The sequence below is a fragment of the Pagrus major genome, chromosome 10, assembly GCF_040436345.1.
Source record: "Pagrus major chromosome 10, Pma_NU_1.0".
In the NCBI taxonomy this organism is placed as follows: domain Eukaryota; kingdom Metazoa; phylum Chordata; class Actinopteri; order Spariformes; family Sparidae; genus Pagrus; species Pagrus major.
The window spans coordinates 5,715,197-5,859,375 of NC_133224.1; the positions used below are offsets into that span (position 1 = coordinate 5,715,197).

At 41.7% G+C, this 144,179-nt stretch overlaps 5 protein-coding genes across 11 annotated transcripts in view; 2 read left to right on the forward strand and 3 right to left on the reverse strand.

The window, feature by feature from the left end:
* Window positions 1-11,267, forward strand: part of LOC141003935 (diacylglycerol kinase delta) — a 73,356-nt gene extending 62,089 nt beyond the window's left edge. For 2 of the 3 annotated variants that reach the window (XM_073475420.1, XM_073475421.1), the window contains exons 18-32: window positions 1-3; window positions 631-796; window positions 892-990; window positions 1,157-1,241; window positions 1,359-1,466; window positions 2,036-2,132; window positions 2,232-2,339; window positions 2,897-3,010; window positions 3,736-3,870; window positions 4,611-4,774; window positions 5,725-5,830; window positions 7,052-7,141; window positions 8,313-8,426; window positions 8,556-8,670; window positions 10,535-10,668. The exon at window positions 1-3 is cut by the window's left edge and continues 63 nt beyond it. In XM_073475420.1, coding sequence (XP_073331521.1) covers window positions 1-3; window positions 631-796; window positions 892-990; window positions 1,157-1,241; window positions 1,359-1,466; window positions 2,036-2,132; window positions 2,232-2,339; window positions 2,897-3,010; window positions 3,736-3,870; window positions 4,611-4,774; window positions 5,725-5,830; window positions 7,052-7,141; window positions 8,313-8,426; window positions 8,556-8,670; window positions 10,535-10,587 — 1,557 coding nt within the window. In that variant the 3' untranslated portion in view covers window positions 10,588-10,668. Of the gene's footprint in view, window positions 4-630; window positions 797-891; window positions 991-1,156; window positions 1,242-1,358; window positions 1,467-2,035; window positions 2,133-2,231; window positions 2,340-2,896; window positions 3,011-3,735; window positions 3,871-4,610; window positions 4,775-5,724; window positions 5,831-7,051; window positions 7,142-8,312; window positions 8,427-8,555; window positions 8,671-10,534 lie in introns of all 3 variants that reach the window. The other variant, XM_073475419.1, reaches the window with a different exon arrangement.
* Window positions 11,268-16,501: 5,234 nt separating this feature from the next.
* LOC141003655 (cysteine and histidine-rich domain-containing protein 1) lies at window positions 16,502-22,016 on the reverse strand. The gene is made up of 11 exons (XM_073475071.1): window positions 21,786-22,016; window positions 20,982-21,031; window positions 20,826-20,882; window positions 20,509-20,663; window positions 20,127-20,230; window positions 19,312-19,364; window positions 18,496-18,566; window positions 18,027-18,129; window positions 17,644-17,763; window positions 17,288-17,350; window positions 16,502-17,185 (listed from the first exon to the last, which is right to left on the reverse strand). The coding sequence occupies exons 1-11, from the start codon at window positions 21,847-21,849 to the stop codon at window positions 16,736-16,738; spliced, it is 1,290 nt and encodes a 429-aa protein (XP_073331172.1). The 5' UTR covers window positions 21,850-22,016; the 3' UTR covers window positions 16,502-16,735.
* A 2,911-nt stretch (window positions 22,017-24,927) lies between these two features.
* Window positions 24,928-113,030, reverse strand: LOC141003401 (phosphatidylinositol-binding clathrin assembly protein). 5 transcript variants are annotated; one of them, XM_073474729.1, is made up of 19 exons: window positions 111,801-113,030; window positions 88,755-88,897; window positions 67,018-67,093; window positions 66,589-66,691; window positions 65,123-65,216; window positions 64,096-64,207; window positions 63,098-63,204; window positions 60,192-60,233; window positions 56,438-56,523; window positions 56,208-56,331; window positions 51,592-51,725; window positions 50,015-50,115; window positions 48,055-48,165; window positions 40,235-40,378; window positions 40,033-40,063; window positions 39,522-39,669; window positions 33,302-33,358; window positions 31,925-32,053; window positions 24,928-31,021 (listed from the first exon to the last, which is right to left on the reverse strand). In XM_073474729.1, the coding sequence occupies exons 1-19, from the start codon at window positions 111,928-111,930 to the stop codon at window positions 31,007-31,009; spliced, it is 1,887 nt and encodes a 628-aa protein (XP_073330830.1). In that variant the 5' UTR covers window positions 111,931-113,030; the 3' UTR covers window positions 24,928-31,006. The 5 variants fall into 5 exon arrangements, with proteins under 5 accessions (XP_073330830.1, XP_073330832.1, XP_073330831.1 ...); XM_073474731.1 differs by having other exon boundaries at window positions 39,522-39,654; window positions 111,801-113,029; XM_073474730.1 differs by having other exon boundaries at window positions 31,937-32,053; window positions 111,801-113,029.
* A 12,118-nt stretch (window positions 113,031-125,148) lies between these two features.
* LOC141003927 (ras-related protein Rab-38) lies at window positions 125,149-134,570 on the reverse strand. The gene is made up of 4 exons (XM_073475406.1): window positions 133,915-134,570; window positions 128,525-128,655; window positions 128,255-128,404; window positions 125,149-126,223 (listed from the first exon to the last, which is right to left on the reverse strand). Exons 1-4 carry the CDS (start codon window positions 134,105-134,107, stop codon window positions 126,005-126,007), a joined length of 693 nt encoding a protein of 230 aa, XP_073331507.1. The 5' UTR covers window positions 134,108-134,570; the 3' UTR covers window positions 125,149-126,004.
* A 4,447-nt stretch (window positions 134,571-139,017) lies between these two features.
* Window positions 139,018-144,179, forward strand: part of rab39bb (RAB39B, member RAS oncogene family b) — a 5,548-nt gene continuing 386 nt past the window's right edge. Inside the window, exons 1-2 of the mRNA XM_073475106.1 lie at window positions 139,018-139,232; window positions 142,783-142,963. Of these exons, the coding sequence (XP_073331207.1) occupies window positions 139,018-139,232; window positions 142,783-142,963 (396 nt within the window). The remainder of the gene's footprint in view (window positions 139,233-142,782; window positions 142,964-144,179) is intronic.

Genomic DNA, 144,179 nt, shown 5'->3' on the forward strand with positions numbered 1-144,179 from the left:
CAGGTAATTACTATAACTGTCAGTTATAATCAGTATGAGATGGTCGTAGCGATCAGTGGATTGCCTGATTAAAATCACAAAACTGTCCAAAATGTTAATACTTTATATCTGGTAACAGCTTAAGAGTTGAGAAAAACTGACAGAAAAAGTGTCAACTCACAGAAAACGTGCTGGTTTAAGGACAGCAGTCGTTAAAAGATAACGCTTGTTAGGACTTAATGGATCTGTGGCATTTGTTTAAAGCGTTGTCCAACTTTAATGTGGTACAGAAGATCTGATTACGGTTCTTCTTTAAGAAGACGAAACTGATTTTTGTCACTGACTTTTAGCTTTGCATCAAGCATCGTTTTCATAAATAAACTATGGATGTTTCTTCTCTAGTTCTGTGAATGAATATTAAACGCTGCCTCCCTTTGCAGGAACAAGAGGTACTCATGAGTTGAATAGTAAAAATGTATGAATGAGGAGACATTTTCTGGCGTCAGTGATAATGTGCTGATGCTTCGGGGTTCTCGGTGCACTTAAAATGAAATAAATCTCACAGGAACCTCAGGAATATACCAGGATTTATTTGATACATACATTAAAACATAAAGAGGACGTCTCATTTTCTTTTCCTGTTTCATCCAGGTGGTGCCAGCAGGTTCAGTGCCCAGCCAGGACAGCAGCAGCCCGGGTGAGAGCGGCGGAGAGTCGGGTTCAGAGGGTAAAACGTACCGGTCCAAGGAGCAGCTGATGCTCAGAGCCAACAGCCTGAAGAAAGCCCTGAGGCAGATCATCGAGCAGGCAGAGAAAGGTATCGGATAGACGTGCATTCATTGTGTTTCATGTCCTGCTTCTTTTGATGTCATTTTGAGACAATCGTGTCCTGATTTGATGTCAACATTTTAGTGGTGGACGAGCAGAACCGACACACGCAGGTCCAGAGGATGTCGTCCTCGTCCTCCATCAAAAGAGAAAACAGCGAGGAGCTGAAGGATGCTGAGCCACGTAAGTTTGAACTCGGCAGTGATTCGAGGCGAAGGGACCATCAGTATTTTAAAAACTCTTACTTCTGCGTTTTGTCAGAAAAAGTTATCCTTCAAGAATAACCCAGAATTTTAACTTTATATTTTATGATTATTTTTCATATTTTATGCATAAATTTTGTTTCCAGGTCAAGGGAGTTTAAGTCCAACCTCCCCCATCGTCCTTGAGAAACCAGACAGCATCAACACCGTCACCTTCAGCGAGGAGTCTGTGTAAGTCTTTGTACATCCTTCTCATGGCAGCTGTGGCTAAATAATGTGCTTGTGTGTGAATGTTTTTTCGCATTTTGATAAACAATCTAACAATCTACATGTTTTCTGTGTTTGTAGGCAATGTTCAGAGAAGTGTGTGATGAATAACTACTTCGGCATCGGCCTGGATGCCAAGATTTCCCTCGAGTTCAACAACAAGAGAGACGAGCACCCTAAAAAGTGCAGGTATGAACACACACACATACAAACAAAACTTAATTATAATCTGTTGAGAGCTCATTTAGTAAATTACAGAACTCAACAACTCTCTTTGCCAACAGAAAATTATAATGTTGCAACCGAATCAGACATATACAGCAGCAAGTCGTCTGCGTATCAAGAAAGTCGGTGTTCAAAACTCCATCTCTGGATATCTTGACTGTATCGAGGATGCAGACATCAGGGCAATGAACAAGAGTTTGATAGTCAGACGCAACTATTAGCAGCTACTGATATTGTACGGGAGGAATAAAGAAGTTTAATCAGGCAATAAAATTGATTCAAAAATATAAAACGTCAAATAAATATACCCATTTATATACCCATTCCACGCAGCCGAGGCTCAGGGGTATTTTAGTATGTAGACCCGTCTACCGTGCCAAACTTCTTCATGCATGCAAAACAAGATTTACGTTAAGAATAATTGAAACCATATCATCAACCTAAATGACGCGTTGACATCATATGAGAGAGTTTGATTCTAATGAAACAAAACCAGTGTTGATCGGTTTCTTTCCTGCCGTCTCCTCCTGCAGCAGTCGCACCAAGAACATGATGTGGTACGGAGTGCTGGGAACTAAAGAGCTGGTCCAGAAGACGTACAAGAACCTGGAGCAGCGAGTTCAGCTGGAGGTCAGACACACACAAGAATGAAATCTGTTTCAGGAAACAAAATTCTGTTGTCTGGTTTCCTCTAACATCCTGTGTTCCTCACTCTCTCGCTCTCTGCAGTGTGACGGTGTTCCCATGTCTCTGCCGAGTCTGCAGGGCTTGGCTGTGCTCAACATACCAAGCTATGCAGGTGGTATCAACTTCTGGGGAGGCACCAAGGAGGATAATGTGAGTGTTGTTAGCGCACTGTGCATCCACGACTCAAAGAAACACGTCTTTCATGTAAAAGCTGCACAACTTCTGTAATTGAACCCCAACAAGTTTCTGAACTTCTTTTCCTCCCGTCACATTTTTTACTCACCTAGAGCTCATTTTTACCTGAAATGTACGAGTCCTGCACCTTTATGGAAATGGCACAATCATGGGTAGAAGCAGAGAGACATAAAAAGTGTCTTTTGTGAAGTATGACACAGTTATAACGCCATAAATCGTAGCAAAAAGAGGAAAAATGCAAGTTGAATTCCTTGGATTATTAGTCACATGACTGTTGACCTCAGCTGAGTCATTCAAGGCTTCTCAGTTGTGCTGAGATGTGCAAAAATGTTATGTTTTTTACAAGATCTGGTTAATGTAAACAGTTTTTTGGCAAAATGGTTATATTTCCTAAAAGAAGTGTTCATCACATATGATTAGTAGCCGAAACTAAACCTGGTAATTTTGGCAACTTTTTAAAAAGAAAATTTGACAGTGACAGTCTCTTGTTTGCTCTCATCTGCTTTGTTCAGAACTTCGGCGCTCCGTCGTTTGATGATAAGAAGTTGGAGGTGGTGGCGGTGTTCGGCAGCATGCAGATGGCCATGTCCAGAGTCATCAACCTGCAGCACCACCGCATCGCACAGGTGACACGCAACACACATCCCTGCTCACCTTTCTCAGTTTCACAAGTCCATTTTTATGAAAATATTAGTAATAGACAAAATTCCCATCAGCTGTTACTGCTTGTTAGCAAATGTTTGCTACGTTCCTGCTGCCTGCATGTGTGTCTAGTTTACTGACATCACAGTAACAAAGCAGCAGCATTGAGAAGCATCTCTGACTTTTTAATTGTTGTCTGCGAGCTTCTGTAAAGCTCGTTCGTTCTCATTATGAAAATTCTCAGTGTAGATTAAAGCACTTAGAGCACTTCTTAGATAGCTGAACAACAAATTACCTTGAGTTAGCTGTACACCAATAATATATATTTACATGTACTGGTGTTTATTTTAATCTTCTAAACATGAAAAGGAGGAGAAACACTCCTTTTTCTGTATTTCAGTGTTTTTTTCTACTTTAATTTGATCATTTTTGTATTAAAACACACTGTCAGAACAGGAGAGAACAACATGGAAAACTGTCTTTGGCCTATCTGGTATCTCACCACACTCCATGTCATAAAGTACAACACGTTGGTGTCATTCGTGTACCTTCGAAGGTGCATGTGTGACAGGATCACATAAAAAGCTCGACGTCTAGCAGCAGAGGATGGAGGAGGTCAAGCAGGGAAAAGCTCTCTATGCATGGGAGTTAAAAAAAGAGCGAGAGGTTTCGTCTGACAGCTGCTGTTTTCTGCTCTGCTGCGTCTCAGTGCCGCCAGGTGAAGATCACCATCCTGGGGGAGGAGGGAGTCCCTGTGCAGGTGGACGGAGAGGCCTGGATCCAGCCGCCCGGCATCGTCAAGATCGTCCACAAGAACCGGGCGCAGATGCTCACCAGAGACAGAGTAAAGTCCAACTCACATCTGATTTATTTTTTTTTGCTGTATATTTAATAAAAAAACAATCTAGTTTGATGTTTATAGTATAAAAACAACTATACAGGCTTGAAATTCTCCTCCTGTCATAAATACTGCAGCTGAAAATCCTCTCTCAGCTCAGTCCGCGCTCAGCCCTCCGCCCGTGCTGTTGACTCTTTCTATTTTGGGATTTCTTAAATCAAATTCATACCCACTGTGTTTGTTCTCTCTTCACGCTGCTCAAAACCTTTCGAGAGCTCTCTTGAGCCAAGCACATTTTGGGCAGTTTGTTTCCATGGTTTCCCTCCTTAAGTGCCGCAGAGAGAGAAGAATGTCTGCTCGCTGGTTTTATCCTCCTAAATGTGGCTTTTATTCAGTCAAACGGTGACAGTAATGTTTAAGGTCCCGGCTGGATGTCTGTCTGAGGCATGATTATTGAGAGGCTGTTAGATTAGATTCATGTCTGGATGAAATAAAACAACCTCTTCTCTCTTTTCTGTCTTTTTTTAACTTCAGTTCCTACAGATTTACAGATAGAAAAGACCTCTTTATATTCTCTTGTATCTTAGTTCAGCGTCCACACGAACCCAAACACCCGAAGAACAACCTTGACTCAGACGTCGGCCGGCTCTTGAGTTCATTTGATTACAACTGAAGCAGAAAAATTCCTCAAATGCAAAGCAGCAAGTTTTACACGATGATCAAATCTTTGGCTTTGTTCCCACCAGGCGTTCGAGAGCACGCTGAAGTCCTGGGAGGACAAGAGGAAGATCGACAGCTACCGCGCCAGCAGGCCTCGCCTTAACTCCCAGCAGTCCATGGAGTACCTGACGGAGGAGGAGTGCGCTCAGGTTCAGCAGCTCGGCATCGTGGCCGACACGCTCATCAGCAAGTAAGGAATAACATGTTTTCAGTTTGAAATCTCTTCAAAGATGACTCAGTTGCGGAAAAAAACACTCAACTGATGCTTGGGAGCCGAAAAATATTGAATTGATGGTCTGAAATGTCATCAATACAATATGTCTCTGACAACAAACCTGTGAAAATGGTTACCTTGAGGACATTTTGACCAGATTTTGAGTTTGAACTTGTCGTGTGCTGATGCCTTCAGTGGTCCTAGATGTCTTTTGTGCACTATCACACAGTTATAAAGCCATAAAATCAACATTATCAGGGACAAATCTTACTCAAACAGTCTCGTTAACGACTTCTCAACATGGTCAGCATCTTGCTAAAAAGCAAACCTGATGAAAACCTTCGACGGTACACGTACAGAACATATAAACAACCAGTTAGCCGTCTACATCTGTGTGTTTTTATGTGTTAAGAAGATAAAAAAGGGGTCAGCGGAGACTTGGTTCTACATTTTGGGATTCCTGTATCCCACTGCAATTAGCTCGTTTATTGTTAAGTTTTTCTCCGCTGCACTGACGAGCCGTTTTATTCCTCTTTTCTCGCTCTTATAAACCATTTGTGTTCCTCCGAGGACTTCTGGGCTTCTCTCGGTTCGGTTGGTTTATTACAGTCTTCTCAATCAGGACCATAAATATTTTAATTACATTAGTGAACTTGTGAAATGGTCATGAAGGGGATTTCTCGTGGTCGTGGAAAGAGGTTTGATATGGACAATTTGAGATGTTTGGACACTGACGCAGCAGAAGGTCATTCACTGGTTAAAACCATCCTCAAGCTGAACTCGAAGGTGGCGGAGACGGAGAAAGGAGCCGGGCTTTCGTCCCATCAACAGGCTGAGACAACTTGTTGGAATAATCGCTGTTAATTGTGCCCTTTCAGCTCGTTGAAAATAATAATTGCAGCCCTTTCCTCCCTCGTCCTCCCCAGGATCCGCGAGGCAGCCAAGACCCACAAGCTGGTGGAGCAGGAGCTGGCTCACGCCGTCAACGCCACCGCCCTGGTGCTCACCGAGGCCAAACTGTCCAGCCCCGAGGTAAGACACCGCGGAGGAGGAGGAGAGGGAGGCAGATGGACGGACATATGGCTCGCTTGATTGACGAAGAGTAAAACATACAGATTTTTCAGCAATACGCCCGAGTCTGGTGTCAATTTACAGGCTGTTAGTTTTGCAGCCTGATAACCTGAAATTCATCAGTGACATAAAAGTGGCATCACAAAATAAAAATGTCATTTGTGGTGTTGTGATGCAAAAACAAACGAAGGGAATAAAAACTGTTTGATTTAAATAGAAATGACCTGCGATTAAGTTTGTGTTGTAGATTTTTGCAGATGAAATATAATAATGAGCTGCGTTTAAGCATTTTTTGTATTATTTTACAGTTACATTGTTTATTTTTTGTATTTAGTTAAAATTAATAATATTCACAGAATCTGATAATATTTTTAATGTTGTTATTTAGAAACCATTACGTAACTATCTGATATCTCAAAATATAAAGAATTCAGAAAAAAATATTGCAATTATGGCCCCTCTTGGCTTCCGTACTTTTCATCTTTTCATTCATGACTTCAGTTAATCATCTTTGTTTTGACTGTCGAGTCTGTAGAAGCTCATTGAATATCTCAACTCAATACAAACTCAAAAAACTACAAATCTGACACTTGATGCTTGACTTTACTACAACAATTCCTCCTCCTAACGAAATACGAAGATTAAACATCGACTACGTTTCCATGCAGCTGTGCACACGTGGATTAACGTGTCCTAACACGTCGTATGTCACATCAGTGTATGGAAAAGTGGAATGATTTTACTTCTTTGCATCAGAATAAGATTTTTCCTGGAGCGATTCGACCCGGCAAACACAGCCTCTCTCTTTCATTCCTTCGACCACCTTCATGACCTATTTTTTGTGCAGATCCAAAAACCTGTTGCTATCCGAGTCTTTCAGGATGATGAAAGTAGGCGTGTTTCTCACTTTCTGACAGGGATTTTTTTTTTCTTTTTGAGTCAAAGGCAGCACAGACACCTTTTGTTTTATCTCTCTTTTGTGGTTCAGGGAATCAAACTCCCACAAAAATCGATTTCCTGTTGGAAACAGAGCAGTTCCCACGCACAATTTTCACCTCTGCAGCGATTCATTTATTATAAAAGGTCGACTTTTGCATCACAAGGTCTTGAGAAAGATCTTTGTGACGCCACACTCTGCACATTTCATTACACTGATGAAAACTCATCCACTTGTGTTTCCAGTGTCTGAGCCGCAGCACGGCGGTGGAGATCGTCAACAGCAGTAAAGTCCTGCAGGCGGAGACCAGGATGCTGCTGGATGGAAAACTACTGGTACGACTCTGCAATTTCATCCACGTCTTCTCTCCGTTGTCTCCTTTGTCTCCCTCGCCTGTTCTCTTCCTCCGCGCTGTCTGTCTCCGCTGACGTCTCGCATTTCAGTTTCTGCTCTCTGTTTATTGTCTTTGTTCGTTTATGTTTGTTTGCTGTAGCTTCATTCACCCTGCGAGGAAATGTACCTTTATTCACGGCAGGCCTTTGTGTGGGAAAGCAAATATAATGACAGAACTTCAGCAGAGCGTGGCCATGTTTATTCAGACTCCTCTCCCCTTCTGTCCTCTGGCTTTGCTCTTTATCTTCCTCTGTTTTGAAATGTTTATCAACCTTTTCAGACTAATTGGGCTAAACTTTCACTGATCGTATCTTCTGTAATTGAGACGTTAAAATAATGAACTTCCCTAAACGTATCTGGATTTGACACACGTAAATAAAGCGGCTTGAATGTTTGAGCCCATTATGTAAATGACTTGCAGTCAGAAAGAAGCAGATGTTTACATACTGTGTCTGTGAATTTACATATTATATACTGCGGGTGTCAGACTGGATCGTCTTCAGATGGTAGAAAAGACAGAGCAGATGTTAGCATGTAGCATTTTTAGATTCAGAGATGGAGCTACTGTACATTTAGACCGATTTTAAATGTATTTTCATCGTCATCTTGATATGAATATGCGCAAAAAATGCCAAATGTAGCGGCACAGGGAAGTTACTGCGTTAAATTCTTCATACAAACTCAACACTTCCTGTGTCCATTTCAAATTAAAAGCCCGTCAGTGGACAAGGAGCCCTTCATTTCTTAATATCAAAACTTTTATTGTCGCACTTGAAATGTAGCTGCTGCCGTCTTTTCTCGAGTTGCACGAGGCCAACGACTTATTTTATTCATTATTTTGACGTTAAACTGTAGAAGAAGAAAAGTTGAGTTGAGAAACATGATGTGTCACAGTTGTCCTGATGGACTGCAGTGCCGCGACAGAGCTTACATTATGTTGGTATGTTGTTAATATCAAACCAACACAATCTGATAAGGTCAGATCACTTGGTGTCAGTTTGGTGGTGACTGCGAGGTTAGCCAGCGTGTAACACTGAACAATGTTTCCTCGTGTCGTGCAGTTAAGACATAAGCTCTTGATGCATTCACACCCCATTTCCTCGTCTATCTCAGTCGGACTCTCCAGAGGAAGAGGAGCTCCGGTCGACTCTGAACAGCCTCAGCGCCGAGCTCCACAAGCTGGACGACATCCACTGGATCTGTCCGCTCATGCAGTGTTCAGAGGAGGTGAGGGAGGAAACGCAGTCGGTGTTTATATGCATTATCAACGTCTGTCTAACAAGCAAACAAAATGTCAACATTTAGAAAATCTCTTGGTGCATTTTCCACGTTCAGTGTTCTCTGTTTCCTCCTCAGGACTCGGTGAGGGGCAGCACTAAGAGCAGCAGCAGCATGAAGCTGAAGATCATCCCCAAGGTGAAGAAGGAGAGAGAGAAGCTGCACAAGCAGAAGTCCAACAGCTCTCTCTCAGGTAAGAGGTCACGACAGAGTCCTGGTTCAAAGCTTCAAACCACATCGTCACATACAGTTTACCTCACACCCACTGTAGCTGTGTCGAGCTACAGGTCAGCTCAGGGACAACTGGGCTTTTGTTTTTGAAAAATTCTTCTGAAATTCTGAAAAATTGTTGTTTTTTTCTTCTTAAATTTTTCTAAAAACAAATCATAAATTTTTCTCAAAAAAATCTTAAATTTTCCTCAAAATCTTAAATTTTTCTCAAAAAAATCTTACATTTTTCTCAAAAAAATCTTACATTTTTCTCAAAAAAATCTTACATTTTTCTCAAAATCTTAAATTTTTCTAAAAAAAAATTGTACATTTTCATAAAAAAACTTTAATTTTTCATAAAAAAAATCTTACATTTTTCTCAAAATCTTAAATTTCTCATTAAATTCCTCTGAATTTTTTCAGAATTTTTTTTTTCATTAAAAAATCTGAAATTTCACATTGAATAAATCTTAAATTTTTCTCAAAAAAATCTTAAATTTTTCTCAAAAAAATCTTACATTTTTCTCAAAAAAATCTTAAATTTTTCTCAAAAAAATCTTACATTTTTCTCAAAAAAATCTTAAATTTTTCTCAAAAAAAAATCTTAAATTTTTCTCAAAAAAAATCTTACATTTTTCTCAAAATCTGAAATTTTTCTCAAAATCTTTTTCTCAAAAAAATCTGAAATTTTTCTCAAAATCTGAAATTTTTCTCAAAAAAATCTGAAATTTTTCTCAAAAAAATATTACTGTACACATATCCGCAGCAGGTCTTCAAGGTGAACAGCCTCTGGCGTGTTGGAACAAGGTAGTTAAGGGAAGTCGGCAAATCAGATCCGTAACTTTGGGATAAGGATTGGCTCTATCTTCAATTTTTCTCAAAAAACTCTTCAATGCTCTTAAATTTTCATAAAAAAAACTTCAATATTTCATAAAAAAACTTCAATATTTCATAAAAAAACTTCAATTTTTTCATGAAAAAATCTATAATTTTTCTCAAAAAAGACCTTAAATTAAATTTAAAGAAAATCTTAGCCTGAGTTTGTATGAAGAATTTATTGCAGTAACTTCCCAAAATCTTAAATTTTTCATTAAAAATCTTAAATTTTTCATTAAAAATCTTAAATTTTTCTAAAAAAAATCTTAGCCTGCCTCGTGCAACTTGAGAAAAGACGGCAGCAGCTACATTTCAAGTGCGACAATAAAAGTCTTAATATTAAGAAATGAAGGGTTCCTGTCCACTGACATGCTAGAACGCTTTTAATTTGAAATGGACACAGGAAGTGTTGAGTTTGTATGAAGAATTTAATGCAGCAACTTCCCAAAATCTTCAATTTTTCTCAAAAAAATCGTAGTTTTCAAAAAAAAATTTAAAATTTTAAAAAAAAAAATTCATAAAAAAAAACTTGAATTCTTCATAAAAAATCAAGCATTTTTCTTAAAAAGTCGAACATTTTTCATAAAAAAATCTTCTCTGCTGAAAATGTTTTTCACGTGTTTTCATACATGGAAAACATTTTAAGGAACTTGTTGATTTTATCCTGACAAAACTTTTTTTCAACCAGTTCTCAAGTCTTAAACACAGAAGAGAGAAAACAGTTCAGATCAGAAAATGAATCACCAGAAAAAGAAAAAGGATGACGTGCACCTGAAGGAAGCAGGCAGCCATTTTGGTTCAGCCGTTTATCCATTTTGGGGAAGCAGGTTTTTCCCTCCTGAGAGATTTTACATCTCCTCTGCTTGAAGAGATGAAAAGCTGAGCTGTGTCATCTTTTCTCACCATATTGTTTGTATCTGTCAACAAAGAACAGCAAACACGTCACTGATTTTCTCCGCTCTCCTCTGCAGGAACTTGGGATATCAAAGGCGGCTCTGGTGAGGCGGACTCGTCGGGTAACTGAAGTCCTGCATGTGGTGCTTCACTACTGCCCCCCCGTTATTACCAGGGGTGAGGAGCACCCCTCCTGTTCTCCTCCCCTCCAATCCAGATTCCCAGTGGCCTGACGGAGGCGTGAGGAAGACGAGGAAAACCATCTTTGCAACTTTTATGCTTTCTCCTCCCTGTTTAACTTCTCTACCGTCCATTCTGCAGGGAGGAGTTTTGTTTCTTCTCTTTTTAATTTATCGTTTTAAGGGACCTGGCTTTGCATCGCTTCGCCATTAGCGTTCTGCTTTTGGTTCTGTTTACCTGCTTGAGTTAGGAAGTTGCCTCGGCCAGCAGCGAATCAAACAGAGGACACGGGGAGGCGTGGAACCGACGCGTTCTCACGAACTTTTCTTTTCTGGTTTTGACGAAGAATTGTGTTTACGTGGCGCTCTCCTTGCATGTCGAGCGCGGCCATCTTGTTTTCTATCTATCATGAGTTGTTACAATCTTTTAATTCTCTCTCTCTAACTCTAATCGTTTTATTTCTCAACTTAAGAATAGCCTTTGATTTTTTTTTTTGTGTTTTCTCGAGACTTTCGCGAGAGTATTTATTTCCTGTTGCTACTGCCATGAGAACTCAAACGGCAACAAAACGAACAAACTGAAGCATCTCAACCTTATCGTCTACTGAACCGGGGAAATATCTTAAATGTTGCAAAAAAAAACAAACAAAAAAAATACCGAGGAATGTACTTGTGTGGACTTGTATTAACCTGTGAATAATTATGTTAAATGATAAATTATATCAGATTTCACAAAGGTTCTACTGCTATTGTGGTCTTAAAAGTGGTTCTTAATAGGCTGTCGTCTGACTCGTGTGAAGCCGCGCTGCGAAACATAAAGTTCTTCACGGCGAGTCGTTTCATCTGGAGGTCCATCGCTCCGTTATTATCAAGGTCCGAGACGTGACTCGCTTCAAGAACCAGTTTTGAGGTGCGGCTCCAGATGAAATGACTCGACGGTTTGTATCTCGCAGTGTTTGGTGAAGGTGTTGACAGAAGGAGGAAGCATCAAGGACGCATTAAAACATTACAGCTACTCAGTATATTACTCCTACTTTGCCATGCTCCTGATTGTATGTGTAATATAAGAATAAGAGTCAGTGGATATTTGATTTTGCCTTGTTCGTGGTTAAAAGCTATTATTATTATTATTATTATTATTATTATTATTATTATTATTACAAATATCTATTTTTTTGTATATCTTATTTTCCCAATGGTAATCTGTGAAGCTGTCTGGCTTTGCTGCTTCCCCCTTTGACAAACTCCTTGGCCACTGTGCATATAATCGAAGCCAATTAATGCTGTTCTGTGTGTCCCTGCATGCAAACTTAGCCTTCCTTCGCCTCACAGTGAGGGCTGAAGTTGCCTCAAAGTGGAAACATTTTAGCTTTTCTGTTCCGACCAGCAGCATTTGGTAAATATTGTTTGTTTTACCTGCTCGCTGCACCGGATGGTCCTGAGTTTTACTGCGAGGGAACACTTATTTAGCAAAAAAAATTTAAAAAACTTAAATATCTGTCAAACACTTTACTGTGCTGTTCAAACTTCAAGAGAGAAATGCACCCACAGGGTTCTCCACGCAGGTTTTAACAAACACCAAACACTTGGTTTTGGATGCATCTGCTGCTGTTCGGAAACCGCTAAAGTATCGACATTTACGTGCTCGAGGCAACTTCTACCTGGGTTTTACAGGAATGTTCTTGAAAGGAACGGTCAGATGTTTTGGGAAATTCACTTATTTGCTGTGTTACTGCAACACGAATAGGAAAAATAATAGCTTTCTTTGTCTCTTTGCACTCAGTGAAGACAAAGAAAGAGAAAGCTCCGAGACGACGTGAGCTATATGTGTGGGAAACACTCGATAACTTAGCAAAAAGAGAAATGTAGGAGCTGCCAGTTTTGGAAAATAGATTATTAACAGAAGAAAGAAAAGAAAAAGTTGTTTTTGTTGTGCTTTGTCATAAGCTAGGCTAAACATGAAGCTAACCAGCTAGCTCTTTTACGCAGTTATTTTCATTTAACGCTCTTTAACACAGCAAAAGTGTGAATTTCTTAAAATGTCAGGGTACTTTAGGCGTTTTAATTGCCAAGATTTAATAAAGACGTGTTTTTCGCCAGTCACGATCAAACCTGAGTCAAATATTAACTAAAAACGTTAAAAAAAACAGTCCCAGATGGAGTGAACTGCATTTTTCAAGGTACTATGAAGAACCACAGAAAAGTTCATCTAGATTTTTGTAGTGTAACTCCGGCGCTTACGAAACCACCAACAATGGGACAAAATATTAAAGTTAAAACTGACTCGGGTCTGATCAAGAAGGACAAAGTTATGTTTTTTGAGCTTTAACTTGAATCATTTCTGTGCTTTTTTCCCTTCACGTTAAAGGGTTGTTTCTCAGTTGTTTTATAGACCTACTAACCCAAACTAACCCTCGATAATGCGGAGTTACTGTGAGGCGTCGTAGATGTTCAGCTCTGGTAGAATTGTGCTACTGTATCCATAGTGTGCCAGCTATACGCTCTACACCTTAGAGGCTTTAGTGGTGTTGTGCCAAGTTTGTACTGAGTTCAGTGGGTTACGAGACATACGAGGTGAGTGTGCGAGCGCGTGAGCTTCAGATGCGGATGTTGTTGTATGTCGTACATTTCAAAGTTTACTGTATCTTGCCTTGCACTTTACGAAGAAGCAAACTTAATGGGGAAAAAAAGACATTTGTGTGCATGTGTGCGTGTGTGTGTGTGTGTTTAAGATTTCGAGTGTTTTTTTAAATTGATTTGATGACGAAAAATCTTTTATTTATGATAAATGTATACGGACAAAAAGTGTGTTGATAAAAAAAAATGTAATATATCTAACCAAATGTAAAAGAATGATAAATATATTAAGATGTATACGCAAATGTTTATTACATCAGTGGTTGTACGATGACTCCCACAGCAGCTTGAATTCTCGCATTTAACGCCGATGTTATTACATGTGATCATGTGTCGATCCACTGCCACAGCATTTAAATGTCTTTCCAATGTTACACCAATTGGTATTGAAACAATTATTAAAGTAAGCCAAAGTTACGGGAGCTCTCCAGTGTTATCGCACTACTAACACAAAAAAAAAACAGATGTCATACTCGGCCTGCGTTCGGCCGATATTTGGTTGAACTTTTTCTGTATAATTTCAAAATCGTAACATCTGTTGAGAAAGACTACGTTGTGCTTTAAAAGCATTTGTTGTGCTAAAAAAATGAACATTTTTGGGATAAAAAACTAGTTGCCTATGTTCATCATCTTTTAACCAACTGCTGTTATCTTTTCTAATTTATTTTCAAATGTTTTGTGAATGTCTTTTTTTTTTCAAACAGCAAAAATGTCATTATTTTTTTTGACTGAAACTCTTCCGAGGAGTTAAACGGAGCTGAGAAAAACTGAAATTTACAAACACGCCACCACGTTTGTGCAACAGTATTCCATAGACGACATTTTGTGAACGCACCCCTCTGATCTGAACAGCCTATATATTGAGACTGTGTGCGCAATGCTGGAAGCCAGACTAGATGTTGCACGACCTTGTACGTTGCGAGGTGTTTTATTGTGTTATCGTGTGCAGTGTGTAACAAAGACAAAGTCAGCGCAACCCTTTGGAGATTAAAATGAATTATTGAAGTGTGACGCTCGTGTCCTTTGGTGTGATGTGTTGTGATTATTGACCATTTTGAGAATATCCAGTTTTAAAACTATATTTTTTTGTATATGCAGGACTGAAACGTAACATGACCGTAACTTTTATCAGTAATGTTTGGTAAGTTGTCTGTTAATCGCTGATATTTTGCATTTTTTGTTCTTCGCACTCGCTCCCACTGCACTTCAGTTTGCTTTACCTTACAGGGTGAGAAGAAAGCAAAAACGAAGGTCGTACAGCGTCTCATCCGACTACAACTGAAGGTAGAAGTGTTTACATCCGTCCTCGATTTGGCCTCTTCAATCTCTCTTTGTCACCTCGATCAATAGTACAACCGCTCAGCCTGCACACCAACTACAGTCTGATAGATTGTTTGGAAAAAGTCTGATCTAAATTATTTTCTCTCTCGTGTTTATGACTTGAGAACTGGTGGGGAAACAAAAGTTTTCTTTAGAAGTTCCTTTATTTTCTTTCCAACACGTGAAAACGCATGAAAAAAAAATCACTTTCTCACACATTTTTCTCCTGATAATCTCTTTTCACATCTTTTCACAAAAAATGTTAAGAAAGGTTTTTCTGGTGATCCATTTTTCTAAGTCTAATCCAAACTCTCCTGTTTTTATGACTTGAGAACTGGTGGGAAACAAAAGTTTAGTCAGGATAATCTTTAGGAGGATCCTTACATTTTATTTTGAACTGCCAAAACTTATTTTCACTCTGTTTCACGCGTGAAAAAAAAATTCTGCTGGAAATTTTTTTTTCTCCTGTAAAAATTTAAACATTTTCTCCTAAATTTCAGATTTTTTTCCTGTATAATTTTCCACTTTCCTTCAGAGTTAATGTATTTTTTATGTGTGAAACCAAGTCGTGACCTGCTTAAACTTTATTTCCCACTCAGTTTTACACATCGGGGGAAAAGAAAAAGATTCCTACAAATTTTTTTTCACTCAGTTTGACACAGGAAAAACAAATCTCTGTCTGACACAATTTTTCTTCTGAATTTTTTTTTCATGTGTTTTCTCAGATGGAAAAAAAAGGAATTATGAAGGGATAGATTTGCAAGAAAAATTCAGAAATTCTCTGAGATGAAAATCAAATTTTTTTTACGAATAAATGTTGTTGTGAGATAAAAGTGATAAATTTTCCAGGAAAATTTAACTTCCTTTCCGAGAAAATACTTGAATAATCTGAGATTATTAAATGGTAAATTTACAAGAGAATTTTTTTTTCTTCTCTGAGATTAAGATGGTGAAATTACCACGAAAAATTCACAAATTTTCTGAGAATTTACTGAACAAGAAAAAATAAATTTGCAGGAAAACTTCTCTCATGTCAAGTCACACATTTTTAGGAAAATAATCAGAAAGATTTTCTCTGAGATTGAAGTAAATACACAAGAAAAACGTAATCAGAAGAAACTTTTTTTAATCAGGGAAACACCGTTTTTTATTTTGTTTTCCATAAAGACATCACTTCACTTTACAATAATCGCTCTACAGTGGCCAAAATAACCGTCCAGAAAACAGCCTGATCACGTAAAACATATCTTTCTGGTGTTGCAGCTCTTTCAATGGATGAAAACCAGTTTAACTAAATTAAAAAACCCACCTTGTTCCGAGTCCTTTTGATACCTTGCGCGACTTCCGGTGCGACAACCTGAACCTGCATTTTCCGTAATAACAGGACACTAATCCTTCTCTCAGAGCGACTGGTACGCCGTAAGATTCATTCATGGAGCTGCAGGTTAGCGACTATCGAGTGTCACAAGATTATTACTGCTTAGCACACTTAGCTAACAGTGCTAGAGCCTTGAAACTGTCTCCAGTGCGTCGCTACCAGCGAGTACGGGAAGTTTCACCTGTAACTGTTATCCATCAGTCAGTCTGTCTGGAGTAAAGCTGCTCGGTGAGTAACACAACAGGTCGTGTCTGCGGATGAACGACAGGCTTATATTAATGAAAACCGTGTGTGGAAACACAATTACAGCATGACTCACGAGCTAAAGGCTAACTGTTTTGTTTACAGCTGCAGCCTGTAACACTCCGATGACTCATTAGGCTTTTAAATGAATCATTAATCTTAATCTTTCTGCTTAAACGTTGGGGAAGTGTGATGGATTACGACTCTTTACCGCATCGATCCTGCAGTTTATCTGTGTCGATTGTAGCTGCTCGTTTCAGGCAAAGATGTGAAAAAAAAAGACAATGTTAGACACAGAAACAGACGAGTCTTTATTTGTTGTGCTCAGGTTTCATCCAGTCGTGTTTTTCAAAGATCACATAAATAAAAAATAAAGGCTCCAGTGTGTTGTAGAGAAACAACCCCTTTAATTCATCCAGAAAAAAGTGGTTTCATTTGAATTTGCAGCAACAAAACAAACTTCAAACCGAATAAACATTTGCTTCGTTTCAAGAACCTCCAGAAGGTAAATCCGACCCGATCTACTCGAGTTCTGGCATGTCTTCGTATTCTCCCGCTTCCTCCTTCCTCCTCTGCTCCTGCAGCCTCTGCTTCTCCTCCTCCACCTTCTGTCTCTCCTCCGTCGCCTTCTTCATCTCCATCTCCACCGCCTTCATCTGTAAGTTCTTCATCTCCTCCTCGTTCTTCTTCATCTCCTCCTCGTTCATTATGTTCTTCTCTCCTTGGACCTTCTGCTGTTTATTCTCCGGCGTGTCGTAGGCCCATTCTTCGTCCGAGTCGCTGATGTCGTCGTCCTCGATGTCCCAGTCGGGCCGGACCGCCTCTGTGGTTTTGGCCTCCTCTTCGGGCTCGGGCTCAGGTTTGTAGTTGGGGTCCTCCAGTTTGCCCCAGGCCACCTGGTCGGCCTTGCGGAGGGTGACCTCCACTTTGGATGGCACCATGTTGACCGAGCTCTGTTTGACGTTCACCACCTGACGGGACGTCGAAGAAAAGACACGGATGTAAGAGACTTTAGAAAATGTTGTTAGCATTTTAGCAACAGGTGAGCTAATCTCACTTTAGCAGGTACTTACGCCCCAGAAGTGGAACTCTCTCTTGAAAATCTTATTGTCTTCAAACTGGATTTGACACGAGAGCTAAAGAGGATAAAAAGAGACAAAGAATAAAGAGAAGAAGAAGAAAGAATGAGGCGAGTTTAATGTTTAATGCATAAATATGTGCGGCTGCATGGAAAAACCTGCATCACGCTGTCGTTTACATACAACCCTCTTTCTTTCATGGTGTTATGTCGAAGGGCACAAGCCACTACGTCATTACTCGATAATATTTGATGAGTTTATAGCATTAATAACTCTTTCACTAACGTTTGGTCGGAGACCTTAAACATAACTTGAAGGTCGAGTTAACGACACGTGTGTGAATCACTCACCACTGTCTGGTTGGCCTCTATGCAGGTCAGTTCTGGGTTTGCGTTCTTGGCGTAAATCGTTACGACAACATTGTTCCCCGTCTGGTGCCAGTCGTGTCGACACGCCACCTTCTTCTTGTCCTGAAAACAAACAAACACACACACACACACACACACACACACACACACACACACACACACACACACACACACACAGGTCAGCCACAAAGAAATACTGGTATGGACAGACTTGTTCTTCAGTTTCAGTTTGTGTGTTTTGCTGTTTTCTGTCAAAAAAACACAAAGGAAAACATCTAAAAAGGTCTTCACACCAAACTCCATTCAAAAAAGGAGCGATTTTAAATGTCGTGTTGTATTTCTGTGTTCCGGCAGCCAGATGTTACCTGCTTTGGGATCCAGCGATGTTTCCCCGTGGTGCAGCCCTTCTGGTCGAGGAAAGCGTTGAAATCCGTCGTCTTTATGCAGCAGCAGCTCCAGTATTTATACCTACACGTGAACAAATTGGAACAGATCAGTTGATTTTTCAGATAATTCAACAAGCAGCAGTTTGAACTAAAGAAGGACGAGTGACGCTCGTGTACTTCACTTCTGAAGTCTGTTTGAAACGCTGCACATTTGTTTTTAATCACTGAGCTTTAATTGAATGTTTGATCTTCCTTTTTTTTTTTACATATCTCAGCTTTTATGTGTCTTTGTTTCTCTCTCGCGTCCTTCGGTATTGTTGTGTTTGCATTTCTGCTCTGTAGCAGCCGTCTAATTATTGTTTGAAAAGAGATTTATGCAAATAAAGATTGTAATTATGATTTTGTTACAGCAGATTATGAATAATGAATAACAAGTGTTGCGTCTCACCCCTCGTGGAAGACGGGGCCTCCGGGGTGATGGGTGCAAACCTCCATGTCCGTCTCTGGACCCTGATAGACCTGAACACACACATATGCACACACATCATCAGTCACATGAGAAGGTCACCAGTCAAGTGTTTGAGTGCCGTGTTCCTGGATCTGCTCTGGAGACGAACAAACGATGATGTTGTGATGTTTTTTCTCAATTATTTTTTATTACGAGCAAAAATAAGAAAGATATTGAGTTTCTGACTCTTAAACATTCACTAAATATACTCAGAATGACGACTTAACGAGTATTTACTGTCCAAATCGTCTGAAAATACGTTTTCTAATTCAAATTTCACAACAATTTCAAGAAACGTGTGCATCATATTTTATAAGATGATCGAATGTTTTGCTTGTAAAATCTCAGTCTGCAGCAAATCTAGTAAATGTTCTTCAGAAACGTTAAATAAAACATTGATGGGGACGAGGACAGACAGAAGAAGTGAGGAGGACATTAATGGTGTCACACGTGTTGTTGCATATTTTGTCCACTAGATGGAGCCGTTATGAAGCCTTAGAAGAGAGAAGAAGAGCAGGAAGCTGAAGTCAAACAGACACTGAGCAGATCTGTGTGTTGACGTGTGTGTGCGTGCGTGGATGATGAAGTTGTCGGGGGTTTTTTTGCTGATGTCAGATTGTCGACTATTTTGGGCCGTCACACACACACACACACACACACACACACACACACACACACACACACACACACACACACACACACACACACACACACACACACACACACACACACACACACAGAAGAGGAAACACTCACTGCTTTACATCCTGCGTTCTTGCAGCGGGTCCCCTGCATGACTGTCTGACTCTCTGAGGGAAGAAGAAGAGAAGAGGTGAGATAAAGAAACCAGAACTGGGTCAGAAACAGCAACAACGTCTTTATTAACAAGTCAGTTTCTCTGCGTAACAACAAGTTTTATGTTACACTGAAGAAGAAGTGAAACTCTACGCCGACGACAAAAACAGGTTGAATTTTTTTAAGTGTGCAGATTTGTTCTCTTGTTTTGATGTGTAAATAATCTATTTATTCCAGGATTGTGTTTCTAATGTTATGATTTTGTTTATATTGTTTAGTTTGACATGTTTCAGGATTCACTGTGTTTTGTGCTGTTGTACTCGGATGTTAATAAATGAAACTTGATAAAATGCTGAGTTGTGCAACACATTTCTACAAAAATATAACAGATATTAACACAAATATGAACAGAAATGTGATAAAGACGTGGTTTGACGGACTCGTACGCTGTGAAAATGTTCCTCATCAAGTCATTTTCATCTGTTATTGAGTCTGTAAAACGTAACATGACTGTAAAAACCATCAAACAGAAAGAAAGAAAGAAAGAAAGAAAGAAAAGAGACAAAAAAGAAATACAAACAAAAACAAAGAAAAAATAAACATATAAACCATCAAACAGAAAGTAAGAAAGAAAGAAAGAAAGAAAGAAAGAAAGAAAGAAAGAAAAGAAAAGAGACAAAGAAAGAGGGATGGAGGGAGGAAAGGAAGGAAGGAAGACTGAGGAAAGACAGACAAAACAAACAAACAAACCATCAAACAGAAACAAACAAACAAACCTTTCTTCTCCTGCTCAGCCTTCTTGTTGACGTCCAGTTTCTCCAGCGCCTGAGCCAGAGACGCTGACACTTTGTGAGGCAGTTTGGTTCTGGGCTCCTCTGAGCTGCACACACACACACACACACACACACACACACACACACACACACACACACACACACACAGATTCATATTAACTCTAACATGAACACACACACACACACACTATGAGGCAGCAGAACAGTGTTATCCTCTACATTATTTATGTGCAGGATGCTGCAGACGACCTCGTCCTGACCTCTGAGTGTGTGTGTGTGTGTGTGTGTGTGAGCAGCGGGCAGGTGAATGGAAACATGCAGGTATCTCGTGTCGATCAGAGGGAGACGGATCACAAACACACACCTGGGTCTCTCCCGCTGCAGCTTCTCTGCAGACTTGGGTCCCTGGTAGATGATCTCCTGGTCGTTGGTGTGTTTATTCCCGCCTTTATCTGATGACACCTCCGGCCTCAGAGGCTCCAGCGGCTTGTCGTTGCTGTGGCGCCCGCGGGTGCAGCCCTGCGGGTTTGGACACACTACGTTTAAGATATCAGTTTTTTTCTGGACTAGATATGTTCACTTAAAATATGTGTTTAATTCAGTTTGACTTCCGCTTGATTCCACTTAGTTTCTACCGTCAGCTTCAGAAGCTCTGACCGGGCCGCGAACCTTCAAAGTTACCTTGATGGAGAGAAACTCTGAGAAGTCCGTCGTCCTTTTCTTACAGCAGGACCAACCCTGGACAAAGACACACACAATAAAACATGTGATTTGTTAAATACCACTAAATAAAAATGTTGTTTTGTTTACTTTGTGCACGTATTTATTAGTTTTTACCTTCAGAGCATCGTGGAAGATGGGAACACCTGGATGGAAGACGCAGGAATCTTTTGGACGCAAAAGAAAAAACACTGTCAGTCTTTTTATGGAGACACACACACACACAAACACACACACACACACACAGTCAGCAGGGTGTATCAGCTGTTCGTGTGTCCCATAAAAGGAAGCCAGTTGCTAGAAAGAAGCTGAGACATGTGGCCTATATGCTACATGCTAGGCTAATACTAGTGCCAATTTCTTATTGACGTAAAAAAATAAATAAAAAAAACCTTTTCCAACTTCAACAAAGAAAATCTGTTTTTCTATCCTGTAAAAGTCCGTTTAAACACTTAAATGGATCCTTGGTCACTTGCACTCTACATAAGTTGTCTTTTTGTCGTGAATTGTTCTGATTGAACCCAAACTTTAGATAAAATTGTATGTTAAGACCAAGAAACTGCAAAAAAATCTGGTCACAAAGTCATTCTTTCAAAATAAAAGCATACATAAACCCTAACTTAGAGTGAAACACTTACAGTGGTGGTTAGTCTGAATAGAAATTTCTTTTTTTCAGAATCTGACAGAAAAATAGTCCAAAATTCAGCTTGTATATGATTTATCTTTTAACTATTTTAGCTCAGAAGCTACAAAAATGAGTAAACTTAAACCTCGTCCGATAAAATCAAACCAGCAGCACTTAATAACACTATAAGAACAAGCTCATATGTTAAATTTCACACAGATTGACTTCCGCTGAGGTTTGACCAGACTATTAAAGCAGCCAGCAGCCCCAGAAGAGTTTAAAAGAAAAGCTCTCACCTTCTTTGTTCTTGTCAGGCTCAAAATTGAGTCCACAGCCTTTGTTGTAGCAGAGCAGAGCCATGTCGACCTGTTGGTTTGTGTGATTTCTCCTTCACCGTTTTTGTCCCGCAGATACCTTCCTCCAGCCCCGACAGCCTCTCCCGGTCTTAAAAAGCTGCGATCAGACCTCCAGAAGTTTCTCCAGGAGACGTCCAGACAGGGCGATCGCCTTCTGGAGGGATCTGAAAGAAAGAGGGTGGTCTCTCTTTCCTCTGTCTCTATCTCTGGTTTGGGCCTTGGCTGAATGAAAGATAAAAATAGCAGCCTGGCCTCCCTCCTCTCGCTCCCTCTTTCAATTCACAGCTGTCAAAACTTATCTGGAGGTGGGGGGTTGACATTCCTCCTGCTGAGCGTCGCCTGTCACACACAGGCCTGCTGTGGCTCGGCAGCGGCCACAATAGGACTGACAACTTCTGGATTTCTGTCAGTTTCTCTTAGCGGATCCAAAATCATGGGGTTGTTTTCCCGGGAGAGGCAGTCTGTGTTGTTATACCTGTTAAAAATTAAACTTCTAAGTCTAAAACTATGGCCATTGACGTGCTGCTGACTGCCTTTACGCTTATTGTTTCAGACTTTTTACACACAAATAAATGAAAATAAATTAAGATTTATTTTTGTTTATTTCCCCTTCATTTGTCAAATTCACAATATCTGTTTAAATCTTCAATTAAGTATGATCACTGTTAACTGGGCTGTGGCAGCATATTGGTCAAAATGATGTCCAATTCAACAAAATGAGAAATTACGACAAAAATGTATCAGCATTTGTGTCAAAACTGAGGGTTTACTTTGCATATTGTGAGACTAGGGCTGCCAAACATGATGAGGTGCCCTCTAGGGTGCCGTCCTAGTGGAGAAAACATGATAAAATGCCCACTAGGGTGCCCTTCCAGCGGAGAAAACATGATAAAATGCCCACTAGGGTGCCCTTCCAGCGGAGAAAACATGATAAAATGCCCACTAGGGTGCCCTTCCAGCGGAGAAAACATGATAAAATGCCCACTAGGGTGCCTTTCTAGTGGAGAAAACATGATACAGTGCCCACTAGGGTGCCCTTCCAGCGGAGAAAACATGATAAAATGCCCTCTAGGGTGCCTTTCTAGTGGAGAAAACATGATACAGTGCCCACTAGGGTGCCCTTCTAGTAGAGAAAACATGATAAAATGCCCACTAGGGTGCCTTTCTAGTGGAGAAAACATGATACAGTGCCCACTAGGGTGCCCTTCTAGTAGAGAAAACATGATACAGTGCCCTCTAGGGTGCCCTTCCAGTGGAGAAAACATGATAAAATGCCCACTAGGGTGCCTTTCTAGTGGAGAAAACATGATACAGTGCCCACTAGGGTGCCCTTCTAGTAGAGAAAACATGATACAGTGCCCTCTAGGGTGCCCTTCCAGCGGAGAAAACATGATACAGTGCCCTCTGTTGTATAAATGCATCAGACTTCCTGTGTACCGGTGCCCCACCACATACATATCCTCTTTAACGATGGGAAAACTTCACCAAACCAAAACATACAATTATCTTTCATTTCCATTGTGTAGCTGCTGTCGTTATGTTTGTATATAAACCTGTATACGGTCTGTATTCCTGTATATCTCGGCCTGTTGTGACATGTTGATCTACAACACGTCTACCAGCCCTTTTTTTTGGTTGTTGTTGCTACAACAACTGCCGCTCTCCCACGGTGGAGGATTAAAAAGCAGGCTCCCACCTCCCGACTCCCACTGAGCTCTGAATAATGAAGCTGTTTGTGTACATTTGTTCTTCCATCACATCCAGAGGCTCTCACTGACGCCACTGCTGATGCATTTGGTCGAATTTCAGGGCTTTTTGACTAGATGGTCCTTGGAAAGAAATATATGACTCAGACTGTGGTGTGTTTGACAAACAGCAGTGTTTTGTCTCGAGTGAATAATTTATGGTTCAACCACCTGCAGTCGCTGCATGGTAATTTGTATCGGTGCTCCCCAGGATGAGGGATAGGACCGGTACGAAACTTCAACAAGCAACTTGTAGAGCAGCTTTTTGTTTGTTTGTTTTTTTTAAACACAATTAGTTACATCATTTAGATTGCTTAGATTGTTTCAGAACGTTATCCATGTTCGACAATAATCAGATGTAGTGACATACATTTGTAACGGTAGTTACAGAAGTAATGATTCGAACGTAAACCATATTTTCCTAAACCTAACAAGGCTGCAAACATTGTATCCTCCGCAAAAACAATTTGGATTTGTGTAAATCCTACATATGCTCGACTCTGACAAGGAGACGAGGCCACTATTTATTATTTATCACCTATTTAAGATTCTTTGTGTCCCGTCTGTGATGCAGTGAAAACATTTATTTCCTAACAAAGCGTAAGAGGGAAAGTGATTCCAGTTTGTTTTAGTGGCAGGATTATCGGGATAATATCATAAACTGCAATTATGTTGGACTCTTAACTCTCACTTAAAAGCGTTATTGTTGCACATTTTATACATTACTGTTACTGTAATAAACTACTTTTATGTGAGTTATTGTGAGCAGGTTGCAGTGGGGTATCTGTAAACAATGCACATCTTTTTAGTTTTGTATTGAGTCTTCCTTCTTTCAGAAAATAAAGTTTGTTTTGTGACTCAGATTCACTGATTTAAGAGCCGAGTTTAGCGGGAAAAACTCACATCTGTGGAAAAAAAAAGCATTTGCAACAACTCTGCTCCTTCAATAAGTACCGTCGACGACTGGTTCATGTGTTAAATCAATACATTTGTCCAGGATGAACAATAATTGCAGAGCGCGTCAATCACGGTGAATTCAAGACGAAGTCCTTGTAAAATTTAAAAAATGGTGAAACACATATTGGATTGGTTTAAACATGGGTTGAGATCTCACCAGAGAAGAGGCTGAATTAAGAAAAAAACACATTCCCAAGCCCTCCGGCGCCGCAATTAAAAGTCAGAAGATTCACTGTTTGACATTTGGAGGCCTTGAATTTTTATCATCCGAGACTTTAAAGTACATTTTAAAAGCTTTATAGACTTTTCTTTCAACCCCTTTATGTTTGAGTTTGAGAGATTGTTTTAAAAAGAAAGAAAATAAAAAAAACAGACAAAAGTTTAGGAATGGAAAATGACTTTTTATTTCTTCCAAAAAAAGAGAGAGAAAACAGATCCCTAGAATAAACAAATATACTGCTGTAAAATAAAAGCCTGTGATTTTTTTTTTTTTTGTCGACTGTAACGTTTGTTTTTGCCTTTCCATGCTTGATACAATCCATATATTTCTGCTTTAAATAAATAGAAAAAAATGTACAAAGAGATGGGGGGGGTGGGGGAGGGGAGGAGGAGACAGAGAAGAGAAAGAGAGAGAGAGACAGATATAAAGGTGTACTCTGCTCAAAAAACATTTGGCATCATTGAGAAATCATGGCTGATCCTGATGTACAGGGAGGTCTGCAGCCCTCGAAATCTGCAATCGTCTGTCTGTTAAGCCCGTCCCCGCTGAGGAGTAATTCATACCTATATACTGCTGAAGTAACGCTAATATCTTTCATGTTCAGAAAAATAAAGAGTAAATGCAAAATAATGCAGTCGCAGGTTATGAGAGTATGTCGTTTTTAAGCTCTGTGTCGTGTGTGAGTGTGAATGTGTGTGTGTGTTTCTCTATATACAGAATAGTGAGGCAGCAATCCGAGGGTTTTTGTTTACCAAAAAACACAGATGTAGAAAAAACAGAACGTGCACGAGAGATCTTTGATTCAACACACCGACTCACTGACGAAAATGAGGAGATTTATCCGTTAAACAGCCTCTCTTCCTTTCATTTTGTGGGGTTTTTTTTAATATCAGGGAACCGGCGGACCCGCAGATGGCGCCGCGACGGGCGGAGAACATCTGTCCTGCGAGTTAACGAACGTGACATCTTTGGGAGAGGTAACACAAACGAAAAGAAAAAAAAAGTTTGGCGCTCCGTTTTTGCTACGGTGGCCTCGACAAGTACGAACGCCTGTCGGGATTCAGTCCTGTTGTCGCGGACGGCAAATGATCGGTCAAGAACGCGTGATCCATCCCCGCCCTTCGACGTGTCCGGGGCGCCTGACGAGACGGGTTTTTCAACAAAACGGGGACAACAAGAGGAGAGAATTTATCTTCATCATCACCATCACTGTCATGCTTTTTCGGAAAAAACAACAAACAACGATACAACCATGCACTCACTGACCGACCCAACCCCCACAGAGAGAGGAGAGGGACGAGCCTGCTCTCCGGATTTGTTTGAAACACTTGGCCTTAGCAGAGAACAGACGTTTTGAAAATGACATCAAGGTTTATCCGTGTATTCCTTCCCCGACGAGATTCATGCTACAACAATGCAGAGAGGTGTGGTAGCAGCTTTTAAAAGATCTGATCCCAAAAGTGCCAACTCGATAGCCAACATTTTTAAAGAAATAATAATAAAAAAAAAACAAAAGACAGTGGTTGTCCTGGAAAAAGTCCCGGCTCAATTTCAAAAAGCGCCTGCATGCTCTGGTCGGACCCCTCCCTGGATAAACACCCCAAAACGAACAGAATCACCAACATGATAAAGCTTGTGGTCGTTACCGGCGAGGAGGCGAGCCAGTAACATTTACGTGGGAGTCTCCTCTCCTAAACTCGAAATCTGACCGTTTTCAAACCACTTGAGACACACAGACAAGAAAAACCTCAACTGGATTCCATGCAGAGAAAGTTTTACAAAGCTGAACCAGATAATAAGTGACCGAGAGGAACAAAAAGAAACTTGAGAGGAGTAAGCTCACTGTAAAAAAGGTATTCAAACGGCTCTCATGCTGTTTGAATTCGTAAGTTGGCAACAACGATCGAAAAACCAACTGGCACTGATTCATCTGTCCTTCATACCGACGCCAACACGTTTTGTATTCTGAAGAGCCAATTACAAACATCAGGAGAGATCAGATCTACAGTTCGACCTGATGTGATTTATTGTGTTTTTTAAGATCCAGGACGACGATGATGTGATTCTGGATCGGCGCCACGAGGGCGGCGGCGGCGGCGGCGGCGGCGGCGGCTTCTCTTTTCTCAAGTGCCGATTCATCATCCCGGGATTAAAAGACGGTGAGACAGCTGTCCCAGAAAAATACAGAACCGTAATTAGAAATCATTTCGGTGCCAGAGCAGCAGACATTAAGAAAATAGTTTCATGAGTGTCCAAGTTGGGATTCAAAATGTAAAAAGTTACCTGTGTTTTAGAGCCTGGAGAGGCGGATTTTTAAGGATGGAGAAGCTCCAGAGCCCATGTTTAGATCAACACAGCATCACGGCAGGGTGGATGGTGTTCACACAAAGGTTTAGACTTTGAGTCACGAGATTTAATCTACGGGGTTAAAGGTCCAATCTGTAAAAATGTTGGTTTTTGAGTCTCGTTCCCAACTCGTCAACTACTGACACCTTGGGTTTCTGAACTCGTAAAACTTTTGACAAGTCCGGAAACCCAAAGCATTGTCGAACATTGATTAAATGTTCTAAGTGTTGGACAACCTGCAGTGATACCGGTGTCGTGTTGGCAACGGTTCAGTTTTAGAACAGAAAGACTTTCTGTTCATGACATCCATTAAAAAATCCTCGTAGAAGTTTTGGTTGGACACAAAAACCAAAGATAACCCACACGTTTCCTTAATATCAGCACTTGAGACAGTGATTAATGGATTCCCTTGCTACCTGCAACTCTTTTTCCTACGGGACAACATGTACAAGTACCCCTGAACAACAGCTGCTTGACTGTCAAAGTGGCTAACAGAGCAACGCTAAAGCTCATTTCCAAAACCTGGCTGGACTACAAACTGTGCTCGACTTCCATCCAAGCATCCGATCCTAGGTTCAACAGTCCAAAATCGGAGACCCGTTTGTAGCCTGCTGACATCATAACAAGAGGCGGAGATGGCCAGGAAATAAAAAAAATGACGCGGACCTTATCTACCAGACAGTGGAGCGATGCGAACATCGAGAAGAAAGAGTGCGCTCGAAGCTAGGAAAAAAGCGAACCACAAAGCCTGAGCCGGAGAGAGCCTCCGAAAGGTTTCGTCTACAGCTAAAAGACAGAGACACCAAGAGAGATAATAGAGCTATAGTTACTAGACACTGGCAGAGGTGAGGACGAGGTGGGAAACCTACCGCAGGAGGGCTACTATGACGAGAGGCTAAGCTAACACAAGACTGCGACAAGAAGCGTCTTAGAGCAATATCTATCCAACAGCGACAGTGATGGGTGGGAGCAGACGATCTAGACAGAAACTAGTTAGTATTACTATTATTCTTTTACATATCTACACATACCGAACAGTGACGAAGCAGGCTAAAAAAGCATTCTAGAGATAGACCAACTAGACAGAGCTGAGAGACTTGAAGCGAGATTCAAGAGATGTTGGATGATGAGCGTGATGACTGGACTATCACTGATGGCTGGGATGTAGACACTGGACTGGGACCGGGTGGTGGGTGGGTTGGGGGGGATGGGACTACAAAAAGATTCAAGTTCATCGTCAGAATGGCAGAAAAATAACTTTAGTTACCTGCCACAGTGGCTGGTAGATTAGACAAACATCTTATTGTAAAACCCCCAAAAGATTTCTACAAACTTCGAATCTCTTTCTCGACTCTTGTTCCACAGCTCCACTACGGCAGGATAGTCACTTCAGTGCAAAATCTTCGCATGTGCATTTTGCAACAAAACTTGGATTTTTTTTTCATTTTTTTTTTACAAAAACAAAAAACAAAAGCACATTTTCGTGTCAAACTCGCTGGCTCAAATTTGGCTCGAAAAATTTGACACTATTTGACCCTCAGAAATAGCCCTCAATGGAAAAACAAACACACAAATGTGTAAGCACACACACGTGAACACACATATACCAACAGTCGAACTCATAGTGACGGATGCTTTGGCTGAGGAAATGGCCGTGACCTCTTACATGAGTCAAATTTGATCCCCCCGAGTTTTTTTCCTGGAACCACGGAGCGAGGGTGATGCCAAACGTTCAGCGTCGCTTGGCTCTCGGTGCAGACGGGAGTCACACTTAAAGCCACTCACTTTGATTCAGTGCAATTTAAAGTGAATTCAACTCGATTCAGTAACGTTTTATCACTCGCTCAGTGCTGCTGTCATCAATCATTGGCACATTATGTGGATCTGCTAACAGGGAGTACCTAATGAAGAAGCTCTTATTTTAGAAACCTTTGACATCTGAATCTGGTTGGTGAGCTGATGAAGACAAGAGGAACAGATACACACAGGTCAACTAGGCGCTAACAGGCAGCTAGCAGGCTAATTATGCTAATGAACACTGTTGTTTCTTCAGCATAACAAAAAAGACTTATTTCTTCCATTTTACCCTAATGTGGCTGCCAGAATCTCAAGATAAACATGTATACATGATGTCTGAATGGTCACACCAGCATTTAAAATGGTGAAATGTATCCGTGCAACTCAATTTTTGTAAACTTTGACATACGTATTGTTTCCGTTGACCAAAAGTGAGTCATCTGGAGTAAAACTCCACAAGAGAGGATGTATTTGTAGACCAAAATATATCTTTTGAATAAACTTGTACGGACTTACTGTCCCATTAGCAACCAAGCTAACGAACTTGCTAGCCGACAGTTAGATAACTAGCATGTTCCTAGTGGTTAGCTTGCCAGCTACAATAATTTACCAGCTAAGCACTGCGAGGAGTAATTTTTAAGAGAAATTTGCTGAAAATATGGACAAAGACACAGTTGACAGTGCTCAAGTTTGGGGAAAACGGCGAGTCCAAAATGGAGGACGCTAGCGTAGCCTTGGCTGTGACGCACCATCCAATTTTATTTATTTATTAATATTAATTTATTCTCAGGAGTAAAACAACTCCAGGATGGATTTGTAGTCCTTTTAATAAACTGTGTGATCTTACTGTCTTGTTAGCAATCAAGCTAGTTATACTAGCAAGCTAATATACTAGCTAGCTGAGAGAGCTTTTAAACCGTCTCTTTAATAAATCTTTATGAAACAAAATGATGTACAATCATGAGAATAAAATGACAAGGATCTCAGAGAGCAACTGTGACTGACTAGCACTAGCATGTTCCTGGCTAATGTAGGTAGAGTGTTAGCCGTTAGCTCACCAGCTACCCTTGCAATTTCTGGTGTGACCAGGCCGTAAGAAAAAGATGCAAAATTTTGGTTCACATATACTTCTGATGACTTTGTAGCATGCTAGCATGAGCTAACCCTCGTTTCTCTGTGTGTATCTGCAGCTTTAGGAGAAGAAAACAATGCAGTATGAGTAACAAAGACTTAAGCTCAAAACCCATAACAACAAACGCTCAACTACTATTAACAAATGGTCAACAAATCACTGTACAAGCCCCGATAACATTCAGGCGAGGCTGCAGAAGAAAAACAGATCGAAAAATACAAAGATATCCCAACAGAGCGGAAAATTATGGGACTTGAGAAGATTGGCCTCGAAATCTCTCGCTGATTGGACGGTGGTGGACGCAGACAGCGAACGACGGGGATGGAGAGGAGGTCGGTTGCGAAAGTATTGTCTGAAACAACTGCTGCGCGCACACAAACATACGTTTTTCTACTTTCTCTCACACCAAACGAACACTTGTCCCCGCCAGAGAGCTCCCAAGTTGCCGTTGCAGGCGGACGGTAACCCAGAAAGGACAAAATAGCACCAGTATGAAATAAAGCTAATTCTGCAGCAGAGACTCTCACAAAACTAGAGGTAGGATTTCCTCAATCCCCTCTTTTCTTCTCGCCTCCATCTTATCTTCAAATCTTTCTGCTTATCCCCTCTCCTGAATCGTTGCTCCATCGACAGGATTTAAACCACGAATTAGACATTTAAACAGAAAGAAGCTACACACACACAAACACACACGCAAGAAGTTGTTTCAGACAACGATCAGCCAGGGCGACCTCCTCCCCACCACATCCCTCCATCCCTCCATCCTCTGCTCGGTCGTCTTCTCCTCCTTCCTTCCTTCCTTCCTTCCATCTTGTTTTTTGGTGTCGGTCGGTTTATCTTGTCGTCTGTCTGTCTCTTAGTCGTTTGATCAAATCATTCCTCCGTCCATCTGATCGTTCCTCTCGTGTGTTTTCTTCTGCTGTTTGTTTGTCGCTTTTGGCACTCTGCTTCCCCCCCGACTGGATTACATAAACTGCATCTGAATAGACAAAAACAAAGAAGGAAGAAGAAGAAGAATGGAAATGATTGTTTGTTTTGATCATTCTACCGATTGGAAATTACTCTGACACTGTGTTTGGATACTAACAAGGAATTTACATACATTCAAACAGGATAGGAAATCAGAAAAACAACTTTAAGCTACACAGAATACTATATATTTCTTTTTTTCAGACAAACCTCTAATTTTAACCTCTTTTCTTGTGAATTACTGAATAATTTGCCTCCTCAGCCTCCCGAAAAAGTGAAACAGGGTTGACCTGGTCCTTTTTATTTCATTCCTTTGATGATTTGGTATTTATCGACTCAATTTCCTTGACATTTTTTCCATGTATTGTTGCTTTTGAGATGCCCTACATAATTTATAATGTATAAGCGCACTATTGACATTGTTTTGAGTGAAGCTGTAGCTGTGAGGTGTGTACTGATCCGATGAGAGCCAACTGGGCCTTGAAACCTTTGTTCTAGTGCAATAAAATGGAAAGTCTAGATGGGATTTTTGCACCCAAACACTGTTAAATGTTCCAGCTGCAGGTTTTTGGACTTGGGCAAGAAAGATGTGGAAGTGTTCAGCACTCAGACATGCAACTGATGATGACGGTCTACACGGGTAGAGATGTTTTCAGGGCTCACAGGCCAACAAAGGTTGGAAGGAAGGAAGGAAATTAATAGAAATAATGTTTGCAATGCTAATTTCTGTTAGCACGTTAATGGTAATTCCCATTATATGTTAGTATCGAGCTAACGGACAGTGCTAGTTGTAGAAAATTGATTCAGAAACACCTTACTCAGAAACATATGACACTGACATGTTTTATAACATAATTCAATATAATTCATCGGTTGCAAAGGTGTCGTTTAGTGCGTATGAATGCACAAATACCGGATAGCTGACCTGGGCTCCGGGCATGGGGGCGAAGGGGTTGGTGGGTCTGAGAACAGGCTGGTTGTACATCATTGGCTGAGGAGCCATCACTGGTACCCCGCCCATCTGACCCATCTGAGGAGGGACCTGGACAAACGGAGAAACAAAAAGAAAGAAGGAAGAGAAGACACAGAAACATTACAAGAGTGAAAACAAGTCAGACAGCAAGACAGAGGAGAGAGAAAGTGAGAAAACAATGATGCAAAAAGCAGCAAAAGGCATAAACAGTCAGACACAAACAAAACAAAACAACACAGAGAAGCAACAAGGATGAAAAAGAAGTAGAAAGCAAATAAAGTGGGAAGAAATAAGTAAATAGAGAGAAGACAAAGAAAATAGGAGCAGGAAGATGAAATCAGTCCGCTACATTCTGCATTAGAGCTCAAACCAGAAGCTGATAAATTGAAACAAATTGAGGGAAAAAACAAACGAACTATGTAGAAAACAAACTAATCCTGTGAATCAGTTATCAAACTGAACAGAACCACAAGCGAGAAACTGAACATCAGACTGTCGGTCAGAAGGTGTACGAGCACTTTGTTCAGTTTTCTCTCCCTCTCACTCAATGGACCAGGGCTAGTGTCACGTTTTTAAGGTTTAGGGAACTAAATACTTGGTAAAGTTTAAGGAACTAAAATACTTCGTTAGGTTTAGGGAACTAAAATACTTCGTTAGGTTTAGGGAACTAAAATACTTGGTAAGGTTTAGGGAACTAAAATACTTAGGTTTACGGAACTAAATACTTGGTAAGGTTTTGGGAACTAAAATACTTGGTAAAGTTAGGGGAACTAAAATACTTGGTTAGGTTTAGGGAACTAAAATACTTGGTTAGGTTTAGGGAACTAAAATACTTGGTAAGGTTTAGGGAACTAAAATACTTGGTAAGGTTTTGGTAACTAAAATACTTGGTAAGGTTTACGGAACTAAAATACTTGGTTAGGATTAGGGAACTAAATACTTGGTAAGGTTTAGGGAACTAAAACACCTGGTTAGGTTTAGGGAACTAAAATACCTGCTTAGGTTTAGGGAACTAAATTATTTTGTTAGGTTTAGGAAAAAAAATGTAGGGTTAAAATAGACTCTTTAACAACGTTTAGGCAACTACAATACTTGGTAACATTTAGGGAACTAAAATACCTGGTTAGGTTTAGGGAACTAGGGCCTCCAGTTTTTTTCTCACAAAGCTATGACACTTAAAAAACACTTGACAGGTCAGTTTCTATAACGGTCCTGGAGCAGCATTAATCTGATATTCAAGCAACGACACCAATATGTTGATATCAGATCAAACATAATGACTGAAGGCACATGAACAGCATGTTTTTCCACACTTACCATTCCATACACAGGCACTTGCGGTGTGGTCATGGGAAAAGCCATGGGAGCTGGAGCCTAGAGGAGAAAAAAAAACCCAAAACAAAACAGGAATCAGCTTAAAGCAGGTGGAAAAAGCAGACATGGCTGCCAACATGACTGAAAACACACCTGGGTCAAACATTTCATTGCTCGCAGTGTAAAGAAAACCAGAACATTTATACAGATTTAGCGTCTTCAGCTCTGACAAGCGTCTCATCTGTCCCTGTCGGACACGTCCGACTCTGAACACGATAAAATAAATACACACAGTCTTATGTATGTGTGAGGAGAACACGTTTAATGCTGATAAAGTGTGTGCACATTAGGAGCGCGACAACACAGCGTGCAGCAGAGGTACTTAGTGGAATCCCACTGGGAGCAATCATTACCACGGCTTTAAAAGGGGTGGCTCGGTAGGACAGCGTTTGGCCCTGCCCTCCTCACTTCACAAATCAAATCCACTACGGCTGAACGGGCCTCAAACTCGACGTGACGGGCAATTTGTAGCAACCCACGCGCACCCCTCGACAAAAGCGGCCGATTTCTGCTCGACATGTCGGTAATTTATGGGAGCGAGTGTCCGCGGCACATTACGGTACGGTGTCAGCGGATGTCCCGGAGGAAAATCAGTTTACAAGATGAGACGTGGAGATGCAGCTCGGGGGTGCCTCGCGCACAACAGCAGGCAGTCTATAACACATACACCAGTGTTAATATTCACAGATGTTGGATGAGTTATCCATCGCCTGCGGCAATTTCACAGTTTGTAGTCGAGTTACATATCGCAGGCGCAGACTCGCTGACAACTTCTCTCATATATAACAAATAAGAAGCTGGATCTCTCAGTGGGATTTGGGAATAACCTGTGAGCGTTTGCAGATGTGACGGGATAATGCCGGTGTGAGTTTCCTCCCCTATCTCATATAATTGTACGGTGTCTGCTGCAGTCGCAAGCTACGACCGTTCGCTCTGCTGCAGGTCAACCCGCTCACCCGGAAGTCAGCGAGCTCCCACTGTTTTTAAAAACCCATTAAAGACAGCTTGCAGGAACACGCTGCTGCTGCCTTCACAGACCTAATCCATCATTGTAAATGAGACAACTGAGGCTTTTTTTTTTTCTTCTTAGCATGACTTTATAGAGACTCAATCATTGCAGAGGTATTAAAAGTTTCTCCAGCTGCAGCGAAACGTGCAATATTTCCATTAAACGCAGTAATTAGCTGCGTGAAATCATATATTACCTTTGCAGTCTTACGTCAAATGATGGATTACATTAATCAGGGAGATACAACAGTGGGTTCAGGCTTTTTATGTGGAAAATAAAACACTAGCGTTATTCTTTAATTGCTACTTATGCGATGACGCCTTAATCAATGCTTTAAACAAACAGCCTGTTATGCTCATTGGGCCATAAATTCGAGTCTTATATTATTTTAGCTCTTTTTTAAATATGCGAACTAACATTTTCTTTTGTTTTTATATTTTACGTACTACTGCAAATTACTGTATTTTACATGATTAATGTCTCTAGTGTTTAGTGTGTTATATATAAACAGACAGAAGGCAAGCTGAAGCACTGAAGAGCAGTCCAGCTGTAGGCTACAACACAAGCCCCATTTATTTTTTATTTATCTTATATTTGTTTACATAAAAGTATGCCGAATTATCTATCAGCAGTTCCTTTGTGCAGTGTAGCCATAGATGTACAGACAACTATCAACAGATTACTTTAATACTGAAGAAAGCTTAAAACTCGAGAAACCTAAGGCAAGTTCTGAAGTGTTATTTGCTTTAATGACACCATTGGGAAATGTCTATAAATATGTGTATCACAGTGGCGGACTCGGGATGTTTGAGGGGCAGGGGCGGAAAAAATAAAAAGGGCACCAGCGTGGACAAAGTCGTGACATATTTACAGTTTTGAGAGGGCACTCCACCACGTTTTGTCCACCTTGGATGACATTTATCATGTTTTATCAAATTATCAAGTTATGCTATGTGAGATTTTGAAGGTTGAACTTAAAGAAACATTAAAACTCTGTAACAGTGAAGCATCACGGGGACTTTAAGTGATGACGGGAAGTCATTTTTCAGCAGATCTGAAGCAGGAGGGTTTCTGGTCGGGTCAGGTGAACCGGTGAACTTATCTCAGGAGTTAATCAATGTGATTTATCAGGCTTTTAATTCATGTCTCCGCTGAGCCGACCTGTGAAAGTTGATCATAACCGTTGATCAATCTGATCTCCTCCAGCAGCAGAAGAGTTGGCCCGCAGCCACAGAGGAAAGAAAGAGTCCAATTCAAGCCAAAAGACTTGATTCATCTGTCAGATACGTTTATTGCTCAATTAGTAATACACTAGTGGCTCCAGTACTTGAAACCATTATTATATTATGAAATATTTAACTGATTTTACCGTCATCTGCACATGAAGCACGCTGTCGTTACAAACCATCTGTCTCTGAGTCTGACTGGTCTGTCTGACGGCGGGCATCGCTTTATTTCTTTAAAGCGTGACAAGGAGACGTGCGAGCGAACAACAGAGCAGGTGAGACGCCGTTTACGCACCGCTACACCTTCTCCATCAGCATCTACGCCCATCTGTCTGTCAGCCCAGCTGTCGGCCTTCAGCGCGTCACGCTTTACATTCATCTGTTTGTCTGTGTCTGTCGGCCTCCCGTTGTTTCAATCCCTCTTTTCTTTTTGTCGTCTCGGAGGCGCCTCCCTCTCACTTTTCACTTCTCCTCTCTGGTTTCTAAAGCTTTCAGACTGACCTCCAAACGACCTGCGCGGTTTAAGCGACGGTTAAATAAAGTTTTTAGTCTTCTTCTGGCATTTCAAGGTATCGAGCGAGCGCAGACCGTTGCAACCTTCTGGTGGGAATCTCAGATTTTACTTCTCATGCATGATGCATGGCGGCCTACTTACTCGCTGCTCTGCTACCTGTGATGTCTCATACATCACCGCCATATGACTTATGTCTTACGGAGGTCAGGAGACACGACTCTGCTCTGTTAATATTTCCCTCTCTAAGCTTTATTTGTTTCCTGTACGTTGAAGGCAGGATGCAGCCCACTGCTGACCACTGCTGGCCACTGCTGACCACTGCTGGCCACTGCTGACCACACAGCACAGGGACTTTTCTCTTGAGCCAAACAGGAGGGGAAAGACATTTTAGTTTGTTTCTGCTGCAAAATCCAATACTTCTTTTTTTTATTCTGCAACTGAATTAATCCCCAGAGGCAATTTCTGTTTCTGCCTTTGTCACTGAGAGTCAATAACACGTCCACAAAATGAGATGGTTCAGTGTTAGTTCGTTTGGGTTCGACACGGAGCCTGAATAATGCCGACAAGATCCTTTTTGTCCCGTTTAGTCTGTCGGCACATGGTTTTATTGGATGAAGCTGGTGAGGTCCTACATTTTTCATATTGTTTTCTAAACCCATATATATAAAAAACCCAAACCCAACAATGTGTCGGTCTGTCTCTCGAAACCTTCTGACCTCCATAACACGTCTGTGGGACTCCGACAGATGTTTGTCTTTAAAATGTTGTCGTTTTGTAAAAAGGCTCAGTAATTTCCCTAAAAACTAAATGTATGTCATTTTCTGCTGCTGACGCTCCATCAATCAAAACAAAGGACACGAGTAGCGTGGGATCATGGGAGCTGATGACAATCCATCTGACGTGACTCATGTAATGTTTCTTTAATAGAATATTTTAACATCTGCCTCCTTTGTAGAAAATAAAGGGATTTAGTTATGATTTCTTCATCTGAGTATTAAAAGCGGTGAAGCGAGAGAACAAGAAAGTAAAAACAGATGTAGCTGCGCAGCTCAACCAAGACAAAAAAACAGAAAACCTTCCTGTTTGATCAACTTCTGTGGCCACTCGAGTGTAGATTACTGAGATTATCGGGTGCACTTGAACGCACCATGACGGTCCCGTCGACAGCCAGTGATTCTGCCGTGCAAGCACCGATTTTAACGATTAATCGATCATCTAAATGGTTTTAATCGACTAATTGTCGCAGCTCTATCCCACAGACAATATTTGATATTAAGATTAAGTAATTTAGGTTGACTTGAGGAGATATGTGTTGTACGTCATCTTTCTTTTGTCTTTTGTTCTACTTTTGCTTTGTTGTTAAGATTGTAAATCAAAATTAAATCATTTATACAGAAAAATCAGCAGATTTATAGTTTTAAAAAGAGGCTCTGGTAGAAAGGAGTCGACTTGTCGGTATCAGACAGTCACTGTAGCTAGTACAGATCAGGGCTCAGAGGTGAGGAGGTTAAAACAAGCAAGAAAGAAGTGACAGAAGAAGAGAAGAAGAAGAGGAGGAGGAAGGTTGAGCAGCACATTACAGAAGTCATTGAGCAGCTGGGTGAGACTTGTTTTACTGAACAGGGATATTAAGTACTTACATAACTAGTATAGAACATTCCATTCTGCATCAGGACGCAACGAGGAAAAGAGACAGGAGACGGACAGAGAGGGACAGAAAGAGACAAAGATGGCAGAGAGGAAGTGAGGACGTGACGGGGAGTCGATGATGAAAGAGGGGAGCAAAAGAAAAGGTACGGTGCAGGTAGACGAGAAGACGGAATAAAGAAAGTGCGATGGTAAATAAAGAGAAAGACCCACGACGTAGGCAGAGATGGAGGACGAACAGCAACGAGCAAACGGAAATAATAAAAAAAAAAGAGAAAAGAACGAGGGGTCGGGCAGATGTCAAAGGCACCGCGGGGCGAAAAACAGGACGAGCAGATGACAACGCAAAACAAGAGACGCGATAAAACAAAACAGGAGCGAGGAGGGGAAGGAAGACGAGGGGATGACGGTGCAGAAAGAAAAAGAAATGCACGAAGAGGACGAGCGGGGACAGGAAGTGAGAGATGAGACGGGATGACAGCGAGGGGTGAAGGGGGGGGGGTGGAGAGAGAGAAAATAAAGGAGGACGAGGACCAACAGGAGAGGCAGAGAGAGGAGAAAGATTTGGGGGGAGAGAGGGAGAGAAAGAGAGGAAGCGGAGGGTTAGTGACAGTTTTGTCCTCGTCAGCCAGAAATTGCTGTCCGGAGATCAGGAGGACAATCGGGAGCTGCCAAGATCAGCACGCACACACACACAGACACACACACAGAGCATGCACAGGCAGCTTTATACTGCAGCAAGTCAACACACACACACACACAAACAGCATCTATACACAAGAAAGTACAACGTCCACATGCAGACAGACGAACAGCTTCGTCCTGCAGCAGCTTCAGATTATCAGCAAAGTGTCTGTAAGTATAAATCAGCTTCTCAACGTCCAGAATAAATATTTAGATAATTCTGCGTCTGAAACTGGCAGAAAAGTGGAGAAAAGAAAAGGAGCTGGTCTGATTTTTCACTGTTAAAGGAAGAGTTCGACATTTTGGGAAACATGTTTGAGTTTCCAGGACTTACAGACACTTTGATGGATCCTCATTAAGGATAATTCTGGTTAATTACAACTTATTTGTTCTTGTTTTGGTAGTTTTGACAATCATTTCCTTGTCGCTGTAGGCTGGACGGACGAGAAACACGAGCATCAGACAATCAGACAGATTGAAAACAAGCTAACAGTTTATCCAACATGTCTTTCCCAGTTTATTTTGAGTAAGAAATAAAGTGAGAGAACTCAAAATGTTAAAAAAGACTCTTTCTATAATTAGTTTTTGATTCATTGAGGTTTTTTATTTGTAAAACTTTCCTCAAGCTGAGAAATCTGATTTTAAAATCACTCGTTCTGCGGCCGCAGCAGCAGGAAGTAAACCCTGAAGATAGGAGCTATTTCTGTGTTTGCATCCTCGTTTAATAAAACCTAGAAGTAACTGAAATAACTGGACAGCTAACCATTATTTTCTCTCCTAAATAAGTTTGATTCACCTGTTAATCTGTTTAAAACCCGTCCGATCGTCTGACCGCTCGTGTTTCTCGACCTGCCAAACTTCTTTTTAGATTTCAGCGAACGCTGTGGTTAAATCTTTGTTGTTATTCCTGATAGAAACGTGACCTTTACGACCAAAACAAGATCCAAGTTGTTAAAAAAAACAGAATCATCCTTCAAGACTTCTCTTGCAGGAATCTCAGGATCCTTTTAGGGTAAATTCGTAGGTTGCACATCACCACACGGGCCACGTTCTGCCCCGATGTGTGTGTTTCTGTCTCCTCACCACATGTTGTACAGGCATGGGCTGCGGGGCCATCGGCGCCGGGCCCCACTGTGTGGTCGACATGGTCTTATTCTGCCAGTTCTGGCCTCCCGTCAGCTTCTTCTCTCCGGGCTGGCTCCAGTGCATCTCTGGCCTGAAGATGGACGAACAGATGACCGAAACAAGAACACAGTCAGGCTCTTTCTTTCTTTCTTTTTGCATTTTTCTCAAACAACACGAAAAGAAACTGCAGTTAGATTTCCTCCTTTTACTGTCTTTTATGTTTTTTTATGGTCCCCGTGAGGCGCATCGTGAATTTTAAAGACCAACTATATTGCGAGTGCGGCAGGAATATGAATGTGAATCTTGCTTTAACGCTTTACAAGAGGCACTTTGTCACAAACCCCGAGCGGTAAAAGCAACTGGATCCTCCATGATAAATATGATTTTTTAAAAAGTTATATGTTGGCTGACGGGCAGCAGTGGAGCACATCCTCAAGAAAAAGGTAGCGTCACATCTCAAGACACTTACTTCTTGGCTGGGGTCCCACCGAACTGCAGATCTGAGGGGGGATACAAACACAGGAAGTGAGTGAGCATAGTTCAAACTTCCTCAAACACTGCATTTGTCTTTATGTAACAGTGGCATTTAAAGTGTTAAACCAGTTAAGTAAAGTTATGCGTCTAGTGAAGTGTTTGTTTTCCACTTTGGGCCACGTTATCTGGACACTCACTGCCCACGAGGTTGGCCAGAGAGGAGTCGAGGTCGTTGGCTAGCAGCTTTCCTCCGGGATGGATGGCCATTTGAGGAGGTGGAGGAGGCGGTGCAGTGTGCGTGGGAATCGTAGGCTTCAACAGGTCACCTAGAGCATCGAAACCTGCGGGAGATATGAAGTTATACGTGTAAATAAAGTGAGCGAAAAGGCTGCCGGCGACTTCATACAGACAGAAATGAACATGGAGGGGGTTAGTTCACCACACAGATGCACAAAGAGAGAGGAAAGCAATGAAGTACATGCGTATGTCAGATGAAATATGAGCTGAGGAGGCATGAAGACAAATAACAAACAAAAAACACAGTCAGTAAACACCTTTAGCCTTTCCAAAAGCCAAAAACAGTCAAATTGTAAGGAACGCGTTTAACTGTTCGCTGCTTTAATGTAAGCTAGCTAAGTGCTAACTAGCTAAGAAGCTAGTATAATTCCTATAGCAAGTTTAGACGTTCAGCTTCCCTAAAAATGTAACACAAATGGAGTTGTGTTAACCGCACACATTGGTTTGACCTAAAAGTCTAAAAAGGCTTCATGGGGCTTATGTTAGCTTAAATCGCTAGCCAGCTACATGTTGGCACTTTAGCTGGGTGAAACAATAATTGGCAACGAGAAATGAGAAGGTTTGCTTTTGTGTACTTCTGTTTGAAAGCAAGAGACCACTGTTCAAAAAATTACAATGAGTTTTCGAGTGGTTAATCTGCATCCGTTAACTGCATATGCGCTGTACGAAAACAGCTAGCTTGACAGGCGTAGCAACGCTAAGAGCAGTCAGTTAACTAATCGAACTGTAGCCACAAAAATCTGAATAAACAATGAGGGAAACTCACACATGAGGTGACGGAAGTTTAATAAGAGAAGCAACTGATTTCCAAAGAATGCTAGCTCAATGCTACCTAGCTTACTGGCTACAGAAGAAACTAAGCAGTACTTTCTAGGAGCATTACATTAGCTAACTGGATGATTTTGGGGAAGTTTGAGATTACACAAAGCCAAAATTAGATCTTAAATGTTAAGATAGCTAACGTTAAATTGTTAGCTAGCTACACATTGTTATTTTAGCTGGGTAAATCAATGGCAGCTATAAATGAGAAGCCTGCTTTTGTGTACTTCTGTTTGAAACCAAGGAACCGTTCTTTGGATAATCACAAACAGCTTCGACTGTAATCTGCATGTGAGCTTTATGACAGCAGCTAGCTTGACACGTGTAGCCACAGTGAGAGCAGTCAGCGAGCTAATCGAACTGAAGCTGCACAAAAAATCTGAATAAACAATGAGCAACTGAATCTAACGAGCTCCGACTCGGCTTTCAGCCCTAATATTCAAAACTATTCAAAAAACGTCCGCTCGCGATTCGACCGCTTTAATGAAGCCGCGCTCGTCGGGTTTGATCTGAGAATATCGCTGAGCTGTACATCCTGTTAATTGAACTCCTCTCCTTCTTTTTTCTAGCCTCTACCTTCACGTACGGAGATTCCTGTTTAAAGCAGATCTACTCGACGCAGACTCCCATTTTTTTTCCAAACTGTCATGCAGCAGCCTCATTCTATCAGCAGCGAGCCTATAATCCCTGACTCAGTAGCTCGCAGCACTTGTTCCAGATGATTGATTTATCTGTGCGTAGCTGTCATGTACACACTCTGACACCAGCGGTGATTAGTTTTTTAAACATGTGTGCGTGTTTGTGTACGAGGGGTGGAAGCCGATCGGGGTTGTTCGTTGCCGGTAAGGTGCGAATGACAGAGTAATTTCCCGTGTTGGTGTGTAAGAGCCTGTGTTAACAACGTCCCGTGTCAGCACTCGTTCGGCTAATGGCTCAGTGTTACTGTGCTGGACATGTTTACATGTGGATGGAAAGACGAGCAGAATAAAGGACCACAAATGCAAAAAATGGATGCAAAACTTCAGATTTTCAACTCCCGCTCCTTGCATTGTCATTATCGAGCAACCTTTCGGGGTTAAAACATCAATATCTCGCGACAGGTAGTGAAGATCGGTGCAAGGAAAAGATATAAAACAAGATGTGAATTGAAGACGACTGCTGTAAAGGTACAACGATCCTGCAATACACAGGAGGAGGAGGAGGAGGAGGAAGTGAGGCAGCTGATGGTGGGAAAAAAAGAGGGAGGAATAATATTTAGTTAGGAAGCAGTGTGTAGGTCTGACAGCGGTGCTGACACAAGAGATTCAGAAAACACTTTTCCTGCTAGCTTAGCAGACGAGAGAGAAAAAAGAGAGGGAGGAGGAGGAGGAGAAGCGTATGGAGACAGAAAGTTAAAGATGGACACAGAAACCTAGTTTTAACCACAATCTCTTTAATTCTCCAATTTCTCTCCCATTGTCGGCATTTTCAATTATTGTTGTCAGCGTGTGATGAAACACTTCGGCGACGTGGGTGAGTTTTTTTTGTTTTTTTTGTTTCTTAAACCACCGTGTCAGTGTAAAGCCCGATGAATTAAATTGAACCGAGTGAGCAACAGAGGAGCGGTTGAGATTAAAAGGAGGAAGAAGAAGAAGAAAAAAAAGAAAAGGACACGAGGCCTCTCAGTAAATCACACCACAGGGCTGAGAGAGGAAGACGAGGAGAACAGGGGAGGAGGAGGAGGAGGAGGAGGAGGAGGAGCGCCGTATTGAACGGGGTGGATAATGCTATCAGCGTTAGCTTAGGTGTTTCAGCAGAGGATTTGACAGTCAATAGAGTTTAAGATCAAAGGGAATGGAGGAAGTAAATCCATGTCAAGGGTTTTAATTCCCAAAAAGACTAGGCGGGAGAAATCTGCTACTTACTACTAAATGTGTCAGATATGTGAATAGGTTGGATTATCTAAAGCCCTTTTCAGACATGGTAACACTGATGGCTTCATCTGTTGGGTTGACGTAATGGCTCCTCGTCGTTCAGGCGTAAGTTTTTCAGATATGATGAGATCTGTTTTTTACAGAAAGAGTTTCAATTGTGCACAATATTTGGCACCTGTGAGCGAGAAGCAGCGGAGGTGGGATGGGAAATATACCAAGGAAGAAGAGTACACAACACGTCCTGGAGGTAAACAAAAGCTGGCTTCCCATTCCTGGTTTAGCTAGCTTGGTATTAAAGCTAACGGCGGTTCTAGCTGGTGATTACTGATTGTGTGACCTGTAGCTAGCTAGCTTATTTAAAGCTTTTGCCCCTCTAGCGTTCCCAAGTGGTGTTGTTGTTGGCACCACGGTTGTTAATATATATATACATTAAATTGTGCGATCAACATTCACTTCATAATGCTACGTTGAAGCAGAAAACTCTACTGTTTAAGCTAACGTTAGCCACATGAGTCGGGTAAAAGAGATTTACTCAAAAGTCTTTATAAAAGCTGCAGCTAGCTAGTCGACAAAATGTTAGCTAGGCTATCTCCAGCTGACTTTATAATGTTTCCAGCTGACTAACTTTTATGTAAAAGGGGTCTTGAGATTGAACTTGATGGCTACATTTATATCATAACAGGCTAACAGACTGAAGCTAAAGCTAGTAGATCTCATTCAGCAAGTCCGACTCCTGACTAGAGATGATTAATGAGTGCTACATTTATCACATTGCTCTCAACGTTATGATTTAAGTAAAGATTCCTCTGAGGTAAAGGTGACTCAGGTGCTTATTACAACAGTGTGCCTGACTGACAGGGGAGTAATATAGTTGTATTAAAACATGACGAGCTCTCTGATAACTTCTGTGACCCTTTCTGAGTTTTACTTTCATATATAACAGAGAAGGAAGGTTGAACATCACGACCCATTAAAAAGTAATGAAACTGGCAAATCCGTAAAAAATCTGATTTAAAAAACGACCGAAACAGGTGGAGTAGGACATTATTATTTGCTCAAAGCCCAAAGAGGCGTAAATAAACTCCCAATCTCTGCACATCAAAGCACAAATACAGTTAGATAGGAGTTAAAACAGGACAATGAAACCAGATAAAAGAACAGAGACTACAGGAGACAGAGGAAGGAGAAAGGACTTTGAATTTTAAAGAGGAGGAGAGCAGATGGAAAGGAGTTGCCTGGGTGATTCTTGCCTTGTGAAGTGTGATGGGGAGACGATGAGGCAAATACAGAGGGAGAGATGAAATAAATGGAGGGAGGAGGACGAGGAGGAGGAGGAGGAGGAGGAGGAGGAGGAGGACGGTGGGAACGGTGTGAACAACAACAAACAAAACAGACGAGCAGAAGCAGACAGATGGGATGGAAATGACAGACGACGACAAATGTAAGGACACATGTGGACGAACGTGGACGACGCATGAACACGCGCAGACAGAAACACAGTCGTACAGTAGCTTCACACACACGCACAGACACACACACACACACGGGGGTTTTAGTGAGACGCTGCCAGTTGCCCAGATGGTGTATTTGCTAGTCGTAGTGGCAGCTTCCACACAGACACTATTAATAGAAGGAAGTAAAGCCAGAAACCAGGCGGCACAATGGAGCCGCGAGCCTCCAACTGTTACTTCCGAGGAGATCGACGGGGTTAAACAAGATTAGAGCGAGCCAGAAATCGGCAGCCAAACAGGATCTGCACTCCTTCGCCAGAAAGACAAACTAAAACGGCTTTATCCCGTCAAATGTTTGATGAGGCAACGCTGCAGCTGCACAAGTCCAACTAATTCTCCTAATGATGTCAACAATAAAGAATTCATGCGAGGAGAAACACCTCGGAGGATCTGAAAATAGACTTAAAGTGACTATTTCCTGTTTTCTTCGCTCCTCTATGACAGTAAACTGAATATCTTTTGGTTGTGGAAGAAACAAGACATCCGACGACGTCATCTCGGGCTCTGATCGAATTTGAATGATAAATCAAAAACAAAAACCAAGAATCCAGCAGCACGTCTCTCAAAACTTGAGACTGGCACTCATCACCAAGCCCACAAAGGCTGGACCTTTTTCTAAAAGCAGCTCGGCGCCAGTTTTCTGCCAAAGTTAAGGCCTTTTTTAAAGTCCGATGCGTTACTGATTCTGTTCGTTGCGAAACTTCACAATACGAGACACAAAAAAAAAAGACGCCTCAAGCAGTGAAGATGATTTTGTGGTCCAAAGACACTGGGTCTATCGAATCCTGAAAACAAAACAGGACCACGAGAGTCGTCAGCGATCCGGTTCGATGCGCCGCTAGCTGTAACAGTTAATCCTGACCCGAACAGCGGCTGGTCGTCTACGTAGGGACGACACGCAAAAAAATAGTGATGGATAAAAGTTTCCGAGCCAGAAACAACGTGAGGTCGAATTTATTAATAAACGTGCTGCAATTTCAGATGAAAGCATCTGACAGACCTTTACTAAAACAGGAGTAAACAGTGAATCTGTTGGTACTACTTTCAGCAGAAGATTAATACATACAACAGCGTGGAGGGTGTGTGTGGGACCGAATCTCAAAATAAAACCCACAGTGCCCACGTTCATCATGATGAAGGACTATGTCACCCGGGGCAACAGTGCGGCTCACTGAATAGTTTCTGGACAAAAGAGAAGCTCTGGCATCTAAAATAGTTGTTAGTCGCATTAATTCACTGTTGGTTTTGGTCTTTTCATCGGATTATTGACGAAAAGAAATAAATCTAAGAGACTGGTCCTTCGAGTTGATAAAAAAAAACCCTTCCTCTGAGTTTCTTGCCGTTTAAACCTCCACCTCTCTCTGAACGTCTGCGTGCCTTTATGATGAAAATAGTCTTCAGATGACCTCTGCAGGGAGTCGCTTCTTATCTGCCGTGCCTCCTCTGGAAGCCGTCGATAACTCACCGTGCCTTAAAATTATATGCCTCGCAAAGGGGCATCTCGGGATCCCGAAAAAAAAGGGTTGAAGAAGCACCGAGATTGATTGTGTCAGTTGCTGAGAGGTTAAAAGAAAGTAAAGCTAATAAGAGGGCTCGCAGCCAAAGTCCCAGACCTGCAACACTTAAGAGCCATCAGTCTGAAGCGGTTACCACAACAGGCGGGAAATCACAACGAGAGAAGCTGAAGTGGTTTGAAGGAGGGTTCCTACACATCATCTGCTCCATTCAAGACGTCTAGATGTTGGTTTTTTTGTTAGATTTTAAGGTTTTGACTGATAATAATGACAAGTATCCCTGAAGAATTAATGAAATGAGAGCAGATCTACAATACAAAGACTTAACATTGTATTTTAAAAGTTATTTTCTGTAGGTTCATCTCAGGACTCTAAACTAACGAGGTCCCCGGGATGCCTCCAGGTTCAAAGGTCTTTTTGCGCAAATGTGTTTACAACTGTCGCTAAGCTAATGATTGACTAACCTCAGTGCTGACTACGACAGAAAGGACGCAGTAAATTCACTATCGACAAGCGAGGCATCCTGTTTTTTTTCCCCAACATTGTGAACAACAAATCTGTGTTGATTCAGGAGGAAGAGCTAGTTAGCTGTTAGCTATAAGATGTTGGGCAGCAAAGTCCTGCGGTGTTGTTTTGGCTAATAGAGCTAAAAGCTAAACACACAGCAGGACTGAGAGTTTCTGTTCGGAGGAACATGAAGCATTAAAACTGTCAACTGCAGTTGAACAAGTATAGATGAAACTAAACAGAAACAACATTTTGATTTTGGGACAGTTTACATTCACTCAGTGTTTAGTTGCTCGTATCTGTAGAAACCTGTGTAGGAACCCTGAAAGAAGAGACGAGTTATTGAGGAGAAACCAGGACTGGGATCAGTTAACTTTTGGCTCATCATGTAAAAAAAAAGAAAACCTCAAAAAGAAACAAGGAATCATTTAAAGCCCCGAAGACCAATTTTCTTGAACAGCTTCTCACAAAAAGTGACAGACAAATGTAATTTTGTGCTGTTTTCTGTGTGCTTTTCTTGCTAGTTTAAAGGTGCAATATGTAAGAATAGAATAACCATTAATGTAGCTGCCAAATGTAGCTGCCGTTACCTGATTAGCTCAGTTAGCCGTGCAGCTAGCGGGCTAGACTGGGAGCTAGGAGCAACGGGAAAGTCTTGGTGTTTACACCGCTAGCACAGGAGCTTTAAAAAAAAACAAATTATCACCCGATTGTGAAGAAATAACAGTTTTGGTATTATGACATCTATGTACTGTGTTGTAAAGACACAGTATATACTACAGTTAGCATGCTAACCAGCTAACCTGCCCCAGATCAAAGCTCTGGTGTAAACACTTCCCCGGTTCTCCCAGTCCGGACTACTAGCTGCAGCTACGGTTAGCAGCAGTTAGCGCTTACTCTAACTATATGTTGCCCCCTGTTTGTTTTGAATTTGACATGAGGTCAAATCTTACATACTGCACCTTTAAACTACAAGTAAATAAGACCAACAAATACTTTTCCTGAATTTCTAACATATTTTTTGCTTATTTAGTCCAGATTACAGATAAATACTCAAGATTTGAAAGGTTATCAGGGATTAAATAAAACAAAAACAACAAAACAAACAACATCCGTCTTTTCATTTCTCAAGATGCTCGAACATCCAGCTGGATCGAAAGTTAACTGATCCCTCGAGACTCTGGGTTGTGAGCTTGAAGAGTTAGATGTACTGTGTTTTTTTTTATTTTTTTACAGTGTTAGAGACTTTATGTGAGAAGTCAAACAACAGGCGATGCTAAAAAAGCTGCAGACACCCACCCAGTGGCAGGAACAACCACAAGTTGCTGGAACCAGTCAGAGGGTTAGTTAAATGCTACGCTTGCACTGCCAGCAAAAGCCAAAAAAAAAAAAAAAAAAAGGTTTCAGTTTTTTAGTCTGGCTCCGTCTGGACAGTCAGACGGAGCGAGAGCTTTACCGGCTGCAGGTTGTGGGCCGTTGTTACTGGGCGTGGCCTTATTCCCAAACACAGCATCGAAATCTACTGTCATGGCTGGAGCGGTCTGCTGCAGAGGCTGGCTCTCCATTCCTGAGGGATGCAGTTGAATATGAGCGATTAAAAACCCCTGTGTGGATGTTTAAACTGCACTGTTGGACCAGCGTCACCTCACAGAACTGCAGATATACACATCAGATTGTGGATGGAAACGCTCTAGCGAGGATTCCCACCACCACCTCTCGCTGAACTAATCCCATTAGATTAGGAAAACATGGACGTTACAGTCTCCAGCGTACTGCCATTGTTGTTGCTTAGTAGCTTGGGTTTTTTTTTCTGTCGAGGCTGTCGGGAACGTCAGGCCCGCTTTCAGAGGAGAGTTAAGCCCGTGCACGAGGAAATCCACCGATGCACCTTTTGTTTTTTCGTCTTCATCCACATCCCTGTTGGGGATTAGGGTTTGAAGCCTCGGAGAGCGGTTGTCATTGTGTGAGTCCACGAATACACGACAAAAGACACAAGACAAGACGGTACAATGCAACGTCTATTAATAACCATGACGTGACTGGTTTAACTAACCTTCCAGGAAACATGATGGAGATTAAACATGGAAACTACATCTTAAAAGGTAAATATTGTACTTTTTACTCCGCTCCACATGTCTGACAGCTTCAGTTACTAGTTTCCTTTTCTTCCTGTCCATATATCCCCAAATTTGGTGAGTCTGAATTTCATTTTCTTCTGATAAACTGCAGAATAAAGTGTTGCTTTAGGGTTTGAGAAAACCCATTTCCTGCTTCTTGAGATAAATAACCTTTTTTAAAAAAAAAACCCTCCTGGAGAAGCTGGAAAATGTGTCGTCACGAAGCTGAAAACAGGACGGCGACAGACCAAACATATGATGATTCTGCTCGTAACAATGCCGTAGATATGCAGATGTACGCGATAAGATAACGATTTTCATTAACCTGTTATAGTTTACCGCTGCAACCTTATCATAAAGGCTGGAAACGAGGAGAAACAGCTAGCCGTGGCTCCAAAACGTGGCAAAATCCACCTACCGAACAGAGCGAGGCTAGCTGTTTCCCCCTGTTTCCAGTCTTTGTGCTAAGCTAGGCTAACTAACGTCACATTTAACAGATATATGAGTTTCATATCAATCTTCTCATCTAACTCTCAGTAATCAAAGCACATTTACCAACGTCACACTCTCCATCTACAGCCCGACTGAACGCTTAATCAGTGTTTGCGTCATTCGCAGCCTTGAGACGTTTACCGAAGTAAGTCTTGTGTTATTTTAGAGGAGAGCACAGGGGAGAGTTATCTCATCTCCTGTGTCAGAGCCACTGATAGCACAAGGGGCTGATATCTGAGCTAAGACGTAGCTCAGGCTCTGAAGTCTGGCCAAACTCTTTATAAAAGGCTTCAGTTTAATCCTCTGTCATAAAGCCTGTAATACTCCGCGCTAACTGTGCTTCCAGATGCATCGTGGAGCTACATTTTTGATTCGAGTTGGCCGATTTTGAGCAAGAAATGTCAAACTTTTCTCCGGAAATAGAGGAGGGAAAGTGTCGTCGCTCGGCTCAGGAAACCGAGGAAACGGTGTGTTGAATCTCAGCTGACAGCTCCTCTGACTGCTTCATCACCCAGCGTGAACGGATTTATTATTAGAGAATACTACGAGTATTTACTATGAAAACTGTGTCGCTACACGAGGCACCGGCTGGGTCATGCAACATTAGGTCTTGAAGAAGAGGAGGGGATGATGGCAGGTGGATGGTTTACATAAAAAAAGACAAATGAATGGCTCGACAGATGGATGGGCAGACATATAAATGACCGGCCAGAGGGAAGACATTCTGCTCAAGACTTGAATTTGTGTATCTGCGTCGCTGCTGGTTGCTCTCAGATACGTGTGAATGCAGGTGTGTAGGTAGCGTACCTCCCCAGGCACTGTTGGCGGTGGAGATTGAAGGAGTGCTCTGCACGGCGGGGATGAAGGCCGGCTGAAGATCAAACAGGTCACTGTTCAGATTGGGCACACTGAGGAGCGAAAAGAGTCAGAAGAGGGAGGGAACGAAGGATAACGAGGGAGGAAAGAGATCAAAAGTGAGAGCAGGAGGAAAGGAAACGGGAGAGAAAGAGTAAATAAGAGAGGTGTAAAAAGACAGACGAGATAAGATCATTAATATTTAATAAACGGTGCATAAATAGCTAAAAAGACATCAGTAAAAATGTTCGTTTGTCACAGATAAAGATTAATCCTCGCTCTCTGAGCGGCTGTAAAAACTTCCACGGAGCAATAAAACAGTTAGCAGCGGTAAATTCACAGTGTGCAACACGTCAAGAATAAATTCTGTGCAGATTATCGAGAATAAATAGTCTCGACTCTATTAAAGCTGGAACCAGTCGGGGACGTTACACAAACATTTGTTTTGTTGGAGGAGAAAACAGCCGGCGGTGCTTTAAAGTGCACGCTGACTTTATATTCAGTCGATTTTAAAAGGCGATAGGTTGCTGATTAAGACGATTCTGCTTCAGAGTTATCTTCACCACGCTGGAAATAAACATCGTCACTTTATTGTGTTTCATCTTCTACATATTTAAAGGTGCATTACGTAGTTTTGGGGAAGAAATTGTAATCGGAAGAGAAAAATCTTCACTCCTAAATAAACAAACTCTCTTTGTTTTCATGACTGAATAAACAAACTGACATTAAAGGACAACATTTACTTTACTGTTTCACTTTGTTTATATGTGGCGGACCCTGCCACCTTTCTAGCTTCAAACAGTGTTCTGGGACAATAGCCAATCAGTGCATTTACAGAGTTACTCTTATCTCATCTTAACTGATGAAGCTCACTAACTAACATGTTATCTCTTGTTTGTTTCATTCACACGATAATCGCTGTGTAAAACTGGCCGTTATCTCGTGGGTTATGTACCGAACAGTTTCTTGGCGCGGCTCGGTAACCCTCCTGCTGGTTGACTAGCAACCGCTCAGAGCCAAGAAATAGTCCAGAATGACTGCAAACTGTTGTTATGATAACACTAGTAAGTGCTCGTTTCACTGTTTTACTCCTCTTACACTTCCTAATGCCGCAAATTCACATCAGAAGCAATCAACACTCTGCGGCCTTTGTGGTGAATCAGTGAGAAGAAATGCGATGCATGCGTCACCGCAGTTAGAGCTGATTCGTCTTTCATCATGAACGCATCTTAAAAACAAAATGGCATCATTTTCAGCCTCTTTTTTTAAAAACAGGGGGTCAGTGTTAAATATTTCTCCAAATCCTCACAGAGCAAGCAACAAAAGCTTATCTCAGTTGTTCCTGGCATGATGACAAAAATGGCTGCACTGTTGACAGATAAACCAGTTAGGCTGCTGTGTTTGTGACAAAGTAGCTCTTGGTTTCCACTAAAGGTAAAGCAGGTATCATATCTCATCTATAAAGGTGAACTTTAAACTGCATGTCGAGCGAAACATTTGCGCTGACTGATGTGTTTGTGTGTGTTCACCTGTTGGCAGACAGCGTGGAGGTGAACAACTCTGGGGTTTGTGTGATGTGGTTGTTGTTGGCGCTGCCTATCGACTGGCTGCTGGGGGAGGCAGAGGGTGGAGTCTGCATGCTGATCTCCTTCAGGCGCTGGTCCTGCAACACACACACACACACACACACACACACACAAAGCAGAGAGTAAAATACCACAATGTTATCAGGAAGACGTCGGTTAAACAGTCATTTCCCGTTGGAAATGAATAAGAGGTTTGTTTCCAGTCAACTCAAATCCCTGGAAAATGACTGTACACACTTTAAGGTGTGCACAAAGACAAATATGTATAAATATCCTCTCACTGAGCTAACACCCAAACTTCTTGTGTTGAGAGCCCTTCTGTCCTCGTCGAGCATCTTGTCGCGATCGTGCCAAATGTCGAGTCATTATAAGTAAAAACACAAAGGCGCAAGTTTAAATCTGTGTGCTTTGGTGATATTCAGATAGTTACTGGCTTTCGATTAAAGACTATAAACCAGGCCTGCGTCCAACTGCATTTCCAAAGTCAGTTTATTGCTCGTTTCTGCCTGCCAAAAGTTGCCTGGTGGCGTGGGATTCAGCATACACAATATAATGACAGACGATTAGTTTAAAGTGCTTTAAAACTAATTATATTGCTCTTGAGTGACTCAAAAAAACTCTCCAGCGCCGTTTTGTTGTGATGCTAATAACCTCTCGAACAGCTTCTGACCCCGACCTGCTGAGACTCAGGTGCAGCTCAAACGCAGACTTCAAACATCAGCCCAGTGAAATCAAGTCGAGAACAAACAAACGATCCGTTTTGATTTTTTTTCTTGGTTTCCAGTTGATTCATTGCGATGAAGTCGACACATAAGACGCCTGGTGAGACTGAGCCTTAAAGACACTTTCATGTAAGAGCTCAGACACACCAAACTACTGGAGGGGAAGGCTTTGTTTGGACCAGAAAGCCACACTTGAACACACCGCAAAGACGACAGCAGACGGCAAACTAGCTTGTGAAATAACTCTCCTTACCACCAAGAGGAAACCAGAAGACTCAGGACTGCAGATATGCAAAATGTTTTTAAGATAAATCAGCGTTTACTTGACATTTTCACACCAATCTTGCCAATATAGCCATTTGTAATCGAGAATATATCAAATGGCAAGAAGTTGAGGCAAAAAAATGAGGAGAATCCGCACTCAATGTGTCAAATACTGCTGACCTACAGCGACAGCTCCAGGTTTTTTCCCTATCTTCTTCAGTTTCTCTGATTTGCTTGGCCAAACAGCCAATCAGGGTGATTTCTCTCACAGAAGGACTTGCACCCATGGACGTATCAAGAAATCTGCATACAGTGTTAAAGATGGCGCCTTGTTTATGTCTATGAAAGCTGCTCAGCGGGGCTCGAAGCCACAGAAAGCTCGACTTCCCCCGGTATGAAAATAACCGGATCCTCTGTGCTGTGGGTCCCACAGAGCGCGACCACAAGAGACTTCCGGCTAACTTCCGACGTGGCGCTCGGCTAACTTCGACTTCTTCGACTTCGACCACTGCCAGTTTAACCAGACGAGCCTCAGACTGCTCTCAGGTGAGAAATCCACGACGCAGCTCATCCACCAGAAGTTATTCTACCTGCTGATCCGAGCTCTTTGAAGCTGCTCCGACACATTTGCAGGTTTTTAAAAAAAAATCTCCCTCGCTCCTCCAGACTTTCATGTCTTGCATGAATTTTGAAGATTTTGCTCCAGGGTCAGTTTGACGCACGCTGCTAATCTGAGTGTGAAAAACCTCCTGCTGCTATATGACAACACATTTGCACATTATGTGAAATAACAGCGAGTGGAAACCTAAACAAAATGCATCCGAGGGGCCTCTCAGTGCCTTTTACACAACAAACTCAACCTGCCTGCACTGTTTTTTTGCCTAATCCCACAAGTGACTACATTAAATTTTTATTGCTTTACTGATTGATTTTATCATTCTGGCTGTTTTACTGCTTATATTCCATCTGCTTATATTTCCCGCTGGATCTTATTACTTCAGCTGCTGCTGCAATGACCTAATATCTCCACAGGGATCAATTTGTGTCTTATCATGTGGGAACATGTACTGGGAAACAACAACGGTTTTCTGTTTTTTTGAATCAGAATATGGACAAGAAAAAGCAATTTAAAGTACAGACAGAGGTATAGATTTTGCGCTAGGATTTCCTCAGTCGGAGCTGCCGCTCACAGTCCATTTTATTTACACGTGGACATTCATTTACCACCTTTAAAAAGGAATTTGGACTTTGGAGCAGATTAATAAACAGACTCTCCTGCTGTACCAGCCGCAGCCGGGCCGACTCCTCTTCATTCATATTCTGACAGCGTAGCGAGGAACAAATGGGAACTTGCTGTTATTGTTTGGGCGAAGGCCCCAGCTGGACAGTAGCTGAGTGCGTAAAGTGTTTCTGTATGTGTGTGTTGAGTCCATATGGACGCCAGACAGCTGGACCGGAGTACTCGGACGACCCCTGCTCGCCCCCGCCTCTCTCACTCGGTTTCTTACTCTCTTGTGCTCTCGCTCACTTTATCTTCCCTCTCCTTTCTAACTAAACCCAAAGGTAATCAGTGGACCTTGGCAGGAACAGGGCAACCAAGGGCACAAAGTAAACAGCGTGCTAAAAATCCAATCAACCGCGCGCGCGAACAAACACGCCGACACACACTGGCAGCACATGCAGCAGCGCCTAATCTGCCAGGATATACACATGCTTCATATAAACACACAGATCAACAAAGCTCACAGCGAACACGTACTGTATCTTCTCTGCCAGCGTGTACGCATGCTTAACGTGTGCTCGCCCACACACACACACACACACACACACACACACTGAGCTGCTGTGTGCCTGTTTTGTAGCTTCAGTGCTCTTACTCAATTACAGTTTGCTGTAAGGCAGGACTCCCAGGGCTGGAGCAAGAAATGTCAACACATTTTACACTTGACTTTTCTATTGCTCGGCTCGCCACTGAGACTCTCGGCCTTTATCCTCAGCTGGAGTTCAGAACTTGGCGATCTATCAGCAGTCTGATTTTCGACTGCACGGCAAAAAGGGGGAGCGCTTTACATATATATGTAATTTGTTTGTCAGCGCTCAAGTGTCGTGTAGTTTATTGTGTCTCTGCTGCTTGTAAATCGAGGGCAATGGCTGCAGTCACACTTCCTGTGATGTGACTCTTCAGTTCAGATGATCTAAGACTCCTTCTAACCTTTTCCTCACGAGAGGGTTTGAAGTAACATTTACACATCAACATATCTGAAAACGACGACATTTCTGTGACACATTTTTTTGAGTTGTGTACTTGGATTACACCAAATGTTTCTGATTGTGTTAAAAGCCTGAGAAAACCTAATTTTATTCAAGTAACGGTGCATTTTATTTGGTCTCCTGTCTGAGTCAGATGGATTTACATCATGGACATGGACAGACAGCAACTCCCAAGATCCCAAGGTACAATGTCATGAAGTAGCTCTTTTGTTTTCATTATTTTGATTGACACATGACGTCATTGTATGGTTTGGCCACTATGTCAAATTGGGTTCAAAGCTGGCGCGCCTCTTGGGGGCCTCTTGTGGAGTCAGAAAGCAGCGAGCTTACCCGACCTCTGTAGCCTGCTCCTCGTCTCTGCTTGAGGCTAGTGACTCGATGCTATATTAGCAGCTACTAGCATAATGCACCTGAATCTCCAACTGACATGTCTGCAGTCAAGTTGCATTTTGGGTTATGTAGTACAGCGCTAATTTCATCAACGAAAACTATGCCGATAAATATTCGTCAACAACCTTTTCCCCACGACTAAGACGAGATGTTGACGAGCCAAAAATATATCTTTGATTATAAAAACTATGAAGAAACGTATGTTTTGTTTCCGTCTACAAAACAAGACGAGCACTATATACTATATAATTCTGTAGAAAGGAAAACAAAATGCAACCGAGAGAGGCCTCGTGGCTACAAGCTAGTTGGGAAGAACACAGCTAACCTGAGAGACATTTGATGTGGTACGACCCTGAAAGAAAGCTTTCTGACTGAGACTGAAACCAATTAGCACTTTTGCCTAAAGACTAAGACTAAATCTGAGATAGCTGCCAAAATAAACGCCGCTTTTTATGTGTAAATCGTCCAAACCACACGTGGAGGAGGTTTGTCTCAGGCCTCCGTCTGCATTGTGACTGCATGTCGGCCAAACGTACAGCACAAGACCGAAGTTACACCGTGTAAAAAAAAAGAAAGAAAGAAAATTGGATTCTGCAAGTTGAAGAAAGGCGCTCCAGAGGAAGAATTAGGTCAGCAGTTTTTCTCTCAGTGAAGAAAAAGCACAGATCACATGTTAATAACAGCTGGAGCCTGAATCAAAAAGGCATTGCTCATAAATCCTGCTACTTGTAGGACTTTTGTGGCAACTGAGAGCAGCTTGAATCAGAGCGAGAGGGGAGGAAGGGGCGACAGCAGTAACTACCAGACTGCTGCTAACTGCTGCTGCTGCTGCTGGCATTTCTGCTGCTACAGCACTCAGTCTGACCCCTCGGATTCAGAGGTGAGCTGGTATTAAAGCACAAAATCTGTTACCTTCAGAGCCTGCAGCCTGGCCTGCTCCTCCTCCAGGGCCTGCTGCTTCTCCTTCTCGTCCATGCGGCTGAAGGACATGCCGGTGGAGGAGAGAGACGAGACGGCGCTGGACAGGGTGGACGCTCTGAAAGACAAAAGTTAAATGTTTCTTAGTCTTAGACCTCGAGGTTGAGCGTGGTCTGCATTTCAAGAAAAACCTGAAGTAAGTGGCAGGAAATTAAGATGTGCACCTGGTGTCTGCATTCAGTTCCTTGGTCTTCTTGCCCTCCAGAGAGGCCAGGTGCTGCTCCAAAGCCTCCAGGAGGCTGCTGGGGGCCTGAAAGAAATTCGGTGTTTTGAGATTTTTTTTTTTTTCTCACTTTCTGTCGTTTTCTCATATGAACATTAAAAAAAAAAGGCCCGCCCCCACACACATCCAGCAACACACACACACACACACACACAAACAGCACCCAGAGTTAGTTGGTCTCACAGGAAGGTAACAGAGTGCATCAGGCTCCAAGAATAGCCATGGCAACATGCAGCAAACTCTCACACTGTTAGCAGGAGACTCAAAGGAGAGAGAGAGAACAAAGGAGGAGGCTGCAGAACAAAGAGCGAAGGGAAAAAGGTGGAGAGCGGAGGAGAGGTCGCGCCACTTCTGCTCCCGACTCCACGCGAGCAGAGGGCGATCATTTCTGTGTCTTTTCTTTCATATTTTTTTTTTTTTTCCCCTTTCGCAGTGTTTCGTCTCTTTGTCTTCCTTATCTTGCGGTGTGTCCCTCGCACCACGAGGTCCTGTCATACTCGCACAATGAGCTCGGGGATGAACTCCGACTTGTCAGGAGTTTAACCAACGCATTCCTCGTGGGGATAGAGATTAAACTCTAATCTTTTTCTTACCTTTCCTTTAATTACTTTGTGAAGCCAAGAGTCTTTAAAAAGGGGCGCTGTGTAGCTTTGGAGAAGAAATTCAAACTTAGAAATGTGATGTTTACAATCTTAATGAGATAAGACAAACTCAGAACTCTTATTTATCTGTTCCATAACTGAATAAATAAGATTTTTTTTAATCTTCTTCCCCAAAGCTACGTAGTGCTCCTTTAAATTGCCCTTTCTTCACAGATATCATAAAGCAGCTGCGTTAAATTTGAGCTCGACTGTTCTCAGCGAGCAGGTTACTTGGGGATTGTTGCTACGCTACCACATAAAAACACAACTCAGCTGCAAATTCAAGTTCAGCTCTGATTGTTTTCGGCGCTGGTTAGGTGCCTCATTAATGCTCGAAAACAAAGTGAAACAAGAGGGCCGGAGCGAGACGGACAGCTGCATTATTAAGAGCATAATCCGACGTTCTCTGCAAGTTAACACGCTGGAAAAGAAAGAGCTCAGCTCTGCTTTGGCTGAGCAGAGACCAGAGGAAATTCTTCCACTGAGAAAATATGACAACGTCATGTCTGTCTCTCCATCCACAAGAATGCAAAGTGTGCTGTCAGACATGCACGCAAACACACACAGAGACACACACACACACACACACACACACACACACAGAGACACACACACACACACACACACACACACACACACACACACACACATTTGGGAGTGTTTTGGCTCGTGAGCTCTTTGCGGCTGGCTAGACGGCGGCTTGTTGCCAAACTGTTGCCTGGTTGTTAAAGAAACAGCGCAAGAGAAAGAGGCCATCTTTAACTGTCAGCCGATGTGAATGGGTGAAAAGAAGACCTTGTGTATGCCCAGTCAATATTAGCTCTGACACACACAAACACACACGCACGCACACACACGGCAGTGTGTCGCCTCGTCTCTCGTGTGAGTGCGCCTCGCTTTCATCTAAAGAATGTTTAGCGATAGCGCTAACTTTGGAAGGCAGCAGAGACGAATGAGAACAGAGAGGATCCCTCCTTTCTCCTCTCTCATGTTTCCTTTTTTTTTCTCTTTCTTTCTTTCCCTGTGATCACACGGTGATGCTCTGGTTATCCACTATTAAAGCACCTCCGCCATGCATGTTGAAGCGATGATTGTCGTGCATGTCAAATATGAAATAAACAACATCTAAAGGAGGAGGGTGGAATTTAGATGAGCGAGTCAAAACCCGGCGCAGGGATTCTTTCATGCAGATGAAGACAGAGGGGCGGAGGGGTGAAACCTCATTTTCTATTCATGAGGTTTCATGGCCTTTTGCTTGTCGTGCCAGAGCTGTGTGCGTGTGTGTGTGTGTACGTGTGTGTGCAGCTCAGTGTGTGCGTGTGTGAGCGAGAGAGCTACAAGCAATCCACCTGAGGCCATCACACACATATTGTACTCAGTCAACAGCATATCGCTCCACACCGGGAAGGAAAAACAAGAGCATGCCTGTGTGTAGGAGGTGTCGGTGTGTATGGCTGCACACACACACACACGCACACACACACATACACATACATGAGCATATACAGTATGATGTTCATGCAGGTTGGAGGGGGTAAGCAGTACAGTATGCAACCCACCACCTACAATGTAAGATCCTTTTGTTTTCTGCGACAGACGAGGGAGAAGAGAAACATCTATTTAACGACCACAGCCAGTTTTACTACGAGTTCAACACCCACACAGTCGATCCACATGCCGTTAACTTCCATCTTTACACTCTGTAATCATTTTTGAGTAATCCCGTTGCACATCCACGGAGGATGTAAAAGGTTACAGTCGTGTCTGTGTGCGTGTGGGACTTTTTGTGAAGCGTCATCGAAGCAGAAAAGGAGATTTATCGATATTTAAATAAACTGTCGTCTGATTAAAGCTGCGACTAATGATTATTTTCATTACTGATGAATCAGTTTGTGATCTGTAGGGATTCTTGATACTGATAACTGATCAGGTGGCGGACCCTGCCATCTTTCTAGCTTCAAGCAGTGTTCTGGGGACCTTATTTTCCTCTGAAAACAGCTTTTTTTATTCACTTATGGTAAAGATAAATATTTCTGAGTTTGTATTTCTTCTCCAAAACTACGTAGCGCCCCTTTAAGGCCAAAAAATCTCTGTTATGTCTTTGTAAACTGAATATCGTTGAGTTTTTAACGACATCACTGAAGGAAAGATTTCTGAAACGAATAATCGATTATCACACAAAATAATCAGCAGATTATACGATTATAAAAATTATCATTAGGTGCAGTTTGATGGTTGAAACACTTTCTATTTTCCATTAAATAATCCATAAATAACCCTGATATTCATAAAGTCTTATTACTATTCCCTTCTTTATCTAAAAACTACGATAAGAAAGAAGATAAAACGATCACATCTACACATGACAGTTAAAAGTTACGCTGAATTTTTGGTTTTCAGTTTTCCAGCCTGATGTGTAGCTAACCAGTCCTCCCATAATCAATGGAGACCATGCTTGAACGGAATCCTCTGAATTCACAATGAGACAAAAAGGCAACTTCAACCTTGATGATTAAAAAGAGAAATCATGTAATCTATTCCCCCGTCTTGTTTATAAGCCCTTTGCTGTTGCAATAATTTTCGCAGATGAAGGTCTGAGCTCATTGTTCGCAGCTGCTCGGGGGTTTTCGAGTCCACGTGACGAGACCTGCAGCGGGGCCTGCTGACGGCTGATGGCGCAGTGTTTAAGGAGGCCAACTTAACACACACCTCAGCCCTGTTGTTGGATCTATAACGAGCATTTAGAAGTGAAAGACAAAGCAGGAAATCAATCAAACCAGAGGGGAGTTGCCTAGACTGAGATTCAGGTTAGACGAGATGGTTTGTTTGAAATAAAAATGGGAGTGGGTGGAGAGTGACGGAGAGGGAGTGAGTGAAGGGGGAGATAGAGGTATATGTCGGGGTGAAACAAGGTTGAGGGAGCGATGAAACCACACGTAGTGCTGAAGGAAAGCCAGAAAAATAGGGGGAGAAGGTCGGAGAGGAGGCGAGAACAGGAAGTGAGAATCGGAAAAAAAGAGAGAAGAGGAAGTGGAAGGTGAGATGTACACTGACCTGTGAGAGATCTGGGATGTCACCCTGATCTATTCCAACTTGCTGTCGTCAAAAAACAAGCAAATCAACAAAATAAAAAAGGGAGAAAGGTAGGTGGGATAAAATGGAGGAGAGAAAATAAAGAGGAGAGGAGGATCCATTTGTAAAGAAAATAAATAAATAAATAAATAAATAAATAAATAAAAGAAGATGAGAAACAGAAAAAAAAACAGGGGAGTCATTACTTCATGCAGTGGCAGTGTCAACATAAACGACAACAGAAATAAACAAGGAAAAAGTTTCTGACATCTGGATTGGCTGACGACCAATCCTCACAGTGAATGACGATGATGATTGGACAGTGATAAATATGTCTGACCAATGAGGGAGAGCAGGCGACATAATGATGTGACGACAGTGAACACATTTATATAATATCGTCTCTGAAACAGTTTAGAAACTCGGACAGTTGACTCTTCAGGACACAGATACAGAACATTTAGTCCTGGACGTTGTTCATAATCATCAACATCACTTTAGTTTTCTTTCTTAACAAATTTATCAGCAGAAAATAGGAATAACGGTCGATACAAGTGCACTCCAACTCCTTTAAAGATGCCATTTTACACTTCTAGCTCCTGTTTTTAATGTTTGATATCACAAATTGGGCAAACGATATATTTGAGGCACCTTTTTTTAACTCAGCTCAGGTGAATCCAGGTCAAAGGTTCTGATTTTGCTGATTAAACTTGGAGTGAAGATGTAATTAAGGGCGTGGCGAGAAAACATAAAATTCTAACACAGGCCACATTTTTGACAGTTAACCCTTTACACAGAGGACTTTTGTCACAATAGGAAAAGCACAGGTGTAAACTAAAATAGCACTCAGTAGAGCGTATACCTCCGCAAAGGCTCAACAGTCCCCTGTAATGCATATTAAGCTTAATCAAATATTAAATAAAAGATATTTAAATCCGCCAGATCCTGATTTTTATTTGGATCCACATCAAATTGGACTCACTAAATAGATACGCCAAGATCCATTTATTATTCCCTGAGAAATTAACGAAATTGTGAAAAAAATGTTGTCACATTATTCGGATCCACACCAAAAGTAAATGGGCTCTATTCCGGGCCGGGACTCATCCTCCATCCAGGTTTCGTGGAAATCCGTTCAGTAGTTTTTGTGTAATCTTGCTGACAAACCAACAAACCAAGAGCAGGACAAGAGTGAGAACATAACCTCTTTGGCGGAGTTAATAATAAAGTTAAAGGTGGCTGAATTCAATTTTCTCTGATGATTGAATGGAACAGATCCATTGTTGATGTTTTCAGTAACACCTGTGCTTCTCCTAATATGACAAAATCAAAATGTCAGAGGTAAAATGTCAAACACGTATCACCAATGTTTTAAGATCTGGTCGTCTTTTCATTTGCACTGATTGATTGATATTTACTGGGATGAATAAATTAGTAAAAGCGATCACCAGTTACCGTTTCTGTTACATTTTGATGCTAACGCTATGATTTCTTTCACCATTAATGTGTAAGTCTTTATTTGATGTTTTTACTCACGAGCAGGTGAAAGTATGTGATGAAATATGATGAAATATGTTCTTTGCATTAATAAATAATGGGGGGTTTTGGAGGAAAAAGCCATTCGAAAGTCGTGCTGTTTTGAGGGTAGACCTTTGAAATTATAATAAATTGCCTTATTTTTGATCATTAGACTCTTAACAATCAATTTAAAATCTTTTCAAGGATTATCAGATTGAGATGCCAAATTATTGTACCAAGATTATTCTTTACAGTTTTGTTTCTTTACTAAAAATGACCAAAATCCTCGTAAAGACGAGACTCTAATCAATTAAAATCTATATCTCATGTTCGTGTTTATGTAACTTTTCATAGTTTTAGCTCTCCGTGGAAGTTTCCACATTGTGTTAGCATCCTGTGGGCAGAACAGTAGGTGGTTAAAGTTAAAGGCCACACTGCACTGTTGTGTAAAGTAATGCAGAATCTACAGAGAAAGTCTTCAACTCGTGAAAATAAGTGTTCATGCTCCCTAAAGTACTGCAGCCTCACCCGGGTGACCTTTCGAATCAATGGAATATGTTGGGAAACCCGATTAGAAAAGGTTTGACATGTTTGAGACATGTCTTGACAATGTGTTGTCTTCCTTTTAATTTCACTACTATTGTTTTCAATGACGTCTTTGATTAAACAAACACTTAATGCCCAGGGAGCTCCTTAAAAACCTAATTATAACAAACAAAAGGAGCATTTATTTGAGTGCACAGTAACGCAGAGAACGTGAACCACCTTTGTGGTTGTTACAGCAGCTGATTCTCACCGGCTGAGACAAAGGGAGGGAGGGAGGGAGAGGAAGAGGGCACGAGAGGAAAGAAAAAAGAGGGATGATCTGTGGGCGCTGGGCGAAGGAGAGCCACACGAGTATCCATCTTTGTCAGGACGAGAGGGAAGAGAGCGGGAGAAGAAAGGATTAGATGGAGGAGTGCGGGGCGCAGACGGAGAGGGACCTAACGGAGCGCCTAACCACATCCTCCATCTTCAGGTTATTTTGGGTGTATGTATGTATGTATGTATGTATGTGTGCAAAGTGTCTGCAAAGCAAATGTGGGGCAGTGAGGGTATGTCAGGTACTCTTTGTACAGTAGCTGTGTGTGCAGAATTATGGCATTATGGAGTCTTTATGTGGAAAGTGCACATGGCTAAGTGCTGTTTGAGACTATGTGCGTAAGGGGACGCGGTCAGGACAAGAAAAAGACAAGAAATTATTAGAAAAAGGTCGTTTGAACGGGAGACGCTCTTCCAAAAAGAAAAAAAAAATCTGGGGGTAAAAATTCACGAAAAAGACGCGAGAAAATCTTATCCTGGTGTCTGAGTGTGCGAGTGTGTGAATATACCTCGGCCACTTTGAGGAACTCTGACAGCTTCGTCATCCTGTAAAGAAACTTCTTGTAGATGTCCAGAGCGTCTTTGCACTGGTTCTTCTTCATGTCAAAGTATTTCTCTGCAGAGACAGGAGGAAGGAGGACGAGGATGAGGATAAGGACAGGAAAATGAGATGAAGATTTAACCCTTTGACCTCTGCAAGAGAAATAATCCAGTTTCTTCAAACGCTACACTGCACTGATAAATGATTAAAGTAGTGAAATTATGTCAAAAATAATATATATAAATCTGACATTTTTTCATCAAATTTTACTAAATGAAAACATTAAGTGTACGTCACATGATGTCATGATGTTACTTCATGATAAGTCTTAGCTTCCTGTTACAAAAAGACTGAATGTTCTCGCTATTATGGTTTTGATTTTAGACCACATTAAACGGGATCATGTAAACAGCGTTTTCCGCGGCCATTTTGGGGCAATCCTCTGGCACCGCCGCCTGTTTGTTCACCGTACGTGACGTCATCATGTCATCACGCACGTACAACATGATTAGCTTCCTGTTGCAGAAAGAAAGAATGCTCTAGCAATTAAGGTTTTAATTTTAGTAGCGTTCTAGTGTTTTGGTTTTAAACAGGATCACGTAAACAATAACACCTCCCGCAGGACGTCCGTTTTCATCTGGTTAACAGGAAAAGGAAAGGCAGGAAGGACGGAAAAGAGGAAGCGGGGACAATCAGTGCGTGATGGAGTGGAGCACTTAGCAGCTACATGACAGCTTGTCAAAACCGTCTCTGCTGCCGTGACAACCAGACTGTGCGCGCATATGTTTGTGTGTGTGTTTACATATCTGCCAGACATGAGCGTGTGTGTTTGTACACGCAAAACACAAAACGCAGTTGTACTTACACCTCATTTTTCTACACATGTAGGGGAGGGAGCATCAGTCGGCTCGCTATAGACAGGTGTGTGTGTGTGCGTGCGTGCGCATGTGCGTGTGTGTGTGTTACCCAATAGGTTGATGACGCCTTCATTGTAAGCAGCAAACAGCCTTATGGAGTCTTTGAAAAGCAGCATGAAGGCTGAGTTGATCACTCCGTTGGTCAGCTCGTTAGGGTTGGCCTGGGCAGACGAGAGGTAGAGCGAGGTAGAGAGAGAGAGAGAGAGAGAGAGAGAGAGAGAGAGAGAGAGAGAGAGAGAGAGGGAGAGAGAGAGAGAGAGAGAGAGAGAGAGAGAGGGGGAGAGGGAGAGAGAGAGAGAGAGAGAGAGGGTAAAGGAGACATCTCTCCAAAGAAAACATCTCCTTCAGTTATTCAACAGCATCCCTTTGCTAAATTGCAGTACTTGGTATGAGGCAAACACATCTCCACACACACGGAGCAACTGTCAATTTGGTTTAGGTGAGCAAAAACATCATGCACACACACACACACACACACACACACACACACACACACACACACACAACACACACAGATTGACTCACAAGCAGCGCATACACACACAAGCGCATATGCATTCCAATGAGAAACTTCAACATCCATTTTTATCGCTCTTTGAAGCTCGCTGGCACAAACCACAATGCACCCACCAATTTCTGCAAATCCCCACCCTTCTCCCCTCACACACACACACACACACACACACACACACACACACTAAATCTGTTGCCATAATATGCTTCTTCTACTCTATCAATAAAAAGAGGTTTCAAACTTTGCTAACTGTTGTTTCAATTTACAATTTGATTTAAAAGTGAAACCAACCATTTATCAAGACACACACGTTTGGAAAGCACACAAACTTGTACTGTCATCTTTGTGGGGACCCTAGCCGCTTACCTCTAACCTTAACCATCACAACTAAATGTCTAACCCCAACCAAACACGAGCCTTTTTCTAACTAAAACCAAGTCTTAAACTTCAGACAGCCCTTCGGAGTTGAGAGGACCGTCCAGAATGTCCTCACTTTGTCAGTTAAAACATACAGTCCTCACTACGTAGGAAGTACAAGTATATATACACACACACACAGTACCTGGAAATCCAGCAGAGCATCCAGCTGGTTCTGAATGATGGGCAGCGTCTTAATCAGCTTCTCTGTGCTCATGGTACGCATCACACCGTCAATCCTGACAGAACAGGAAACAAACACGCACATAATTGTAGCGGGCACCTCGTCGAGGAGACATTTTTATGCAAATGTTGATGCAAATGAGGAAAAAAAAAAAAAAAAAGGGAATGAAGAAATGATGACAAACGATAGGAAATACGAAAAGAGAAAACTAATGTTTTGCATATAAAAGTTTCTCAGTAATGCAGAGTCTTAACTTGAGGGGAAAGGCTCCCAAGGAATGGCGACTGAAACACATTTTTCAAATACATAATGAGAGTCTGCTCAGCAGGATCAGCATGACAAAGGATTCAATGTCATCCCACAACAGTTGGACTTTCTGAAATTGAAATGTTCTTCCTCAGACAACCTCCAGAAATGATTCACCCACTGTCACTTTCATACACAAGCCACCAAGAAAGGCTGCATTGTCATTACTTGATGCATTAAACTATTACTGTTGCTGACATTAAAGGAATAACTTGACTTAGCTTAGCATAACGACTTGGAAACAGTGGGAACAGCTAGCCTGGGCTTGTCCAAAGTAACAGAATCTGCCTAGCAGCTCCTAAGAAGCTCACTAATTATCAAGTTATATCTTGTTTGTTTAGCGGTAAAAAAGAAGGACTGGACTATTAATTGGCCTGGAGCCGTTGTTAGCTGCCTGGCAGTGTCGTGGTGTCGAAAGGGCTAACCCTTCAGGACCTCAACTATAGGGATGCACCTTTGAGGGTCAATGGGGACGGAGTAGAGTCACCAGGAATGACGTTCTCACTTCCTTTTCAGCCACTAAATTATATTTGTTTAAAAAAAAGGCGACTTTTACTGTCAATTTGACCCCTTTTGGTTCAGAGTGAGAGGCTAACAGTATCTTCCGTGTAAACAATGTACTATAAGCGAGATACTAGTAGCACCTACTCGCAGGAACTAGTCACTGTCATCACTGCTAGTGCTGTATTTTGGTGGACAATTCAGCAGTATAACATTGAACTAAGCTGGAAAAGCCACAACAGGAAAAAAAAAAGCACTGCATGGTTGAGGAGAACAGGAGGTTTCAGGAACTCTCCCTCGGGAAACGTGGGACACAAAAAGTGATCTGCCTTATCCAGAAACAGGTATTTATTTATTGTTCAACACAAATCCTGCAGCAAGTTCATGGGTTCAACTTGTTCTGCCCTCAATCATATGCTGGCTCCCCAACTTGGCACTCAGTCATAAAAACTTTGAGAAACCCCGGTAAACCGTCTTCAAAATAAGACATTTTGTCAGCTTCTGTCATTTGTTGTTCTCTCACTTTAGTGCCAAAAGCTAAACACCGTCTCCCGGTGTGCGACAAGACGAGTGTGAAATGATGAGTGGGTTTGTCATTTGTTGTGTGTGCTCTCCCTTACCCCCTCTTCATCTTGGTGAAATCGACAGCCACCAGTCTGTAGGACATGGCCTTCTCGTTCAGGTAACGGCTGTATCGTCTGATGAAGGTTGACATGTCGTAACCTGGGAGGGCAAACAAGAGGAAGGAAATACACTGAGTGACAAATGATTTCTACCTTTTGTCCTGTAAACTGTCCATTTGTTTTATATATTATACTGTATACGTGCACTGCATCTGATGCATTTTAAATCAAGGAATCAACCACAGTGAAGTACCGATTCTGACTTCTAAATACTTTCCCTTCATTGCGTAAAACATTCTTGTGCTCAGTGTAATGTCCTTTGAGGCAAATCCTGCCCATCTGGATCTTTACAAGCAAATTAAAACAAAGCGAAAAAGCTGTAATTTTCACAAGACTATTGAGAGAACGAGTGTTTGGGTGCTTTACCTTGCAGAGCTCCCTTATCCAGGAAGTTGTTCAGGTTAAACAGAGTGTTTCTGGAGGCCAGGTACTGGATGAAACGCTGAGATAAGGAAGACAAAAAACAGGAGTCATTGCTCGGTCAAATGAAGGCTTGAAAGGGGGTTGATCCAGAATTAACTACGCAACATACACAAACATATGAGCCCTAAAGCTGAATGTCAGTTTATTGGTATTATATATTCAATATCAGATTGTCTTGCCAACAAATTTTGCAAAACGCTTCATCCCAAATTAATCCAGTGGAGGTTATCAGCATCCAGCAGCAACAAAGAAGAAGATTTTGTATGTAAATGAGTGCAGCTGTATGGACTGAAAAACCTAATACTGCTCATTCTAAGCCTGAGATTTAGGTAAACAAAATTAAAAGTCAGCAGCCATGCTAACAGCTCTGTGAGGCTGCAAATATACACAGTGGAGTTTGTAACTAGATGCTAACATGCTATAAATGACAAAGCTAACATGTTGATGGCTTAGCAGGTATAACGCATACAATCTTTAGTTTATCCTGTTAGCATGCTAACATCTGATTAATATCACTTAATAAAAAGTACAACTGAGGCTGATGGGAAAGTCTTAAGTTTTGCAAGTTTTGGGTCATAAACCAAAATATGCTGATGACACCAGATTAAAAGTTTAAGGAACAAATAACATTATTAGAATACATTCTGAGTGAGGTACACACGTCCTTAGGGCTATCATGAATGATTTATTCATTAGCAATCAATTAACTAATCATTTTCGAGATTAATTGTGTAATAAAATGTCAAACATGTCTGAAAAATGCTCATCGTAATTTCCCAGAGCCCAAAGTGACGTCTGCAAATTGTGTTTTTGGCCAACCAACAGTCCAAAACCCAAAGATTCTTCATTTACTGTCATAAATGACAAAGAGAAACAGCAAATCCTCACATTTAAGAAGCTGGAATCAGCAAATGTTTGACATTTTTGCCTGAAAAATTAGCCGAAACGATTAAGTGATTACTAAAATAGTTGGTGATTAATTCTCTTCTGATCGATCTATCTTTGCATTGCTAAATTTCTGTCCCAAATTTTACAATAATCCATCCAGTAGCCGTTAAGATATTTCAGATAATGATGTGGTGGGACTCAAGCCACGCTGACAACTAAAATTGCCCTGAACCCTTCAGCAGAAGCCATCTTCTCTTATTTTAAAGATCCAGATCTCTGAAAAGATAAAACTGATCTGCTGAAACAAATGCAAACTGACTGATAAATGGTGATAGCTTGTGCTCATTAGCCAACAGCTAATAACAAAGAATGACATGATTCATCACTGACATGAAGTTAAGTCTCTATTAAAATGCAGCACACAGCGACGACTCAAACACTTAATCTGTCAAGATGTTTTTACGCACTGTGATGACTGGAGAGTAATTTTATGTTGCTCGCCTTCTGTTGTCGCTTTGTGTCTATTTTTTCTTTCAGAGAGGTCAGACGTCAGCTTCAGTTTCTCGTTTAAAGACACCAGCAGGAAGGAGGATTTAACCCACGTTTCCCTCCTGCAACCCCTGCTGTTTTAGATGGTTTAACCGCGTTGACACTTGCTTTACCTCAGGCTGGGCCGACCATGTTTAAAAATTAACTTTTCTCCTGCTGTCATTTATTAGGACTCCTTACGAGGAGCTCACACAGAAGCGGCGAGGGAGGACAAATGGCAAGAGGAAGCGGTCAGAAAAAAAAAATTAATTAACCTTTAGGAAGAAGCAGAAGATTGGCAGCACAATATAATAAATTATTATGTAATGACCTCTAGGAAATGTTAATGAGATCACATCTAAAGCCAAACTTAGTCTGTGGAAAGTGATGAATCATGTCATCACCGTTATTTACAGACTTTTGACATCTTGGTTTCTCTTTTAAAAAGGTCCCATATTACACTCATTTTCAGGTTCATAATTTAAAATGCATTAATGTTCAAAAGCACATTATTAATTTATCTGAACACTGTGTTCAGCTCCTGTCTCTTTAAGGTCCCCCTCCTGTAAAAGCCCAGTCTGCTCTGATTGGTCAGCTTTCACAGGCCTGAGCAGGCACCACCCACTGTATTTCAGCATGCTGGGGGTGGTGACTGTATAGTTACGACATCATAACGGTTGTGCAACACTGGCTTTGTGCAATTCTCCGTGGATTGAGTGTTTTGATACTTTAATAGTATTAAATAGCACCTAGACCTGTTTTATAATGAAAAATACTTTCTACAATATGAGACCTTGAACATTTTTTCCACTGCTGTGTAACACAAGAGAAAACTTTCTCCCTCTGTTACTTCCTACACTAGTTGGTTGCTGGTTTTGACGGATATGATATCACCAAGCAGGTTCTAGAAGCTCTTTACTTCTTATTTTTACAGGAAAGTTTTGCTCAGCGTGTCCGCTCTTTTTCCAACACCACCTTGCTTCATATTTAAACATCTTCATGTTTACTTCTTCTCCTGGGACACCTGGGAGTCTCCCAGTGCATCCTCCATCTTACACTGTTGGCTACTCAGCGGCTCCTATAGCTTCTTTTCTACCTCTTTTGAGAGTCTTCTCGCCTTGATTGAGAGAAGCTCGATGTTGAGATATTAATGACGGGGAGATCTTTACTTATTTACCTTCTCTAGCTCAGATTTTTCTGGCTGGAGCAGGAGATTCAGAGCACAGTCAGACCTTTGAGAGGACTATGGTCCCTGAGCAGGTGCTGGGAGCAGAGATGAGCAACCAAAATGAATCAGCAGCTGGCGTTATGGACTTAGAAATGAATCGACTTTAGACATGACTTGCAAGTTGTCACTAACCCTAGACCTATTTAAAAAAAGACTACTCAAATAAATCAGTGTGCAGCCTTCACCTACAAGTCTGTGAAAACTCAACAAGCTTCGATGTTCCCAGCAGTGTTTATCTAACCTGTATTATACAAGAAGAGGCGAAATGAAATTTGTCTTTGTAACCCTTTCATATCACATCCCTGCTGACCTTGTGCACCTATTTAATAAGATATGCCAGAAAATCAATTTCTTTACAGTCTTATATAAAATCCAATCTTTATGTAAACAAACAGTGCTTATGTAGGCTTGAACCAACCAATTTCAACCAATATCATCATATAAATCAACTTTTCGTGGCACAGAGCAAAGTTTGCTAGTTAGCATGTTAGCTAGCGTCGCGTAGGACTTCAAAAATGGTGGACTAAGAAGAAGAGCTCTATTGTGTCTAGAATGTGGAAAGAGAAGACATCAACTAGACTCAACTTTACAATGACCTGAAAACAAACCTACACAGGTGTGAGCCAGCAAGTGTTTCCCACACATAGACTTTACTTGGATGGGCAGCAGAGGCATATTTGGCAACCCATTTTTTACTTTTATATTTTAATCAACGCGATGCGACCTCTGCTATTTTTCGTTTTGTACAAGCTTGTAAGTGCACCTGGCTGTTGAGATGTTCAGTACCACATAGACTTTGATAGTTTCCATTGGGTGCATAATTAACATACCGGGAAAAAGAAAGAGGCGAGGCAATTAAGCAGCGCTTAATCAAATGCTTGATATTATTCAAGTGTCTTAATGGCATGTTTCCCTCTGACAGATGGTGTTTGCAAAGTGCGAAGGCAGGTTATGTAACAGGTGAGCTTAAATTATTAGTTGGATGATGCTACACGGCAGTCCACTGACTGGATGTCACTTACTTAAGTGGTGTTTATCTATTAGTTAATCAGATGTTATAGCTTAAATCTAAAAGTAGAAAATTCTCCATCTGCTACTGATTACTTCCATACAACCTCCAGATAAAACTTTTAGCCGCTGGTCTTTTGTGGGCCTTGAATTCTTTGGGTCAGTGTATCTTTTGATGGTGTCAGTCAGTGCAAACATTCCAATAAAAAGATAAGGTGTGTTTTTCACTTAATTTGAAAGGGAGTATTGTGCTTTACAGTAGTCAGAATTGTGTTTCCTCTCTGAGCCTATCAGTTACTGAACAGGATATAATTAATTTGCAGTAACACTCCTAGAAATACTGTTGCCAAGTAAAACCATTAGGGAGACTACAGACCTGACATTAACTGTCGACTCCAAAAACTTGAGACTTAACCTGGACTCCGTCTCCGAAGACTGAACCTGAACTTGCATATGGTCCCTCGTGAACTCCTCTGCTATCTCGTCTTCCACACGTCACCGAATAACAGAGTGCAGTGGAACAAGTCTTGGCCATCATCCATAGTTTTGGGAGCTCGGGCCTCAGGCTTCCCAAAAGCATCTTAACGTTAAGGCCTTCTCTGTCCAACTGACTTAAAATGATCTGAGATTTGCCAGTTTGCCAATTCCCGACCTGGCAGAGAACCAGCCCTCACTGGCTGGTCGGAGAGCATCGAAGAATGTGTGTGTTTGTGAGCACAAATATGCTTTCGGGCATGAGTGTTTGGATTCAGTTGCGCTGACATGTTTCCAAGGGCTCTGGGACTGTTTAAAAAGGCATAAAGATTTTGTTCTCGTCGTTTTTTTTTGTGTGTTTGCTCATGCTGTGAGGACAAAACTTTGTTCAAGCTGTCACGTGTAGGGATTCAGCTCCCATCTGTGTACAGAAATTTAGTGCCAGAAAGGTCAACCATCGATTCTTAGGGTTAAGACTGTTATGATAAAGACATTTTAGAGTTAGGGTAGGTTTTGGTAAAGACCATTCAGGAGTCATGGTAAAGATGGGAGTAGGTCTCCGGGGGAAGTTAGTGCAAGTCAGCCAGAAACTTTGACAACGATGGAAACATAGTAAGTCCAAAACTTAAAGCAACATTATGCAACTGTTTTACTGTTTTGGTGGTACAGTGTCGTGTAATAGGGGGGTGCCAAATCGCACAAAATGCCAATTTCTTGCTCTAATTGTTTAATTCCTACAAAGCCCAACACATAAACTAAACCATGAAACTGTCAACGGATTTCTTTGTCAATATAATTGTTATTTTTTATTAATTAACTGTTCAGTCTATAAAATGTCAGATAAAAGGCTGATTGCAAGTTTCTGTAGCCGATGAGGACAAAAAACCTACAAAAATATAAAACAGCAAATTCTCACAAAGAAGCTGAAACCGGCAAATGTGTTTAGTCGAACTAACAGCATCGAATCTGTCAGCTAATCTGTAACTGACTCCAAAAACAGTTGTGTTTCTGTCTAAAATCTAAATAGAAAAAATAATCATTTGCAAACAAACTGTGTTTATCACCAGTGGTTATACAAAGTGTTCCCGAGCCCATGTAGTAATATCCTTTATGCAATCAAGTGTTTGGTGAACCTTGACCCATCTTTGTTTGTGAACGCCATATGAGGATGCCCCTGTTACCAATGAACCGGTTCGCCTGGTGTTTTTGGTCTTTTGTCACTCCTGTCCCAACTTGTCAGAAATCCGTTTCTGGCATCAAATTCAGAATATGCAAATATTTGATCCAAAAATCATTGACGCTGATGAGGTAAAACATTAAATTTGTTGTCTTTGTGCCGTTTTCAAATTGAGTTTATGTCAGAAATGAGAAGCAGATCATCACATTCTGTTCATGTTTCCCAACATTTTTGGAATCAGGGTTGATTAGAAGATTAGATGAACTGGCATGAAATTTGGTACAGACCTTCATGTCCTCCTCAAGATGATTTGCACTACTCAACTCGCACTATAATCGTGTCACATTGCAATTGCTAAAATGCTAAAAATGATGGTTACCATGGTAAAAAAAGATTCTCCCTGCTTAACATCAGCATGTTGGTACTCTCGTCATGAGCATGCTGTGACGTTAGCATTTAGCTCTAAGCACCGCTTACATAAAGACAGTCTCACACAGCTGCTAGCATGGCTTTAGTCTCTTACTAATTTAGTAACAAGACCTTGTTGCTTGATTAATGGCAATGCATCTATTAATAAATCAACTATTTTAAGCTCTTAATTTAAGTGGGTACAATGCCTTCAGAATTTAAAAATGTGTGTTGTTGTGAACATTACAGAGTAAGAGGTTAGATGAGATGCTATTTTGACGCATTTTGACTGAGCTCAAGATCTACAGCATAAAAACTGAGCTTAATATTCCGCCTGTGTAACAAATGAACCCAGGATAACAGATTAAGGGGGGAAAAGACGAAGAGATAGCAAGAGAAAGAGCTTCAGGAACTTCATAAGCTCTTTTCTCTGCCTCTTCTTGTGAGCCGACTCCTCATCAAAAGTCCGTCTGACGAGAGCCTGCGTTCCTCCCTCAGCCTCAGATACAAAGGCGGAGGCGGAGAGAACCCACACAAAACGCATGGATATAGTTAAAAAGGAGAAAATCTATAAAAGGGGAAGAAGCACGCGGTGCACGGAGACAGAGAGGGAGACACAGAAACCCGCTGAGTCCTAGATTATTCAGCGAAGACGAGCTCTGAGGAAGAAATGCTGTTCTGAGAGGAGATTCAGATTTTGAGCCGGCGTGGAAGAATGGAGTCGAGTGAAAGGAGGAGAGAATGAGAAGATGTACAGAGATAGAGAGGAGAGAGGGGGAGAGAGAGACGGAGAAGCAGGTCGACTCGGCTTGTCAAATAATTCATGTTAGCATATCGGAGAACAACCTCATGTATTATTGATACATTTAGATCCTGGCTACTCGCTGCCTCTCTCTCAACGCTGAAACATAGCTATACATAGAGCTACCAGCATCCAGCTTTCACCCGTCTCGTTGGCTTCTGCCTCCACCTCTCTCCTTCCACGTCTTTCGCTCCAAAGTGCACAAGTTGGTGGTTTCCGTAGTAACCGAACACCACGGCCTCAGCGCTGACCTGAAGTGGTTTTCTTTTCTTTCCTTTCCTTTCTCTCTCTCTCTCACAATCGTGTAGTCAGGTTATGCAGAGGGGAAGCCAAGGCTGGAGCTCTGTAGACTGTTGCAGAGTCTTTGCAGCAAATCGCGGCTGGATGAAGCCGCGTTTTGACAGAAACACACGTTGGAAAAAAGGACGAATTAAAACCTGACGGCTGAGTGGTTTATATGTCTTTTCTTTTCATTCACACAGGGGTGAGAAAAGGGTTAAGATGCACTACAGGGCCAATTAAATGTGGTCACTCAGTGGATATAATACTGATATCTTGTCGTGTTTAATTACAACGTGAACGGTTAAAGTGAGTTGGTTGAATATCTAGTTCAGCGTCATTGGTTGCTGCAGCTACTGTCCTTGTACATTGTGATATGATCAACTTGGGCAGTTAAGACATTCATAATACTGATAATTATTGTATATTTGAAATATTCTGTGTTACTGTTGAGCCCCAGTCTGAAACAGCAGAAAAACCCAATAGGTTCAACCATTAAGTGAAGGAATGGGTATGCTCATTATGATCCTGATTGTCAGCGCCGGTATTTAGCATTTTTCCAGTTATCGGCAGCTGTGATTTTTCTGTCAGATTGCAGATAAAATAAACTTATGTAAAAATGTGCTACTTTGGCTCTGGTGCAACATCCTCTTACACAATGCACCCCCCACAACAATATCTGATTGGTAACGCGTCACAATTAATAGCCTAGAAAAATCTAAATCTGCAAAGTAACTAGAAACTAAAGTTATCAAAGAAATGTATTTTTTCCGATTTTCCATTTTCAGCCTTCTTGGTATCCAATCGGTCGACGCCTACTTGATTGTACAACATTTTATCCGTCATGTCTGAAGGTAAAAGTGTTCGTATCCGTTCCGCAGGGCCACACTCAAAAGTGGGGTGTTAAACCAGAAAGACAAGATGTAACATTTGTTAAAATGTGTGGATGATGGTGCAAACTTTTGGTCAGTCTCTCCTCAAAAGGCATTCATTCAATAGAATTGAAGCTCTTGTTGGTAAGAAGTTTTTAAGTTACATACTGACGCTTTCGGATGGCGGCTGACTCGATCTAAAACTACTCGATGTTTCTTGAAACACAAACTTGAGAGACAAGTTAAACCATGCTTAGTTTCTCACCTTTCACACCTGGCCAACACTATCAGAAGGGGGCGTACTTGTCTGTTTAAGCTACACAAGTTGTCGGACACAGCGACCCAACTCCAACATCTATAAAAGGTCATGAAACCATCTCTGAAGAGCGTCAGAGGAAGCGTACCAACGCGTTCAGGTATTCGACTGAAGTTGTCGTTTTTTGTCCAAATAAATTCCAAACTTTTCTCGCTCTTGTTCTACTTTATGTTTTTCCACTCAAGGCTGAAATCCAAACTGCTTCCTACACAGGAGTATGTAATCTGCTCAGAGAAGCTGAGCTGTACTCACTGACTTCAGATCTTTTTCATCTCCCTTCCTTTGGGGATAAAAAAAAAAAATCACAGACCAGCCTGGTTGGTAAACATGAGTGTGCTGTGTGCAGCTTACTGACGTCAGGATATCTGGGAAGTTGAAACAGTTACCGCTCGGCCCTCTCTGGACTTGCCAACGTGTACACAGAGCCAATGAACAACTAAGTCTTCTACCAGCAGAGGAATCATTGATCGTGGTTGTGAACATCCACGGATACGACAAGATGTTAGGGATTCACTGTCTTGCTCAAGGACACTTAAACGGGGAGGAGAGAGCTCAAAATAACCTTCTGTTTTTTAAAGTCACAACATTTCCTAACTGATGTTTATAGGGAATAAAGAAGAGTCAGTCAACTCCAAAGGGAAGATACTCAGAGTCCGCATGGGAATTTATTTTTGGCTGCTCGGTGCTCGACTTTGCTTTCTCTCAAACAAACACACACATGCAGAACATCGTCAGAAGTGACTGCGAGCCGAGTTCCACTGAAAGGTGGTGACTCACGTAAGAAGAATGAGTCGTGATCAGTCTGTGTTGAATGAAAGCAGCTCTTATGCAAGCGCAGAGACACACACGAGGAAACAGACGTGTGGATACAGACGCACACAAGACTGCTCTCCACCAGCCTAAATCATGCCTGGGATTCTCTCCCCCTTCTTCTTCTTCTTCTTCCTCTTATCCTACGTAGTATTTCTGCTCCTATTACACAATCAACCATTTAGCCCCTGAATCCAATCGAAGTGTGAAAAGAAACGGGCACAAAGACGCGCTGGGTGGGTGCTGAGAGCGACGGGATTAAAGAAATACGTCTACATTTATACATTTGCGAGTGCGTATCCGGCTTTGGCTGTACCTTTGTGTGTTTGTGTGTGTGTGTGTGTGTGTTTGAGCCTGTGCCTACAAGGTGACAAGGCTAATAGTGTGTGGGCTCCCCGCTCTCATGGGAGCAGTTGTGTCTTGCTGGTGGATGAGTGTGTCTGCGAGGTCAACGATGCAGCCAAGCAACATGAGTCACCGTTTGAAACACTAATGCGCGCACAGAAACATGGAGTGGATATTTGTACAGTTTTCTCCCTACAATGGACGGTGCAAAGACTCAGGTAGTGGAGATACTGTAGTGGAAGAGGGTGGCACACCGGTGTCACGGTCATCACCGGGCAGCGTTTACCGCAGCAACACCTAACCACAAGAGCAGCAAGAGACCGACAGACCGGGGCGAGCACACTGTACATCACAAAAGACATGGTGCCCATTCAAACTGCGGAGAGACAGCTTCAGATATGAGGCTTGAACTCTGGACTCAAGGCTGTCAATGGTCCACAGCATCCTAGAAGAACTACTAGACCTATATCTAAAATATTTTTGGGGTTTTTTGCTAAATAATTACTTTCACATGTCTTGATTTATAAGGATACACACCCTTTACTTATTCTATTATCAAAATATTCACTGTTTTTCTAGAGGGAGGCAACTCCTCCTAAAGCTCGATAAAAAATGTGATTCCATGAGATAATACCCTTCTGTGCAAAAAGTGAAAAATACCCTCATATTCATTTTAGGTCGTTTGAGCAAAAATATATCCAAAAGTCGTCTTTTCAACACCTTTGACGAAGCTGAGCACAGAGCAGGAATGAAAGTTTTTACAATGTAATTTTAGACGTCTTGTCAACTTCAGTTACAGACGTCTGAAGAACTTCTTGTGGTTCAGAATTAAAGTTTTTATGACGGTCAAGTTTTTACTCCATGCAGCAAAAGCTACAGGTTGGATTCAAACCCTGAGCCTTGACCTCAGTAGCCTGCATGAGGCATGCACTTTACCAGGAGAGCTATTTATCAGCTTTATTAAAACACCATGTTTTGGTCATCCAACCAAACAACAGAGGTACCCCTGCAATATAGTGTTGAGTGGAAGTGGCGTTAAATGGCTAAATCCACACAATAGAAAACGTAACAGCTCCTAGTATCATTAGCGACCAGGCTAATAGTTACTTGCTAGTTTTTGCATGTAGTTTGCTAGCCCAGGGGTTGATTTTGCCGTTTTCTTTAGAGACTTCGAAAACGGTAAAAGTAAGGGAGGATAAAGGCGGCGGAAATTGTCAGGCAATGGCGGGCTTTAACAATCGACATCTGGTGAGTCAGAACAGGGTTGGAATAGAGTTGCTAAGATTTGGGTTCTGTAAAACTAATCTTGAGTGACTGGCAGTTGGAGCTCGTCTCGGGCTTGAATAGACATGAAGCAGGACAAGAGCACAAAGGGAAATCGATTTTTTTTTCTCAAAAATATGTGGTTTCTGTCGAGTCCGTTTTGGAATAAATTCAGCATCATTAATTTGTTACATGGACTGGGTTTAAATATTGTGCTTCTATCCAAACAGATCATGGGTATCGTAGTGTTGTGCCACCCGTTCTGCCAAAGTAGATTTGGTAGAATTATGATTTTCTAAAGTTTTGTTAATGTCATCCAGGAGTTATATCAATTTACATATCGTAAATGGTAATTTAACAATAGTACAAACACACATCTGGAATTAGCTGCTACTCCAAGTTGTTACTCTATAATCACTTGTGTTAATAAATCTTCTCTGATAAGTTTGGCAACTTAATAACTCCAATCACAAACCACATTCCTGAATAATGAGTGTCACCTCGTGTTCATATGGGTGTGCCGTAACACTCGGGCGCTCTACCTGATAAAGCCGTCAGGTTTGAAGGGTCTAGTTAACACGTATGAGAGCGAAAAAGAGCGCAGTTTTTTCTGTTTTTGTTCGTCAAGAAGGCAATTTTATGTCTTTAATCTAAAGACAGCACTTCAAATATTTTATTATTTGTTCACTAAGATAAATAAACTGAGGAGGCAACACATCTGCAGTCTGGAATTCAATTACTTTTATATTAAGAGACCACTAGTGCTGGGACTAATGGTTGATTAAATGCTGTGAAAGAGCTAATTGTAATGTTTTAAGTCCAATTGTATCGAGGGGTGGCAGCAGAAGAGCTAATTACAGTACTACTAATTAAACTTGGCACTTGTAGAGAGACTAGTAGAAGGAGTAAAACGACTTCTCACAGGCAGTACATTGAGGAGGAAGTGTGCAACAGGGGAGCAAACATTAGAGGAGACGCTGTAAAAACAAGATTACCTGATAACAGAAAAAAAAAGCTAAAAACAAAATAAGATGAGTATTATTCAGTGTGTTGCCCTGCATGACCGGACACTTTCAGGGGTGGGAAACGTGGGCGTTCGCAATTTCATGGGACATTAGCATCTGTGCTACAGTTTGCCCTCTGAACACTGTCAGATACTGTCCTCCCACAAATGTACAGCAAGGTATAAAGACACCACAAGTGACCAAACCTAAGTCTCATTACAAACAGGAATCAGCAGTTTAATGTTACTGGGCCTAAAAATTCTTCTCCTGGCAGCCTCCAACCCCAACACCCCAGCAGCAGTTAGCGGTAAGTATGTTGACATGTGGCCCCCTTTAACTAAAACGATCAACATAATATGAAGGAACAACAGTTTTTACTTTATGATATATATTGTGTTGCAAAGCGTGTTTAGCATGCTAGCCCTGGCCCGGTCCAAAGATCCTGTGCTAGCAGTGGAAACACCAACACTGCTCCGGTCCTTAAAGTTGTCAGTCCGGACTACTAGTTGCTAGGCTAACTGAGCTAATTAGGTAATGGCTGCTATAGCTGGCAGACAGTTAAGACACACAGGAAATACTACATAGTGAATGTGTTAGCTCCTTTTATAGCATCATTTGTAACCTCACAAAATAATGTTATTGACGAGCCTATGCTTCTTGAACTTTGAAGAAATGGTTGGTAACTACTGTTGGTAGTAAGCTATTTAGCCAGATATGCTAACAATTGGGTCTTACACCCATTCTTTACACTTCATTTTTGGTTTTGTAAATGCAGAGCTGCTCTTACTACAGCGCCATGCACACCACTTAAAACATGTGGAGAAATCCGAAGCTTGACAGGCCTGCCGTGCCTCCTTACGCCCGCTAAGCTATGATTGGACTATCGCTGTTCCAGGGAGGGGTTTAATTACAAATCAGATCAGTAATGTGTCAGCAGATACTCCCGATCGATAACCTGAAACAGTATTGGAAGACAGAAAAGTAACAAAAATAGATGCAGACATCCCTGACTGGGAGAATCTTTATTGAGCTGGTTGTAACCTGCAAGTTTCTGGATGGCTGAGCCTGCTGAGCCCGGTAGGACGGCCACACACACACACACAGACACACACACACAGACACACATTACTTTCATCTATTGATCACACAGATGCAGCCAATTTACTAGAGTTAGAAAAACTTGTTTATCTGCCCAAAGGAGCATAAGGAAATGTGTGGCAAGTGTGTCGGCTCATCGCTGGTCACCCTGGAGTTCTGACTTTTCAGATAAGCAGGAGTCTGTCTGTAACACACACACACACACACACACACACACACACACACAACATGTTTATGCACTGCAAACTGCGTCTACACTAATCATCTTTATGTTCTCCAAGCCGGCAGCTGATAGGAAGCGTGTGTGTGCGTGCATCCGAGCACTTCTGATTATCACGAGTGACCCCCATTAGAGTCAGGGTGACCTCGCACACACACACATACACAAAAATAACATCCTCCCTGTCCCTGCTCACTCTGTCACAGTGCTGCTTGAGTCAGCACATTTCCACACCCTGATATTTTCTACATCTTCCCGTCTTCGTCTCCCTTCCTTTTCCTTCCAGTCGATCTCCTCTATGCTCGGTCAAACGTCTGCTCTTTCATAATATCTCGCACACACACACACACACACACACACACACACACAGACACACACCCTTGCTCAAATCTCCGTCTGTGTCCTCGCTCTCCCCCGAGGAGGCGAGGGAGTGTAGTGATGAGAGTGCTTTCGGTGACGTCACTGAAACAAATGGCCCGTTTCGCTATCTGGGACACTGGCGGCGGGGCGAGGTGGCGACTCGCGCCGCAACTTTACACTGCTGTTAAGATGAAAAACACACAAACGTGGTCTTCACGCACACACCTTACTGTTATCTCCCCTCCTTGGTCTCTTTCTATCTCACACGCACACACAAAAACACACATGTGCACCGAGGAAAGGAAAAGCGGTGTGTCCTGCTACCATCAGCACTTTCACCGGTGTCCTCGCCAGACCGTCCCTGTCTCCTCTCATGTCCTTAATGACTCCAACACTCCGCCTACCCTCCGCCTGGCTCCATCTCCTCCTCCCTTCGCCCGACTCTCTCTAAACGTACCCTCATCCAATGCCTGTATTCGGTTTTTGATGTACAGAGTCACAGCTCTCTATCCTGATTCCTGATGCACTTAGGTGCAATCAATCAGACTGTAATTTTCCCCGCTGACACGTACAACTACCCTGTCCTGGAGAAGAAAGGATGATGGGTAGTATTTCCGAGGACTTCACGTCCTTGAAAACAAACTCCTAAAAAAGGGTTTCACAGCGCTGTGTTATATTGTACCTCGTGGTCTGGCAAATCTTTGCGCTGTGACATTCCTCGAAGTCACAGCACACTGAGGAAAAACAGAAAACTGTAAGGGCTATTAAAAAGGCTATTCGTCAAAAAAATAAATAGCAATATTTAAGCGTGACAGGTTTGGGTTGCAGGGCTTTGATTTTCTGCTGTGTCCAATTGGCAAAAGCATTTATTCCACAGAATAAAGAAGAACAAAAAACCTAATTTGAGGGGAGAATAATAAGTCATAGCTTGGTCAGCACTGCAGAAACACAGCTAGATTAGCCAAAACTGTAACTGTTTTTTAATTATAGCCGAGATGAGCAGCGACAACAGTGTCATCTTCTGCTATGAAATCTGTGCAGTTAACACCAATTTCAAAGATCAGAGCGGTCTTGCTGCAGAGGCACATTCACTTCATTTTTATTTTATTAGCTAGGCTAGCAGCGAGGCTCTAGGGATGTCTGTCGGTTGGTCAGTCGACCTCTTTGGTCTGAAATATGTCAACAGCTATTAGGTGGGTTGCTTTGAAAGGTTGTACAGACAGTCACGGTCCATAGAGGATGAGGCCTACTGCATTTAGTGAGGCCCTGGCTTTTTGTCTAGTGCCATCATGAGAGGACATTTTAGCTTTTTGTTGAAATTGTTAAAAAAGAGTATTGGATGGAAGAAGAAGAAGAAGAACAAGACGAAGACGAAGAAGAAGACGAAGGGTCAATCGATCATTTACATGCAAAACGATATTCCCATTAGCCTCAGCTATACTTTGTGCTTTTCACTATCTAGCATTTGATAGTGTGCTTAACATGAGCATGTTAGCATTGAGCTAAAGGCATCATGGTTTTAGACTCTGAGGGAGTTGTAGTCCAATTTCTCAAGTGTCTTCCTGCCTTGGTTGGCGCAGTCTCCTTCTGACAGCCGTTTCTATTTACTAAAGCGTTTTTAATTTTTTGGCACATGTCATTTTGCCCTCATCACACAATTGTGAGCGTTTGCAGCATGTTGTTTATGTAGATTAAGCGTCCCTGGATCAGAAACACGTGCACCGTCCTGCATGAATTCCTTTTGTTTACAAGCCATTGACAGTTTACACAGTTTATTGCCTGTGAGGAAAACATAATTTAACATATTTTATTTTGAATTCTGTTTTTACAGTAAACGGGGCTTATTGGAAACCAAACCAAATAAAGAATTACCACTAAATATCTCATTACACAAAGTAAACTTGGGGATTAATCCGCCTTTGAGAAGCAGATGGAAGACATGTTAGGAAAGAAAAGAAATTCAGGTGGATAATGTGTCCAATACCCATCTGAAGAAGTGATTTCAGCCTTTCAAAAATCGATTTTAAAATAACTTTGACTTCTATATGACCCCATTTCTCCCTTTTACTCGAAGGCTCATTTCTTCTACGATCGTTCGCAGCATGTTTCCCCTGTTCTCGTAATTCTGCAAGCAAATTAACCTTCTTCTTTTTATCCTCACTTTCTCTCTGTTTTCCTATAACCTTGTTGAGGTCTGGGGTGGTCGATGCACACACACTCCCTGGAGGGAGCCCCGGGAGCCTGAGTCCTGCAGTCCAGGGAAGGAGCTCCCTAGGGGGGATGGGAGTAGCGAAGGCAGGGGTGTGGGGCTGCAAAATGGCTCTCCCAGCTATTGTTTGTGGTTTCCTGCCGGACTGTTTTTGGTACATACTGGCCTATCATACAAAGGCCTGTAGCCAGGGCACACGCTGATAAATGATAACAACCGAGACAATCGCCAGACAAACATCACATTCCTGCTTGTAGATTGCTCAATTCAAATTTAGGACTTTTTATATATGAAGTACCGTCTTCCCCAATTACAGTCACGAACACCCAGAAGCAGAAACTTTAAATCCTGCAGTGGTCTACTCTTTAAAAGTGGCTTTGTACCAGCACAAAAGAGAAATCGTGATCAAAAGATATCGACTGACTCTTGATCGCTCATAAGATCCAGAGTGTCACCGGGGAGTGAGCCAGCGTTGCTTTCTTGGCAGGAAGGAAAAAAAAAACTGGAGGTGTAGAGCTGAATGAGTATCAATACCGGCCTGTCGACTGTTCCTTCACACACACACACACAGAGACACACACAGAGACACACAGACACACACAGACACAGACAAATGTGCTATTAGTCCAATCACGATCCCAATCCCTTTGACAAATATGGCAGCCGAGGCAAAGAAGAGATATTAAAACTTAATTCACCTGCTATTTGCTCTGAATGGTAAATTCCCACATTCGATTTGAAAAGCCCAGGCTGAATACATTACCAGCAGCAGCAGAATAAAAGGAGGCTGCATTTAAAATGCCGGCAATTTGCTGACATCCAGACCAGCGCGCGGTGAACACAACAGCCGAGGACATTTAAATCCGCTCAGATGTTTTAGTCTGTGGGTCAACACACGACATGTTTTATATTGTAGTCCCGTTATGTGTTATTATGCTGTCTTACAATTTCTTTAGCTGTTTTCACCGTTAGCGGACTTTTTAAAATGGCAAACAATAATACATCTAGCTGCTAACGGTCGTGCTGTCGATGTCCCACAGTCGCTCGGCGAGCGTGTTACATGCTGCCGTCCTCGGTCGTCCTCAGATTGCTGCCATTGAACGTCCATTATGTCACATATTCATGCAAATTCATGGAAATTTGTGTTAAAGTTAGAATGTTGGAGGTTAAAACTAAAGTTTTGAAGGCCGATACTTATACCAATACTTTAGCGCTGAAAAAACATTTCCTACAACATCCTCCTTTCCTCCCCTACGTCCTTCATTTCCTTTCCTACCTCCTTCTTGACTTACCAACCTTCTACTTTCCCTCTTTTCCTCCTTTCTTCCCTACTGTTCCTAACTCCTATTTTTCTTCTCTACTATGCTCTGTCCTCCTTCCATACTTTCTCTTTTTACTTCTATATTTCCTTCTCTAGCTCCTTTCTTTAATACTTCCTCCGCCCCTACTGTTCCTAACTCCCATTTTTTCTGTAGCTCTGCCCGACTTCAATTTTTTTAAATTTCCTTTTCCACCTCTATGTTTGTACCTCTACGCTCTTCATTCCTTCTCTTCCTCCTTCGTTCCTTCCCCACTCTCCTTAGCTCCTTTTTTTCTTCTCTACCTCCTCCTGTCTTTCCATTCATTCTCCTGTTTTTTCCACATCCTTGTTACCTTCTCCAGCTCCTTCTTTCCTTTCCTACCTCCTCCTCCTTCTTCATTTTCTCTACATCGTCCTTTACTTCCTCAACATCCCATCCTTTTCTACACTCTTCATCCCTTCTCTACTTCACCCCTATTTTTCTTCCCTCCCTCTTTCATTTCCTTCTCTATCTCCTCCTTCCTTTCGCATCCTCATATCCTTTTCTTAGATCTTCCTTTGTTTGCTCCCTACCCTCCCTAGCTCCTATTTCTCTTCTCTACCTCCTTTGTTCCTTCCATTTCTTTCCCCTTTTCCTTTCTGCTTCATTGTTTCAGCTCCTTATTTTCTTCTCTAGCTCCTCTCTTGTTTGTCGACCTCCGACTTTCCTCCTTTCCTTCTCTGCCTCCTTCTTTCCTACCTTCCTCCCCTTCCTTCTAAAACACCATATATATTGTGTTGATGTGCTTTCTTATCAGAGTAGAAAAAGCCTCTGAAAGCACAGCACAGAGTCCTTGGAAGACTGAACCACTGTCGGTGAAACCCAGACAAATGAAATTATTTGAGGCTTAGCAGCTCTTTAAGGCAGGGTGACCCAAGAAAATAACATTTCAGGGTGGATCCTTCATCATAACAGAAGTGGGCTGATATCTAATATGTAAAGTGACATGAATCAGCTTTCCGAGTCAGCTATGTGAACGCGTATATCCATCATAACATTATCAGGAATTCTGTGGAGGCTTCCGACAATCAGATTATGTGACAAAGAGCGCTTTTCTTTTCACTGTAAAAATGAAATGCGTCAGTCAGTGAAAGTGGCTGCTCCGATTTCACTCAGAGCGAATGTTCTTTACTATCAGAGCGCTCGTCAGACATCGCGCAGGGCCATCCTCAGCGTGCCCGCCAAGCTGGAAGCGGTCAGCGTGTTGATCTGAGAGGGAATGTACAGTCTATTGACCCCAATTCTGTGGGTCTGTGGTTTCTAATTTTACGGCCAGATTTCTCTCAGCTCCGACTATAATGGATGGGACGGCCATGAGGGAGCAGGGACACCTGGTTGCTGAGCCTCCGTCAGCACCACCCTCCTGACAGGCCTGATGAATGCAGGCTGATGAGTACACACACTGTCTGTACTACAGCCTGGAGCCTCAGTCTGTGCGGGTAAACCACAGATGCAGCGCTGTAATGTACTGTAGGTGTGTTCCTATTAGGGCTGTTAAATTACTGTACATCATATCGGAAGTTTTCATAATTAATAACCACTAAACAGCTGCATGTTTGCAATAAAAACGTTGCATTTTAGATGTCCGTTGTACTTGAATTAGGGTTGGGCCATGTCTGCCGAATATATGATGATGTCCACAGTGAGACATCGGTGTTTGGGGGTAATATGTGTTTCTGAATTTATATACATCCTTGTACAAGCTTCAGAAGATTGAAACAAAAGCCTCATATTGCGCCGTTATTCTGCCTTGATAGTGCTCTCTGGTCACAATGCTCTGATGGTACAGGGCTCAGTAGTCGATGGCAGCGTTCATCAGCACGACCCTAACTTGCATTTTAAGTAATTTAAATGTTTTAATATAACTAACTCACTGTTGATTCATCTTTGTTTTTAATTTGAGGAACAAGACTGCTGTGTATCCACAGTTTGATTTATTGACTCGCTACAGGGCATAACACAATACACTTAACAGATCTTAATATTGCTTCCGTTCTAAATTGGAAAAAGATGCCTCTTATTACTTTAATATAACTACCACACAATGGATTGGAGACACTAAAAGGATGTTAAGACAATAACATGAAGCTATATTGATATAAAAAAGATCCCTCTTTGTCTTAACTCAGTTATTACTGACTAGAATTAGAAAACAGAGTTAAGGCTGTGGCTGTGAGCTCTGCAAAGCTTTATATCAGCTGCCTGTTGTGGTGTTTGTGAAACAATAGTGGTTAACATGGTGTTGTAATCATTAAGTAAGTCACTCTAGGTGAGACTGTGTCAGTGACAAGTCAGAGATAAATCAGCCTTCAGCTTGGGAATACCTCTAAACGACTTCCTGCTGCTCTGCAGTGACCTACTTATCATGATTTGGTTTGTCAAAAAAATATTTGCGGGAATTTCCAAAGCTTGAGTAAACATTTAGCACGGACTGATCTGATGACATGTCATCTCTTTGAACTGTCTGTGGGGTCTTCTGTTATGTAAGCGAAGGTGTCAGTTGGTCTCTTAGGCACCTATAGCGCCAACATTACATCTAATTTTTCAGTGCTTTGACTAATTCTCCACAGCTAAAATACTATTCTGGCAGCAGTGAAATGAGCCAGGCTGCTGTTTGGGTGTCGGCGAGTTTCGCAGCTTCTTTCATACGCCAGTGATACACAATGATCTCACACCCGAGTCTTCCTCTTTTCAGAGGAAGTGTAGATTAACGTAATAAACAAGGAACCTACAAAAGGAAGTGTTGCGTAATGTCCGCACAAGAGATGTTGACTGAACGAGGAAGCGATGCTTCCCTATTTTATTGGAAATTAAGAGGAATGTGGCGCAGGGTGTGTCGGTTTTCAGATATCTTTGGTGTGCTGTGTGTGTGTTCGTGTACAGGAAGTTACTGTATAATCATCTTTGAGATCAAATGTGCTTTACCACACAAAGTACAGAAGATGTACAATGTGCACATGAGTGTAATTAACCACTAGTGCACAGCAGTTGTTAGTTGTTTGTTAGAGGGAACAGAAAATCTCAGTTTTACAAGGACGTTTAAGAAAAATGGATACTGAAGAATGTATGATGCTTTTTTTTTTTTTTTTTACAGCATGATGTTCTAAATTTCCAATTCTTGCTTTTTTTTATTCACATGCTTTAATGTTGAAAAAATACATTATTTACTAATACTGTCCATTGCTGCAGCACCTCTATTCACCCCTCTGTCTCCGTTTTAGTGCCTGTCTCTTTAAGACCCAGTCTTCTCTGATTGGTCAGCTCTCACAGGCCTGAGCAGCCACCGCCCACTACTGTTTCAGCATCAGCTTTGTCCGTGTTTTTGCAACCACAGCTGTGACTGTATAGTTGTGACATCACAACTTTACGTCCTGACAACTTGTTTAAAAACTTGTGAATACGGGCTGTACTCATTTCTCCATGGATACAGCATCTAGACCTGCTTTATAATCCAAAAATATCTCACTTTCTACCATATGAGATCTTTAATTCCTGTAAAAGTAACACTTCTTGCTAAGCTAGGCTAACCAGCCACTGGCAGTAGCTTAGTATTTACCGCATGGAAATGAGAGTGGTATCAATCATTTCATCTAAAAGTCTGAAAGAAAGTTTAAAAAAATGACAAACTATTCCTTCAGTTTAAGTTTCTGGAAAAGGAAACAAACTGCAAGCCAGTGGCAGTAATTAGATACCAAAAATGGAGGGAAAGTGTGTAAAAACTAAATAAAAACAGAATGCAATCATTTGCAAATGAGCTGACTGTCTAACTGACTGTGACTAACTGTTTTATGAAACTGTGTTCCTAAGCCGATGTAGTAATATCCTTTATGCAATCATGTGTTTCACAACGTTTTTCCCAGTCTTTCATTGGCCCAATCCCAATTTCTTTGGGATAGGGCCAAGAATAAGCATATATTCACAAAAATCACCAAAGTCTATGAGGTAAAACATTAAATATATCGTCTTTGTACTGTTTTCAATTGGATGTATTTTAAAAAGGATCGGCAAATTATTACATTCTGTTTTATTTATGATTTATACATCCAAGCTGATTTGGATTCACGGTTACAGCTAGCAAAAACAATATAACAGTAGGTATACTGCACACTTACTGCAAAAACTCTAGGGAACATACATTTTATGTAATGATCAAAGAAAATACATCACAACCAAGCTACACACTGTGCTTGGACTGCTGTTCTCATAAAATATACATTCAACAATACACCAGTATAGCAAGCACCAAATGGCACCAGTCCATCTGAATATCAAAGTGTATTTTCATGTAAAAATGTACCGAGTTCTGAATTATTCACAGTCTGCAAACGAGAGGATTGCTGTATGTGCGAGCTACAATAGTTTATTTGAAGAACAAAGACATTTCATCTTGTTAGAAATTAATAAAAAACACAAGAAAAGAAACTACAACTCCCTCTGAATTAATCTCTCCTCTCCCTTTCAAAAAGCTGCGCCGCATACAGATTGAGACATTTTGCTGACGCCGGGTTGGATCGGACCTCTTCATGCCAAACAGCACAATGTCAGAATCAAGATCACAATTAACACAATCCGAAAGGTTCCCCCCTCAACATCGCTGGGACTGCTTGAATTTTCATTTCTAATTATTGTGTTGGAAAGCCTGCAAATCCGTGGCGGAGCCGTGTTATTCTTCCTGCTTTCAAGCATGTTTTTATTAAGTTAATTCATTTGATTATTCATCTGCTTCTATCCTTGTCCCCCATCTTGCTTCCAGCTTGTTCTGAGCTAATTAATTTCTCTGCACTCTGCAGCTATTTCGATTATTCTCTCCATGTGTCCAGTGTCTATGTTCTCATTGGCAGCGCACGCTGTTTGTCTCCCATATGCATCAATGTTGATCCTAAATGCTGATAAGGACATGAATAAATGATCCAAATGTGTTTATGTTTATATTTATGAACGCATGGGCGAGACAGACTTGAGTAATAATACAATTTATTGATGCAGCCTCCATTGGCTGCCCCGGAGGGTTTGTTTTTGTTTGTGCGTGTTTGCCTGTGGAAGCCTCCTACCTCGTTGCCGTACATCATGAGGTGGTGGGTGGTGATAAGAGCTTTGAAGACCACCACCCAGCTGGAGTTGGCCGTGCGCTCAAACAGCGTGTCTGCCAGCTGGGGAATGTTCACGTTCATCTCATTGGTGCAGTGAATCAGATCTGGCAGAGGGGAGAGAGAGAGAGAGAGAGAGAGAAAAAAAAAAAGAGAGGCACACAAAGAGTTACACAACCGCAGAAAACAAAGAGCAGTAATGAGAAAAGCTTTTAAAGGTTTGATAACCCTGATGGAGAACAACAGCAAATTGCTTTTCCACACAGAGGCAGAAAAATGCAGATGCACAGACGGACCAAGGACAGAAAACACCACGCACACACACTTCAGCTGAATTCTGCAGTGAATAAAGTATGAAGGACAGGTGCCGGCTGCACAACTTATTCTAACCTCCTCCTCCTCCTGTACCGACTTTCTCTCAGCTGCACCATCTCCTGCCTTTCTGTTCTCTCGAGACAGAAGTTCAGGTGTCGTTCATTCACTGAACCTGGAGGAGATTTGAACATTCGGGCGCACGAATGTCAAGTTACACAACCTCAGAAACTAGAGACGGTGAGGGCTATTATGTTGTGAAGAACAGAAGTAAACAAGTCTTTGTATGTTCTCAAGTGGGCCAATAACCCTCCAGTTTTGTTGATCTTGATCATATTTTTCAAAAATGTGCATCTCCTCTATCCATCCCCGTTTCTGATGAGGGTTTGTGTCACAGCCTGGCAACGGATTCTTGAAAACAAGACGATGTTTCATGAGCAGTTTATGTGTTATTGTATATTATCACATTGTGGTCGTCAGCATCCATTTTGTTTCCTTTCATTTGTATAGTGCGTGCTGGGGGATGAAAATCGACCAATACGTTTATCATTAGAAAGATAATCTGCAACAACTTTTGATCGTCAGTTAATCATAAAACTACATTTTTCGCACAAAAATGGCTGAAATTCAAGAATTAGCCTCCCAAGATTTTCTTCAAATTGCAGTGCCAGAGATCGCTACTAAGATTTACAGTACGACAGAAAAAACAGTAACAACCAGTTACAACCAGGGTCCCACAATAAGACAATAAAGAGCATTAAATATTAGTGAAATATACAAAATATAAAGTGTTTTCGTAATAAAAGACACACAATGACGAGACTGCTGTCCAGAAGCAGAAACATATTTATATATATTTGTATTTATAATTGTTGCATTGTTTACAAAAAAAAAATCACCCCAGGAGGAGCCACGTGAAATAATTTGTCCAATCAGCATAGCCATTTGTTTGGTCATATATCCAATTATTGTCTGAGGAAAATCCAAAGATATTAATTTATTTCACAACATGTCAGATGTAGTCGTGATGTCACATGAGCGTTTTATTCAATTTTGTCCCCACAAAATTGTCTTCGTTGGCTTTCAAAACAAAAATAATGCAGTAACCAAATAAATAAAAATGGACAAAAAGTCTGCTGTAAGTGCAGTTTTAGAAAATCTCTTGTGCCCTTTGAGGGGATAACGTGGTTTTGGTGTTGTGTTTAGGCATTAATTCAGTGAAATGCTCCTTTTCCTGCTTTGTTGCCGTTGGACTTCATGGCACTGAAAGCCCAACTCTTAAGTCAGTGCAAATTTGAAAAATAATGTACCATAAAGTCCCTTTTTTGAGAGTGACAACAGGAACACTCAGTAAAAGCTTAGGCTTTACGGTTACAAAACTCTGACATTTTGTAAGTTTGGAAACAGAAATAGGGACATTAAATAACGCCATCATGTAGATTGTAATTGATCCTGAACCAGTGAAAATCTGAAATCAATAGATCACCCACTGCTTAGAACAAGTCAACTTTATTTCAAAAGGTGCCCGATATGATCTGACCGGCTACTAACAGCTTGGTCCCGCCTCACTGTTCTCACCACTTTAGATGAGATTGATTTGAACTGATTCTTGTTCGGGTCCCTCGGCCCATTATAAAGATTTCTTCACTCACAACAGGTAACGCACACAGCGATCCTCTAAAGCACAAACATCAATACAAGACACACACTGCTAAAAATGATCATTCGCGCCAGATATCAGGAATTTCTTTTTCAAGTTTCATTTCTCTGGCGTCCTCCGTCCTCTTTCATTCCTTTGCCGTCACTTCCACCCTCTCTCTCTCTCCATCCACCTCCTCTCCCCGTCCTTTGTTCCTCACCACAGGACATTATGAGCTGCCGGCTCTCACACCTGGTAACTACGGAAACAGCTTCTCATTAGACTACTGGAGGACTGTAGCGCAGAGGGTCCCGTCGGGAGACTTCATCATCATAATCAGGTGCGCGTGCGAGCGCGGGGCGCGCCCGTGCACGCGCTCATTCAATAAAGCCCATCTCCGCTCTTCTGCCACTCGTTTAACACATTATCTCCCTCAAGCGCTTGCCCACACATACAGTAACAACAGGCAGCAGACTTCCAGTCCAGCGTTATTCTCAATCGTTCACTCGACGTGGCACCTCTTCCACTTCAACACACACACACACACAGGCGGTGGGGCTGTTTAGTCAATACAAATGAGTGTAATGTAATACAAAAGGTACATTAGTGTGAGTGAAAGCCAACCAGAGCAACACTTAGTGACTATCTGGATTGCAGTTTAAACACATAAATTAAAGGATTTCATGTCTGTTGGGAAATGTTCCAGAGTCGTTTCAATTCCAGCCTCACCTCGTCTTTCTGTCCCTCCTACTGCATCCCTGTGTGATATTACTAATGCCGATTAGAAACAATTAATATCTCTGAGCTGTAAAGAGGCATCAAGAGCGACTGGTGGCTTTGTTAATGAATTAGCTGCCTCGCTTCTCCTCTGTTTTCAATCTACCCACTCCATCTCTTTTATTTCTGCTGCTACCTTCCCTTTCGCTCCCATCCTCCGTCTGTCCATCTCGGCTCCTTTTTTAACGGAGCTCATGTTTTTTCATTAGGGTCTGGAGTGGTGTGAGAGAGAGAGAACTAAGAGAAGGACTGATTAGGTCTGCGGGGACGCTCGTGCATGAGTGTGTGCGAGCGATAATGTAAAGAGGGTACATGTGCTGACTTAATCAGGCAGAGTGGAAGGCATTAGATGCCACTGATCCCAGACCAGGGAGAGAAAAAAGGGAAGGCGAGGCGATTGAGGCAAACATATGGTTCAGGAAAAAAAAGGAGGGAGACAGAAAGAGAGGTAGAAAGAGAAAGAGATGAGTGACCGTGACTGGAAGGAAGGAGAAAGATATAGTCAAACGAAAAAAAACATAATGAGACATGAGAGACATGAGTGTCTCTTCATCCAGACAATTTGCAGGGATCCACACACATCTCGACATGCCTCCTCGCCTCGCTTTTCCTCTCCTTTCTTTACCGACGTGGTCCGCAGCGGACACCAGTCTGAGGATGTTTTTTTGAGCAATTATTTTGAACAGAAATAGAAAAATACACAGGCTAAGATTCAGTCTGACGATCCTCAACAGCAAGGCTCTGATCGACACCTCAACGTCCTGCGGGCAATTACCGGCACAACAGAATCTGACCGGGCTAATTGACACCGACACATTACAAGATAGTTAAACAACAGAGGACTGAAGCGCCTGTTCGAGCCGAGTCGAAGGGTCTTTGTGGGAACTTGACTGGAGCTTAGGACTAAGAGGTGAAGTGAATAACATTGATCTTTTCCTTACAGTGCAATGTTCCCTGGAGGAAAACTTGGGCCCTGGTATTAACCCCAAGCTAGCCAAACACGGCACAAGTACAAGTGCTCAAGGCTTTGACCGAGCCTCCAAATTCCAAATCCCAATCCGATCGAGTATCTATGGGTAGTGCTGGAAGTAGTCCGATCCAAGGAGGTCTCTCCATGGATTGGACTTGGCCCGTACCCGTCAAGGAATAGACACAGGACCTCTGAGTCTGTCCTGTGGTGTCTGGCACCAGGACGCTGGCCAGGAATCCTTTGAGTCCCGTGGGTTGCAAGGTGAGGCCTCCATGGATCCGACATACTCCCACACATCCTGGGGATGCTTGAACAGATCGGGATCTGAGGACGCTTTGAGTTCTTTGTCATGTTCCTCAGGCCATTCCTGAGCAGTTTTGACATGTGGCAGGGCGCATTGTCCTGTTGGTGGGGCCACTGTCATCAGGGGCTATTTTCCTGTCTGCTTCCAGGCTTCATGCTGATCAAATTCCCAACAAGCTCTAGCTTCATAACTAGCATACACATGTGAGTGTGGTATCAATCTTAACTCTCAACAATAAAGTTTAGACACAATCTGGATCACTGTTGTTTTTCCAAGGCTTCAATACTCAGTACAAGCACACCCTCCATCCCATTCCTGTAAGCTTTGTGAATTCTGTTTCATATTTTGTCTTTTTGTCTTTTGTATTTTTTATCCACTTCCTGTTTTATTGTGTTTTTTTAATGTCTTGATGTAAAACCAATTGTCCTTCAGGAACAAATAACAAGTAATGTGAATAAGTCATTTAGGGCGATGGGAAGTTTTCCACCGTTTTCTGAAATTACAGGCAACACGATTGATTAATTAATTAAACTAGAATTTCCGCATCGTGGTTGTATGCCTCCGTGCACCAATCAAGTTGCTGTTTGAGAGCTGTGGCACTGAATACATTTTTGCAGAATATTACTAAGTCACAGTGCATTTAACCACTGACCTTTTGGATATTAAATTTCATAACTCCATCATTTTATCCTATTAGACAAATTGTATTGTAATTATCATATGAATTATTGAGTTATGGCCAAAAATGTGTTTTGCAAGGTCACAGTGATCTTGACCTCTGACCTTTGGTAACCAAAAACCTAATCGGTTCATCCTTGAGTCATAGTGGACATGTGTACCAAATTTGAAGAAATTCCCTCAAGGCGTCTTTAATCTATCACATTCACAACGACCCGGAATCATAAAACACCTGCAGATTGACTGATAGTGAAAACATTCATTTGTAGCAGCCCTGTTATATATGCATTGGCAGGTAGAACAGGTGGTAACCGGTTTTGAACAATTTGTCCCTTGAGGAGGAAATTCAGCCGAATGTTGAACCGTACGTGAACAAAACCTGCTGCCTCTGGACCCGAGTAAGCATAATGTTTCTGCACTGTCCATGTTAATCTGTCTCCTTTATTTCTGTGGGCCTTCCTCATACAGACATGTGGGAGGAATGACTGCTGAGTAAATGTGATCTCATTCCCAACAGTGACTCTCTGTTCCTCTCTGATCTGAGGTCCATTGTTACTGGTCATCACTTGACCTCTGCGGGCTTTGACTGAACCACAATAGACCGGAGACTTCCTGGTACCGAGGGACAAGAATGAGAGCTGCGGGAAGCAGGCTCCGGATCCAATGAGGACTCATACTTGTGGGTATGCCTGCTACGCTTAGATGCAATAAACCGAGAGAAATGTACCAATATTCTGCGGTACGTTGAGCTTGTTTTGTGCCAGTAAGCATCTATAAAGCTGAAGTGAAGGGACTGCCTGTTTACGTGCGTGTTTGAGAGAGAAAGCAGGTGGTCAGATCAAGCAGACGGAGAAGGGCAGGAGGAGGAGACACAGATCACATCTGGCCCAGCTGGCTACCTTCTATCTGTGCTCTCCTCGCATCTCTTCATCCACCTTTAAGTCCCTCATATCCACCCGCTTCCAGTGCAAACACACACAGAATCCTGCCTCTCTATCCACTTTCATCTCCTTCTTCATCTCCTCTGATCTGCAAACAAACTTGTCTCATGTCCCCGACTCCCTTTTCCATTTATTTGTCTGTCTGGTGCATCAACAACCGAGAAAATACAACTAAATCACCTCCAACAAGATTTTATTTCCCGTTTCCGTCTTGCTCAGGTGTTACTTGTAAAACCTGCTCACTAGTTTTCTCTTTCTCTTTGGTGCCTTATCCTGTCTTCCACGACAGGGGTTAAAAAACGGCTTGACGATCCAATCAACAAGGGGCAGATAACATGGAATTATTGTTTTTCATGAGAGATATCGTAGTCTTTGAATATATATTTAGTGTCTGGCAATCAACAAGTCACGATTTACATTTGTCTTCTTGTTTTTGTAGGTTTTGTTTTTGAACTTGTTTTCAACCTGATGATTAAATAACTTCCGTTTTATTTTGCTGCCTTTGTGAAGCACTTTTAAACGAGGATGATGGTCGTTAATCAAAGATTGATTAACTGCCAATAAGAAACTGATTGGTCTAAAATGTATTATAGAAGTATGTCTGAAACTCCAGGATGCAAATTCAAAGACCAGTTTGTGTGCATGCCTGTCCTCAAAATGAGGTTGTATCTTGTAAGAATTACAATGGTTCGAGAAAATTGCTTAAAAATTTGCACCCTTAAACCTTTAATAACTGGTATTTTGGCCATTTGGGGTTGACAGAAACAAGTTGCAAACACAACACTATCATTAACTCTCAAGTTAAAGTGTTGTCACACAGCAACATTGGCATTCATTAGGAGTCGTGCTTCTGTCCATCTGACGAATGCAAGTCAGATATTCACTCTCTTTCAGCTTAGTTTTGGTCTCCATCAACTCCTGAGGAAAATATATGGTAAATGCGCTCCTGCGTTCACAATCTAGTCGCTGACTGAACCAAAAACAATGGGCTAAAAGAGGCTTAAAAGCTCTGTAGAGCTCGGGCTGAAGGGACCGTTGTTAATATAAAAATGTATTGTAGATGCTCTAAGAAGTGCCAGTTCCATTCAGTGGCGTTAATAAAGCTTTTAAAAAGCTGGTAGTAGTTGATATGGACCCCCACGTTGCATCTTATCACCATGGACCTCATATTCAATGCCAAGATTTGATCTAGATTTCGACAAGCCCCCTGGTGGGATACAATTCAGGGTGGATTAACCCCTGTGAACAGACCTGTAATCAGCTTCTCAATCCTATCTTGACATCTTTTAAAACCCCCGACGGGCATCAGTGCCTTGCTTTGTGTGCTTGACACAGTTCAGTCCCCTCAGAGACCACCAAGGGAAGGTCAAGCTCACATAGCTGGAATTCCTAAACAGATGGCTCTGTAGAGAATCCATCCAGACAAATCTCAAAGACTTTAAGCGTTTAACTGAGATTCTTATGAAGAGAGGACAGTGTGTTGACACAGCTCTGTGTCGTGACATGACTGCCAATGTAATCACTGAACTTGTTTCCTCCCTGTCCTGCTCTACTGAAATCAGCACGTCCAAGAAGTGACTACAACGTCCGTTACTTTCCTCACTTCTTTGTCATGTTGCTTAACTGCGTTGGCCAAAAAAATTGAGTGATTTCACCACCATCAGCAGAGCAGAAAATCACTTCAATAAACCGCAGCGTGCATACTTCACTATATGATTTTGATTGCTTTAGTCTTTGGTTTAAAGACTTAAATATCAAGCTTTTTTTAGGTTGTCATGTACAAGATAGGAAGGCAAGAATACTGCAGCATCACCTGCCGTTACCAGGGGTGATACCTCGACAAAAAACACAAACCGAGAGCTCAGAGTTGTGTGCAGTCTTTGTTTTGATCCATCCACAGATACACAGAATAGAAGAAATAGCAAATTATTGTGATAATAGCACAGTTTTTCTAGCTCCAGCTTCCCAAATGAGAGGAATTAGCTGCATTTATCTTCATCTTATGTGATTGGAAACTAAACAACTTTGGGCTTGGGACATGTTTCAACACAAATACATGATTACCCAGGACAATAATTATTTGCAGTCTAAGTTTTCAGCCTGTCCCTCTCATAAACTCTTTTACCTTTTAGATGTAATACAAAATAGCCCCAGCTAATGAGACACCATGAGTCACAACAGTCCTGTAGACCGCAGGGCTTTAACACAGGGCTTAAAATTAGCTTCATCCACTAAAATATGCAACTAGCTGGTAGCTGGTTTGCTTCACTCTGCAGCCAAATTAACAATGGTAATCCATTGAGTGGCCGGTAAATTTAAACATTCACTAGCAATTTGGCTGATGGACAAAATAATTAATTTTGCACTCTGCATTTACGTTTCTTTTATATTAAAACAAAACCTTTAGGTGCAACTAAATGCTGCGCAAATTGAATTTTAGTTGTGTTTAGTCCTGGTAATCGATTAGAGTATTTTTTAAGAAAAGAAAAAGAGACAAAATTATCTCATTCCAGCTTCTTAAATGTGAGTATTTTCTGGTTTCTTTCCTCCTCTATGACAGTAAACTGAATATCTTTTGGTTGTGGACAAAACAAGACATTTGAGGACGTCATCTTGACATTTTTCACCATTTTCTGACATTTTATAGACTAAAAACGAATCGATTCATCAGGAATATAATCAACAGATTAATCTATAATGGAAGTAATTGTTAGTTGCAGCCCTGATTGACACCAAACAGCCTTTACTTGATCGTCTTTCATTTGAACTGGTTATATTCATATGTTTGCCGGATACAGAAACAGAAGTAAAACCATTTTTTTGCTGATCTCGGGGGATTTTTCCTAGTTTTGTCACTCGAAGGAGGTCAAAAGTGAAACAACACTACAGAGTGATCAGTGATTCAATGCCTTGTTCAAGGACACCTTTACAGGGTGGACGCTTGCCAACAAGAAGGCTCGACGATTGTCTCCAGCTGACCACCCTGCGGTTCCAATCGCTCCGCGGGGACTTGAGATTATCAAGGTTTTAAAACACTGCTAACCGAACAAGGGTACTGCCGCAGAGTTGACTGACCTTCACTCTAAATCTGTGCAGGTACAGAGTAACAGGGGGACGTACACACTAACAGACACCACACAGATGAAAAAAGCCAGACACAGAAGGCACCGGGTGGAGTGCAGCCCCAATCTGTTAAAGATTAACGCTCCGCGGTATCAGCACCTTGTCTGGCATGTACTAGTAATCTCCTTCTCTCCTCTGTCTGTCTCTGTGTTACGGACTGCAGACGGGGGTTCGCCTCAAAAGAGGATTCCCCGTCCTCCCCTCCCTCGCTCCCTCTTTCCTCCCCTCCTCAAATCCGTCTGATAGGAGGTGCGGAAGGAGGAAAGCGGTGTGAAGAATTGTAAGCCTGCTATATTTGATAATGCATCGCTTCTACTCATTTTTGGCCTCGCAATCGCACTAAAACCGGTGGTTTTTAAAAACCCACTCGTGTTTTGTAGTGTTGACAAGGACAACAAAGCTTTTACTGCACAATAAAGTACACCTTCAAAGACTCTCCGTCACATCCGATTCCTTCTATGATCGCTCACTTAGCTGCAGATACATCCAATGACACAATAGATGTTATATCATTGATCTGTGTTTATGTTCATGCTGTCGGGCGGCTTCTGAGGGAGTAAAGCAGCAACTGGAGTGACTGACTTAGGGCGCCATCAGGAGTTACTGTTCATTGCGGTTGACTGGTAACATTTACGAGTCGAAAACATCGATGTTTTATTCTCGTGCTGTTTTCTGATGACAGAAAATATCAATAACAACAACTTAAACTGTGCTTTCAGCCATGTTTGAAGACAAAATTATAGATAATTGAGAGAAGGAGGTAACAGGATGAATGGATTGTTTTGTTTGCTGTTTTTCTGTATTGAATGTTTTTCTGCATTGCGACTATTTTTTCAGCCTTGTGACCGTTTTTCTCTGTTGCGACTGTTCTTCTGTATTAGTCCCATGCGAATAAGGCTTTAGTGTGGATAGAGACTGAGAAGGATCATTACTGATTGGGTCCCAAATCCTGTATATCGTTTCTTAGTCGCCGTTGTTGAAAACAAATCCACTGCAGCTACAGCTGAGTCAATACACAGAATAATAGTAAAAGCTAATTATTGTGATAATCACTTCATTTTTAATTTGTCAAGCAAAAATGCCAACGTTTCTCTAGTTCCAGCATCCCAAATGTGAGGATTTAGCTGCTTGTCTTTGTCTTATGTGATCAGAAACTAAACAACTTTGGGTTTGGGACATTTTTCAGCACAAACAAAATTTACTTAATTATCCAGGAAAATAATTATTTACTCAAAACATGATTAAAATTTGCAGAGGCTGAATTAGAGGAAAGGTTGTGTATCAAAGTCTCCACTTGGAGTTAAGAAGTGATGTGTGGTAGCCGGTAGCTAGTAGAGCTGCAACTAACTTTTCACTGTCAATTAATCTGTAGATTATTTTATCGATTAATCAATTAGTTGTTTGGTTTAGAAAATGTCAGAAATGGTGAAAAATATCCTTAAAGCGTTTTCTTGTTACATCCACAACCCAAAGATATTTAGTTTACTGTCATAACTGAGGAAAGAAACCTTTTTTTTCTCCTTAAAAAATTACTCAAACCACTTAATTGATTATCAGAATAGTTGGCGATTAATTTAGTAATCAACGTATCGATGAATCTTTGCAGCTAGTAGCTAGATTTGTGATTGAGCGTAAAAAAGAGCACCGCCATCGGAGGTTTGGGCATCAGAATCTGTATCCAGGGAGAAAATGTGAGATCAATGCAGGAGTTAGGTGGGAGGACAAGGAGGAAAGATGGAAGAAGGGATAATGAGAAAGGACGCAAGCAACAGTAAGAGGGGGGGAAACGATGGTAGAAAGAAGCAGAGCGAGTAGACACTAAGACAAAGTGTCACCAGAAGTCTGTCTATTAATAGACGGCTCTGGTTCTATAGCTTTAATTCTCCCCTTGAGGTCTTAAATAAGAGCGGTTTCTCCTCCGTCTCTCTTAGTCACACACAGAAATACAGAGAGACTGAGAATTAGGGACAGACAAACTCTCTCGTCTCCAACTGCTGTGTTTTCACAGGGGGATTCTGGAAATCTTGTCAAGTGAATAGGATTGAAGTCTCTGCATGTACGTCTCTGTGAGCGCGTCGAATGCCTTCGGGTGGAAACGTCTGCCGCTTTCTGTCAGAAAAGGAGAGTGACACCGACAGAGAGGCGGGTGGGCAGACAGACGTACATGCACACAGGTAGAGTACGGCGAGAAAAACAAGCAGTTGAACCCAGCCAAAGGCTCCGGAGAGAGAACACACGGCTAAAAATAACCAGACATCAGAACGGGACGGGAACAGAAGCACTGAATGTTCCCAAACACTCGCACACAAACACAGACGCAGACGAGGCCTATTTAAAAAACATGCACTAATACTTTTTACACCAGAAGTGTAACGTAACGTAGCATTCAGAACATTGGACCGGTGTAGGTGAGGGGAGACCAGGGCTCACCCCAATACCGTTTTCTGGGGCTTCGAAGCTTGGTGAGAAATACCCGCAGCTGACGCAACATCTCCGTCCTTTGAATGCTGATCTTCAGGTCAATTTCCATGGCAACTTAGAGGCTTCAAACTTTCGAAGCATCGGGGTCAGCCCTACTAGAGACGGACAACTAGTCCGAAGACGTTTACCTGGATAAATAAAGAATAAACTACAATGGCCAAGGCCCAAGAGTCCCCTTTCGTGCTCACTCCTAGATACCAGCCACCTAAAAAACTTGATTTTTTTCATCAAAACCCATGCATTATTGCCATGAGTGAGAAAAGATTCCTGGATCCATCGCTTTATTCGGATCCAAACCAAAAGCTACAAGTAAAAACTCATTTTTGAGTCTCACTCCCAAGTTGTCGGGATGGCAGCCGACTGGTCCTACAATCCCAAAGCGTCAGTTTTTGACGAGTTGGGAATGACACTCAAAAATCAACTCTTCTTACAAACAGGACCTTTAAACAATCATTTAGCTAGCTAGCTTGCAGCTTGTTTGTGTCATCGTTATGCTTGAGAGGTGTGGTTAATGTCCAATTTATTCCTGAGCGGCACGATGATCAATGGGGATAATAATTTTTGTATTATACTTTCTGTACCTAACATTTGCACCTTTTTTGCAGCGTTGTTTATATTTTTGATTTATTGTGCAGCCCTGATATGAAATTTTTAATTATAATAATATTATATTGTATAATTTTAATTTATTTCTCAAAAGAACTGATTTAACCTTGAATCTCAAAAATAATTTTAAGGGAATGAGGATCATCGTGTTTTAAGCTTGACGACAAAGACGGATGGTTCAGAGGGTTTTTCAAAGTGTTCTGGTTGAAAGACGTTGAGGTTCATTTAATCCTTCAAGTAATATGAAAAGATTCAATTAACCAAACCTGGTTGTTTTTGTTCCTCAATGACCCTTTTGCCACTTGGAGGCCCAAAAACATGTTGAAAACACAACATTTTCATTTATTATCATTTTTAAAAGCAGTGGTGATAAAAGTGTTTGCAAAAAAAGTTAAACTTCCAACAGACACGACAACGTGTTAAGTCCAATATTTCTGTAGACCTTTAGCTCCCAAACACTCGACTGTGTTTACTAGCTAGTTGCTAACTTTGTCCGTCTGCCACTTGGTGGTGGGTACGTAGTACACAGTGACTATTTCAGAGCTTTTATCACTGAAAACAGCTGCAGCTACGAACACGGTTGATGAAAGCACTGACTGAGCCCAAATAACAGCAAAGTTGCAGACCAGAAACCCAAAACAATGAGCTAAAAGAGCACAAAAACCCCACAGAGCTGAGTGAAAACAGTAGCTGGTTGATAAATCTCATTGAGTTTGTCACTACAGGCGACACCTTTCAAATTAAACAGTCATTTGAGGAATTCTTAACATAGAAATATTGGTCTCTGCAGCTTTAAGGCCTAGCTTCTGCATTTCTCTGATCAACCACATCCCGCAAAATGCGGTGTGCCAACTTACCGCTTGCTCATCAAAACTGACTTCTAAGAAACGTTCATAACCCAAACTCTACATGGTGCCGTGACCTCTGTGAAAGAGGCAGATTCATCTTCCTTCTTCCTCTGCGTTACGTGACAAGCGCCACGGCTGAAGGAGCAGGGGGGGGGGGGGATTTGGGATGTTGAAGATGGTGGTTAAGTTCGTTATTTAATAATTAATGAGTAGCCTACATGAGGGGGGAAAAACGTGTGGAATTATGCAAAAGAAAGTTAATCACATTGGGGCTCTCTGGCATGACTCTAACATGGCTGACGTAATGACATGAAGCGAGCCAATTTAAAGCAAACGAAGACTTAAAGCAAAGCAACAAATGTTTAATATATGCTGAATTATGTATTAGACTGTAAATAAAAGCTTCATAGCATGATCTGGTCATTCAAGGTCCTACTGAATGTGCTCCCAGTGTGAACTGTGCAGCGATATTTGTTCACTCAATCACTACTCGACTGCGCAGTGGCTCTAACATATTCCCTGACTGTGTAGCTCTCTCACGAGACGGCAATTTCTCCCTCTTCCCACACACAAACACACACACACACAGCCTCACACACTCGACACTTGACGTGCGTTCCCCTGGGCCTCACTTGAAACAGACGTCTCCAGACAGTCAGCAGTAAGCCTTTTTCCTGCCTGGTAGTCTAAACTGGGCCTATCTAGGCTCTGCAGCCAGGGAGGGGCTGTCCCGCTCTGTTTCGATAGCATTAGGCTCACCTACAATCACTTAAGACACAGGCGTCCCCGCCGTGTTGCTAGCCAGCTACACCCTGCAGCGGGGTCCTATCAGGGCTGGAATCAATGCAGGAAATAAGCTGGACTATTTTTAACCTGACATGTCTTGAAATCACACCGAACCTTTTCAATTCTCTGTTTACTTTCTTTAGTGGTATTCAGAGGACGCCAGTAAATCACCTCATGTGTGCGCACTGTGAAATGAGAGGAAGAGTATAGAATGAAAAGGGACGGAGTGACAGGAAGGAAAAACACTGAATATGTGGAGGAAACCGTATTTACACTCCGTTTGTCTCCGTTCAAGAAGCTGCAGAATATCGTCCAGTCGGTGTCGAGTTTTAAAAGAGATACTTAAGTTAAACATTAACATCGTCACTGGCCTCAACCTCAGTACTCGATCCGTGTGGGCGACTCCCTAAAAAGTTGGTATTTTGTACGGGGACGGCACCTTGCGTCCTGCGTCACACGGTGTCGTTTGTCTGACGCACCTCCTCGTCATCCTGTCCCGGGTAAAAACCAAAAATGAACGCTGACTAATTTATTTAAATCCAGGAGCTGAACTTTTCTAAAACCTAACAGTATTTTTATTCCATAAATCTAACCGAGTAGCTTCATCTTCTAAATCTTACCAAGTAGTTTTATTGCCTTAACCCAACCAAACTGTGGCTGAAAATTGGCAATATTCTTTTAAATACCTGAAAACAATAGAGTTACAAAGTGTAATGGTGAAAAGCCATTAAAACAAACAGCTGTAAATATCAATTAAGTCCTATTGTTTTCTGAAAACATCTAATAAAACCACCAAAACCTTCTGACAAGGCAGAAGATCACCTCCCATGCACATAAATGAGGTTGAATAGGCAAATTATGGGAAAACGTCAAGCACTCGGGGCACGGGCTGAGATGGTCACGGAGCTCGCTCAAGCGTGCACTACTACATCCTGCACAACCACGCCCATCCGGGTGAAATACCAAGTTTTTAGGGAGTCCCGAGCCGTGCCAGCTGCCCGATATGTACTGCACATGTGCAACTCTCGACAGCAAAATAGCTCAATCCTTTGCTATCATCACCTCCAGAAGAAAAACAAGTGTCTAATCAGGAATGTAGATAAGACTTTTTAAAAAATATGTTATCGTCTTCTGAGTGCAGTTTGATGAGGTATAAAATCTGCTGATCCCTGTTTTCTGTCATGTTTGTGATCTAGAAGACGGCAAGAAAAAAAAACAGAAAGGTAAACTAATTTACTGGCAATGGGAAAGGAGTCAATCATCTACCGTTAATGGGTTTACCAACGTTTTAAAAACCTGCATATATGCACTAATTTTGGTATAAAAATGTCAGTATTTCAACACCTGCTTGGCAATCAGCAGCTCCTGCACTCGTGTAGTTTGTCTCACATTACGGAAATGAGGAAGCCTAACAGTGTTAAGGGTCTCTCCTTCATGGGTCCAGTTGGGGTGATGACAAATAACAAGACTGTCAAAACTCACAGCAACAGGTGCTCCTGTAACTGAAGCAACATGATGCAACTAATGTACAGAATGAGAGTCACAGCGAAATGTAGGGAGCGCAGAAGGCAACAGCTAATACCATTGGCTGTGTTCCTTACAGTAATACTGCATTTTAAAAAAGGGAAAGAAAAACAGCATACCGACAATTATTTGAAGAAATGTTTCCTCTCAAGTCCTTTTATAAACTTCAAGGTGAAATATGTTTCAAAAAATGCTGCATTACTTTCAAATATACAGTTCATTACTGAACAGAGGAAATAAATGTTTGTGAAGCCACTTTGAGATACTCTCTGAAGAACCACACACAAACACCAAAACTCATTCAAACAGACACACACTCACAAACAGACAGTATGTACACAAGCACAATGGACCAATCTGTCAAGGTGACCCACAAGCTCCGGTCTGAAATAGAGCTGTAAACTCTGAATGGGCACCAACCCACTGGAGGCTGAAACACAAACCACATAAACCTGAGCTCAATAACCTGCTGCTGTGTCTCCTGAACTAACCCAAAGACACACAGACACTGTAGCCCAGACAGAGCCAGTCAAAGTGTTGGCGTGGAGGACTACTCTCGCACCGCATCAATTTGTCATGTAAGCGTAACCTAGTTTTAAGGTTTGGCTAAAAATGGCCCAACACACCATGATGTTAAAGGACATCTGGGCCTGCAGCTCAGCCAGCCGGTAAAAACGATGTGGCATGTTGTATTAGGCTAGCATAACCTTAGCTGCTACTGTGTAGAAAGCATGAAAATGACCTCAATAACAGGACGGTCTGACGAAGCAGCTGAGACAAAAGGTGTCTGTTAAAAATAGCCTAAAACGTCAAGACCAGCCAAATGGTCGTTTAAAATTTGGCTTGCATGTTTGACACTTGGCAAGTGATCAGCGACTTTTGGAGGTCTTGTTAGAGTCTGAAAAACCAACACTACTACTAAATGTTTGGCTGTTTTTAGAAATTTTAGACAGATTTCTTTACGGTCTTTTATTGTTAAGTGTATACGTCCAATGATTGTGTCTGCAGCCATTGAAAAGCATATCTGGCCCTTGAACCATTTGAAATCAGAGCTATCTGCATAACTAGGGTGCAACTAACAATTATTTTCAATGTCGATTAATCTGTCTGTTATGGTTTTTACTTAATTGATTAGTTGTTTTGTCTATAAATGTCAGAAAATGGTGAGAAATGTCGAGCAGTGTTTCTAAAAGGCCAAGATGACATCCTCAAATGTTTTCAACCCAAAGATAGTCAGTTTACCATCATAGAGAAGTAAAAAAAAATAAAGTATTCACATCGAAGAAGCTGAAATTAGACAATTTTAACTTTTTTATTTCTAAAAACAATTCTCTAACTGCTTAATCAATAATCAAAATCAATGGCGATTAACGTAATAGTCACCAACCAATTGATTGATCCATTAATCGTTGCAGCTCTCTGCAGCACTGTACAGTCCAACGAGCACTGCAGATGGAGAAAGCATCTAGCAACAGCCAACAAAGCCAGCAAAAGGGTCAAAGATGTCAAATGTTTCCTGGCAACAAACCTTTTACATGAAAATGACGCATCAACACAGAGGCAACTCCACGAGAGCTGCTGCCGATTAGAGGCTCGATAAACATGTATAGTTCTTTAGTGTTCCCCACAGGGGAAGTCTCTGTTCACCTGTTCCTGTTCTCTGAGAGGTCATGATCAGTTGAAGGGAGGCTCTCTTTCAAAATAAGAAAATCACTGTGTTGAGCAGAGGCATTTTGACAAAGAGGACTCCTCGCTCGAGTACCTTCTGCCAACCGAAATTTTGCCATTTACTTTACTTTCTATAGAGCTGCTGGGGGTCAGCGTATGCTTCGAATGAACCGGTGTGTTCGGCTTGTTTCTTACAGGGATGCATGATATCGATTTACTTCAGCTAATACCGATAACCAATAATGAACTGCCTTTCCTGGTAGATGCCGATGGGATTCACAACCTGTAGTTCATGCACACCTGAGGGTAAGAAAGGCTAAGCTGTCGAGAGCAAAGAATGGATGATTTGATATTGGACGGATGGTTTCAGAGCTCTAATAAGATCTGTTGTGTTAAAACTGGAAGACTCTTTCCCTCCTCTCTGAACCCTTGTGGCACATGTACTGCAAAGTACAATCATGTTGTTTTCCTCTACGTCCACAGCAGCAAAGACATGCTCGGCTCTCCAATCTACAATCTGTGGCTTTACTACTGTAAGGTGCAGCAGGTTGACGTCACAAGCGCAACAACAACATTGTGCAATTCCTCGATATACAGCTGATAATATAAATTTCCCAATACTGGGCCGATAACTTATCTTGCAAATGTGTACCGTGCATCAGTAGTTTAACCCTTTTCCAAAAGGCCACACTCAAGACAACGGTGGAAGATTTGCTGTCAAAGCAAAAAGTATAAGCACTTATGGCAATATTTCTGATTTAAAGCCAATGCAATTAGGGAATCTGATCACCTTATGAGGGAGAAGGAGTTGGTTACCTCACTGAGAAGTTGGAGGTGTGCAGCCTGTTGCCAGCAGCTCTTTATATAACAGCTCTTTCTTGTTCAGTATTCCCACAGACAAAATAAAACTACTCCCTGACATATTGTAAACTGATCTGCTGTCAAAAAACGCTGAAAATGGCCGCTGTTTTTTGCTGAAAGATAGCTATTAGTTAATTTTAAACTCACTGTACCTGTTGCATTTCCTGTGACAAGCCTACTTCAAAATAAAAATCAACTCGTGTTCCACCAGTTGAAGGCTTTTAATGTGAAGCTGCAGGAGTAGGAAATGTGTGGTTTGCACTAGCAGAATATTAACACAGTGCTCTTCAGATACTGAGCATCTTTTCACATGAAAAGCCGGTGTACTGGGTATTACCGGTGTTGTCACAAGCGCTTTAGTCTGTGGGAAAACTTTGTCACCAGGGCAACTCCTTCTCTAAACATGAAAAGTGATGGAAGAAGTTGTGTTTAGAATGAAAAAGTGAACACTTCAGGAAGAAATAGAAATCCTCTGTTCCTCCTAAACCCCCACCAGGCCAATCACTACATCAAGTGGGTTTGATTATTGGATAGTCAGCCTTGGAAAGAAGATGCATCGACCATCTGAGAAGTGCTTCGTTTGAAGCATACCAACACCTTTACTGAGCATCATAACGTCTTTCTGACACCTCCGCGGTTTGCCAGCTTGGTCAACTCTTATCAGGGTGTGTTTGGGCTTAGCAACAGATACAACTCACTTATCTATCTCTACATCTGTTGGAAATAAAGTAAAAAGGAAAAGGTCTTCATGTGTCTTTTTTTCCCTGTCATTCCCTCTTATTTCCTTCGTTGAAGACAATGAAGGGCACATCTTGACAATTGGTTTAAAGGGGGAGCCATCAACAGCACATCAGGCTGGATCAACCATCCCTGAACGAAGCCTGCAGTATCACTTTACCAGCCACTTACATCAGTTCATTCACACCTCCATTTATGAGACTCCAATGACTGTCACGTGGCTACCAAGTGCCTCTCATGTGCTGTCAAGGTGTGAATTGCTCGCGGAGGTTAAGTGCTGGAGGATCTTCCCACCAGTCATTCAGCAAAACAGATAAACGGCGAGAGAACAAACTAATTGTAACAGCTGCCTTCCATTTACTATTGTTAGGTATTCCATTGCATGGATTACTGGGAAACTTCATTTAAGTCTCATTCACCTCTTCTAAGAAATGCTCAACAGACACCCAGCTCAGCCGCATAAACAAAGGTTGTAATAAACAGCACTATTACCACGGCTGCAGCCGATTTCACCATCCAACTTCCCCCGTCAACTTAAGGCTATTTAACACGAGCCAGTTGGCTGGTTTGCTGCCATGACAACAGAGTGCCGACGAAGGGGAAACTAGACTTTGGTTTAAATGTCACAACTTCTCTCTAACAGCTGTAAGATGGCGAAACGATCAGCGTTTCAGTGATGCCGGAGTGGGGCCTCACGAGCTTATAAAAGCTGGATTAAAACAGACAATATCTCTCACCTTGACAACCACCTAACAGCAGGCAGGTGAGCGAGCAGACACAGACATTTTTCCAACACATTCAAACCCTCCTCCGTTGATTTTTATGGCGATGATTTCCATAAATAGAAGCGCTTTTCAGAGCTGATGGGAAGGGCCTCGTCATTTTTGCCTCTGACTCACACGCCGGGGTTAATTGAGGTGGACAGTCCCGATCATGACACTAAATGGCTTTAAAACGGCACTTATTTTCGCCACTGGTGCGTGAATGTCACGGCTGCTCGAGCTAACAGCAGACCCCCTGAACCCCTCGCACACTCACTGCTGACCGCGGGCAGGCGGGCAGGCAGGCAGCGCTGAAAGGCCTCTGCCAGCGTTATTTGGTTATTGGGTCTAGATGCAAATATGCCGGTGAGATCATTCACAGCTAGCTGTCAGACAGACACAGCTGCTTGTGGGGAAATTTTGTCAAGGGGAGAGTGATATAAATGGTTGTGTGTGTTATGTGTGTGTGTAGGTTGGGGGGGGTGTGAGAGACTGTGTGAAAGATAAATGTTGAAAGACAAAAAAAGACATAGCATAATCATCCTGGTTTCTTTAGGTGGCTCTCTTAACATTTTGAACTCTGCAATAAAAATAATTCATCATTGCCTACATTGGTATTCTTGATTATTGTGATGTAATGTCTTAGTATCTTCAAATGTGTCATATCCCTGAAATCTGTACAGCCTAAGCTAAATGGTTATGTTTTCCTAAAAAAAACATATTATTGATCCAAAAGATTTTTAACTGTAGAAAACAGTTCTTGAATGATTATCTGAATGATGTAATTGTTTTAGTTTTTGAGATATGCTCATTTTTATGAGCACAGTACAAAGGGGTTTTGATTGTTTCATCTTCAGTGAAAATACAGTGCCAACACTGGTATTTTGGCTTCTCGTGATGCTTTTTCTTGGAGAACGCTCAATATGCTAAAAACTACAAAATACATTGTGCTAAAAATAACCCACAGCCATTTTGGGGCAATCCTCCAGCGCCATCGCCCATTTTTCCAACGTATGTCACGTGACGCTTCCTACTGCAGAAAGACGGCCGTTTTCATTGAGTTAAAGGCCTGCAACTAATGATTTTTTTCCATTATTGAATAATCTGCAATTTACTTTCATGATTGATTGTTTACACTATAAATGTCAAGAAAAATTTTGAAAAATTGCTCATCAGTTTCCCAGAGCCCAAAGTGACAACTTCAAATTGCTTCCTCTGTCCAACCAACCATTAAAAACCCAAAGACTCTTCATTTACTGTCATAAATGACAAAGAAAAGCAGCTAACCTTTACATTTAAATAGCTAGAACTAGCAAATGTTTGACATTTTTGCTTGAAAAATGATTGAGCCAGCATCATTCATACATTCTGGGTACATTCACACCTGTTAGAGCTGTGTGATCAGCTCATTTCGGTATAAAATTATCTTATCAAACAGTGTTGTAGTATGACTGACTGGGTGAATTGCAAACTGGCTCACCTGGCTGCCTGTGTTTCATTACATTATTGGATGGTTGGATCAGCTGGCTGGCTAGTTGACTGAGTAATGATCGAACACACAGCCTGCCAGCCTCTCTGGCTCCTTAACTGACTCACAAATTGACTACCTGCCCGCCTGAATGACGACCTCACCTATAACCTGCCTTTATTCTAGTGTACTCGCCGCCCTTCCTCACAATACAAACAACACAATGGCAGCCTGACAGCGCTGGATGTTCCCTTCATGGTGAAATCATCACACAGACAAACAACATGACAATCAGGCCTCCGTGCAATGCACCACTCGCTGGCCATTCCCCCTGCGGCACCGAGGTCGTTGCTCTCACAAAGAGATCAATATCCTACAATGATTAAGCTTGACGTGGCGTATTGGCTGTAAAGGTCCGGCCAAGTTCACAAAAGGAGCGGAGACAATGCATGACTTTTGTTGGACGTCAGCAGCCGAGGAGCTGACGGATGCGAGGCAGCTGAGCCGAAGCATCGATCGAACTCGTGCGTCCCGTGCCGAAACAGAACTTCAGCACATTTCCTCCCACTAACGTCCAACACAAACGTCTACCATCACGCCTGAGTCATTCGAATGTCTAATAAATCTATTGATTCATCCTTTTTCAGTGCGTTGTCCCACCTTCAACATGACTCAGTTCAGTTTCAGTGGGCTCGTCTGGCAGATGAAGGACTTAATCCACTCTTCGTTGCCAAAGCAAAATTGTGACGTGACAACCAGGAATCAGCCGCCTATAGACCAATCCAAATAACATCAGCAGATACGATCCAGGAAATCGCTTTACGCGCGGTTGCTAACGACATTCTCTTCGGTGACATGCGGGAATTTGTCGCGCGAGGTTTCCCCCGAAAAGTAAAAGGCCACGAAGGAATCAAGTATGACATTTCCCGTAGTTTTAAAGTGTACGTCTCTGTCTTTTTGTCTCGGAAATAAGGTGAGCGCAGCGTGTCCTTCCTGGGCAGCAGGTCTGATGAAAAACCTTTTTGTTGCTTTTATCACTTGCTTTGTTATCCGTGTGTGACTTGCCTTGAAGTCTGTACAACAAGAACCTGCTATGACAGCTTTGTAGCCTCATGATAAAATGTTTTAATGGAGGACATGATTCTCTCTCTGGGACAGATACTAGGCGTTATTTGTATTCTCGTTTCTGTTTTAGAACAGAAACGAGATGGTGCTGACACACGGTGCCCCTTTAATAATGACAATAATCATTAGTGGCAGTTCTTATTTAAAGATTATACCATCAGCTCAGGGACATTTTGGCCACTCTTGACTATTTTCGAACATCTTCTCTTCAACAATAGAAGCTAAATGACTGAGTTTAAAACTAATTGACAGGCTATAAAATAATTAAATTAATTGGGTGACCACAGCGCAAAACCGGATACTTTTGTCGAGAAGTCGGGACATCTCAAGTCGTGTTTGTGGAGACCAAACTGGACAGTCAGGACAATTTCAAGCATGAAAAAAAGTGGGTGTTTTTAATGAGACGTTAGGACGATTTCCAGTCGTGTTTGTGGCAGCAAAACAGGATGCTTTAGACTGGAAGTCAGGAAATCTCCGGTCATGTTTGCGGTGACAAAACAGGCGGTTTTTAACGAGAAGTCAGAACAAATTATAATTTTGACTGGAAATCAGAACAATTTCTAGCAGTGTTTGTGGCGAGAAAACGGATATTTCTGACGGAAAGTCAGGACGTGTCCAGCCGTGTTTGTGGTGACAAAAAACACATACTTTTGACTGGAAGGTGGTCATCTCCAGCTGCGTTTGTGGAAACCAAACTGGATATGTTTTTACGGAAAGTCAGGACAATTTCAAGCCAGAAAAAAATGGTTGTTTTTAATGAGAAGTTGTGACGATTTCTAGCAGTGTTTGTGACGACAAAACCGGATATTTCTGACGGGAAGTCAGGACATGTCCAGCCGTGTTTGTGGAGACCAAACCGGATATATTTCGATGGAAAGTCAGGATAATTCAAGACGGACAAAATGGGTGTTTTTACTGAGGAGTCTGGACGATTTCTAACCGTGTTTGTGGCGACAAACCAGATATTTCTGACAGGAAGTCGGGTCATCTCCAACCGTGTTTGTGGAGACCAAACTGGATATATTTCAATGGGAAGTCAGGACGATTCCAGCCAGACAAAATGGGTGTTTTTAATGAGAAGTCTGGACGATTTCTAACCGTGTTTGTGGAGACAAACCAGATATTTTTGACGGGAGGGACACGGAAAACAATCACTAAATATACTGATAAAAATCAACACAAGTATCTCCACTGTAAATACTTCTCATGTGTGTCTTGTTGACAGCGATCAGGCGGTTCTGATCAGATTAGTCTCCAACCCCCAGCTCTCCCCTGATGGACTCCCAGGTACAGTGTGAAGGAATGTGTCAGCCCATAGGACCGGTATGTCTGCTTTTCTGAAGCCCTGCAGCAACACACACACACACACACACACACACACATCAGCACATCATACTCACAGTCAAGGTGTTTCTTCTTGGGTCCGCTCACTTCATGTGTGGTGGCTTTGCACACAGCCTTGCTGATCGCCGACCCGGTCATGCTGTGCTGCGCTGCTGCGATCCGATCCGTGATAGATTGGCCCGACATCGCTTCTACTTTCTTTCCTTTTTCCCCTCCTCGATCAGCTAAAATAGCACAACAACGATCCGATCAATGGATCAACTCCCCTGCGGGCAACAACTCAACGTGACTTCCCTGTCAAAGAGCAGGTAAAGGTGCGGGTAAACCCCGTGAGGTCTCCTCTGCAGTAATGTCAAACCAAGCAAAAGCAACAAAAAACAAAAAAAAAAACACAGGTAGAAACCCACAATCAACAGATTAACTGCGGTTTGAATTGTTTGGCAACTTGTTTCTCTAGCTAGTAAACAAAAAAAACACGACGACACTAATCCGAGCTAGTCTGTGTTAGCTAATGTTTCCGCTGCAGCACTGGAACCAGGAAAGAGTCCCACTGTGGATTTTGTAAACACTGTTAATTACTTTCTGGCCACAAATAAACATCGCTAACTTGGCTGGTTTTTGTGTGTGTAACCTGGACGAGGTTTTTGTTCGGGACCACCTCGGGCGAAGAGAGACACAAAAAAAAACAAAAAACAAAAGAGTAATCCGTGTGAAATCACAGCTTGGAGAAGAAGAGAGAGAAAAAAAAAAAAAAAAAGCTCGAGTTCCTCCTCCACGTCAACTTGTTAGTTAGCTCGGTTTGTCTTTTAGCTTTCACTCGTCGCTCGGCGAAGAAGAAGTGTGTTTTAAACCCGCTCTTGGGTGTAAAAAGTCGCCGAGAGCCGAGCAGCGCATCGTCTGGAGGTTTTAAGAGGAGACCGCGTGACTGACAGCCGCGGGAAAGGTGCGGTTTTCTCCCGGGTTGAGACGAGACGAGCGGGGCGGGTGTTAGCCCGAGATGCTAGCGGCGTTAGCTTAACCTGCGAAGCCGGCGAGAGAGCGAGGAGAGCGGCTGCGGTGTGAGGCTGAGGCGCGGAGCCGCTAAGTTCAAAATGACAGCTCGGGTGTTTCCCCCCTCGCGGTCCTCGGGCTCAGTCGCTGCTGTCCTCCCGCTGTCGACTCCACATCATCGGCTCGGTTTTTTTTTTGTTTTTTTTGTTTTTTTTCCGCTCCCCCCCTCCGACAGTCCTGTCCTGCGCTGCTGTCTCAGAAAAGTCTCTCCGGTGGCTTCTCTTTGCGGACTGGCTGCCTTGACTGGCTGGCTGCTTCTCTGCCGGACAAAATGGCAGCGTGAAAAATCAGCTGATCTCACAACTGCGCTGCGTTCAAGGCTCCCGGGTGGGCTCGGAATCTAGAACGCTGGAATCCTGTGACTCTTCTGTACGTTCAAATGCTCTCCTGTCACCTTTGTTTTTTTAATTAATCATGTTCTTTTCTTTTGTCTTTTCTTTTTTTTTTTTTTTAACAATAACAGGTATTAGTATTGGCATATATGTTGACCAATATGGATTTTTTTGTGTGTTTCAAGAGAGATTATCATGTAGAAAAAGCTGCTTGGTAACTTATAATAATTAAATTAATGATTTTCAGCCATGTTTGTGGTGACACAACTGGATATTGTTGATAGGAAGTCGAGAGGTCTCTTTATACTTTTTACACATTCCAACCTGCAGCTCTTTTATATATTTTATATAATATAATATACTCAATACTTTATATTTTCTGATTCCTGACTTTTGCAATAGGCTGATGGATGGATGAGCAAAACATGATATTTAATAAAGCTGATAAACAGCTCTCCTGGTAAAGTGCATGCCTCATGCAGGCTACTGAGGTCAAGGCCGGGAGGTCAGATCCTCTCTGTAGCTTTTGCTGCATGGAGTTAAATTTAGCCATCATAAAAGCTTTAGACGACTGTAACTTGAGTTGAAAAGAAGTCTTAAGTTACAGTGTAAAGACTTTAATTTTCAACCCTGTAAGGATGTCACTTGTACATCACTAGTGCACGATGAAAAGACGTCTAAAAGAGACATCAAGAAAACTTTCATTTTGGCTCTCCATTCATTTCAACATCTGTAAAGACGTCTTTTGGATATGTTTTTGCTCAGTGGGTTAAGTTTCTTTTGTCTTCAGTTTAATGTTATTGCAGTATGAAGATAGGTCACTTACAACAGCATCAAACTAATAACTTTTAATGAACTTTAATGACTTTAACTCTTTGGTTACTGTGTAGTTTTCACTTTTAATGATAAATCAAACGTAAAATAAGCTTTCTGGTGTGCTTGTTGACAGTTTTCTTGACTTTATTGAACCATTATGTACAAATGCATTATTTTATTCCACCACAGACAAACTCTGAATGAGCTGATTGCTAAAAAAGACATCAAAAAACATTCATTCTGGCTCTCCAGTGGAAGTCCTTCGGCGTTGTTGTCGGCAAAGATGTTGAAAAGACGTCTTTTGGATTAATAATAGATAATCTAAAAAAAAAATGTAAAAGAGCTGGAGTTTTGAATGTGCAAATGCTCACTGTTAAAAGGATACAAAAATATATGCAATTAAACACATTAATAAAACAAATCAAATAGTAGCAACCGTGAAGAAAATAATAATACATATGTATTTGTATCCCTTGCGGTTCTTTAGGTTAATTTCGACAAAACGAGCGAAAAATGTAGAGTTTTTAAACTTTTTTTACATTGTTCAAAGATTAATCGCAATATTTCCCACCGCCCGTGAACGCCTCCGCAGTCCATTGGCCCGGACCTGAGGAGTGAGTGTTGCGTTTAAGGTGTTTCGGGTAAAAAATTGTAGCGGAATTTTGGAGACAATCGTATCAAATGTCACATCTTTTCACATGAGGAAGTCGTTTCCTCTGCAGCGCGACATTAAAACGACCCCAGCCTCTGACCTCTGTCTTTAGAAAACGCGTCTCTGGCGCTGCGTTAATCCAAATTTAAGGTGGTATGAACTGTTTCCTCAGACGCCGTGTCCTTGTTTGACTCCAGACTATGTGGAACACGGTGTGCTGAAAAAAAAACGAGTGGGAACCTTCTCCTGCTGCACCGCGCACAGCCCAGTGGGCACCACACCGGCTCTGAGGGCCGAATTAATCAAATATCTGGCGGCTGTGACTGGATTTCACACTTAGTATAGTGTATAACGTGTAATTAGACACCAGGCTGCTGCTCCCAGTCATCACAAGTGGCCACAGCTGCACGCATGTAAAGACTCTGTCCTGATGCAACGAGCTTTTATCAAAAACAAATCTGATTTTTGTATTTTGGAAAGTGCACGAGGAACACGAGACGAGCTATGAGAGAGCGCTGAGTGTCGCCATAACTCAAGACTGTGGGGTGATTTTTTTTTTCTTTCTTCTACTTTCAGAGAAGCAGCTGCAGTTTGCAGTATTTCCTGCCTGTGTGAGAAATACTGCAAACTGACCCCAGCAGCAGCAGCAGCAGCAGACAGACGGCAGGTGAATTCCAGGAATCCACCGCCGCCTCTCGACCTCCAACGACCTCTCCTCTCCTCTCCTGCCCGACCGGAGGGAGAAAACGCTCTCCAAGATGTGATGATTGATACGATGAACTGTCAAGAGCGGGGTGATGAGAAACACTCCTGCAGCACGACCAGCCAGAAATGATCAGCAGTCGGAGGCTGGAGGTGTGCGTGCGTGCGTGTGATCCACCTATAAGCAGCCTCACCGGGCTCATCTGGTATCTTTTTCACTCATTTCTGACTCGGGTGTGATGTGTGTGCGTGGTGCCCAGCCGTCGGGATAAAAAGATGAATTCGCATTTGTGCGTCACAGGTTACAAACCATAATGGCATCTCAACAAAACGTGTCATACCGCGTTGATGTTACGTGTTTTTGACCTGACTGGGAAGCCAATAACCGCAGTTCAAGCCTGACATTTTAAACATTTGCAAGCGTGACATCGTGTTTGTGTTGATGTTTTCGATGTGAAGTCGGGAGATCTTCGGCCATGTTTGTGGCAACAAAGCGAGCCGCTTTTTAACGAGACCTCTGGACGACTTCCAGCCGTGTTTGTGGAGAAGAAAATCATTTTTAACCTGAAGTTGGGAAATCTTCAGCCATGTTTGTGGCGACTGAAACTGATATTTTTGATGGGAAGTCAGGACATGTCCAGCCATGACTGTGTCAACAAAACCGATTTCCAGCTGTGTTTTGACCATGTCCAGGCAACTCCAGCCGCGTTTGTGGAGTCAAAACTCGATATTGTTGACAGGAATCTGAGACAATTTCACGTCGTGTTTGTGGCGACAAAAAATATATATTTTTGACAGGACGTCAGGACACGTCCAGCGTGTTTGTAGCAGGAAAAAACGGATACTTTTGATGGGAAGTTGGAATAATTTCCAGCTGCGTTTGTGGTGACAAAAAACTGGTGTTGTTGACGGGAAGTTGGAAGATCTCTGGCTGTGTTTGGAACATTTTCGAGCCATGTTTGTGGCAACAAAACCGGGTATGTTCAACAAGATCTTGGGACGTTTGTGGCGACAAAATGGGCTGGTTCTTAACAAGACCTCGAGATGGTTTCCAGCCATGTTTGTGGCAACAAAGCCGGGTACTTTTCACTTGACCTCGGGTATTTTGAGCCAAAACATTATCTTTTCTTCATCCTAACCTGGTGTTTTTAATGGCTAAACATAACCAGAAATATAACGTTGCACCATAAAGAAATGCAAAGTTTCAACATATCTGTGGTTCTGCAGAAACATTGACAACATTCACTCTCGCCACTGGCTTGAAAAAATGTGCATGCTGCAGAAACAAGGAAATAAGAAATGCAGCCACAGTAGATGGAAGTGGTTAGCGCTGCACAGACCACCAGAGAGGCTTCAGTTCCCAGCTTTGCATGCTCTGTGTCACAGCTGAAAGTACGCCAACAGGCGCCGAGGGGAAAGAAGAAAACAGCTTCTTTCATGTGCCGTAACAGCTGCAACACTGGACCCAATCTGCTTTTCATTTCAAAAAGCTGATCTGCAGTTATGTTCTCGCAACAACTTCAGTTCCCTGCTTCATTTTCTTCTTCTGGTCTCATGAGATAGAACCGAACACACAAACACCACTTTACCGGATCATGTAAAATTGAGCGATTATGCACATGAGGAATTGATTCCCGGCTGCACGGAGAGAAAGACTGGCAGGCAGACGGTCACACTGATGCCTGCGGGGAACGTCGAGCCTCCACCTGACGTGCATGTAATTGAAAGGAGCTGCAGCACCCGGAGGAGACGAAAATCAAACCCGTCTGTACCCGATTTCACCTCTCAGCCAAAGACAGGACTCATCCCTCCCTCCTGACTCGGAGTGCAGTGTTGCCATCTGCAGGCGGAATTGATGAACTCCCTATTTCCATGGCAACTGCGTGGATGCGGCCCCTGGCAACAGGCTCCAGGCCCGGGATTGGAGTCCTATCAGCAGCTGTCAATCATGGGATGAGCCTCTGCCTCGCCTATGAGGCCAATGTGCTCGGAGAGATAGGAATAAATCTATTACCGCGCCGCTGACGGGGACGGGGTCAGCTGGAGACGGGAGACAAAGACGGAGAGCGGGGGACCCAGAGGTGCGCACAGTTCATCCATAACGTGTAAATAGACTGTAGTCGGTCCGGGAGGATAGTTTTCACTGCGATTACCATGGTAACGATCGATTGAGGAGCTCGGTTATATAATGACGGCTCTCGTCTCGTCTTGACCTTTATGCTACACTTACTGGAGCGTGTTTACGAGCGGGAAAGTTTCCTCTAAAGTGGTGCGAGCCAGATGTTTGGCCGTAAACTGCCGCTGCCGCATCACTATAATCATGGATTGATTGGGCAGAGATGTTTCAAAGGGCTCCCCTCTGAACGCACAGCACTAAAGTGACACTCAAAATAATATCATAGCAGTAATTCTCACTTCAAACACAGGCTCTGGCTGAGGGGACCCTCGCTGATCCATCCACGGTTATAATATATGTATATAACTTTTACTCCGCGGGCTCCAAATCCTTCTTGTACTTTCCTCTTTAATCATCTGTTTCTTCCTTCGCTTTTCATGTCTCATGCAGAAGAGGTGGGCGTCATTTCCCCAGTAAAACAAATCATCTTCTATTCTGTAGTTTCCACTGAAATTGTGCATATTTTCTCAAACGTACAGCATCAGGATCTTCTTGTATTTCTAGACTCTTGAGTTTAGAAGATTAGTTGAACTCTCGGGTCATCTCTCTCCCCGTGCAACTTCTTCATTTTCTACAATGCTGTGTATTTTATATCCTATATAATATGTAGTTGCTAGTACATCTACAGCAGGGGGTTCCCAACCTTTCTGACAGCGCGGACCTGATTTAAAGCCCCAGTAGCTCGCTTTTCCCCAGCACACCACACCACACACAGGAGATATGTAGCATTTGCATCACCAGTCGCCAGGAAACTTTTATTTTATGTAGCTGGAGTCACACAGACATTTTTCTAGTCTGAAAACTGAAGCCATTGCATTTTTTTCTAATTGCCAGCAGAGGGCGACTCCTGGTTGCAAGAAAGGATGCGATTGTATGTAAGCTTATGAGAAAATGGCCCTACTTCTCATGTATTACCTCAGTAAACAGTTTCCTAATGAGTTTATGGTCTAAATCTGTAGTTTTCAAGTCTTCTTCCCATTTACAGTAAAAGTAGACGATTGTGACTGACAGGGGTTCTCAATCAGATCCAATCAGGATATCTTGGTCACTTCTGGCTCCAAAAAAACAAGATGGCGACGACCATAATGCCAAAGCTGAGGCTTTAAAACTTTAGTCCACAAACCAGTGGAGGCATCACGGTGAGTTTACACTCACTTTGTTCTCTTTCTCGCTGGGTAGATGGTGACTAAAGTCATATCTTCATGGCCGGATTAATCTGTTTAAGGTTCCAGGGGCAGAAATAACTTTTCGGGCCCCAATCCCCACCCCTCTTCGTTACATGCCCAAGACCACAGTCGCTACTTTTATAATCCCATTGTATCAAATGACAGCATGAAAAGAATGTGGTTTACGAAGAAGCAACTCGCAGGAGTGAATGTACTGTACACTTCTATAATTAGTCCACAGCTTTACGGTTTTCTTTCACTTTTACTGCCCTTATGTGTCGCTGTTAGTGAACTCAGGCAACAGGAGTGAGGTGGCTGGGTCCAGTGGGAAAACACTGAGGACATCTGGTGGACGGATGGAGAATGGCAAGTCTGGAGAGTTTCTGATGGAGACACTGCTTTTATGTAATGTCATTTTAATGCAGTTTACGTGCAGATGTTTACAGAGGTTGATCTAAAGATTTTTACATGCGGCCCTCCTCTGAAGTTATTTCTAATAAACAAGAAATTGCTCTGTAATAACCAGAAACCAGAAAAACAAACAAAAAAACCACTATCTGTCCATAAGTCCGTACCACAGAGATTTTCTCTGTCAGTCTCGTCAGGCGTCCACAACTGTAACTGCTAAAAACTGAATCAATCAATGAAAGCTGTCAACGTATGGATCTTTAAGAAGTTTGCACGGTTACGTTCTGCTCCACGACGCTCAGAAATATCCTTCAGTCGATATGTTCATGTGTATGCAGGTCATGTGTGGATGCATGCATAATTCCTGCCTTTTGCCTGCTCAGGATTCTCTCAGATCACTTATTCATTCAACGAGCTTTTTAAGAGATGAAGCTGAATTATGAGACTGATAAAATTTAATCAGATCTGTTCAGATGCAAACTTGGGACTCATGTTTCATCTGAAATCTGGCTTTCTTATTTATTCAGAGACAGACAGTAGAGGGTCTGACAGGGAGCTGTTTAGCTGACAGAGGATGTATTAAAAATGAACTGACAGAAAAACAGCAGAAAAGAACAGAGTAGGACGTTTTGTCTCGCCCCACTCAGCTTTACGTCTGTTTCTGTTGAATTTTAATTTTCTGTTTCGTCACATCACTGTGCTTATGCTCTGGTTAGGTATAGGGGTAAAAAAAACTTGGTTAGTGATAGGAAAACACCATGGTTTGGCTTAAAATACCTGCTTTGGTTGTCACAAATACAGCTGGAAATTGTCCAGACTTTTTGGTCTAATTGTCTATTTCTGCTTTAGGTGACATAACCATGCATTGAATTTGCCATTGACACTCCAGTGGCAGTTGTTTGACACAGCTGGTGAATAACTAGCTGGCTTTCCTGTGAATTGACCTAAAATAATCTGTACATTTGAGTCTATTTCTGTGGTAATTTCTCTGTTTTCTGGCCCTGGCACAGGAAGGAAACGTCGCTACTCTTAATCCTACCATAAAGCTTTTATTTGCGCGGGGGCTGGCAGCTAAAATTACACATTTTACTGAGCGACATACATTTTGAACAGGTTTAAATTCCCTTCATGTGAAAATACAAAATTTACACACAGTTTGTCTTCTACAAGGTTTGAAAAAGTCTCATCTATAAACTATCAGCAAATATGTTGTCACATATGTCAAATGTGGGACATTTCTCACATCCAAGTCCCAGTTTTCGTGTGAACAAAGCCAATTCACAGGTCTGAAGATTGTCATTGTGACTTGTGAAGAAAGAGACATATCCTGACTTGTGACCTAGCATCTACGAGACTGATTCTCAAATCCACTGAGACAGAGGCTGATGGCTTCACACCACGCCAGCCAAGGCTTTTGAATCACTGCCAACAGCGATGGGCTGGCAGCAGCCGATGCAGACATATCTGAGGACCCACAGGTAGATGCCGCCGGACAGGACGACGGTCACGCCCAGCAGCATGACGAGGGAGGTGTGGATGGAGTCATCGCTGGACATCTGGGCTAAAAGAAGAAAAATAGTCACATAAAGGAGATTTACTTGAGGCAAGGATGTAAGATTTCTGGATTAAAATGTCTAAAAATGACCAAACATTTTAGTTATATATTTTGATGAGTTGTGTAATCACATTGAATGTTTCAAACAATGTTCAAAGCCAGAGAAATCCTAATTTTACTCAAGGTGTGCAAGAGAGTAAGACAGAATCATCAAAGTCGTTAGGATTCATCATCTGGGAACCATGAATGTCTGCACCAAATCTTGTGCCAAGTTATTTTTTATTCATGTTGATATTTTCTTGCATAAATGAAAACTTTGACCTGATGATGGTGTTCGAAGAAAAACTGAAGTGTCACCTCATCCTGGGGGGACCACGAATATCCAAAAAATACAAAAATATCGCCAATAGTTGTTGAGCCACCTCGCTAAAAATCATAAAATGTCAACCTCACAGTGGTGCGAGAAGAACAATGGGTGTGCTGCATAAGTCCTTGGGATGCATCCACTGGGGACCTTGAATTTCATGGCAATCCATCCAATAGTTGTTGAGACATCTCAACTGAAAATACACACATCATATTCACTCCAGAAGAAAACTAAGGGAATCATCAAAGTCATTAGGATTCATCATCTGGGAACCGTGAATGTCTGCACCAAATTTTGTGACAAGTCATTCTTTATTCTTGTTGATAGTAAGTGAAAACTTTGACCTGATGATGGTGTTCGAGGAAAAACTGAGGCGTCACCAAAGTTTATACCACTCATCCTGAGGGGACCATGAATATCCAAAAAATACAAAAATATCTCTGATAGTTGTTGAGCCACCTCGCTAAACACCATAAAATGTCGACCTCACAGTGGCGCTAGAAGAACATTGGGGGTGTTGCATAACTCTTTGGGATTCATCCACTGGGGACCTTGAATTTCATGGCAATCCACCAAAAGACAAAAAATAGTAGGAAAGGTGATATTTATGTTAAGCGCCATGTGCTTCTAATGCTACCATCTAACAAGGCTTATTGAAATTCCCAGGGGCTCTAGCATGGAGACCCTCAATCACGTGTTTGAAGGGTCCTTGAAGGTAACGATGCATACACAATGAACAGAAAGAGGGAGGAAGCGGATGGTCAGGTAGGCTCGTTTTTTGCCGCAGGGCCTGGCAGGTTAATCCAGCCATGATGGTACATGGTCTGAAGTACTAAATAAGCTCTCACCACGAGGAGACAGGAGATTGGTTTCTCAACAACTGCTGCAAAGTGGCTTGTTGACAAGCTCACAGTAAATGTGGACATGCAATCACACGCCCGTTTCCAATATCATGCTGGTCATATTATAAAATGAAACTTCTTGACAGAACACTTTTAATGAAAAACCCAGAAAAACCCAAGTTTCTTTAATTATTTCTGCCTGTAAGTGTATTGAACACTGAAAATGTGTCAGCCGAGAGGCCCTTTATCTTTCTTTCTGAGGCACTGACACAAAACCTGTAATTTACCACGGATGCTTCAGAAAGCTGAGTAGCTTCTTAACATTAAGCTTCCCGGTAGAGGCAATGGAAAATAATTGCTTTTCGTGTGTATTGTTGGATAGCTGCATAAATGTGAAAAAAAGAAAGAAACCATCAAACCAGAAAATTTACAGAACAATGGAAGATTCATCAGAGTTTTCAAGGACGGCATTGTCCGTCTGGTTGGGGCTTTGGGTCGATGGCGTAGGGTTTAGGTTAAGGCTGATAGTTTAGAGGTAGGGTCAGGTTTGATGGTGTAGGGGTTATGTTGGGGTTGATGCCATAGGGTTAGGGTTAACTACTTTAAAAAACAGCGTATTTCCTGAGGGCAACCCCACCCAGACTGAGGTGTCATATATGAGATATATGCCCCTTTATCAAGAGTGATGCTGCCATATATGTCACCAATAAGAGAATATATGATTATTAAATACATACGTCCTCTGGGTATATGGAGATAACATATTTATATATAATATTATATATATTTATAAGATATATGTAACACTGTAGTGAAACATGTATATGTGTATATATTAGAGAACAAACTGGCAACCATCTGAGGTGGCAGATGATTTGAACAACACAGCGTTGTGACGTGAATGCAATGGAAAGGGGGAGATGGACTGCCACATTTAGTGCCTGAATATTATCAATAATACTTTTAATGAAAAACAAGACAGACAAAAATGATAATGATCATAAAAAGCTGCTAAAATAATGTGTTAAAATAGAATACATAGAATAAGATGGCACAGAATACATAGAGTAAAGGCGTACAGGTAGAATTACATCTGCAAAGGCATGAATAGACACGAAACACAGACTTCTCTTCAAAACACAGTAGTTAAAACCCCACAGTAATCATCTGCATGGTTGAAAAAGGCTTTTAAGAGATCACACGCTTGGTGGACAAAACAACCTGCACACGGCGGCACTTACCTCTGCTACAGTGTACAATCAGCAGCAGACTGAAGAGCATTTTAACAGCGGAGGGCATCTTCATGCTGAACTGGATTCACTGGGGAAACACGTAGAAAAGTAACACATCTACTTAGATATGCAGCAAAAATCATGATATAAACTCCACCTGATTCACAGCTGGTATTAACAAACTACATATTTTTATTTTAATGTATTGTTAACATAGTAAACCCGAAAAAAGTGATATTATTTGATAAAAATGCTACCGTTTGGCACCAGATATTAAACACGAGGAAGAGGTTTAACCTTAGCAACATATGCATTACTCATATACAGAATGTAGGTGTAAGAACAGGAAGGAAAAACAATCCATTGATGATAAAAGGAGGATCTTTTGAGGATTATAATCTTCATGAATGCAGAGCACGCAGTCAAACGCTTGAAACAAAAGGGAAACACAACTCAAATCCAGTGTTATTGTCAGTGGAGAGTAAACAAGCCTAGATTTTCAATCATGCTGACTTCAAAAACACATAACCGGCTTCCTCTTCATCCACTAAACCAGAAAAAGAAGCCTGCAGGAAAATATATGTAAAACAAAAACAAGACAAGTGTGGGAATAGACAGAGAAGATTTTCCTCTTTCATCCCGACTCACAGATCAAAATGTGATCGCCTCCGTCCCTCTAAGATGCAACAGGTTTCTCGACATAAAAGCAGCCAAAAGATACTAATAATCCATTTCTTCTCAGGGGGACTGGAAAAAAACCTTCAATTTCAATCTGGAGAGCAGCAACCTCTGTTACTGAGGCAGAAAGCCTTGAGGAGACCTGAGGAGCACCATCGTCTTGCTTTCACACAGTGTTCCTCGCTTGTCTCCTGCACTGATTTCAGTCAACATCGCTTTGCCAGTGAGATAATGGGGGAGCGAGACAGAGGAGAGAGCAGACTACATCCAGAAATAGAGGCTTGATAGGGCAGAAAGAGAGAAAAGAGTGATAATAGGTCACTTCTACACCAGCAGGAGCGGAGACCGAGAGGAGAGTAGAGAGGGGAGGGAATTAAATATGAATGCAGCATGGAGACCTCTTCAAAACACCCAAAGCATGAATAATCGTAGTCAACATGAACTCATTTTTGAATAAAATCAGAGGACATGGCTCCCTCTAGTGGTTCAGAGTGCTCTCGCACACAGCAGTGAACCTCAAGATGACAGATGAAAGTCTTTTCATTCTTGTGTTTGTGATTTCAAGAGATAAGACAAGAGAGAGAGAGAAGTTTGTGCATCGAAACCAAGAATTCATAGTGAATGTAATTATTTCGTCAGTTGCCAACAAAATAATTCATTTTTCTTCTGCATATCGAAGGTAACGCTAGAATAAAATTCTCTGGGATTCTGTCTCCACTTCATTTCATTGATAATTTGACTTCATACGTGATTCACTTCTCTCCTGCTAAGCCTTTCCAGCATGTTTAAAGAGAAACTATTCAGACTGAGGTTGGACTGTGAACACCTGCTGCTGCATGAATGAATCTGTGTGAAGAAAGAAAGAAAGAAAGAAAGAAAGAAAGAAAGAAAGAAAGAAAGAAAGACTCCCAGAGAAAGTTGGCATTGTGTGCATTCTGGCTCAGTGAATGGTAATGTTCACAATTCACATGGGTGGGCGCAAAATGATAGCGTATTACCCGTCAGGCAGAGCAGAAAGTGTAGAGAACAACTGAGCTGAACACAGAGAAGCACACACACGCTCCTTTTGACAATCTATCATGTAATTAGGGTGAACGGACAGGATTTTAAATTGCAGAGGAAGACGACTGGAAAACACGTTCAGAGGACAAAGGCAGAGGGAGTGAAGACAGACATTTAATGAAAGCCGTGAAAATGAGGATGGAGGGGAAAAAAGGTCATTCATGATTTATAGCTATTCCACCGTTTGATGCTGTGTTGGAAGCATCTTCAAACCAAAGCACATGAAAATCAGATGTAGTTTTATTTCAACACAATCGTTTGTGTTAACAGTCAATCCTGACATAATGTAATCTACACTTTTACTTTTTGAATTAGTTCAAAATGCATCTTAAATATACTTTAAAAAAAATGACACAGCCACAAAACTTTGAGCTCCACAAATATTTATATTAAAACATCTCAAAACACTTTCAGTGCAAATTCAATGCATTTTGCATATTGTGCATTTACAACTGAACTACAAAAATCAAAAACATACAGACAGTACTGGCACAAACAAGCTTTATTCTCAGAATTCAGATTCTGATTTTAATATCAGAATTTGTAGTTTAAAGTCTGAATTCAGAGAAAAAAGTCAAAATTTTAAGAAAAATGACAAAATTTGTAATTTAAAGTCAGAATTTAAAGAAACAAGTCAGAATTTGAAGAAATAAGTCCGAATTCAGCGAAACAAGAATAATTTTTTTTACAGTGGCCCTAACCCTCTTCAGTACAAAACTCTTTTAACTTATATAAAATATCAATAGCTGCTTATGTAGCAGGTGTCACGACAACTGCTGCTAAATACATAAAGTAATTAGCATTTAATTTACAGACACAAACAACACAGTTATAGAAAAGTATTTTTAGTTTTTTAAATACAAACATAGGAACGATGTCTGCTGGAGATGTGATTAAAAGCACAATTTTATGAATATTAAAAAGTTTTTTAATTTGTTTTTTAACGACTGATTTTCAAAATGTCGTTATAAAAACGAGGGATTCTTGTGAAACTCAAGTGTGAAAGAATAGAAAAAAATTCTTATATTACCTGTATAAAAACATTTCAGTGTTACCTTTTCCAGAAAAAAAAGAAACTTTTGACTCAATTCCTGTTACAAAAATACATTTACAATAGTTTTTTATGGATTTTTCCCCAAAATCTGAAACTGTTACTATATTTCCTTTTAATGTCTCTGAGCGAGGGAGGAAGGAGATGCATCTGTGTTCTCTCCTCCCTCCTTCAGTCGTCTCTGTCTTTGGGTCTGAGCGAGGAGCATCCTGAACATCCGCCCAGTCCCTTCTCCGTCGTGTTGTAGTCGAAGCGAGGCAGAACCAGAACGCTGCCTTCCGCTTCGATTCTGGCGGCGGTGGCCGCGGCGTCGCCCGAGGCCCTCTCCTCCTCCACGGACATGATGTTCTTCACCAAGCATGTGATGGCAGCGTCGATGTTTGTGTTGTCCTGGAGAGAGAAGATGGAGGTGAAGGGGAAACAGCTTTAAGATGCAAATAAACATTCTGCGACAGGACAAATTTAGACCCAAGCTTATAATGTGCATACAAAGAATAACAAAAAAGCAGCTATTTTGAAGGTCCCATGAAGTTTTTCCACAAATACTGATCAAAAAATGAACCAGGAGGCCGTAAAAGTTGGTACGGAATGACCCTTTTGTGCTTACCGATGTCCTCTTTGATTATTTCCAGGATAATTGATGTTAACTCAAACAAAAGTATGAATAAAATGTGTTTTTAGTGTTGGATTCTCTTGACTTCTGTCATCTTTGAAGAATTTCGTGAACCCATATCCTTCTTGTTTTCAACAGGTTGTGAATATCGATTTCTCCTAAGCTGCCGACACAGTTGGCGCACACTGTTTTGTTAACGTTATTGTTTATTAGTTTGGATGCTCACGTCATTATCGTTATAGTTATCAGTATAGTTATTGATCTCGTTATAAAAAACTACTAATACTGTATATTGTGATGTTTTCTGAGACGGTTATCGTACCGTTAAAATCTCATACCACTGCAACCGACTTAGCCTGACCATGGACAGTGTATGCAGGACCTAATGTTGCTAACTGGGCTGCAGCACCTCTTAAAACGAGGTCATAACATATGCCGAATTCACCAGAAGGCCCAAATAATCAAGAATTTGTCAGACACAGCGCTTCACAATGTTTATAAAGTTTCTCCAAACTCAATAACTCACAGAATTGAGTGATTTTATAAGGGAGTCTGGGGAATTTCTCTCCCTCCTCATCTCCTTGCTGTTTTTCATTGTAGTTGCTGCGACTGTTTTGACCAATAACATGTTGATGTTCAAGTGAATGAATAAATGAATGTCGCGCACCATTTAATATGACATCTGCAACAATGACATTATCACTTTATACAGTTGATATGGGGAAAATGTGAGCAAATAATTGCATATATGTACTTTTTGGAGTCATGTTTCTGTCCACATGATGATCCAAGACCAACAGTTACTCTGTTTTTAGCTCTGTTTTTGGTCTCCACCATCTCCTCAGTGAAATATCTAGCTGCTAACTTTGTCATACGGTGTTTATCAGAGCTGTTTGTTTATGAAAACAGCTTCTATTTGTTGATGGAAACTCCGCTAATGAGAGAAGTGAGAGTGAAGCAAAACAATAAACTTGTGGGCGGTGAAGCCAAAACGGTGAACTGAAAGACGCTGGAACGATCCACAGAGCTGAGGGGAACTACAGTCGAGTTCGGCCCTTTCACATTTCGCACAGTTATTTTTATCCTTTGTTAACATGAGTTATGGGGTCAGATGACATCAGTTAAATCGGGTTTATCTCCTTTATCTCTTCACTGTGAAGGAAGTTCTTTGTTTGAAGAAAGAGGATTCAAAAGGTCATGAAAGCACAGACGGGAGATTAAGGCCGTAAGGGTTCTTCATTGTTCGCTATAAAAAGCTGCTGTTCCTTGCACCTGATCAATCCACACAGATCAATTGAATAAGTAGATAAGTTAAATCTAATCAGCCAAGTAGAACAGAAGTGACACAATATGTTCCTTGTCTGCAAATTCCTTTAACTTCTTTGAGGCATTAGCAAGAGGAGGCTGCAAGACTTCATTACCGAGAAACCTGAGTAAGTGACTGGGTTTAACTGGGTGGCTAACAAGACCTAAGTTTCCTGAGGTTAAGGGCTTTGATTTTGAAATGTGAGTGTGCTACTTCCTGTGTCTATGACAGACTCGATGCTACGAGACAATGAAATGTTTAAATGTTGTGGGGTTTTTTTGTTGGTTTCTTCAAAAAGAGAGAACAGAGACACTGAGAAAAGTGCTGAGAAGAGTCGACTTAGAAAGAGAAACTGGGGTGAATATTAAAAGAAAAGAGGAACTAATTGAAGAGTTGTGTGTTTGTGACAGGAGGCAAACAAAACACGCAGTGACGTTTGTTCACGGAGAGAAAAGATAAAGTCAAGCGTGAGAGAGACGGAGACACAAGAAAAACTTCGTACCTTGGCAGAGGTTTCGTACCAGCCGACGAATCCGTACTCTCTGGAGAAGTTCTCCAGTTTGGGCAGCTTGGGGCACAAACCGTGGCGCCGCTGGTCACACTTGTTGGCCAATAGCACAGCTGGAACCGACCTCCCGTTGCCAAGGGCGACCTAACAGAACCAGGAAGTAGCGGTGCGTTTTTATGCTGTAATCTGAAATGTGATGGCTACCAGACAACTCGTGTGCCCCTGCAGTGGTGGAAATTAAAACATTAAAATAATCATGTTTACCTTCGAGTCCAGGTCTCCTTTCCACTTGAGGACGGCCTGAAACGTGGACAGTCTGGTCATGTCGAAGACGACGAGGGCCCCCACCGCCTCTCTGTAGTACACGCGGGTCATGTTGCCGTAGCGCTCCTGCCCTTTTAAAGAAAACGGAGAAGATAACGTTATTTTTGTTTAGCGTTAATAAAACCCAATTAGATACCCGAAGATATTCTTATCTCTGAGCTCAACTTGATTACCACTTATATACAGACAAGGGAGAGTTCTTCTAACTTGTAGTGAGTCTTTCATTCTGGGCTGTGCTCAGAGTTTTATACCAACCTGACATAAACATCATTGTGACGCAACTCTTTATTTAATCCATTGCAGCATTGATTGCCTTTGACACTGTAGATTTATGGCTGCAGCTAACAACCAAACCTAACAAGCACAATGTTATCCATTTATTTCACTGTAATTCAGTATTTGGCTTAAATATAGTCAAAAGTGTGTGTATTTAACAAAATATGTGAAAATCAGTCTGTAATTCTTTGCTCACTACAAGCTAGCTTTATTTTAGAAAAATCCCATTCAAAACTTCCTTTGGAAATCAGCTAATTTATGGTGAGTGAAGCTAAATTCCAGGTTGGTCGACAAAAATGTTGTATAATTTCTTTACAAATGTGCTGATTGTTTTCTCAAATAAACAAATAATCATTTTGTCAGTAAAATAAAAGTGAATAGTTAAAAATGTCAAGTATGAATTCCTGTAAGTGAAGTGTTAAAACAGCTTGTTTGATTTGAACAATAATCCAAAACCCAAAAATAAAATGAAACCCAACAACAGTAGACGAAAATAATCTAATCTCTAAATAAAATTAGATCACAGACCATCATAAATACAGACAAAGTAGACTTTTTCTAATTTGTTCTGGGCTGTGTTCTGTATTTGAAACCTTTGCAGCCTTGATTTCCTTTGAAACTGTGGATTTATGGCTGCAGCGAACAAATAAACCAAACCTAACAAGCACAATGTTACCTATTAGTTTTACTGTAATTGAGTGTGTGGCTTGACAGTTAAAGTCGTGTGTATTTATGGAAAAAAATCTTGATTCAACAAAATGTGTGAAAATCAGTCTGTATTTCTTACTACAAGCTAGCTTTATTTAAAAAAAAATACCATTCAAAACTTCCTTTGGAATTCTGCTAATTTAGCCCCAAGAGAACGAATTTCCAGGTTGGTATAGCAAAATTCGTAGCATCTATTTATTAAACTAACGCAATTAAACAAATACTAATTTTGTCAATAAAATAACAAAACAAAATGTGTGAAAATGTCTGTAATCCTTTGCTCACTACAACCTAGCTTTATTTTTGGAAAAAAAAAATCCCATTCAAAACTTCCTTTGGAAATCTGCTAATTTATGGTGCGTGAAGCTAACTTCCAGGTTGGTATACAAACATTTTGTATGATCTTTTTTTCTCAATTAAACCAAAAAATATTCAAATGTGACCAAACAAAACAAAAACAAAAACACATTTTAATTTTTAAGAAGCTGTAACAAGAATATCGTTTGGCATTTTTTCTTTAAAACAGCTAAAGTTGACCGTTACTTTTGGTTCAACAACCAACCGATTAATTGATTAATCCTTGCAGCTCTAATATCTGTGTCTTGCTCATGGACGGCAGAAGCAGATACAGATTAAAATGAAATGTTAAACCATGTGTGTTCATACAGAAGAATGTTGTTGCATGCAAGTATCTGTGTCACCACGTGTGTGTGTGTGTGTGTGTGTGTGTGTGTGTGTGTGTGTGTGTGTGTGTGTGTGTGTGTGTGTGTGTGTGTGTGTGTGTGAGACTGAAGGCATGAATAAGTCTCTATCCTGGACGCTAACTTCCTCCACATGATCTTAATACGGTGGTGAATCAGCCAGCGAGCGTCTGAGAGAGACACACACAGTCACACAAACACACACACACTGCACATGACCTAGGCACCAACACAACAGCTGACACACAACGCGCACAAACGCACACATACAAGAGGTCTGACATTCTTCTTCCTTCTTCTTCAGCCACCAAGAGACTCGAATCTGTCTTATCACTATCTGATCGGTCGAAGCTTGAGATAGTGATCGAGTTTTTGCTGTTGTAGATTTTCAGTTTATGCTTCACTTAAAGATTAGCTAACCTTCTAAATAACACTTTAAAAAGGTTAAAATGTTGAACTTTTTGTAGCCTATCATAACGTTTGCAAGTAAAAAGTAAAATGCTATGTCATCTTTCAACACCACAAAGAGCTTCATAAGGATTTTACTGAGCAAGAAACAGAATTTCACACACTAAACAACACACAACAATGTGTCCGTGCATCAGCAGTTTTGCAAACTTCCTGTTTGGTGGTGTTGTATCAACCTTCAAGTCATCTTCACTCAGGAGTCAGTGGAAGTTTTGCATGAACTCAGGTTTTGGGTTAAGATTAAAGTGTTACTTTTTGTTGATTAGCCTATTAATATCAAAATATGTGAATGAATCCAATCCAAAACTTCCATTGGAAATCTGCTGATTTAGCCCTGAGTAAAGCTAACTTCCAGGTTACTGTACAAAAAGATGTCATAACATTATAAACAGCCTCTAAAACGAACCTTCATCTTCGTCTTCCAGTGCCAAACTTCCATTGGAAATATGCTACTTTAGGCCCTGAGTGAAGCCAACTTCTGGGTTGATCTGCAAAAAGACCCTAGCCCTTTAACTTAACGAACGATTTTGTATCTATCATTTAAAAAACTTAATTTACTTACTAATCTTGACACCTGTCACAATACATCTATGAATAACGTTCTGTAAGTCTCTACCCACTAAAAGCTAATTTCCAATTCAAAACTTCCATTGCAAATATGCTAATTTAGCCATGTGCAAAGCTAACTTCCTGGTTTGCCTACAAAAAGACATTATAACATCTTAAACAGCATCTTAAAGCAACTTGAGACATTGAACATACTAATCTTGACACTTATTGCACAATATATGAATAACATTCTGCAAGTCTTTACCCAGTACAAACTAACTGTCTTCCAATGCAAAACTTCCATTGAAAATATGCAAATTTAGCCCTGAGTAAAGTTAACTTCCAGGTTGGTCTAAAACACATCATGACTAGCACATCATACCGACTTTCAGCTGTGTGTTTTTGTGTTGATGGTATGAAAACTGACATTACATAGCGATTCAATCATGATCATACAAAACAGTCTGAGATTCTGACTCGAAAACACTTCTGCGATCTTGTATTAACCAGGAAATGGTGGCCTAGACTTCACTTCATCAAGATAAACACTCGCTCACTCACTCACACAAAACAGTGATGCAATTATCACTTTGACGCATTTAATCTGACTAACTGCTCTGTGTGAGAGAGAAAGGCCCACGTTTAAAAGCCTCCACGCAGTGACTCCAGTATGAAGTCATCACTGGACGCTGGTCTAAAGTCTGTCCGACTAACAGCCTCAGCCAGATCTCCTGATCTCAGATCTCCCTCTCTGTAAATAACGGCTTTTATCAGCTATCATGTCGGTCAACACCCATATGCTCAGTGGGAGGAAGAAAATCTACAGCGGGTGAGACAGCTGGGACATAAGTGCCTCCAAAAAGAAAATCAAATTACATGCAATTATGGAGGCATGATGGGTTTTATAACCAGACTAGAGCACGCCTTTTCCTTTTAAAAACACCAGATCTGGTAGGGGCGACTTTTCAAACGCAGAGAAAGAGGTTAACCACATTTTCTAGGCGGTCACTGCTTGAATCGTGCAGAGTCATCGTTAGATGTGTCAGCAAAATGCAGCCAGCGAGTGTGAAAACGCAGAATACTGTTTGTGTATCTGCTTCTCGGTCGCATACTTGGGTAATCTAATCTTGATACTAAATTAACTGAGAGGAGATCTGACATTTTCAAAATGATCTGCAGTGACATGTCAAAGCTTTAATCCAATATATCTGATTAGATTCTGAGTAATAAAAAATGAATATCCAAGAATTTCTAATGACATTCATTAATGACCAGTAAGAATCAACCTATTACATGTTGCGCCATATTTTTGCTGCGTCTGAGCCCAAACAGGAAATACAATATGCTTTAAATTACTTTAATAATCACTTTCATATAGATTTCATGTACTGCAATATCTGAGTATTAAATATGGGTTTGCATCAATCAATCATTTCAATCATTTTTCAAGCAGAAGTAGTCACACAATACCAAACGCTTCGCTCCGGCCTCTCAAATGTGAGGAATTGCTGCTTTTCTTTGTCATATATCATCATAAACTGAACATCTTATATTGCAAATTGATTTGAAAGACATTATTTACACGCAAGCCGATATCTCCGCTGTAGCTGCTGAGCTAAAAGCGTTTGCACACTGAACACACGTCGAGGGTTTAAATTAATATCCAGAGGCTTCTGGAGACTTGGATTACACCGAACAAGACATATGGAGCCGTGTTATGTTTTTTTTTCTGGTTGTTTTTTAATGTTTTAAAACAAGTCCCCATCTACTTCAGGTGTTTAGGAGAACGCTGCAGCGCTGTTTTGCTGTGAAGCTCCAGAAATGTTTTATAGACTACGAAACGAGTGTACAATACATTTTCATTCATACTACTAGGTAGATGTAGCCTTGAAATTATTTTTTGAAGACGTGAACCCAATCTGGCAAGACTGACAACTCATTTGAGCAGATGGGAGCTTCTAAGCCCGCCCTAGAGCCTACAACAGCCAATGAGTGGTATTTTGAGGTCATAAAATGGCTTTTTTTGGCAGGTGCCAAGTGTTAAATGTTCATTTTCAGTGATATCGTTGTTTTTAAATTCGAACTTGGATCATGTAAGACTATAAGATGTGGACCCATTGTGTTTTCCAGCTAATAGCGGCAATTACAGGTCATGTACAGACTTATTTTTGCATAAATAAATGAATAATTCAGTGTGTTCAAGCACCTATAGATTAATAATTCAGTGTGTTCAAGCACCTATAGATTAATGCCAGAAGCAACTACACAGCTTCTGACAGCGTTGGGGGGGAAAGACAATCACATTATAATCTTTAAAAAGAGCCCAACTCCCTGCCTGTACTCCAAATGGTTCAACAACAGCTTTGGGCTGGACTGGGATCAGCGTTCAGGATGATCATAGGTTGGAAAAACTTTTTTTTCCCCAACACTGAACAACTTGAAATGTCTGTTGACTCACCTCAAACAGACGCTGCTGTCTCTTGAGCAAGAGAAGTGGTATTTGACTATGCAAATAACGCATGAACGCCAGCTATTCTTTCAATGCATGCGCAATTTCTGGTTGACATAAAGACAATCTGGGAGGTTAACAGCTGCGCACACACTCCATGCATTCACACTGGGACGCACCGGCGATGTCCCACAGCTGCAGCCGCACCACCGTCCTCTGGTCCCAGTTGAGCACTTTGAGGGCGAAGTCCACTCCGATGGTGGCGCGGTAGTGCTGGGAGAACACCTGGTGCACGTAGCGCTTTATGATGGACGTTTTACCCACTCCGAGGTCTCCGATGACCAACACTTTGAGCAGGCGTTCCTGCTGCATCGTTCACTGCTCCCGGGTGGCACAGTGGCGTCTCCAAGAAGGCATGTATGGAGGCAAACAGCTGGAAAACCGAGTGGTAGTGCGCTATTTGGACACTTTTACGCACTGTTTGGACACCTTTACGCACTGTTAACCCTAACATTCATGTTAAAAGAGGTACTCTAAAAAAGCGATTTTTATTTGAAAAGATTAAAAAAAGATTAAAAAAATGTGGAAGTTTCTGTTGTTTTGCGTCCCAGCGTGTGTTCATGCTCTGTCAGCTCTCAGAGTTTGGATGAAGACGAAAAAGGAGAACTTGCTGCATGTTGAACTCTGCGAAAAGAGCGAAGGAAGAAGAAGAGAAACAGCTCCAGCGCTGTTATCTGTTCAGCCTCCGGTCTGTGTGCACATCTTGGTCTGCTGCCAGGAGAAACTGTGCGGTGAGGAGTCCGTCGGCAGTTTGAGCTGGAGCTGACTGGACGACCACGCCCCCATACTGTGTGTGCGTGCGTGCGTGTGCGTGTGTGTGTGTGTGTGTGTAGTTTATTGGGTGCACCTGAATTTAAATGAACTCATTAGTTAATCATGTGGCGCAACTTAGAAAAGCACACTGGTGGAAAAAACCTCTAAACTTTAAGTGTTTTTCCTTTTGTGTCACGCTTCACCTTAAAGGGGCACTACGTAGATTTATAGAAGAAATTCAAACTCAGAATTTTACAATATTAATAATAATACAGACACAGGAATATTTATCTTTTCCATTAGTGAACAAACAAGCTGTTCTCAGAGGAAAATAAAGTCCCCAGAACACTGTTTGAAGGTAGAAAGGTGGCAGGGTCCGCCACATGTAAACAAAGTAAAACAGGATGAAATGTTGTTGTCCTTTAAGTTTGTTTATTCAGTTTATTTCTCTTCTGATTAAAAATCTTTCCACAAAAAACACAAACTGTGTTGTTAATCTATACTTACTTCAGTTAAGGGTATTTTTTTGTTACTTCAGTTTTACTTTTGCGTTGAATTTGTTCCTGATATTAAACATTATAATAATAAAAATCAAACAAACAGAAAGATAAAACCACTCTCTTAACTTGGAAACACACGATACTCCATGACTGCTACTGTCGACTCTCACAGATTCATTTCGAAGCTCTGTGTTTACCCAAAATGTTGATTGGCCTCCTTTAAAAATACAAACATCAAACTAAATAAACTTTAAGTGTTAACCAGGGTTGTAGCCAGGATTTTAGAAATGCTGATGTCATGCCCCTCAACCCACACCCATCCACATTCACATTCATGAACACTGGAATTAAATCTATTAAACTTAATTATATGCTAAAAAAATAACTTATTATCACTTAATAATAACAAAAAATACAAGAAAAAGTACAGTTTATTAGATTGAGTTAGGTAATTTCACTGCAAGTGAACAAAATCCAACACACACCCACAAAAACTCAAAACTCTGTGTTGAAGGTGTAAAAACTACACTTCCCAGCTTGCAGCTCGTGCACTTCCGTGTCTGCGCACTAGTGCCGGCGCAGTGAGTGTGCAGCTTCCCTGTTGTTGAGCAGCTTGAAACACAAACACCACAGTGGAAACAATAATAATAATAAAAACACCGTAATATTATTCCCCCAAACTACACTTGTGTTTGTGTCTGACGCTTTTTAATCTTCTCTCGACTTTTGTTTACTCACTGAAACACACCCAGGCTCTTATTTAAAGTATTCCTGTCTCTTATTCTGACATTTTAAACCAATAAAAACAGCCACAATGTCCTCATCATATGTTTAAATGGACCCCCCGCCTGTTATTTTCCTCGCCACAGTCGCCGTGCGCCTCTCCACGGTCCTTTACGGTAGTGGTACTGATGCGGGATGAGTCAGGCTATATGATGCTGCTGCTACTGCTGCCATTTCATCAGCAGCGAAAGCCCACAAACACACAGCAAACACACACACGACACCGCGGGATTCCCCTCTGACAGCCGGCATCCTGCCCTCACGGACACCCGAGCAGAGCGCACAGGCGTCGGGGAGGTTTTATTCGTGGCTCCGGTGGAGAGAAAAGCGCACGATCCGGGTTTTTTTTCTTCCATATCGCACCTGCTCTGGATGCGTCCCCCCCCCCTCAGCTCTCGATCGGGGCCTGACGTGAAGGAAGGAGATCAGCCCTGACTCCAGGGCCTGCTGCTGCTGCTGCTGCACACCAGGATCTGTTTATTCAGGGGCTGCGAGACGAACATCGACTCCCGGAGCTCTCGGTTGTTCTGCAGGGTCGATCCAGACAGACTCGTCGGTGCCATGGAGCCCACATCAGCCTGGTCCTGAGGACGCAGCGTCAGGAAGAGCGAACCACTCCGGCCTAAACTGCACTCCTGCTCCAAGTAGGCTGATTTTTTTAAATTTTTTTAAAGCACTTCCAGTCTGTTCCTCTCTTATTTATTATCATGAAGCCTTAACGTGGCTCCTTAGGAGAGCACGAGGCCTGTTTGAAGCCCTGACGTGCTCTGATCTAATAATAGCCTGCGGTAGGAATCCTAATCTTTATTACACACCACATTTGGAAAGCTTTTCTGTCCACATTCAACATTTTCAACGTGTTTTTTGAGTCTAATTCCCGACGTCATGTTATTGAAAACCCCACACACACACGATATAATAATAATAATGAGGATTAAAGTCCAGCACATGATGTTGTGGAGGCAGATGTGTGTGAGCCTCCAGACTGCATCCGGTGCGAGAGCCCATAAGGCTGCTATTCACTCATGTTTGCATACCGACCGAGCTACGCAACCCGACTCCACCGAGACACAGAGGGGGCTGATGGGAGGCTGCGTGAGGCTGCGTGAGGCTGCGTGAGGCTGGCTCTCCGCCCGGCCAGGGAGGGCTGTAGTGGAGAGAGACAGTGGACACGAGAGGCTGGATGGAGTAACACTTAAAAAACTACAGTATGAAGTGTAAAACAATGTAGAAATACTCTGTTACAAGTAAAAGTGCTGCAAAAGTATGAGAGTAAAAGAAAAAAGTAACAAAAGTACTCAAAGTAAAAGTAGTCCTGCTCAAGCTAAGAATGATATATCACTGTTATATTATTGTTTTATAATTACTGACGCCTTCATGTGTTCTTGTCACTTAACTTACTGTATTTTGTAATCTGAACCCGCAGAGTAACTAGTAACTTAAAGCTGCTGTATGTGAGAAAAGTTGATACTAGTTACTTTGCAGATAAAACATGATGCATTAAGTTGAAATAACATTAATTAAAATGAGTTCCACCTTCACCAGCTGCAGTATTTAAGTGATAAGTACACAATAAAGTACTTTAGGTGATCGTTCTTTTACTTTTACTCAAAATTTCTCTTGAGTACAGTAGATGAGTAACTGTACTTAGTTACTTTCCACCACTGGAAAATCACACAGTTTGACATCCACTTCCTCTTAACTTGCATCAAAAGATCATCGTCCGAGCTCTCGTGTTACACTTTTTGTTACAAGTACTCAGCTCCTTTACGTACTTAGGTAAAAGCAGAAGTACCCTGGTCTTTAAAATACTCTATTACAAGTAAAACACACCTGAAGTTCAGTCAAGAGTTAATCCTGTTTATCATTAATGTGAAGGAAAGCAGAGGAAGAGGTCAATATCACTTTGACAACACAGGGTTATTATGTGTCACATCCAGAGGTGGAGGAAGTACTTAAACCTTTAGTTACATAAAAATACTTAAAGCATCAAAAGTAGAAGTATCTTGTACTTACTTACTGCTACACTGTGACATGTAGGCGATATTTTACTGTATACTGATGTAACAAAACAATATATTTCAAAGGTTGATCATGTAGTCGTCAGATAAATGTAGTGGAGTAAAAAAAAATCATAAAAGAATAAAGTCAAAATACTCAATTAAAGTAAAAGTAGTTCATAAAGTTTTGTGGAGTCCGAATAAGTCACGCCATCGAACGCCAAAGCCTCATATCAAAAAGGGGAATTAGACGACGGCCAATAATCCATAAAAAAAATCTCATTAAAACATCAGTCGACGCCATCAAGTGACGAGAAAACCGTAAGAGGATTTTCTCTTATATCTCGTGGTTTTAACTGAATCACGCCACCCGACACAATGAGGCACAGTGAGCAGCCGTGGAGGGAGGGAGGGGGGACGAGTGGGCAAACAGCCAAGTAAAGGTTAGATTTGAGCTGGTCCAGGAATATGTGTTGTTTTAATATCGCAGCAGTGTTGTCCTTCATGTTACAGCGAGATTTAAGTTGTTTTTTTTTACTAAGAATATCAAACATTTAGGACTGAAGGCACCGTGGTTTCAGAGTTTTATTATCTAGCGCCAAAAGAGTCCCACTGGGTGTACTGGAGGGAAAATAATGAAGGTAGAGGACGTGAGTGGTTTTATTATCAGTAAATCACAACACATCGCAGAGACGAGCTGACTCAAAACTCTACACGGCAAATTTTATGTATGCGGTTGTTTTTTTTAAACATTTATAAACGAGAAAAGTCCCTGAGAGCTCGCTGCAACACAATAGCAAGTGAATGAAAGGAAACATCTTTATCAATCTGCTGCACTAAGTGAGAAAACACAACAAATACAGAAACGCTGACAGACAGGCAGTCAGAACATATATACGTAATATATTGCATTTTGAAAGTAACTTGCCCAGATGCAGAGAAATAAATAGATTTATACTGTAGTCTTCAAAATGTTCTGGATGGGTTGGTGGGTTGGTGGATGGGGGGCAGGACCTCAGCATGTCTAATATCCTGGCTACGGCCCTGTCAACTACCACAACATTGCACCAGAGTACTCGAGTATTTAGTTTCTCTTCAAATAATTTGAAATCCACTTTCTGTTTCTCTCTGTCATACACAGACAGACAGACAGACAGTCAGACAGCGGTGAGAGCGACAGACAGTCATGGAGGCGATATGGCTCTACCAGTTCCGGCTGATCGTCATCGGGGACTCCACGGTGGGCAAGTCGTGTCTGATCCGGCGGTTCACGGAGGGCCGCTTCGCCCAGGTGTCGGACCCCACCGTCGGCGTGGACTTCTTCTCCCGGCTGGTGGAGATCGAGCCCGGCAAGCGGATCAAGCTGCAGATCTGGGACACGGCGGGTCAGGAGCGCTTCAGGTGAGAACAGCTGGCGGGGTGTTAATGGACGTTAATATCCGTGTTTTATTGCATGATGTCACTATAAAATACCACAGAGTGACCCTAGTGCTGACTTGTGAGATAACACATGGTCACTTATGCCATTTGATGGGGATAAGACAGGTATAAATAGCCTAAATACAGTAAAGTAACTAATATAGAGCAGTTTTATGGTCGCCTGTGGAGAAAGTCCCCAGACTCCCTTTAAAAATCGTTCAGTTTTGTGGGATGTTGCGTCAGGAGGATCTTTATAAACTTTGTGAAATGCTGTCAGTGACAAAGTCTTAGCTCTTCGGGCCTTCTAGTAAATTCGGCATTCAATGCAATACATACAATTATTTCTTTCCTGGTAAAAAGTGTCAGTTTGGCATTTGGTGTCAATACAGTGAACAGTAACCAGTGCAGGCAACTTCTTTTGTCGCCTGTGGATAAAGTCCCCAGACTCCCTTATAAAATCTCTCAATTTTGAGAACCCCTAGTGCTAAATTGTGAGATAACACATGGTAATTTATGCCATTTGGTTGAGATAAGATGGAAGTATTATGAGCAAAACCTAAAGCATCAAAAGTTAAAGTTGTCATTACAAAATTCTTACTGATGCATTCATGTGTAAGCAGCTTTTAGATGTTATAGCGTGTTGAGGTTGAGCTAATCAAAACATATTGTTGGGTAGGAGGATGTACCTCAAAGTCACACTTGAGTAAAAGTAAAGATGTTGTGTTAAAAAGAAGCTGGAGTCAAAGAATTTTAACTTTTCTTTCCCCTAAAAAATCTGCAAACTGTTTAATCGATTATTAAAATAGTTGGCAACTAATCAATTAATAGCTGCAGCTGAAGTCAACACATGAAGAAGAACTGCAGGATGAGACGCTAACTGATAAATGAGAGAGACATTCATTCAGCAGGTGAACACACACAACATGCTGCTTTGCTGACAGGTGACCTCTGGGAGATGCAGTGCAGAATCAGCACCACAGATGTCCTCACACACGGAGGAAAATGAGGAACTTGTGGGTTATCGTGGTTTATTCTGATTTATTTGGAAACTGAAAGACGGAAATGTTCTCCCACATCATGTGGACCTTAACAGAGACCTGTCACCTCTTCTGGAACGTGAAAATAATGTATTTTCTCGTGGAAATCAACAGAAAATAAAGAATATATGACATTATTACAAGATTAGATGTCTGAATAAAGGCTAACATCAGAGAAAAATAGTGTCAAAGAATTGCAACCAGGAAAGACGCTTTTATCTACCATAGAAATTGTTTAGTTTCTATCTCTAAAATTCAGTTTCTAAGCGTATTTTGTGAATTAGTGCTTAAATGTTCGGGAACACTAAGTGCTCTGAACTTGACAATGTAGCCTGGAGGTCTGAAAACTTGAATTACTACCCGACACGACGGAAAGAGCAGTTATTCAAATGAGGTTTGAGGTGAAACAAGCAGAGAAAAAACGACTAGAGGGGCTGTTTCTGAGCAAACAGATGAAAGTGCTGCTAAAAGCTGGAATTCACACGATTCTGCCTGAGGAAGAACAACATAGAAACGTTTTGGGGGTAAAAAGTCTGAAGGGGAATTTTTTGTTTTTCACTGTTGACATAAGTCATTTTGTTTTGTTATATATCGTTATTGTGATAAGAGACTATATATATGTAAATTTCACCATTTACATTACATATGTGAAAGAAGACAACATTTTATTGACAGTAAACATTTAAAAGTTTACAAATACACTAAACAGTAACTAATATAGGAAACTTCTTTGTCGCCTGTGAAGAAAGTCCCCAGACTCCCTTTAAAAATCTCTCGATTTTGTGAGTTGTTGAGTCAGGAGAAACTTTATAAACTTTGTGAAACACTGTCTACAACTAAAGCTTAACGAGTTGGGCCTTCTTGTTAATTCGGCATTCAGTGCACTTTATTAAGTTCTTTATTTCCCTGTAAAAAGTTTCAGTTTGGCTCGGCATCGCCTGTCTGCTTCTGTGTCTTAGCTGCCAACATTTAGCGGTTGTTTCAACACAGTTTGAACTGATCTCACTCCTCACACTAAATGTATGAACATATTATTGTTGGTAAACATGTCAAATTTTTACAAATACAGCAAACAGTTACCAATACAGTCTACTTCTTTGTTGCCTGTGGATGAAGTCCCCAGACTCCCTTTAAAAATCACTCAATTTTGGGAGATGTTGCGTCAGGAGAAACTTTATAAACTTTGTGAAACACCGTCTACAACAAATTCTTAATTATGTGGGCCTTCTTGTAAATTCGGCAAATGTTTAACATCTGATTCCTTCATTTTTAAACCCTGACCTCATCATTTAAAAGTACAGGAATTGCTAAAATGCAAATTTTTCCCCATCAGCATGTAGAGGCGGTGTAATAAAGCCAGGTTGATGCATATCTCACAGCCTAAAAATGCATCTTTCACACATGCTTGCACACATTCCCACTCACACATTCAGCCCTACTCATCATCCTGTCAGGTGGGGACTGGTCTCACCTGTCAGCATGATAAGTGTCTCCATGGGAACCGTGACACGTCTCTCCGAGAACCGAAGGGCAAATCTGTGATCTGAATATTTATATTAATGTAAGAGTCACTTCATTTGGCCGCAGTTGTATAATAACTGAAATATAGAATAAACCCAGACTTAAACGTTGTCCTGAAACAGCACCACAAGGAGTTTAATAAATGTGTAATAAGCTGTCTCTCCTGTGTGTCTATTCATCTTGAAAGTGGCAGGTTTAAACCTCCTTGACAGTGAACTTTGATTGACTGTGGTAGCCATTTTGACTCATGCACTGTAGCCATTTTGGGAAAGTATTTAGGATCCACTAGTTCTGACACATTTTTACATATTTTGGGATTTTGTGACAGTGTCGTGTGCCTCGCCTCAGATTTAAATCCACCTCATATGCCTCGTCTTTTCTCTTCTCCTACTGACGACGCGGATCTCATCTTAGTCACTGTTGTTTCATCTGTGTGGTCCTATTTATACATACATGTGCGCGTCGAATCGAATGAATCACTCCCTCGTCCTGAATTTTTGCCACATACTCCTCCTCTCTTACTGCGTCCGCTCCAGCTTCCTCTTTCACGACACGCCTGTAATTTTTTGCTTCTCGTTATATTTGTGTTGACGTTCTCTCCGTGAGGATGTTGTGGGAAGACGGGCGCACCAGAAGAGGGTTGGTGTGTCACATCTTGTCAAAATCCAGCAGCGCTTCTCCTCCCGGACGCGCTGCAGTGTTTGCTTTGTAAAATCAAAACACTGCAATTCTAGCTGGGGCTCGACTGATATTAATTTTTAATGGTTGATACTGGTATCGTTGCACCATCTGGCGTGTTGCCGATATTTACCATTTTATATTTAGTTAAATTAGTAAGAGACACAACAAATGCTTCACACATTATATTAATTAGTTAAATTCAAAATCGGGCCACTCAAACTTTGGTGAAAAAGGAAAAGAGCCAAGTTGTATAGATTGCTTCTGATCCTGATCTTTATCTTCAACCTCTGCAGGTCCATCACCAGGGCTTACTACCGCAACTCTGTGGGCGGGCTCCTCCTGTTCGACATCACCAACCGCCGATCCTTCCAGAACGTCCACGATTGGCTGGAGGAGGCTCGCAGCCACGTCCAGCCGCACAGCATCGTCTTCCTCCTGGTGGGGCACAAATGCGACCTGGAGGCACAGCGCCAGGTGTGTACAGTATGGAAACGTGAGCAGAACAATATTCGAAGGGCTTTGTTGAGGATGGTGGCGGTTTCAAATGTTATGTAATACAGTCTGCAGCGTTAAAAATAACCTTTTTGTTCAAATTTAGATCAGCACACATTTGGACCAGAAGCGAGTTGTCATGGTTTATTTAATTCCCTCGAGGCAGCTGGCAGACAGAAAGCAAAAATATCACCACTGAAACTTAGACATCAGAGGATGACACAGAAAAAATGTCCCGCGCAACAGCCTGTCTGCACTCAACACAATATTGTCGGAGCAGGATTAAAATCAAATAAACCAGCCCACTCCATTTCATCTCCAATCTACCACCAAATTTAAGTGACCATGTCATAAATCAGCCAGCCATTGGTGAGGGTTGTCATGCACAGAGCCTCAGTGGTTAAAGTGTTGGATACAAGGAAGTACTCGCCATTGACCATTGAATTTTCTATTTCTCTCTGGTCACAACATTTATGCTCTGGTTAGGTTAACGCGCAAAAAGCATCATGGTTGGCTGTTTTGGTCGCCACTACCACGGATGGAGATGGCCAAACTTTCCGTGAAAAATACCCGGTTTTGGTCACCACAAAAACAGCTGAAAATGTCTTTGTGGGGGCCAAAACACCTGGTTTTGTAGCCACAGAAAACAGCTGGAAATATCCCCAAGTGTCCTTAAAAATATCCAGCAGCGTGACTCGAACTTCCGTCAGCCATTTGGTGACAATGTCGGCTTTAATAACTGAACCAGAATCTGGTTCTTTTTCTCCTTTGGTACAATTTGTTTCTGAGATCTGAAGACACTAAACACACAATGGTGCAGACCAAAACACTGATACCAAGACCCTTTTAAAAGGAAATGTTCTCGGCCCCATACCAAACAAAATCTGGAGCGTTCTGGAGCAGTTTCTTTGTAGTAGGAACGTCATCTGACCTCGACTTGACCCAACTACGAGGCATACTCTTCAAGTCTGAGCTAAGCAGCTCCTGTAGTCAGGTGTGCTTTGCGTACATAGACATAGATGAACCGAATCAATAGCAGCTAGCCGGAGAATGAAACAAGCTCTAACCTGGACTGGAAACAACAAGACCTTCAAGACCTTCTTCCTGTGTTTGATTTCTCACTACTGCTGCAGACACATAAAAAGACACGCAAAACTCAAAAAGCTTCCCAACTCCTCCAATGATTTGGACCAGAGCA

Coding starts and splice junctions, on each gene's coding strand:
- LOC141003401 (XM_073474729.1), bottom strand. CDS start 111,930: ATGTCGGGCCAATCTATCACGGATCGGATCGCAGCAGCGCAGCACAGC. Junction 40,379..48,054: donor CGGCCCACAACCTGCAGCCG/GTAAAGCTCTCG, acceptor TATCTCCCGCAG/GTTTCGATGCTCTAGGTGAC. Junction 39,670..40,032: donor GGTGGGACCCCAGCCAAGAA/GTAAGTGTCTTG, acceptor TTCGGTCATCTG/TTCGTCCATCTTCAGGCCAG.
- LOC141003655 (XM_073475071.1), bottom strand. CDS start 21,849: ATGGCTCTGCTCTGCTACAACAAAGGCTGTGGACTCAATTTTGAGCCT. Junction 21,032..21,785: donor GCCTGACAAGAACAAAGAAG/GTGAGAGCTTTT, acceptor TGCGTCCAAAAG/ATTCCTGCGTCTTCCATCCA. Junction 17,351..17,643: donor TAGAGGCCAACCAGACAGTG/GTGAGTGATTCA, acceptor TATCCTCTTTAG/CTCTCGTGTCAAATCCAGTT.
- LOC141003927 (XM_073475406.1), bottom strand. CDS start 134,107: ATGCAGCAGGAACGCCTGCTCAAAGTGTTGGTCATCGGAGACCTCGGA. Junction 128,656..133,914: donor GCAGCTGTGGGACATCGCCG/GTGCGTCCCAGT, acceptor TTTCTTTAAAAG/GGCAGGAGCGCTACGGCAAC. Junction 128,405..128,524: donor AAGGAGACCTGGACTCGAAG/GTAAACATGATT, acceptor TGGTTCTGTTAG/GTCGCCCTTGGCAACGGGAG.